Below are 106,279 nucleotides of genomic sequence, written 5' to 3'. Positions count from 1 at the left end.
CTTAATGGTCAGATCATAGCTATAGATCAAGCTACATGAGAGAAAAAATAAATACATTTCTTCAACACTCCCTCTCAAGATGAGATACAAATGTTGTATAGTCTTAGCTAACCTTCGAGGTCCTTCAACTAGAGCTTTAGTCAAGAAGTCTATAATCTAAAGCTTAAACGAAATATATGTATGACATGCAAATCTTTCCTGAAATAAGCCTTTCATGCATAAATCTTTCTTCAATATGCTTTGTTCAATCATGTTGAACCGGATAGTTATGACAACTTCATTGTCACAGTTTAGCTTCAATAGAGAACAAAAGAAAATATCAAAATCAACAAATAGAATTTTTATGAACAAGAACTTGGCTACACAATGTACCATGACTCTAAATTTTGCTTATACACTAGATTGTGCCTCTATCGGCCATTTCTTATTTTTCCATGATGTAAGGTTACCCCTAACAAAGCAATGGTATCCACTAACTGGTCTTTTGTCATTTGAATGTTCAACCCAATCCACATTGGTATAAGTCTGAATAGATATGTCATAACCTTTTGTAAATAAAAGAGTCATGTCTCATTAGACTCATATGTGGTATACATGGAACACACATAAATTGACTAACAGTAATAATAAAATGAGCAATATCAGGTCTAGTCAACAATAAATATAGAAGTTCGCCTACCAATCTTTGATATCTACCTTTGTCCTTTTCTAAGGCATAACTTATATCCCACTCTTAGAGGGAGTATGACACGACTTACAACCAAGCATGTCAATTTTCTTTGCCAAATCTAACACACATTCTTTTGATGAATGAATCTTTTAAATACTTTTCAACATACCTCAATTCCGACCAAGTACTTAAATTTTCCCAAATCCTTAGTTACAAATTCTCTAGCCAATTTTGTCTTCAACTCAACAATAAGCTTCTTATTTATTGATCACCATGTCATCTACATAGATAATTAAGATGGTCAAATCAGTATGACTAAGCCAAATAAACAAAATATGATCAACATTATCTAGTGCTAACCTTGTTGAATTATAAGCAATTTCAACCTCTCAAACCATGCATGAGGAAATTATTCTATCCATATATGCCTTTTTGTGTGTCTATATATCATTTTCTCAATGTTTAACCTTGGAGGAGGAAGCATAAAAACTTCTTCTTCTAGTTCCCCATTTAGAAAAAAACATTATCCTACTAAAGTAAACTCCAATCCTTGTTTGCAGTTAGGGATAATGAGATCAAATAGTATTGAGCTTTGCAACTGGTGCAAAAAATTTATAGTAATCATATCTATAGGTCTGGGTAAACCTTTTAGCTACTAGTCGAGCTTTATACCTTTCAATCTCTCCATTAGAGTTACATTTTATAATATAACCCTATTGGCCTCATGCCTACAAGTAGTTCAATCAGTTCCCATGCCCCTTTTTCTAAGGGCTGTCATTTCTTCCTTCATTGCTCTCCATAATTGAAAAGCAGACACTGTGTCTATAAAGGACTTAGGAATAATTTAGGAAGACAAGTTTTCCATAACAATTCTATTTTCTTGACCCATAGACTCATAATTAAGATAACTGGGGAGAATGGATATTAGGCATAATAGTGAGTGTCCTTCCTCTTTTTATTAAGGAGGTCAATATCATAAAATGGAAGAGAAGAATGTTGATATTCTCCAATGTCATCATCAGCATCCAAATCAACAATTTGGTCATTGTCTAAAGTCACATCTGGTACCTTCAAGTTATAATTCTTCAACACTTTCAACACTATCCTCTTGTTCTAAGATGCTCACAACCAAAGAGAGACACATTATTTCTCCCCAAGTCTAAAAAGTTGAAAAGGCGTTTTAAGACCCAACATTCAAGATAAAATTTAGTTTATACGATATGTTGTGGTAAGTAAAGCATGTTCCTGTAAGTACTTAGAAAGATTATGGGTAAACAACAAGGATAGACCAACTTCTAAAAGAAGTCCAACTTTTTCTTTTGGCTACTGTATTTTTTTTTGCAAGTATAAGTATAAGAAGAGTGATAAATGCAACCAGAATCATGAAAGAACTAAGTAAGAGATTTATCAAAATATACAAGAGCATTACTAAACCTATATACCTAATTTTTCTTTCCCAATTGGGTATATATCATTTGAAAGAATGTCTAAGTAACATCAAGAACTTCACTCCAAGATTTGGGATTTGATGAAAGTCGACAAAATGTATTAAGAAAAGTCATCCATAAAGACAATGGAGAAGCAAAAATCATTTATAGAAGCATTAGAGTGAATGATATTAAATGTATTGAAATTTCTTCTATTGGATTATCGATACACTAACCTAATCTATTTATCCAGCTCATAGATATCACATTCAACTGAACTTAAATTCATCGACTTAAACAGTTTGACATCCCCTATTTTTGCAAGACAAGCAAATATTAGATCCTTTCGAATCTTGGTTGAATTGGAGTCCTCATGGCCAGAAAATAGGAGTTGGGCACCTCCTCCTCTGTAATTTTCTAAGTGGCACCAACTACTTCAAATTATAATTTTTTCTACTCTCTTACTTATTACGAGAAAGCTTCTCAAATCATATGAGAGAGAAAATATAAATACATGTCTTCAAAAAATTCTCTTATGAGACAAACTATACTAGTGGTGAAAGTGAGGTTGAGGGTAAATTGTAGGAACAACATATTTCAATGCCTTGTGTCAATCATAAATAGTTTCATTTGTCATTTCTTTTGTAACATATACTTGTAAATGCTGCAAAAACTATTTTCAACTGCTACTATTTTCTTACTCAATAAGAAATGCAAAAGTCCATCATCCCTGTCCAATGCCATTTCAATCAACAAAACACCAGAGTATTTGCCATATAAGTTTGTGGCATCAACAATTATTTGAGGTCTATAATACTCAAAACTCCCTTATAGATGGACGAAATGCCCAAAATAGTTGTCTCAAATCATATAAGACGCCTCAAGATTTGAACAGTTCAATTTATATACAAATTTAGGGTTCACCTCTTACTTACTCTAAGTTTAACTCCATTGCACTATATATGCATACAAGTAAACATACATCACAAATGACTATTTTTAACCAACTCCAATTCTTGAAAAAAACTCTCTCAATGTATTGGGAACCCACATTAATAAATGTTATAAGTTTCTTGACTATTATAAGATCCTACCCTAATATTTGATACCCATTCATTAATAACTGTAATTGATTGATTGATCCATCAGTAAATACTGCATCCAACCTCTATTATAATTGCACAAACCACCATCTCTTGTAATATAACCTCTATATCTAAATATGATCATTTTCATACTACTTGTCTTACCTATTTCATTTCTTGAGATGTTATTGAGCTCCATTTCTCTGTTTTGCACTTTGATCTTTTTGAAATTGTTATTGAACTCCATCTCTGTGGAAGCTTCTAATTTAATTACTTTTTAGTTTTAGCCTCTGGTTGTCTTTTTCTTATTTCATCTATTGCTGAATAATTTTTTGAGGAATGGATTTTACTTTGTTGCCTGTTCTTGCTTCTCTCCAGCCATAGACTCTTTACCTAAGATAGATTTTTACATGAAAAAAAAAAAAAAGATGTTCAGAAGAGTAAAAAAGGCAACCTAAACGGTCTTAAGATGAAAAGCCACCACCTGCTTCTTTCAAGGCATTGGTTCTGGTTTTATTTGCTGTTGAGGAGAAGCAATTTTCTGCAAGGAATTTCCTGAAAATCAACAGACAAAGGAACCTAATTTGATCTCCAGTGTTGATAATTGGGATAAACTGACAAAGGATTTGTCTTCCTCTCCAACTAGAGAGGGGCCCCCAGTAACCCCTCTTTAACTTTTTAAAACCCTAATATTACTAATTTCATTAACCATATTTAATAAAGTAATGTTAGTAAAGTTATCAAAATTTAAGACAAATTTAAGACCTGGGGGTCAACAAGAACAATTTGCAGATCAACTATCTAAATTGCATTAAGAAGGGGTCAACAAGAAGAATCTAGAGTCCTTTGTCCCAAAATGGGGATCAAAATATTGAAACATTCAAATAAATCACCCAGTGACCTTCCAGAGACACTAAATGCCCAAGTACAAGAAGCCATCTGAATGACCAAAGCAACCTACCTTATTCAGCTGCTACCAGTTCTGAAGTGTTGCTGAAAGAAAGAGAATCACCTTGACTGTAAACCAGATTCATCTTAGTACCTTCTTCGAAATAGGAAGACTTAGGATACACTGAAAATTTGATAGGGGAATGTGCATGCACCAGGTGACTAGGAAATGGATGCAACTCCAGGACCACATGTTGATGTAGCAACTTATCAAGGAGCTTGTAAAGCCCTTTCATTAGTTCCAAGTAAACCCAAATTTAACAATTTGATTCAGAAAGAAGAAGAAAAAGAAGGGAAAAAAAAAAAGACTCAAGCCACTGAATATTCAACACTCCGACACTTGAAGATTCTATAATCCTACTTCTCTGAGCAACTTAAAAAACTTGCAAAGCTAGGAAGCCTCAGTATAAACCTCTTAGGTTAATCACAAATTTCTCATTTCTTTTCTATCTGCTTCTAGGTCCCTGGAAATAAGCTGCACGAGGCATAGCTTGAGCGGCCATGATCGCTACTTTAAGAGTCTCTGAGGATGGAAAACCTTCCTTCTGCATCTGATCATGAACCCTAATCGCGTCTTGCACAAGTCTACCAGCAAGAAGCCCATGTATGATTCTCTCAAAATTAGTAGCCGTCAACATTTCTTTCTTATTTTCCACAATTTCAAGAGCTTCAAGTGCTTTCTTTTCAAGGCCTGCTCTTGCATACATGTCACAAAGGCTTATCTGAAGCTTGAGAGGAGGGCTTCCTCCCTCCCCTATCTTACCCAGTAACTGCTCCGCTTCATCAACCAGCAGCAACTTAGCAAGCCAATCCACCATTACCGAGTATGTAGCTATCCCTGGCTTGAAACCCTCCTTTTCAAGCTCGAGGAGCAATGCTAAGGCTTTGTCGAGTAAGTTCTTCTTTTCATATGCTGCTATCACACTTGCTGTGCACCGATCATCTGGCTTATGACCTGCTTGTTTCCTCATTTCATCAAAGCTGCTCTTTGCCTGATCAGGATCCCCAACATGCCCATAGGCCTCCAGAAGCAATGCATACATCTCCAAACTTGGTTGAAATCCCGCATAGTTCATGGATGTAAACATCTTTTGTGACCCATCAATGTGGCCGCGCTGTGCAAACGCTTTGAGAAGTTCCATGTAGATTTCCTTGGTGGGTTTGATCCCCCTCCCTTCCATTTCTCTCATCAAAAGTTCACCAGACTTTGGCTCACCCCCATTTACATAAGCCATGATCATTGAAGTGTAAACCCCAATATCTGGTTTGATTCCTTGGCTCCTCAAGTGTTCAAATGCATTCTTTGCTCGATCTAGATTGTTTGTCTTAGCATACAAGTGAACAAGTACAGTTGAAGTCAGGACATCAGGGTCTATACCCTTTTCAGTCATTTTCCTAAGAATCCTCTCAGCATCCTCCACACGGTTTTCCTTTGCATAGTGATCCATCAATTTCGTATAGTCGCTACAATTTGCATCAAAAGTTTCTTCATCTAAGATAATTTCAGCAACCTAAGCATAATAACAGCATAAATGGCAGAGGAACATTAGGAAAAAATTCTATAATATAAAAAGAGAAAGACAGTTCAGTTTAAAGATGCATTATTACTCATTGACATGAAAAAAAGGGCAGCAGGAGTTCTTAATCTGATGCTAACATTCAAGTTTCAAAAGACTGGTATCTTGGGTGTGTGTCAGTGTGTGTCAGGTGTGTATCAAATGCAAGAAACAAAATAACAAAATGTAGCTTGCTCTTTACAGGTTTACAGAGTACCAGAAACAACATGAGCTCCAAAATGTTCTTCCCTTATATTCTTCTACCACAGCATTACTTATATAGAAATTTTAAAATGATATAGAAACAACAGACAATTCATTAACTCTATTGCTTTACCAAACTCTGATCCAATAACTAAAAAATTATTAACAAATAACAACTTCCTCTACAAAAAAATATAAATAACTTTCTCAACAAGCAGCTTTGATTAATTGGTTTGCAAATTTCTTTTTTTCCAAAAGTACATACAAAATGGGACAGCTTTACCAAACTCTGATCCTTTAATTAAAAAATAACAAATGCTTAACAAATAACAACTTCCTCTACAACAAAGAAAATAAATATAATAAGTTTCTCAACAAGCAGCTTTGATTAATTGGTTTGCAAACTGTTTTTTCTTCTTCCAAAAGTACATACAAAACGGGACAAGTTATAATCCTATCATGAAAGGACAACATCTACTCTATTCGTAGACCATTACTTTTATCAAACTTAAAAAACCAGAAATCAAATCAAAGTTCACCAACTGACCTTGAAATATAAACCAGGATTTCTATCCCTTAATTTGTCAAGCAGAGCAAGCCAATCAATTTTTGCCGGTCTTAGAAGCTCAATCCACTCAGCCAAAAGTGGGGAAGGATCATCCTCCTCTTTCAAGTTGAGAATTTTCTGGGTAACCATCTTGCACTTTCCAGTGATTTCCTTGGGTTCCTCGGGAGCAATATATCGCTCGGCCTCGTGGATTCTGTCAGCAACTTCTTCCCATTTGGAGCTGGAGAGGTCCAGACCATAAATCTTATATTTAATTTTCCCACGCCTCTGTGGAAGTGTCACAACCTTCTGCTTAGTATCATCACCTCTAGCATCGGCCCCAGCAGCACCCTTCTCTTCAGCACCAGTCTCTTGTTGGACAATTTCTTCTCTGAGTATGTCCAGGCTTTGATAAAACTCGCTCTCCTCCAACTGTTCCCGCGCCCACTTGAACCTGAGCTCTCTGAGCATATCTCCTCGTATACCTATATCACTTGCAAAGTGGCACATATATTTGACGTCTTCAGATTGGAGGAACCGCTTCATTTGTTCCTTCCTCATCTCTTTTCTCATGTCCTCGAGGACCGCCTGGCTGACCTGCCAAATGGTTTTCCATAGATCCTGACTCAAATCGAGGGACTGTTCTTTGGAGACGGAATCAAGCATTTCATCAATGCCACCCTTTTCCATCTCCGACACAACCTTTCGACAGATCACCAGAAGCATAGCATCGATGGTTTCTTTGTCACAATCAGGGTATACTTCCACAAGCTTTCCACGGATTTTATGCACGAACCTGGAAAGAAACTCGTTCATGGTCTCATCAGTCTCCTCCTCGTCCTCAGCACGGGGCTCAGCATCGGAAACCATCAATGCGTTATCTTGAAACGAGTGCAAAGACCTGGAAGAGAAGAAGTTCAACACTGGTTTAGGTGTCTCGGGTTTCTTCCCTTCCAAAGACGCGGCGTTTAGTAGATGTCGTCGGGGAGAGACGGGAGAATGAACGAGGGCCATCGTTGCCACTGGAGGAGCCGTGGTGCTTCTGAGTTTCGCCGCGGCTCGTCTGTAGAAGAAGGCCTTCATTTTGGGCCTCGTCAGGAGCGGTCTCGGAGGTGGGAAGATGAAAATAGGTTTCTTTCTTTGTCCGCCGTTATTTTTTTTCCCCCTCCGGAGGAGGCTCTTCTCGCAGTTCTCAGCAGGTCTCGGAATTGTACCTCGCCAGTTGGTCTTTCTGGTTTACATTTGGGGCGGCACAGGGCTTTAGGTGCACTCTGTTAGTGAAAGTGAATAAGGGAATGTAACCCCAACAGTGTAAGTACACGCGTAACTGCGTAAGTGGCGAGTGAAAGTGAATTACTCGTTCAAGTAAAAAACACGAGTGAAAGTGAATTCACTACTCTCTCACTCTCCCTTGTGTACAAAATCGGTTGTCATTTCCCAATAGAAGTATCGGATGGCTCTTCCTCCCCATCTCCGACTGGGTTACCTTCTCGGCCGATAAGTGGAGTCTCCAATCTAGGGTTTGTTCTTTCTCTGAGATCCCTGCCCACCAATGATCTCTCAAATATCAGGGTTTTGTTTTCGCTTTCTTTGCACCATTCTGGTGGCGCTTGTTGTGAGCACAGCGAACGATCATATGGATTTTTGAGGATTTGTTTTTCCTTTTGCTTCACTTTGTGCCTGTTTAGTGGCTGTTTCTTGCTTCGGTTCTCCTTATTTGGGGGCTCTAATTTGTTTGTGAATTTTTGGTGGGTTGTGTTGAGTAAGGGGAGATGAATCCGCTCTACTGCATTGCACCGGTGTCGATCGATCAGGACCGCGCGAATGTCGGTGGTCCCTGCAAGGTGAAGTCTCCGTCCCACCCCCTTGGGCTTGAAGCTTCCCCTACTTACATTTAGTTGATAACATTGTAAGTTTAATTAAGACTAGCAATGAAGCAAGTTTAAATTGGGAACGTGCCTTGATTTCCCCTACCTTGACCACCTTAAAGAAAAGATAAAGATGTCGTCCCACTCCATTGAGTAGGATAAGCTTGGGTGAGAAGGTGAGCTTACATGCATGCATATGTGTGATTTGGGTGTCTTTTTGACATAATTGAACTTCATTATCAGCATGGGAGTATTTGAAGTATTGTGGGAATATGGATGTAAAACCTAATGAGAAATAAAAGAAGTTTGCTTGTGTAGGAGGAGGACTTTGTTCTCTCCTCCCTCTTCTCACTTAAACATGGTTGTTCTATCTTTATTTGCTCTCCTCTATCTTCTCTAACTTTGCATTTTTTTTTTCAATCACATTTAACTCTCGGCCAAACTTGTAAACTATTTCTAAACTTCCATTTCTCATGGTATTAGATCAGACATATGGTCTTTGAAGATTTTTTTGATAAAAAAACAGGAGTTTTGCTTGAGTTGTAATGAGTTTATGTAGGAAAAATTCAATCTTTTGAATTTTGCTCGATGTTCTTCTTCGTCTTGATTCTATTTTGTCTTAGGTTTAGTTGCTTAAGCATGTTTATTTTCTTCCACCCCACAAATTGCCTTATGTGCTTCTAATGTTTGCAGATCCAACGGTGCCTAGCCACATTTGGTCAATATACAGTTCTAGAAGAAAGTTAGATTACACATTACAAAACTTTTATTAATCCCTTTTTTTTTTTCCAGTTTTTCCCCATGAAGTATGAGTGTTATTATTCTTATATTTTTATAGTATTTCTTCTATTTATAATTTTTTGTTTTCATCACTTCAGAGCAATGCCTATAGACCCACTACCTATAAAGAACTGGATTGCGCCTAACGTCTAACTTGATTCAAGTATTTTATTTTTCACCCAAAAGGTCATTTTTGTCTGAGTTACCCTAAAAGAGTGAAGTCTCTTTTTTGTGCCCTAAAATTGGACTTTTTTCCACTATTGGAATCAAATGGATTTTTTCTTAGACTTGGATCATTTTTTACTAATGTATGCAGTCTTATCATTTGGGTAGGAGTGAATTTTCTCCCATATTTATTTTATCCATGTTGGGTTTTTAATGTCCTTTTTATCCCTAGCCTGAGAGGGAAAAGCAGAAGAAAAAGAAGTACAAGAAAGATGGTTTTTTTTTTTAACATGTTGTAGTAATTTTTATGTGACCAAAATATCTAATAAATGGAGAGAATATAAGATGAAAATTTGTCATCTATGAATTTTTTTTTATTAGCCTATGAGGATTAAAGACCAAGATTGAAGACCGAAAAGATTTTTCTCTGCAAGCAAAAGTTACAAACTTCATCTTGAGGGGGAGCTTTGAAGAATAAATATAGAAGAGTTTTACATGACTCTCATGAAAATGTGTCTCACGGGAAAGGGTAGTAGCCAAGGAGCAAGTTTAGTATTTTCAGAATTCTACTCTATTAAGAGTTATTTTATTGTTCTAGGATTTATATTTAAGTGATTGTTTATTTTAGTTATGATTAGTAATTTTATTATGGGTGTAATTGAAACTTGGGTAGTTTAATTTAATTATGATTATTTGTATTTTTCTATTATAAATAGAAGTTCAATGTATTCAAATTAAATAAGTTAATGAATTATTTATTTATTTACACTAAATTTAGGGGTGTAAACAATATGCACTTGAAGTAAATAACTTATTTTGTACAATTTTTTGGTTACCATTTTGTTACATTTGCGATTCGATCAATTATAAATAAGAGATTTTTTTTTTTTTACCAGAGTAGTAAGTAAACAAAAAATTAGTATAAAAACAGTACCCAAATCATACAACAAGATAGACTTTAAGCCTGTAAAAATTCCTACATTAGTTTGGTAAGTCAATAATCAAGGATTAGAAATTTCTCCTTAAGCCTGTAAAAATTCCTACATTAATTGTTCTTTCGAGGCATTGGTTTCATCTTTGTTGGGAATATGACAAATCCTTTAGAAACCAAGGGTGGATGTACCCTCAATATGTATTAGGTATTGGTTGATGTGTAGGGGATTCCACCCTAGGGAATGCCTATTGGTTTCTCCAACCCTTTTCCCACTTCAGCCCATGTCCCATTCAACTGTTTACTTAAAAACTTTATAAATATTCAAAATATTTTAAAGATATAAAAATGTAATTTTATAAAATCAATTTACAACATGAAAGGTAAAAAAAAAAAAAAAATGAATTTTAAAAATACTTGTGTAGAAAAGGAAGACAAAGAAATTCCTCACAAAAAGGACCCCATGTAACTCATTTGTAATCTAAAAAATGAGCACTTAAAATGCAATCTAAACTTCAAAAACCTGAAGCCCAATTCGATAGTTAATATTAAAAAAAAAAAAAAATTGGTTATCAGTAACAAGTGAATCTCGCTACTTTGGTTTACAATATCGGCCAGCACATCCAGTCTAAGCATGCACTACAAATAAGTGATATAAGACAATGGCATAGGAGCAATGAGATAGAAGCAAGAAGGAAGCAATACCAGAGAATGGCACAAGGAGCAGTTGAAAAGACAAAATTGGTCTTGGAAGGCCAAGCTCAACCAAGCTAACATGTACCAATTTTATGCAGCTTGTTGAACCTGACGGTGTATTTGCTGAATCCAGTCAATATAGCCACTTGTTCCCCCGGTCTGGTCCTCCACAAGATTAGCAAGTAGCAGCAAACTTTCCCTTGGCTGTTCTCCTTGCCTCACAAGATGGCACAACTGATAGGAGGAAGGGTCACTCTCCCTGAACTTTTTGAGCAGTGCCATAAGCTTTCTTGAAATATTATTATCACGCTCAGTAAGAACAAGCTGGAAAGCCAGAGAAAAGAAAAAGAAAACCAAATGAGTCCTAGAAACAGATGCTGCAACACTAATTGGAACTTTCATAACTTGTTGGTGCCACTACTTCTAAAAGAAACCCACAGGTGGGGGTGGTTATCTACTGAGAAATGCGTATTCACCACCAAAGTAGAGATAGATGAAAGAACTAATTAATACCTTGGACCAATCAGGGAAGTCATCTCCTAGTAAGTTGATGACAATTTCAGGAGACAGTGATCTGCCAAACCAAATGACGAACCGAAAACCATCATCACAAAGATAAAGTCCTCTAGGATCTAAGCTCTCGGCAGTTAGTGACAGCGGCTTAGAGACTTTCCAAAAATCATCAACGTCAGCTGGACCCTGAAAAACATTATTGGTAACATTGTCAAAGGTGAGACCCAAAACTTTAGCTTCCACTGTTCTTCAGCACTTACTAAAATGAGAAAAAGAAGAAGTGGTTTCTACCTTTATAAGAAATTCATCAAGCCGCATCAAGCTAGGATAAAGAGCCTTTAACAATCTTTTAATAGGCAAAATCATGAAGCTATACCCAGAAGAACATCTTTCATCTAGCTGAACATCCGCATACCCTCCACGAAGAGGAGCAGATTTACAAATAGCTAAACCATATAGTGGCAAGAGCTTCAATGTTTCTGGAAAAATCATCCTGCCACCTAACCTATGCTGCACAGAATAGAGGTTGCGGTATTCTTTGAGGCCTTTCACAATCCTTAGCTGCACTGCGTGGCGGGCATCTTCCAATTTGCTGGACAATGTTTTCTCAATTCCTGAAGCATTAAAAATTTAAATAAGAAAACGTAAAAATTAAATGAGGCCAACTTAAAGAAGTATTCACAGGGCTACTAGTTTCTTACCCAACCTACTCAACACAGATACAATGGCCCCACAATCTGCATATCGATACATCTCACTAAGTTCTGACACCACAGGTGCCGCTGCAGTATGCACTCTGATGCGTCTCTCACCAGATGATGATGTGTACCTTTTCATTTGTTAAGGATTTTTTTCTACCAGTAAGAAAGACGACGGGCTCTTGTTTTATACTAAGTTATCAAAAAAAAAAATGTTTTAGACTACTTAGTAGCAGTTTTCAGGAGAGAAACTTAGGCCAGGGGAAAGGAAAATGATTTCCTGCAATGATGGAGGAAATCCATGTAGACAGGTACACTGGCCACAAAATGGTTCCACATTCGAGTGGAACTGTTCTGTAGAACTATGTGCCATATGCACTATATTAGAAACATGATAATGTACCTCTGGCATTGGATAATTTGAAAATTGTAGAAAGAATGACTAAGAAAAGAACTTCCTCATCTGGAGCCTCCATGTCCAAACACAACCAAATCTTTGAAGGCAAAAGAATCTTGCATACATAATATTCAAGGAACCTTTACCATTATTAATTTCAAAAAGGATACAATAAAGCAACTTGAAAGTAGACAACTTGGGTGGTCAACAAAGTCTCTTCAAGAGCTAGCTGCATAGCAAAGGCCTTATCGCAGTCTACTGCTGGGAGAGCCAGCAAGTCAGTAGACCTTAACATAAAATGACCATGGTAGGTTGTGAACCTCACCCCTGCAAAATGAAAACATAAAAAATAAAGAGAATAAAGAAAAAAACCATTAGGAGCTCAATGATAAACACAATTTTTTATGAATTCAGAAAAAGAAAAGAGAAAATCTGAATGGTTACAGAACAGAAATGCTTCCACTGTAAGGTGCACCTTTTCCACATCGTATGCGCATGACAGCTTCCCAAGCAGTTTCCCTTGTAAGGTCTCTAGCTAAATCATGCGCCAATTTCTCTTGGTGAATAGCTCCTTGGTAAGATGGGTAGTAGTAAACTTGACCGCCGGTATATTTTGCAAGAGTTCCTGCCAAATGAAAGTAAGGAAAAGACCATTAAAAGTGAGAGTAGAAAACAATCAAAGATTCTGTTTGTCTACTTTTAATAGCACATGAAATGCCTATACCTAATGAAGCTATATCAGTGTACTTGTCACTAAAAGCGTATACACTAGCTGCTATCTGATATTTTGTAAAATCTGCAGCCATTTGCTTATAAAATGGATCTTCTGGTATTCTTAATGCATGTTCTTTATCTGTGCCATAAACACGAATATCATCGCCACGTAGCTTTAGACGGCCAACACCAATAGAGGGTAATGTGCTCTGGAAGATCATCAACTTTCCTCCCAATTGGCCCTGCTCATAAAAACACAACAACGACAATTCGAAGTAAGTTGCTCCAGAACTTAAAATCCACTCTCCAAGAATTTAACTATTTTTTAAGGTAAGAACAGTTGGATGTCAAGCTAGAAATTAAGTATGAGCATAAAGGAAGATAGCTAACCATAACCATAAATGATGCTTTAAGAGCTGGCCCAAAGGCAGATTCTATGTTCACATTGTCCTGAAACAAGGAAGGGAGGCTATCCAAAAATGCATCGACAACACTTCTGGACTCGGACAAGTTTACAAGTAGGTCATCAGGCAAGGGAACAAATATGTCATCCAAATCCGACACCACCATCATCTGAGGCTGTGTTAAAGATGACTGGTGCATAGAACAGCACATAAATAACATAAGTGCCTATATCAACAAATATAACAAAAACAAAATCATAAAAAAAAATATAGGCAGCATGAAATACTTGCCTTCATATTATAAAAATGGAGTGTACTGTCATATGTTATGAATCCAATCTGTGTCCTGGGGAATCCAGGCAACTCATCTAAACTGGCCTTTATGGTCCTTGCGACAACCTGCCACACAGGTGATAAATGAATTCAACTGATACTGAATTACCTGTCATACTGGTTCAATGGCAGCTTCATTAACTGTAGTGATCAATCAAATATAGGATAATTACCTCAAGCATACCACTCCGAATGGCAGAGAGTGAAACATCAATGAGGAAAAAATATAGTGGTGGCATGGGAGGGCGCACCATATATTCTGTTGGAGCAACAAATTCTACACTACCCTTTGAAAGCTCAGGACGTTGGTCAGCATCAGTCCTACGACCAGATGCATCCAAAAGGGAGAAATAATCCCCAGATACTGCATAAATATGTACAGAACCAGTTAAAAACTGATGTCCTTCCCAGAGTGCCAAATAACAAATAGAAAGACCAACTAAATAATCTGCTATGAAGAACCACCAAAGATTCAGGTAAACAAACAACATTAAGAAATAGTGAGGAATATTAATTGTACTTCAAATTACTTTCTCATTTCAGCTCTCCCAAACCCACTTTCCCAACAGACCAACCAAAACCCTTTGGCTTCCACCTCCCCAGTCAATCTGTCGACCAGCCTGCCCGTCTTGACACCACCGTTCATATTCCATACAGAATAACATGAGCCCCATCTTAACCCAGTCAGACCAGGTGCATAAACACACCTTTCATAAAGCCCAGACCAACAAAGCCCCCCACCCTGCTCAATAAAGCTACAAACCCTGGTTCTCCACTCTTACTGGCCTCCCTCTCCCACCATTCACAATTGATGCCAGAAAAGACAAAAGATGAACGGGCAAAAAATTTTGCTCCTCATCCTCTCCCTCATATTGTGTTGATCTTACTTCCCAAAAGCTGATGATAAACATACAACTTCCACAGCATCATGCTCAAAGCAAGGAGAAGTGCCCATGGATGGAGGGAGTGACAGAACCAAGTTGGAAAACCCCATGATGGTAGCAGAAGGAGACACAAATGGAGATCATCCATGCCCCACTGGCCCATCTAAAGAACATATTTACAATGCAGGGACAATCACCAGTATCCTACCATTTTAGTTAGCACCTTCCTAACTGAACCATCATAGCTGAAAAGCACATTGACCCATTCCAGGAGGTGGTGCGGAATATCAACCAGAAAATCTGGTGGCTCAGAAACACATACTGAGACAAACCAGCAGACAACTAACAGTAATTCTCCAGGCTCAGGCAGCTAGTATCTGATATGGTCAAATATTAAGACATTTGCCTCCTCTATGGGCATGGATGCAGTCAAATTATAAGGTCATTGTCCAGACAGGGAATATTCATTGTCATCCTCATGAGAATCATCTCCTCAAACAACAAAGGCCTTGGGGGCATAAGCAAATGTGCCATTGACTGTGAGATGCTTCTGGCCCAGCATGTTCATCTTGTGTTCTTTCAAGAGCCCAGGCTTGCCTCTACCGCCACCTCCCACATCAAAGGAATGGTCTGGCCATCAGTATGCATGGAAAGCTTGTTTCTGCAGGTGGCATGCAATTTGGAAGACTTCTCGCCTTCAGTTATTAGAGACCTCTATAGGTCATTATTCTCCTGCACTTAAAAAATTAAAATATTTTCAAACAACTCAGTTGGGGCTGCTTGTTCTGGATAAAGCCTCTCCCTACACACTGTTCATCATGAACATTGGTCAGACCTTGAAAATCAAATTGCCACTTGGTCAGTTCCTAAGATCCTCATGGGTAATTTTAATGTTATAAGTCATGTCTCCTGACAACTCCACAACTGCATCAATGAGAGAATGGAATGATTTTATAAATGTTACAAGGTGGGACCCACCATGACCACACGAGCTGGCATGATGAGTCACCACGTGAGGTGGCATGATGAGTCATCACAAGAGCTGGAATCCTTATCACATGAGTTGGAAGATTTGGCAATCTTCCTTGATTAATGTAATTGATTTATCTTCCCTTGATTTATGTAGATTTGGATAATCATGATTGATGTAATTAGGGATCCTAACTTATCTCTAAAGTTTCCCTAAATATGTAATGAAAATAGTATAAATAGGGGTCTTGGTTGAAGGGTTCAACCAAGCTCTCCACTTCTCAACTCGTGGAAGAATCTCTCTCTAGCCTAAAGTTTTTTTCTTTATTTTCTCCTCTCCTCTCTACCCGAGCTCTCTCTCTCTCTCTCTCCCTCTCTCATCTTGCTCGAGGTTTCAATCATGGGGTCCTAAATTCAACAATAAACAAAGTCTGCATCCACAAGATCCCTCTGAACAACAAGTTCTCTACTTGGATCAACTGTCAACAGCTGCCTATTGTCACCATGCTAGACAGATTTTTTTGCCAAGGTAGATTGGCATGACAAAATTCCTGAAATTGCCAGCATTACCCTCCCAAGGCTGTCCTCCAAATTATTGGAGACCTCTTGTCTGAGCATTATTGGCAGCATTCTGAAGGATTTGTCGAGAAGTTGAAAAATTAGTTGGGCTCTTTCTCTGCGACTGGCCTCTATGATTGTCAAGTGCAAAGAGCTTTTAAAATCCTGCATAAAGATTGGGCAAAGAGCTCACCACTGTCAAATTCGAGCAATTAACCACACAATTGAAGCTCATCCCCTTGACTCTAATGAGGTCCTTCATCTCTCCTCCCTTAAGAATGATTTTAATTCTCTTGCTTCTCAAGAACATTTTTTTTTGGAAACAACATGCTCATTTTGCATGGTTCAAGGAGGGGGATGGCAAACACTATATTCTCCCATGCCATTACCTCTCCACACCAGTGATAGAATAAAGCTTCCTCCCTTAGCAACAATGGGGAGCAAATCCTAGACAGTACCACAATCACTCACGACTACGCTAAGTTCTTCACAGGTCCCTACAAAGACGAGACATTTCCAACCTCCATATTCTTTCAGAGCAATACATGGAGTAAAGTATGATCAATTAACTTAAGCTAATTATGACAGAATTTACAGTTCCTTGGTTTCATACCTCTCAACTAAAGTTGATCACACACAAGAATTCTTTTTTTAAGAGGCGTCATAGAAAGATTTTCTCCTTGAAATGAGGAATAAGTTTCCAGGCCAATGAAGGCTGGGCAGACATTCCTGGAGGATCCAAGGATGTGGGCCTGTAACCTTTTTTATGCACTAGAGATCAAGCTAATGGCTAACGGCGTGATGTATGACTTGGCCAGTAATCTCCGACAAATAGCTTGATCTTTAGTGCATAAATAATGTTAGCCAAAGTACTCGCCAATTTACTTAAAAAAAGAAAGAGGCTTACCAAAGCCAGGAAACAGCAAACAAGTAAAAGAACACTTGGTTGACCACCAAATTAGGCTGCAAATGACCCATTCTTGCGAAGCAGTTGACTAACAATTGGCTAATAGAAGAATGTGTGTGTGACCAATTCAATTGTCAAAGAAATAGCATGTTCTCCATGATCCAAGCTCACCAATGTGCCTTTGTCCATTGAATGCAAATTGCGTATACAGCTCTAAATAGCTCATGAGATTATCGATAACATCAAAAAGAAAAACCTTAGCTAAATAATGATAAAACTTTATCTTGAAAAAGCCTTTGACAGAGTAAATTGGAAGCTCCTTGACTTCATCATGCTAAAGACAGGATTCGGGCAGAAAGGAAGATTCTGGGAAGGAGTTACATATCTTCTTCCTAATCAGTGGTAGTTAATGGAGGTGCTCACATTTTTTTTCGAAGCTCTTGTGGGCTTCATCAAGTTGACCTTCTTTCTCCAATGACAAAATGAAGCATTGCTTGCTTTTTTTTTCTCATAGCCAGGTAGAATTCTTGGTTACACACTGGCTGACATGGATGCACAAAACATACCTAATCTTCAATTTGTGGATGGCACAATATGCTTTTGCAAGGCCACTATGGATCAAATTAAACTAATCTCATAGCCATCTTATCCCTCTATGAGATCATATTAGGCCACATAATAATTTCAGACAAATCAGCCATAACAGGGTCAAAGTCTCCTCGAATGCCCTTAACATCATGGGCATTCTACTTGGCTGTCAGGTATCTAAACTCGCAATTTCTTACCTCGGTTTACCTTTCTCCACCAGCCAGCCATCTAATCAGGGAGCCTATTCTTGAAAATTTTGACAAGAAGCTTTCTACTTGGAACAGGATGATGATCACCCAATCAAGCCAACTCACACTTATCAAATCAATGTTTCTCTTTGTAAGAATTTGGGTGACCTATCCTCTCAAAATTGGATCGTTTTCTGGCATGTCCAGACTGGTTGCAGCTCTTCGGGAATGTCATTGGTCGTGTTCTCAATAAGGTGGAATCAGGTCATTGGCCTATCATGCTGACCACCTCTTTCGAAAAATGGGGACCCTCCCTTTTCGTTTTGAAAACTTATGGTTAATTGAGAAAAAAATTGATGCTCTTATTGATGGATGGTGGACTGAGGGTCCAAGCTTCGGTCAAAGGGAGTGAGTCTTCTCCCTAAAGCTGTGATTCTTAAAAGGAAAAATCAAGGAATGGGCCACAAGTCATCGTGCCTCTCTGGGTGACGAGAAGGCTTCTCTCCTTTCTTAGATCACAGACCTGGATTTGGTAGAAGAATAAAGGTGTTTACCTCCTACGGAGTTCTCTTCCCGAGTTTCCCTTAATTCTAATCTCAATAACATCTTGCATTAAGAGAAGATCCGTTGGAAGCAAAGAGCCAGATTTAAATGGTTGAAGGAGGGAGATGCAAATACAAAATTCTTTCATGCCGTAGCATCGGAAAAATGGAGATCCAACCGAATTACCTCATTATGCATCAATAATGAGGTAATGTTGTGTCGGACCTCGATTACTAATGTGTTGATCAAGTTTTTCACATATCTATATTCGGAGGAATGTCCAAACCGGCCAAAGTTTCAACACATCAGTTTCTCTCGTCTCTCTCCAACAACTACCTCCTTATTAGAGCTTCCTTTTTCTACCAAAGAAATTCAGTGTGCCATCTTAGGCATGGAAAGTGATAGGGCCCCAGGCCCTAAAGGATTCAAGGTGACTTCCTAAAAAGGTTTTGGTCTAGGCTCTAGGAGGATATCATAGCAATGATCCATGGCTTCTTCAGAAATGGCATCACTTTTCACAGTATTGGCGCATTTTTTATTACTTTGGTTCCAAAGAAAGCTAGTGTGGAGAAGCCAGAAGACTTCCGACCCATCAGTCTTGTTACAAGTGCCTACAAGATCATTGCTAGAATTTTGGCTCACTACTTAAAGGTTCTTCTCCCAACCGTCATTCACAGAGGGCAAGGCGCTTTCCTCAAGGGGAGAGAAATCTTAGATTCTACTATGGCATCACATGAGCTTATTGATCATTTCTGTTGTAATAAGGACCCAAGAATCGCCCTGAAGTTTGATCTTGAAAAGCTTTCGACAGAGTAAACTAGATCCTATTTGATGAGATTATGAAAAAAAAATAGGCTTTGGCGAAAAATGGAGATTTTGGATCAGAAGTTGTGTGGGTTCGGCATCTTACTCTTTCATTCTCAATGGCTTGGTCTATGGATATTCAAAGGATCCAGAGGAATCAAACAAGGTGATCCGCTATCCCGACTCTTATTCAGCATGGTAGCTGAATTCCTCTCCTCAATGTTTTTCTCGGTTGTTAATCTTGGATGACTCCCTCCTACTAGTATCCAACATGCTTTTAATATCCCCATCCTCCAGTACGATAATGATACCATCATATTTGGAATCGGAAATATTGATGGAGCTAGAAGGATTAAAGTGGTCTTGGGTCTCTTCAAATTAGCATCAAGGCAGAAATTTAATTGGGGGAAAACCTCTCTCGTGGGTTTTAACGTCAGTCCTGAGCTCCTCCGGAGATGGCAAGTATTTTTGGCTGCACAACAACTAGCCACCCAACAACCTATCTTGGCCTTCCCTTATTCGATGGCCGTATATCCAAAAGTCTTTGGAATCGGGTGGTTAAAAAGATTGAATCCTGGCTAGCAACTTGGAAGGGACATTTACTTAGCAAAGCAGGGAGGCTCATCCTCAAGTCTTGCATTGCGGGCATCCCAAACTATGCACTATCTTTTATGCTTTGTCCTATTTCCATATGTAAAACCATGGATAAGCTCAAAAGAAGATTTCAATGGAGGGGATCAAGCGATGCCTTTAAATATCATTTGGTTAGATGGGATGAAGTCTGTTTGCCAAAGAATTTGGGTGGCCTGGGGATTCGGAAATCTAAGGAAATGAATCAAGCGCTGCTCCTAAAATGGTTATGGAAGTTCAATACTCTTTCTTCCAATCTTTGGAAAGAAATGGTACTAGCAAAACTTGGTCAGGATTCTCCGTGGTGGATTTCAAGTGGTAATCGGAGATGCCTATCTTCAATTTGGAGAACACTATACTTCTTCCAAAATTCTCCTCAGCCAGTAGATTCTTTGTTGGAAACGACAGATCCCTCAAGTTTTGGGATGACCTATGGATGGGGTAGGAACCACTACAGAATTCTTACAAACTTATTTTTATCCTCTACAGAAAGAGAGATATTAGTAACTGATGCTTTTGAGGGGGGAGGTCTAAGCCTAAATCCCAGAAGGGGTCTTTCTAACACAGGCTTTGGAAGCCAGCCGCTTGATGGATTCTTTGAATTCGGTCAAAATTAGACCTTCGGAGGCGGACAAGCTCATCTGGTGGCCGGACAAAAAAAATACTTTCTATATCATCTGCATACCGATACATTAATAGTTGGGTTTCGACTCAAAGGGAGCATGAGGTCCACTTTGTATGGCATCTTTGTGCACTTCCAAAGATAAAATTCTTCATGTGGAACGCCTGTCAAAGTAAGATTCTCACGGAAAATGTGCTTAGAAGAAGAGGTCACCCCTCTATCGACCCCTTGTGCCCTTTTTGCAACATTGAGACTAAAACCACAAGTCACATTCTGCTAAAATGCTCTTTCTCGTGGAAGGTGTAGACTTCTATTCTGTGTATGTTGGCGCTACAATTCTGTGTGATAGCTGATCTGATCTCATTCAACAAGTCGCTCATTGGTACTCCCCTTCCTGGTCTCGAAAAAGTGATGATCTCTGTTTGTGCTAGTTTCATCCCGTGGGGGCTTTGGAATGAACGTAACTGAAGGCGGTTCGATGCAAAAAATGAATCAACGGTAAGAGTCGAGGACCAAGTGGCAGGCCATATCTCCTCTTGGCTTCTAACTAAGAAGTCCTTCTCTTCCTTTGTGGGTACCTCTATCCGTGAAAACTGGAGAAACTTGGCAATGATGCACATCGGGACAAAGGTCCAAGTCATGCAGGAATGAACCCCTCTTGGACCTGGTTTCCTTTTTTTTTTTTTTTTTGAAAAAGATGTATTAATAAAACAGAAGAAAATTACAAAGTTTGAGGGAGCATTTCCCTTACAACCAGCAATTGTAGGGTAGCTCCCTGCCTGGCAAGTACATCTGCCGCCGAAGTTGCAGATCTCGGAAAAACCTGGTTTCCTTAAGTTGAACTTTGATGGTTCTTCTCTTGGTAATCCTGGAATTGCTAGCTACGGAGGTGTTATTTCGAATTCTTCAGGCAATCAGCATTTCTCGTATGCCGGCCCTTTAGGCATTTCCGATTCTACGTCAATTAAGCTACATGGCCTCCTCAACGGGCTCCGTGTTTTCAGAGACAAGTACAACAGTCCCCTTCACATTGAAGGGGACTTGAAAGTGGTCACTGGTTGGTGTGAGTGTGCATCCCCTTCCCCATGGCGCCATTGAGACATCTTTAGGGGGATTCTAGAAATTGCCTCCTTATTTTCTTGTATTTGGTCTCACATTCCGAGAACCGCAAATTCGACAGCAGATGTGCTTGCCAAGCAGGGAGCAACCCTGCAATCACTTGTTGTTAGGGATCTGCTCCTTCCTCCTTTGTAATTTTCTCTTTTGTTAATATAAATACATCTTAAAAAAAAAAAAAGAATTTGGGTGACTTTGACATCAGAAAGCTCAAAGACATGAATGAAGCTTTGATAATAAAGTGGTTATGGAGATGCAGAACATACAAGGATGCTATTTGGCTCAAAGTCATAGCTGCTACATACAACTATAGTACCAATTGTTGGTTGCCTTCCTCTCTTTCCCCTTGCAAAATTTCCCCCAGTATAGATAGCCATTCTCAAGGCTAAGGAAACTTTCAGCCAGGCATCTCCTACACAGTAAGATCTGGTCCCAATGTTAATTTCTAGGTGGATTGCTTGATTTGTGACAAACTCTCTCACATTTGACTACCCAAACATTTACAGGCTCTCCCACAGTATCAAACTCATGGTTACTGACATTTGTACCAATGGTTGACGGGACCTGCATCGGAGAAAGAATCTTCATGAAGAAGAGGCTATGGAGGTTGGCAATCTCATCTCTATACTTGATAATATGTACCTGTGCAGGACGGGGGAAAGATAAATCATGTGGAAGTGGTCAACAGATGGTTTTTTTCTGCATTTTCATTTTACAAATCCAGATTGCTTGAGCTACATAGTCATGATTGGGCCCCCAATTTAATATGGGAGTTGCTTGGCCCACCCAAAAGCTCTGTTTTTCAGCTGGTGAGCTGTGAAGAACAAAATTCTTACTTCAGACAACCTAGAGAAGAGAGCAATGAAAAGGATTAGCAATATATGCAGGCTATATGACAGCACCAAGGAGACTTCCAAACACCTTTTCATTCTCTGCCCCATTACTTCCCAGATACAGTACTCTGTTTTCAGCTCTCAAACATCAGCCTCTGCCTTCCCCAACTCCTTCAGAGACCAGATTAAGTAGTGTGCTTTTGTTTCTCTCTACTCCTCAACAATCTTCTTGGTGAACTCATTTTGCTGAGGTTCCCTTGTGCATCTGGAACAATAGGAACAGCAAGGTATTCTCTAGTAGCACAAACCCTTGCGACAAGGTTATTGAAAAGATCATGTGACTTGCTCTCTCCTGGGTTTGTACTTGAAGAATTGCAGGATTTGAGAGTGCTTATTTCTGTCAATATTGGACTGCTGTGGCATCACTGACAACCCTCAAGCACCACACTGTCACAGCTTGGATTCCCCCCACCCCCGGGGCTCTATTAAACTTAATTTTGATGGTTGCTTATACAACAACCCAGAGCCTGCTTGTTTTGTTGGTCGTTTTTGGGATTCCCAAGGCAAAACCAATGTTTAATATGTGCAGCCTCTTGGTGTGGCTAACTCCATCAGTAGGACTTCCTCCTTCATCATTAGCTAGTTTCGTAAGGACCTCGACCCCCCAGCCCCCAAAACCTCCCTCTTCTGATTTAGTTCTCTTTGGGATTCTCAAGGCAAAACTATTTTCTAATACACAAAGCCTCTTGGTGTGGCTAACTCCATCAGTAACAAATTCCTCCTTTGTCATTAGCTGGTGTGTGAATACCTCAACCATCCCCCCCCCCCCCCCCCCCCCCCATATAATTTCTCATTACATTCACAATAAAATAAGAAAAAATTAATAACTAATAATAAAAATTGAATTACACAAACTAGCTGACAGGTCAAATGAGAATTTGACTAACAAATTATGGTAAAACAAAATGACTCTGAGCGACAAAGAAAATAAAAAAGGCAAGGGACAGATACAAGTACATCTTCAAAAATTCTTTACTGTTCAATTAAGAAATCCTACAATTAACTGTTTCACTACTTCTTCACAAAATCTGCCACGAGGGACCACTACTGCATTCAGCGATTTCAATGCTTCGCCTTCCTCCCACAGAGTTTTAATGTTTTAAGTGTAATCCATGAAAAGGACAAGGAAATCAAGGAGTCTTAATGCTATCTCTGCTTCCTAAGAACAGAATTCAGTACATCGTCAAGGCTAACGCTTGAATTTCCCAGATAGTCATTCATCTTCCAAATGTTAGCTTGATTTTCTAGAGAGGAAAGCTCTTTAGTATTTCCTTCTCTCAACTGTTAATTGTAGAAAAGGACTCAAACGCGGTCATTTCTTGAGGAATTGGACAGCTTTCTATACTTGGAGAGTGGCATGTTCATACGAAGATATTCAAATATCACTCGCCTCTTGGATACTGGCAGCACAAACCAAGAACAGCAAACTCAACTGCAGATGCTGTTGCTAGGGAAGGTGTTATTCAGCAAAGCTTGTTGTAAAGATATTTTGTCAAGGGCTTGTCCTTTTTCATTCTTCTCTCTATTTTTTTTTTTAAATGTTCTTTCTTTCTTTCTTTCTTTCTTTCTTCTCTCTGTTGCTCTCAGCTTCTTGCCGCTTGGACATCAAGCTTTTTCTGTATTCTGGTTTTTCTCTTTTGGATAAAAAAAATCCATATAGATGTCGGCTACAACAAGAGAGGGTCAGAAGTTTCAAAGAAAGAAAAAGTTAATGCACGAAGGTCTTCGCATTTAGGACTGTTTCTAAGTCTTTGTCTTGTCTACGTCATTCCATTTTTCTCCAATAAAACACTTGAAAAAACTTAACAATCAGGACTGTATATATTGCAGCAACTAGCTCAAAATAATCGACATGTGACATGGTATGTTAGTCCACTTATGATTGAGCAGATAAGTTCTTTATTTTCAAGAACCAGTTAAATTTGCATCAAGGGATAAGATGATAATTCAGAGAAGTCATAAGACCAAATAACATGTTAACCAGGGTGCTGCAGTGATACAAAATATGTACACATTTCTGGAAAGAAAATACTTAGCCATGTCACCTACCATCATTAAGTAAGGAACATATGTTGCAACGCCATTTCCGCCCACCATCTGTAAATGTCACGTAGGGATTGACATACGTCCGGCATCTTCTGCACCGAATTATCCCTGTTGATCCAAAATTGACAACTGGCACTTCCTCCTGCTGACACAGTAACAATTACCATGCAGCTAAACACAATAATAAGGGCAATTCCATAAGATAAGAAACATCAACAAGTAACACCACTGACCCCATCAGGAGCTTCTGCCAGAGGATGAACCACTGCTGCAAGTGGTAAATGCCACCGGGAAAGCAAAGATTGTGAATTTGGTATGGCAGTTGTTGTTAACCTTAAATATCTCGGATGGCAGTTTAAGGGATAAATCTGATTATGTGAAGCTGGCTCAACATCACCATCCAACGGACGGGGCAATGCTTTGTAATCCACCCCAGGATCATTTGATCCTGGAACAGATCCAACAGAAAGGGAGCTAAACTCCTCAATCAAACCTTGCATGGTGCCCACAGGTATGCCACCGCTAGGATATTGCAATTGTTGACCTAAAGATGCTGCTGCAGGTGGACCAGGTGCGAAGCCTCCTTGCTGACCAAGATAAGGGGCACCCACTGCTGGAGCTGCTGGTGGGCCAGGTGCGAAGCCTCCTTGCTGACCAAGATAAGGGGCACCCACTGCTGGAGCTGCTGGTGGGCCATGTGTAACAGGAGAAGCTGGCCTACTAGGATAACCTTGCCAAGTTGGCTGTATAACTGGCTTAGGACCTGGAAATGATGACTCAAATGCCATTGGGGGCACGCTACCTCTTGGTGGAGCTGAGCTCAAACTTTGAGGTGGAGGTCCCATGGGCACTGTAGGGATCTGTGGCTGAGGGGGTTGTGGATGAAGAGAAGCTGGTGGAGGCATACCTAGCGGGGGTCCAATAGGAGGTTGGACTGGTGGAGCAAAAACTGGTTGACCAGGGATAGGTGGACCCCGCACAGATGGTGCACTTGAAGGATAGTTTGGTGTTGCATATCGTGGATAAGCACCCATATCAGGCGCAGGGTAGGATGGTGTTAAGGAAGGAACAGATGGACGTGGAGGGTAAGATGGCATTGATGAAGGGGCAGATGGTCCATTAAACCTAAATGGTGGTGGAGCTCTATAACCAGCGGCTTCTGGCCGGGCCACAGGCCCAGAAGATGAAAAGGATGTCCCAGTTGGAGGAGCAGCCCCAAAGGGAGAGGCTGCGGGTCTTCCAGGAAAACTCGGAAGTCCAGTTTTTTCATTCCCCATGGGTTGCATGGCTCTAGATCTTCTCACTTCTAGTTAGAGTACCATGTGCAACCCTGTAGCCTGTTATAACAAGAGACATGAGGTGATAAATACACCGAAACAACTGCAATATAATTATTAAAGGGAATACGAGAAACACTAGACACGCCAAGTAAGAAAAGGCCAAGAAAATATCCACTATATTGGTAAAATAATTATACAAGAAGAATGTATGAAGAGAAAATGGAAATATTTTATGGGGTTATACGTGAAAGATTGCTTTAGAAACCAACAACTCAGAAGAATTATGCTTCAATTACGTTGAGCATGCTGTCAAAAGAAATTCAGCGCAACTAAACATTTACACAGAGAAACTCATATATCTCAACAACAGCAGCTCCCTTCATTCCCACAGGAAGGTAAATGTGCACAATCTAATACATAACCCAAAAACAACAGACAAAGTAGCATGGAATTTACCATTAGCAATACTCATAGTAAAAGGTCGATTATAGCCATTTGCAACTAATGGTATGCAGTAGAGTAACTGAAAACCAAATCCAATAATAACTACAAGCATGAAACAAAGAGGAGTATAAAACATTAGAAGGTAGGAATATTCAAGAGCTCGGATCTTACGAAAATGACCAAGTAAATCATGCAGATCAAACAAAAAAGACCCCATAAACTATATAGATTCAGAAAATCTTACATAGAGATCTCCTTGAAGAGATCGAAATCGCCAATTGATGCAGACCAGCTCGGCAAGCAAATTTCTTGATCTTCGATAGCAGGAATTAATCAGGATTTGGAAAACCCAATTTCCCTCACGATCTTGGAAGTACTTTCAGCGAAATCCCTCGCACGAGGAGTTTTCCCCTGTCGGAGCCGAAATCGGTGCCGTTCAAGAGAGGCGACGCGAAGACTGACAGGGCGAGTATATTGCCGGCATGAGCATAAAAGCGCAGATCACTGCATTCTGGAGAGACTGGGGAATCCCGGTGGATACGAGCGGAGTGACTGAAATGGCTCGTTTTAGTGAGAAATTTTACAATCGTACCACTTCTGATCTGAAGGAATCATCATGGTCCACGTGGCAGCCTTAACGACAGAGATTTAATAACCTTTTGACTCATCTGAATATTGGTATTGTTTTAGGGGTACTTGAGTTCCTTGCTTTAAGTTTCTCTTATGTCATAGATATATTAATTTTTATTGCTTCTTTAAATGTTTTAATGTAGAGATAAATAAATAAATAAATAAAAAACTATTACAATTTGTTCTTTGTCTTAGGTTTTTTTATTTTTAAATACCTAATTATAAATGGGTATGGCTTTAAGGCTAATGTTATCATACACAAACCAACATCAATCATATAAATTGGGTTCAAGTAGACTCCCAAATTGAGCAAGGTTTAGGAAACCCATCCCTAGGGTTTGAAAGAAAACCAAAATTTGAAGAATTAAAGAGTTGGATGAATGAGACGACTTGTGAAACTAACAAAGTAATTGTCCTAGCTAAGTTAGACAAATATTGAATCGGACGTGATGGGGAAAGAAAATGCCCAGTTTCCCTCACTTATAGCATTGTTAATGGAGTGGTGCTTGTCTCCATATTATAAAAGAGAGGAATCATCCATCTCCTTATTTTATTTTATTTTATTTTATTTTTGTAGTATTAGGGAAGGAGTCCTTGCCCTCCCTAATATGGAGGAGAGAAGTCCCCATCCCTTTCCTCACACTTGTTTTCTTCTTCTTTTTTTCTGTATTTAAGTTTCAAAATCATATGCATGCCACCATTAGTCTCAATGTCCTTATTAAATTAGTTTTTATGTTAGCAAACATTTAAACTACTAATTATAAGCATTAAATAAGTGACTTATCTATGTGATTAACAGCTCATAAAGAAAATTTTTAAGTATTTTCTATGATTCTTAGTTGATATTTCACTGCATTTTTCAAAAGACAAAATATTCATTTTTTCAAGCTCAATGGTTCAATTTATTTAACATTGATAACTTGTTTATCTAAGTTGATTTTGCCCCAAAATTTCATAATGTCAACTACCAAGGCTCCCATGACCATTCCTAAGCACAATCACACCTTGAGATCAAATTTAGAGTTTTAATTTTAATATAGGAAAGTCACTCCTTACAGAGTTAAATACTTTACGTGCCTTCCTTTGAAATTTATTCACTTAGCTTTACTTTTTGCTAGAATACTTGCTCAAATACTTTGAAATCGTATAAGTTATTCTAGCAAAAAGCTTTGCTATGAGATCTACATTGATTTATAGAATTGGAGCTAAGTTTATTGATCTTGGTCGAGTATAGATGATTTAGTTCAATTGGAATTTGAAATCATGTATTGGGTTCAAACGACTAATAGTGGGTTTATATTTTGAAATCAAGTTATACATCAAACTGCTTTTAAGTGTGTTGCCCCTCTTTGAAAAGCCAATCCAATTTTTTTTTTAATTTTTAATTCAGGTAGTTACTAACTATTGAGTTGCTATTATATTGTATAGGCATATAGGATTAGTTGTGTTAATCTATTTTTTGCTTGTATTGTAAAATTTGCTTATGTGTGAAGCTTTTGTAAAGGGTTGAACTACAAGTAAGTAACTCTTGCAAGTATTGGTCAAGCTTTATTAGCAAGACTAACCCTCATCTCCAGATTGATAAAAACTTGTGTTGTTGTGGATTAGCTATTGATAAGCCTTTTGTGGGTCTAAGTTGTGTTGTTTAGTTGGTTGTTGATATCCATTTGAGGGTATAAACTGAAAAGCCTTGTTTACTATCGTGAAACTTGTAAGTCCTTGTGTAGGCAACTGGTGCCAAAAATCCTTTTGTGGGTCTAGGCAAGTGTGCTTAGCTTGTTGTTGTAAATCCTTCTTTATAAGTCTAGGCAAGAGTACCTATTTAACTACTAGAAAATCCCTTTGTGGATCTAGGCGAGTGAGCCCAGTTTGTTCCTATAAATATATGTGAGGATGTGCATTACAAATTATCTATAGTGGTCAACAGAGTGGCGTAAGTCAATGTTGGATAGCATTGTAATTAACTACTGATATAATTTGTTGTAGGCCTCACTTAACAACCCAAACGTATTGAATTAAATGTGGTATATACACATTCGGAGTGATTAGCTTGAGTTTAAGTTGTGAACCACTATAAATCTCTGTGTATTTTTTGTGTGATTTATAACATGTGATATAACTTTTTGAATTATCCAAAAGTATCGACAAGATAATCTCAAGTAAAAAAACACAAAAGTCAGTTAGAAGCAAATTTAACAATCCTATTCACCACCTACCCACCACCCCCTCTAGCTTTGTTGTTCATGGGACCTAATAGCATCAACAACTCATCAACAACTCATTTCATTCAAATAAAGTCAAATCATTCGAATGATGGAAGTTAAATAGTGTGGTAGAAATGTATCTAAGGATGTTCATTCAGTCATCCAAATAATTTACAAGTATAGAAGAGAGAAAATGCTCACGAGCTCAAATCATTCACATGACCAAAAACAAATAGGAACAACAATGAAGTAGAGAAGGAAATCATTCAAATGAAGAAGGTCAATTTGAATGACTCTCAAAGTAGAAGGCAAAAATTAGTCAGAGCCCCTAGTCATTTGAATAATCTTATATCTTTTGAATGATCTCTACCTTAAGCCCTCAAGCATTCGGATGCCACTATACCCGACATTCAAATGGAAGAAAAAGAAAGTCACTAAAAAACCATTTAAATTAAAATAAATCATTGGAATGAAATTATCAAGTAAAAACCTATAAGAAGTTCATTCAGATGAAGTAAGGCCAATCAGATGATGTTATCCAAGAAGTTGCAAAAGGATATTTTGAACTTCGATCCAGAGTTAATAGGTCACCAAATCATGTAAGTGGCCTACCATTATGATTAACACTTCGAACTAAAAAAATTAATTATTTTTTATTTTTGTTTTATGATTGATTTGGCGGAATTTATAAGAGGACAAAAGGCTATTTTCAAAACCTAACAACTCTATTTCAGATTGGTTCAGATTTATCTTATAAGTTGACTTTCTGACTCAAATTAGTAAGGAAGCTTGCCTTAACAAGAACAAAACTATCCAAAGTGTTCCTAAACTTTCAAATCATCTTAAGGTGTCGATTCAAGTGAAAAAGAACCAAACCTAAAAATTTTAAAATACCTAAGTAAACCAACCTTACATTTCAAAATCTGAATTTGTAATTAGTATTTGTATATAAACTTATGAACTTTACATTCAAATCATTCGTGTACATGCAAACATACTATTGTGCCCAAACTCTTGATTTTGCTTCCTCATTGAGTTGACCTTTGGATGAGCTAAGTACACTAGAATCTTTACTTTAAAATCTGTGTTTACTTGCATTATATTCGCTGAACTCATTTTTTATTACTTTTAAATAATTTAACCTTGCTTAACAAGTTAGTTTGAGGCCTGAATTTAATAGTTACTTCCACTTGGAGTATCTTATGAAGGCTGCATTCTCAACTCTAATTTGAGTTGTTATAAAAGATTTTTTTACTTTAAAAGTCAAAGTATTTGGGATTATAATTAAGTTATAAGGGAGATTGGAAGGGCACATAGGAGGAGGGATGTTTTTTATGTGTGCTTATATCATAAAGTTGACCTAATTGAAAAGTTTTGTATGTGTTCAATCAAGCCCTGTGTAGGCTAAATCAAACCCATCTACAAAGCCTTTGTGGTTGTACTTAGGCTTGAATAGCTTAGTTAACCGTTGTCAATTCCTTTTTGGTCTACGCTTAAGTAGCCTAATGAGCTATTTTAAGTTCCTTTAAGGTCACAAGATGTAATTTATTTTTGCGGCCATTTTTATATAGTTATTGTTTGGTTGCTGACATAGTAAACTTTATTCCAAAGTGTAAATACTTTGAGAATGGATTAAAAATATAAGTTTAGGTTGTAAACCACTATATTGTGGTTGATTATTTATTTGCCTGATATCTTATTTTTATATTAAGTAAATAAACTTGAAAAGAGTTTAAAATTCTTTTAGTGCTCAAAAACCTATTCAACAACAGAACAACACCTTTGCAAGTTAGCTATAGGGTTGGATTTTATAACATTAATCTATTTAGTTAACTAAGATGTTATTACATATAACTACTTACAAGTAACAAATAAACTAATCAAGAAAAGTAGAATCATAACTTGTAAAAACTTATTAATGTAACAAGGGAAATTAGTCATTTATTTTATTTTATTTCACAATAGAAGTATAGAACTAGATTTTAATGACTCGTATTTCTTACTTAATGTATGTCTTTACTATTTTGTGTTTGGAATTATCTCTGTGTCAATTTTGAATTTTCTTATTATTTTCATTGATACTTCTTTTGTAGGTTTTTTCCCTTTTGTTTTTGTTTGATTTAATATTTATTCTATAGACATTTAAAGATGGTTTGTTGTTTAGGGGGAGGTGAAGTAAGAATATTTTGCACCATATTTGAAGTTTCTATTATGGTCAAGTCGGGGATCATTTCTATCTATTCTCAAACTTGAAGAGGAAGATAGAGAGAGTATAAGAACTAAATGCAAGCTCAAAACCCAAAGTGCAAACTCAAAGTTGAAGACCGCAAAAGCCATAAAATTTTAAAGGTTTTTTAGACCAAATCTATATTTGTTTACACTATAGTTTTGCTAATTTTTTTATGAAATTTGTTTCCTATAGAAAGAAGTTTTGTAAGGTTCATAGTTTGTAGGGACATAGATATAATTATGAATAATAATTAAATTATAAATATGGGAGAAATGTCTACAAACCCTAACATCTCCAATATATTTTTTTGTGAATTTTAATATTATTTATTTAAATAATCAATAATAATTGTCTCCCTCTTGACAAAAAGATAAATGCTAGAGAGTTTTTTTTTTCCAAGAGCCTTGGGGTAGGATTTTGTGGATATACTATATGTCACCTTATTTTTTGTGCAGTTGGGGGAGATGCAACTTTTATTTATATCTGTAGAATTCATCCCTTTGGCAGTTGATCATGAGGAGGTGGATGTCCTATTGACACTGCTTCATGGAGCCTAGTGCACAAATTTTCATCTAGATAGATAATGGTGACAAATGGAGCAATATTACTTTGACTTTTGTATGTTTAGTAGTCACATATGAAGTGTTGTGCGTAGGACCATGCACTAACAAGTTATCAAATCACCATATGATATTAAGTGATTTATCATATAAGACGAGTGACTATTTGATCAAGTGGTTGGGCCTTAAACCCATGAACCTAACTTCCTTTGATCTTATAAATTGGCTTGAGTGTTTTTTTGAGATATGTGATTCTTTGGAGCGAAAATAATCGTAAAACTTATTCTATCAATATGTTAAGCACCTAGCCAATACTACCCAAAAGACCAGTTTGTTAGGAGCGGAAGACATAGGTACTTAACCCAAGACCATAATATCATACCCACGCTCGTGAGAGCCGACGTCCACGGCGGCCCACTTGCGACGGCCTACTCTAACGACTACCCATGGTGCAGGAACACACTCAGGTCACCCCATTCGCATATAACGGTGGCATATTGGTGCGAGAAGCACACTCTGGTCCCCCCCCCCCCCCCCCCCCCCCCTACGCAGTCGCCCCTTCCGAGATTCGAACTCGCAACGTAGCGCTAGCTCTAATACCAAATATTAAACACCTAGCCAAAGAACGGCTTGTTAGGACCGGAAGACATATATAGTTAACCCAAGACCATAACAACATCTAACTACTTTGGAGAATTCATATTTTCTATGGAATTTAGAGGTTTTATTCTGAAAAAAAAAAAAAAACATCTCATGGGTAAAATCATAATTTTGAGAAAAAAATAAACCCAAAAAATAATGGTTATACTAAAAACTATGGTTGATTTATAGGTGGTTTTATAAATATTTTTTATTATTGTATATTTAAAAATTTTATTTTCATTTAAAACTTTATAGGACTCGAGCCCATTTGAACTCACATATTAGGAGTTTGTGTGGGTTTTCTTTGAGGTTCTTAAGAATGACAAGATGGAAAAATGAGAGAAATTCTCCTCCATGTGTACTTAACTCTTAGACCATTTTTCGGATATTTCATTCAGCCTTACTAAGAAAGGAAAACTTCAGTAATGAAGAACTGTTATTTAATAAAATAAAATTAAAAAAAGTTAGAAATGGTAAAGAAAATAGACCAAGATAGAGGATCACTTATTGTACTATAGTCATATATAATAACAATAATAATAATAATAGAATGGCACAAACACTCATAACCGTGTCCACTGCTCCGAGGAGTTCATGTCTAGCCCCATTCATATAAGCTGCATGCTGTTATAATTGCCTGCGAAAATTGTCATCCATGACTTCAGTTTCAACTTCACCTATAAAAGTGCAGGACGAAAACACTTTTTGAGTCATTTTTTTATTTGAGAAAGGCAAGTAATCATTTAAGCAGGAAGGCAAAGGTGAAACAAGAGGAAGGCTCACCCTCTTTTAGAAGAGATTTAGTCATACAATTTACTGATCTTGGAACATGAATGATTCACGATCTCGGTCTGCCTATATGAATGACTACTTAAATACTACATAGAAATATTATTTTCACCCCCTCTTGCATCTGTTATACTTTAATTTCACTTTCACTCAAGCCACTTAAATACTACCAAGAAATATTGGCGATTGGAAAAGATCTAACTTGTTCATCAACTTATTCACTATGTCACATTGACAAGGGCTCCCAAAACTATTTCTTATCTTAAATAAAAAGTGCTGGCCTCTCTTAGTAAATGGCACCTCTCCTTTTACCTTTTTATAGACTATGGAATCTCCACACTATAGAGATGTCGGAGATTAAAATGTACACCAGATGCAAAAGAAGAGAATATAGCCCAAGTATTTGAAATCATTGAAAAAAGTGGATGATATATTTCTTTACCTCAATCAAGATTCTTTCTAATGTATTCTTGTTCATCGTAAACAGCCTGCCAAAAGTGGAGCAACCAGTCAAACCATGCCGATTAAGATTGAAATGCTAATGACCATGATTCAATTAAAGGAGAAATCCTACTTTCACTTTGTGGATTGCGATTCTTTTTATAGCAATCCAGCCTATGAAACCAGTATATAAAATAAAGGATCAGCTGATAGGTAAAAAAAAGTCCCAGTATTTGAAGCCATCTCATGCTAGTTGTTGGGGAATACATGAAGTTGTGTTGGAAGAATAGTTCCACATTATTTTGGACTTGAAAAAATCCCGTGTCTATTAGTCAGGAACAGGCCTCCTAACTATTGCTAGTTATTTTGGGAAGAACCAGTAACTTCAACAGAATCTAATCCAGAAGAAGCAGAACCAGTACTGTGAAAACCATAACTTTTTCAGTCTAAGAGTATGACCAAACTGGCTGGTTGAAATTAGTGAAACCAAAGCAGATGCATTTTCATCTGTATGTGTATGAATATCACCTAACTGGCTGGGCCTATTTGCACAAATTCTTTACTTTTTCATCTTTTAGATGGAAAGAGAAATTATGAATTAGTTTCTTCAGCATTGTCAAGATCATCCAAAAAATCTGAGTATAGTTGTCAGTTAGGAGGGAGATGGCAATCCTTACTTAATCAGCACTCAAGAAAATGCTCTTGACAGCTTCAAAAACCTCTTCAATAGGCTTCCCAGCATCAACCTAAAAAAAAAAAAAAAAAAAAACAACAACAACAACAACAAATGAGTTTTGACCAAATGTAGCTTGTCAAATTGAAAGAACTTTCTTTTTTCTTTCTGATAGTCAGTTATATGCCTACAACAACCCCGGCCCAAGTGAAACTTGAACCAAGACCTCATACCAATAGGACCTCCGAGTTGGCTGCTAAGCCAAAGGCCCAATCAATCACTGAAAGAAAATGAGGCAACACCAATAAAGTTTCTATATCAGGCCGCAGAGCATCAACATGAATGATTGAGATTTTCAACACCGTGTTAATATAGTTTTGAATACAATATAACAATTGTTATCACCTTCTGAACTTTCCCCTTGGAGTTGTAATACTCAATCACAGGTAAACTTGATTCTACAAACACTTTAAAGCGCTTCCTTATTGTGTCAATGTTATCATCAACTCGCCCCTTCAACCAGAAAAAATGAAAATAAATAAAAGAAGAAAGGAAAAATATTAATCAAAATAAAAACACCGTCAGATGTAATATGATCAGAGGATGTCAAAGAACCGAGCAAGAGTAAGATATTTCTGCCTAACCTGGTTCCTGTTCAAAAGACGTCTTTCCATCTCCCCTTCTGAACAATAAAAAACCAGCACAAATGTCGGCACTATCTTTGTCTGCATGAAAATCCAGTGGTTAATGCATAAACCAATAAAGAAGATAGTGTGGTTAATCCAAAGTGCTACAGAAGAAAATGGATAATAAAACTGACTTACTGATCATTACTGAAATGCTTTCAGGACAGGATGGAGAACTCAATAAATAGACGTGCTTTAAATAGGTAAAAATTCTATTGTCAAGCATTTAGACTTACAACTGACTCAAAGGCAGCACGATTTTCTTCATTCCGAGGAAAGCCATCAATCAAAAATTTGTCATTTTCACTCTCAGTCATTGCCCGTTGAAGAAGCTTAACTGTTACCTCCGAAGGGACAATCTTGCCCTCTGTTATCATGTTCTGTATCATGTTTCTGTACAAGAGCAAGAAGTGTGAGAGAGGAGAGAGGAGAGAAAGAGAAGAGAGAGAGAGAGAGAGAGAGAGAGAAGAGGGCTATTAACTATGAGCCTGTTAAGTGAAAGGTGTTCACTGAAAATTTCCCAAAGATTAATAAACTTCAAGTAAAGAAGTCAGGCACATACCCATTTTCAGAACCAGATTTAATCTCGGCACGAAGAAGGTCACCAGCACTAAGATGGGTGTAACCGAAGCGTTTAACAATATTGGCACATTGGGTGCCCTTGCCACTACCTGGCCCACCTGTTCATATCAATAGTCAAAGTTGTGCAAGGACTTAGAAAATTGTTTTCCTTTAAAATAAAATATTGAAATATGTCAGATACTATCAATATTTGACAGCTTTTAAATGGAAGAGGAAAACAGGTAGCAGTTACCCAAAAGACAATTTAAGCAAAAGAATACTTTTCAACAGTTAAGCAGATAGGAATTTCAGAACTTCATTCAACGATGTAGTACAAATGCATCTAATTGAATATGGAGTTGCCAAATAGGTTCAACTGGGTTCAATCACCCAGTTGATAGGACATCATGGAAAAATAAATGAACTCAACATATTAAAGAATACTTTTTCAACAGTTAAGCAGATAAAAGTGAAGGAATTTCAGAGCTTTTTTCAACAATGTTGTCCAAAAGCATCTCTAATTGCATATGGAGTTGCTAAATTGGCTCAGCTGGGTTCAACCACCAAGTCAAAATGATAGGACATCATGGCAAATAAATGAACTCAAACAGATTGAATGGATGTGGTTTAGTCTTCCATTTATTATATAAGTTCGGGTAAAGTACAAATTTTGGAGGCTTTACAACAGGCTTTTGAGTCTTAGGGAAAGGAATATAGACTAAAGCCACATGCGTTAGATGGAATTACTTTCTAATTAATCATTAGATTTAGATTACAAAGCTTAAATTTCATTTCCTCATATTCTATCTTTCTTTTTTAGAATAATTCCACTTGTATTCTCAAAGATTCAAATTAAAAAGATATTGCACTTATCACTTGTGCAGAAGCCCCAAAACTTCAGCGAGTTATTTTGGATAGACTTGGACCTAACTTTAACATGGTATCAAAGCGGTATAAAGAGAGCCTACACGTAAAAGGGAGTGATAGAACAGTCCTATATAGATCTAGGATTAACAATATCTTGTGTTTATTACTTGGAAAGAGACTTCCTATCTTCTGCTAGTCATTTTGGGATGGTCCTAGATTCAACTTCAATACTTTTTTCCTTTCCAATATATTCAGTATTGAACTCAACATCTGACCTTTTTTCTCTATGTCTTTTCTTGTCAACTTTATAAGAGAGATGGTGCCATTGTTGCAGATGTTATCAAGTGGCAATCTATGACCTTTAACCAAGAGAAAAGAAAGGTGCAGCCAGCTCCATTTCCTTAACCTCTTGGATCTAAATGTACTTTTTGTAAATAGAACTTTAAAGGCCTTCAAATTTGACACAATGGCTCTTGTTTAACCTGGCCAACATGATCCATTCCTCCAGAGAAATTAGTGGTCTCTGGTTCTCATTTAGTTCGGTCCAACCAGCTGTTTGTCTGATTATTGTAGCATATTCTTGAATGACAAAATAGTAACAAAAAAAATGAGATCTTTTTACATCCTGTCACCACATTATTCATGCAAATCAAAAGGCGAAATTTTCTTAAGTCAATAAAACACTTTGCCAGTGCTTCTCCATTAAGCTAGAGCTTCAGCAACTTGCTGAGAACCACATAGAGATTTTTTTTTCCTTACTTTCAAAAAAAAATAATTTATTATTTTTTCAAAAGGAATGCATACATAAATATCATAACACACCCAGAAAAATTCTTTAAATTTAACCAATTGCAAGCAAAGGCATCACAAGTTTTAGAAATAAGCAAGGAACCAGCAGTAATTGGCAATGAATGTTGTTGCTTAAAATGATTAGGCATCCTATTCATTTGTACTCATATCTACAAGTCAAAGCATCAGGTTTGAAAGATAAAAATACAATATTAAAAAAGAATTTCCAGATGCCAGTAGTGACTAGGTTATCATAAAATTTTACTATAAAAAGACCTATGTCATCTAGAACATGTAAAAAACTATTTCAGTGAATGATTATTTAACATGAAAACATAAAAATTGACTGCTCACCCAGAACAAAAACAACTTTGACCTTCTTATTTAATAAACTCTCATCAGTTCCCTGCAGCCAAAGAGAATGAGTTACACAGCATATCAAAGAAAAACTTATAGTGAACAAATGATCAATATAAACTTGTCCATCATTTCAAAAAAATGGTCCATAAAATTTACATTAAATGCAGATATGTGATACCTCCTTTGGAACAACAATTGGGGCTGCATCTGTCACCGACCCCATGAATATTGATTATGCCAAGTAAAATCTAGTAGCTGCATCAATTGAAAAAGAATTATTAAGACAGCTCACCTTTCCATATGAGGACAGAAAAAAAAAGGATTGATTGGATTCAAATGTGGGCTCTTCACCACTCCGTTGTGAATGGGAATATTATGCAACATCACAGGCAGTAGAGGGTGTATCCTCATCGATAAGCCTTGCAAATCATGTAAAATGTCTTGGATTTTGGATGTGCCAATACGATCAAAAGTACATAACATGTCACTTTTTAATGATTTTGAAGCCCAAGACAGGCTGATATAGACCAATACACAGTATGTATCAGCAAATACATATACAATTTTAAAGGTCCTATTCAAGATGCCCAACCTTGATGGCTGGATCAAGCTTAACGAGAAATTGTCAAAGCATGTTCACGATCTACTACTTGGTAAATACATAATAAGAGCCTGGAACTCTTCAAACTTCAAAAGAGGAAAATAACTACACAAAGTTTTGAACTAGCATTACTATTTTCATATCAATTTTCACTTGCCCTCAGCAAGATCTATAGGGACTTGTAACACTGTCAAATTAACGGGGTTAGAAACAAGTCAAAAACCGTTTTTTTCATCTCTAAAGAGCTTACATTAGGATCAAAATGAAGGTTACAAACATAACGTCACATTTACTATCGATTTGATGGAAAAATCAGTACTTGTACGCATCGATCCTTCAAAAACAACAATCAAAGAAGAACTAGAGAATTTACATGAATTATAAGACAACTCGCAGTAAAATATATCAAATGCAATAACCAACACGAGAGCGAGAGAGAGAGAGAGAGAGAGTTATAAATACAAAAACACGAAAATGGCACAAGATCTAAATACATGACGAGATGAAACAAAGGCCAACATAAAAAAACCACCTCAAATGAACCCGAAAAAAAAAAAAAACTCAGAGAGCATTCGCGCACAAACAATTAAACAAAAGTGGCGGGAAAGCGAGATCAGATCTTGACGATTGATTTCCCGGTAGCAGAAGAGTCCTAAAGGTTTACCTGATCCGACCGGAGGTCGAAGATGAAGATTTCAAAAACAAGGAGAGAACTCTGGGAAGGAAACAAAGATCTGAGAAACGAAGGACGACGCATAACGGACTATTCTCCGAGGGTCGAAGGCATTATATGGGGCGCTAAAACTTCTGCCATCAAATTGCGTGATTCTGATTCGTCAACTCCACCAACCGGCTCGGCTACCACAGTCGACTCAGCGCAGATCGTCTGCTTCGCAGCGCAGCGACAAGTTCACTTTTTACGTCATCGCGGACGCGTCGATCGCGGGTCAACTTTATTCAGTTATCGGTTTTTCTGAATCTGTTGTTGCGGCAGTGGCTTGCCGGACCGCCCATTTCGTAACAGTTATCGTATCGGGAATCGGGATTAAAAACTATGAAAACACGATGGCAATCTTTTAGTAGGAATAACTAACGATCAACCGCTTTTAAGAGCGAAAGAGACCAACCAAAGCCGAAACTGGAAACAATTTATAAAAGAAAGAGAAAAGTAAGTCAGGGACTGCAATCGAAAGCAATCCATGACCCATTCCAGAAGAGGGAGAAACGGCCATTTGCCTCCTTTTTCTGACCTAAAATATTAATAAGCCAGTTTGAGCAATGTAAACATAAACTACCAAAGACCGAATAAGAATCAAACTCCTTTTTACAGTTTCTGGATCCTCTCGCATCTCAACGACTGGTCACATCCATTTGCTGGAGCTGCGGATCTGACCAGCCATTTGCCCCCTGCGTGTCGGCAGGTTCACGCGTCGAGCAGGCCCCCTCCGCACGGCCTCTGCCGTGTCTCACCAGCGTCTCTCTTACGAATTCAATCAAGCATTTGGAATGTGCTCGGAATTGAGGACATTGACAGCAGAATCGCGGCAGTCCCGGTTTTGCCATAAAGCAGCATCTTTCCTGTATGATTTCAGGATATGTGCCTGTGGCTTCTTTGGTGTAGGAACATGGTGCAGATTCTGAACAGTCATCTGTCTTTTTTATAGACGATAAGAGGGAATGTTGTTTGAAAGGAACTCATTTGGCTCACTGGGTAGCATCAAACTAAACCAGCTTGCGAAGCTCAGTTTTTTAAATAAGGCTCGTAAGAATAATAAGCCAAAAGCTCAGTTTAACAGTTTTTGAAATAAGGTTAATAAGTATAATCAGTCAAACTCGAGATTTTCCATAATGGGATTATTAATCCGTGTCTCGACTCATTATAATATATTTTTTTACGAAAGTACTCTTTACTCTAATTGTTCTCCTTAATTCCCTCTTTAGTTTGTTTATAGTTTCTCTTATTTACCTCAAACTTCAAAGACCGATCGATTATTCAGCATTTTTGGGTCCCTCAACATCTAATCTTATTGATTGACAATGAAATAAATACTATTGATGGAGGTGTCTTGCTCTTTCTTTTAGGTCCATTAAGTTTATTATTATATACAGTTCAATGGTACGAAGTTCATCACAATATTTTTTTAATTTTTTTATAGTTTTAAATGTAAGTTGAAGCTTGAACTCGAGCTCAAACTCAGTTAAAAAATTTGGGTTCCATCTCGATTTCAATTCTAGGCTCGAGGCTGAGCTCGAGCTTAAAATCAAAGTATTCAAATCAAGTTAAATTTAAACATATGCAAGTTCAAGTTTGGCTCAGCCTGATGTCATCTCTACTACTATATAGTTAAAGATTCCAACTATAAACCAAAGTAAATGATAATTGAAAGTGAATTCGGATTTGTTAGTTTGCTAGACCAAGCGAATCTGACCCGATCTTTTATAAACAAAGTAGAGAAGGCAACTGTAATTAAATTTTAGTCTCAAGGGCATATGCATAATAAGCATAATAACCATATTCCAAGAGGTGGAAGTAAAATTGCAATCTTTTAGGGGTGAAATGTAATCATCAAAGTAAATAAAAGAGGGATTAGTGCACAAAGAAAGTAAGATCACCCAGGAAAAGAAAATGAGAATTGAAAGGGGTTTTACTTTGTTTAGTTAATGTAATTTTTTTTACGAGCGAGTAGAATAAAATGTTATTGAATTTTTTTTATAATATAAAGAATACAAACTCAACTACATTTGCCACTGACTTTCATGCGATTAATTTTTAGTTTTGAGTAATGCGATTTTGTGAAGTTCAGTATCAACTTTAGTTTTTGCTAATAGAGACACAAAAATTTGATCACCAAAGTTGGAATCACGATGGATGGTCCAAATCATCAATATGGATCAATGATCAAATTGAATTAATATGATTACTATTTACTAGTTGACCAATGATCAAAGTTAAAATTCTCAATGAAAATTAAAAATTTCGCCAAGATTAGGATCAATCATTGAGATCAAAGCTTGATGAACGATTGAGATACAATCGATTGAACGAAAAATCAAATATGACAAAGAGACCACCTAAGCACCACATAGACAAATGAAGTGGTAAATGGTTAACATATGGTATTACAAGAGAATGTCAATAAGCAAAGGAGGTGACACATTAATGATATGTGGCATCTTATGAATACTCCACCTAAAAGGTGACACAATTTCAAAATAAACGAGATGAGGTATCATTTTCTCATAGAAAAAAAGGTTTTGCCAAGTATTCTTCTTCCCTTACATATGTAGCTAGTCAAGGAGAGTCATAAATGAGAGAAAAATGTGAAGTAGTTGAATTACCCTTACCACACTATAAATCAAGGTTTTTCAACTTGAATTGTGATGCATGAATCACCCATATCTTTTAATAAGGTGTCTCAACTAGAAAAAAATTTCAGAAAAAATTAGGGGAAATCTTCATTATAGAATATAATTAGCTAAATATTATAATAATTTATAATACATAAAATAAGTGTATTGTGGGTCCATCATGGCTTATGACGATGTATTTGTTTGGCTAGAATAGAAGAGCAGGGTCTCTCCCTACAACACATACTAACATAACTAAAAATACATTTAAATAATGTTATGTTGTCAAACTACCTCCTATGAGACTCCTATAAGACTCCACCATATTAATTCTGATTACATGAGACTTTTTGTTGTGAGAGTTGTGTAAGATTCATTCAGGGGGGGTTAGTCCCCCCAAATAGATTTTTCAAGTTTAAGTTCATGTCCAACATGAAGATCATGTTAGTTATGTACATGAAGATCATCTTCGCACTTGGTGTTAGTGTTGACGACTTCATGTGCACTAGAAAACAGTTTCCAGTGTTAGTGCCCCAACATGAGAAAAACATAAAAACAAGAGAATCTCTAAACCTTTACAGTGCACTTAATTACAACATAATCCTTAAACCCCAAATTAGGTAAAACAATCATTATTACTACACGAATAAGTTATTTAATATATAATTAAATATATTAATATATTTATTAATTGAATTAGATATTTTATTGTGCATTAATATGGTAATTACATGAGCCAATGAAATACGTATATGATTAATTACAAATAATAAATAAATAATGTTATAAATAAAAAAACGAAAGTAATACGTTAAGTTATTAATTTATTAATAACATATGATATACTTTAACCTAAAAATGAATAATTTAAGAGAAAAAATTGATCTAATCATAACTTTAACACACTATATATTTGTACATAATATATTTTATGTATTATTAATTAATAATATATTATCACAAAATTTAAAACCATTAGTTTAATTAACTATAGCAATCGGATAATTATGCCAAAATAATTTATCAAATATTTATTTTAACTATATTTTAATTATGACTATTAAATCACTATTTTAATATAGTAATTGTAAAATAAAAATAATTATTTTATAAATAAAAATTATAAATTAATGATTTTTATGAAGAGAGTTTAATTTTTCCTAACTTAGAAAAAATTAAACATCTTCGTCTTCCTCAGCAGTGAGCCAGCGGGCAACGGCGATGGCGAAGGGGACGGGCTAGGCAAAGGCGACGACGGGCAATGCCGACAGAGGTGGCGCTCCAACGGTACGCCGAGAGGGAGAAGAGATGGAGGCCGAGAAGCTCTGCAACAGATGCTCGACCTCCCGTGCTCTGCGGGAATGAGAGAGGGCTACGGGAATGCAATGGCAGAGAGGTGTGCGACAGAGAAAGCCCCGTGCGAGAGTCATGTAGATGATTCTCAAAATCGGGCGGAAAGCGCTTTTCGTCATTTACTCTTGAGACATGAACTCTTGAGTCATGTATGTTCATGTACATGACATAAATTTCGGCGCCCCCTAATGACACCAGGACATGAACTGCGTAATGCGCATGAAGATCATGTCCTGAGTCATGTGCACTAACCCCCCCCCCCCCCCCTCTTCATATATGTTCTTCAACATTCTCCCTCAAGTTGGAGTTTATAGCTTCAACTTGCACTGAAAAAAAAATCAATCTTCAATAAAAAAATCTTTATATTGTATTATGTTTCTACTCGTGTAATTTGTAACTCGGCTCAAAGAGTCAAAAAACATAGATATGACCTTTTTGACTACTGGCTCAATATATCCAATTTGGTTGCATCCTTCAGTGATTCAGATACCTAATGGTCGTATAAATTTCTACAAAATACAGAGAGACTCAACCATAAATAACATTCAAAAAATATAAAAATTGTTATTATACAAAGTAGAAAGTTGTTTGATGTGATTCCTCGTATATTTGGATGTACTTGTTGGGTAATTCTTTAGATAAGTTATCACCTCAATCTATTAAATGTGTATTTGTGGGATATTCACACCATCAAAAGGGACATAAGTATTATGACCACATTCAGACGGAAAATGTATGTGCCAGGTGATGTTACATTCTTTGAGTATACTCCATATTTTGCATTTTTTGTTTAGTCTCTACTATCATTTGGTCCTTCTACGGATAGTCTTGTACCTGTAGCAGTTTTGGACGCACCAAACACTGGTCCTCCACCTCTTCAAGTCTACAGCCAGTTCGCTCGCTGGTAGTTGCCATTTGTTGTGCCTCTAGAACCTCCAACTCTTGCATCCTCTCCTCCAAATCCACCATCTTCCTATTTGCCTGTAGGTCTAGTCTTGTCGGATTTGGATTTACCCATCAATTTAGGGAAAGATAAATGATGTTGTATTTCTCATCTTATCTCACAATATGTATCATTTGATTTTTATCTTCATTCTTTAAATCCTTTGTCATGTCTTTGTTTGTGTCCACTGTTCCTCTTTCAGTACAAGATACTTTGAGTTCTCTTAAGTGGAAACAAAACTATGGACAATAAGATGAGTGCCTTGATATCTAGGAGAACATGGTGTCTCTATGATTCTACCTGCAGTAGCAATTATTGTGTGGTATCATTGGGTGTACACCATTAAATATAAATATTGATGAATCTATTAAACGATAAAAAAACAAGATTGGTAGGAAAAGGGTATACACAGACCTTTGGTGTCGATGTTTTTAGACATTCCCACTTGTGGCTAGACTTACATTGGTATGTATATTGATCTCTTTGGCCGTTTATAAAGGGTGGCCACTTTTGTAACTACATGTGAAAAATGTTTTCTTCTATGGTGATCTACAAGACGAAGTATATATATGGAGCAACCTCCTAGGTGTTGCTTAGGGGAGACATGAAAGATATGTAGGTTAAAGAAGGTTATTTATGGACTTAAAACAAAACTCGAGATCTACATAAGCCATTGTGATCTATGTTCTCGCTCAAAAGGAAGACTAGTGTGGTTATCTTGGTTGTATATGTGGATGATATTGTATTACCTGGGGAGGAACTCAAAAGAATTGCAAAAGTTAAAAAGCACTTGGCCACCCACTTTTAGATAAAGATTTGGGATATTTGAAGCACTTTATTAGCATCAAATTTGCTAGCAGTAAGCGATGTAAGGTTCTATCTCAGAGAAAGAATGTGGTCTCTTAGGTGCAAAACCAGTAAACACTCCTATGGAAATCAACCGTAATCTTTATGACACAGAGTCTTGCATTCAAGGATTCTTGGGTGCAAAACCCATAGACACTCTTATGAAAATCAACCATAATCTTTATGACATAGAGTCTTGCATTCAAGGATAAAACACATACATACGCCTATAGGTAAGTTGATCTATATTATAGTTACCAGGCCTGATATATCCTTTGTTGTCGGTATCGTAGCTTACACGAGTAGCTCTATATAAAATAGGTTTAAGTCAGGAGGGAAAACTCACAATTAAGAAAAGACGACTGGTTGACCATGCTACTGTTACTTAAAGCGGCAGAGAAAGAGCTTTTGACTGTAGTTTCTGTGTTATGTTAAATCTGCCCTCCTTCAAACAGGGCTATTAAATAGGTCTTGTAATAGGCCTACCTAAAAGATAAATTATGTAGTTGTGTTGTAGTTTTGGGTAAGTCTTTCTTGCTACAGAAATATCTGAAGTCTAAGGTGTTTTTTGGTCTAGAAAACTGGAAATTTGCTTCTCTGCATTAGATGAACTGACTTATGAAGGGTTGCCATTTGATTTTGAAGGAGCTTCTGTTCTATTAATCATACTAAAAAGAAAAAAGGTTCTATCCTATTAATACTTCTGTGAACGAGGCGACTGGCCTATGTGGTGAATCTGTTTTCAAATGCCATTTGTGAGGGGGAAATTTCTTTTAGTGCAAACAGGCTAGATAAATGAGGCAATATCGTCTCTATATGATCTTTAGCTGGATGTAGTCTCATATTTCTGTGTGTTCTTTGTAAATATTAAAATATTTCTTAGATTTTTTAGCTCCCTTTTATTTATATAAAAAAAAAAAAACAGGAAACTCCTTGAGACTGATCTTTTCTATTTTTTTCTTTACCTGATACATGATGTTGGTCTTGCAGTTTTTTTTCTCAATTAAAAAAGATGCCAAATTGATCTGGGTTTACCGTAACATTCAAAAGAGAGAGAGAGACATTTGGAAGAGAGATCATAGACAATCTTGGTTATAAGGATTTGGAGATCAGACTTGTTATAAGGAAGATCCAATCAAAACATCTATTTTAATTTTTCATCATTCCTTTTTCCATAATATAAACTCGGGTTTCATGAATTTGTCATTTGAATCAATAGTTGAAAAGAAAACAACAATCTGAAAAACTTGAATAATAATGGCAAATAAGTAGCTGCTGCTCAACTAATTATAGGATTTATATACGATTAACTCACCCTGCAGTCTCTACCAAAATTTTATCAGTTACACTATTAGGAAGAAAGGTTGTTTTTATCCCTTCTCTTCTTGAGACCGCCCCTCTTCCTTTTCCTCCTTTCATTTGTTGCAATAAGAGTCTCGTCTTTTGTCTTTGCTTTGTAGCTAGTCTTTTCTGAATAACATAGCAAACCATTTGGGGAACATATTGACTCTGTGCTTCCTTTCTCTGTCTCACCACTTTTTTTTCGTTTGCTCGGTTCACTACTGGCACAAAGACTCTCATCATTTATTTTTTCCATGCTGCTAGTCTTTTCTGAATCAGTTAACAAATTCTTTGGAATAGATGTATACCCTGCACTTCGTTTCTTTTTCTCACCACTCCTTTTCCTTTTCCTCTGCTCAGCTCTGGCACAAAGATTCTCATCATTTTTCTTTCCTTTGCAGCTTGTCTCTTCTTCATCACATAACATGGCATTTGGGGTACATGTAGACTCTGTGTTTCCTTTCTTTTTCTCAAGATAGTGTTCAGACACAAGTTGGTGAGCCAACTTCGCAAGACAAGGGCCAGATATTGAGTTGGGAACAGGCCTTTTAACAGAAAAACACATTTAGAGTCCCCTAAAGCATCGAAAGTAGTTTCAAACAAAATTGAATTGGAGACGTGCTCACCTTTCTGAAAATATACGACCCAGGACGGCTGTTTTTTCATGCCATAGAACTGGCATGGGTAAGACATCCTTCTTGGAGATCGACTGGAAAAAGGAACAAAAACCCAAAATATTACTGGACTACATTGTCACATTGAAAAAACACAACTCAGAAACTTCTTTATCTTCATGAATGTTAAATACATACTTTTCCAGGCATGCAGACCCCTTTTGGAGGTCGGGGGATGTGAGGGTGGATGGAAGGGCATTTATATAGCACAGATCTGAGAAGTTCCAACAGATGTGAGATCAGAAAAAAAACTGATATTGGTGCATAATGCAATTCAAGCCATCAATAAGGAACATTGCCCCTGTACTTACACCGTTTGGTTCTTTGATATATCTTCCATGCCCTCAACAGGTGAACAGATTTCGGCAGAACAAGCAGTTTTATTGTGTATATACATGTACCCATTCATTCCTCCACTGCAACAAAAGCTTGTGTTAGGGTAATGTAAGCAACATTGCAAAAATGGAGGAAGAAAAAAAGTTATTTTCGGGATGGTACAGAGTCAACCTGCCAGAGACAAATAATAGCAATTTTTTGGGAGAACAAATCTACTACTGCTACTACAACAACAACTATAAGAGCTTCATCCACATGAAAAATGCTTGGTCGCCAAGAAACTTCCGCAGAAAATCAATCAAAATTAAACACATTCTCCTATACCTCAAGTCCATTTCTCTCAGGCAACTATTTATTTTCTGCAAAATTAATTTGAAATAGGCCAACCAACACTGTCAAAATCTTCAAGCCTTAATGACACAATCTGCTTCCAGATCTCTCTATCATCATTCCAAAAATTTCTCATCAGCACATAGTTGGAAAACTTTGACAAATCGACCTGTTGGTTGGGCAAGTTGACTCCAATCGACCCAAATCCGGTCCAAGTTTCGGAAGGAATTGGACAGGAACGTGAGATGTTCAAGTTGAGAACTCAGTTTACAGGTAGAGTCAATGCCAGCATGATTGAGTTCTATGTGAAATTTCATTTCCGATAGGAAACAGAGACGTTAAACTAAGACAAGAACATTTGGCATAAAAAAGTACAGACAAGAAACCATGCACTATATGGGAAATGTGACCACACAAATCAAATGAGAAAAAACTCAAACAATCTTACTGTGTTGGCTCAAAGAAGCAAAAAACAAAGTCCAACTCTTAAGACGTAAATTTGTTGCATTCAAAATGTAGACAATACAGATAACATTTTAAGAGACCTGACATGAAATGATACAGTTAAGGATATGAGTATTCAATGTAGTAGTAGCTATCAAAGTGTCTACCCCTTGACTAAAAATAAAGAAAGAGAGAACAAGAGACACCCAAGTTCTTCAATGGTATTTGTTTATCATTTCTAAAATTAAATTTATCAAATTTTGTAAACTTATATTTGCTTATCATTCCTAGACTCAATTTATCAAATTTTATGAACTCATTTGCATCACCTAAGAGCCTTGACGAAGAAGAAAGAAACAGAGAACAAGAACTCAACTTCGTTTATAATTGTTAATTTCCAGCTCGGTGGGCACATGAGTCTGAGTGACAATGATGAAAAAGAAGAGAAAGTAACAAGAGAATAGGAGAGAATAAACCGAGTGTTCCTCTCCAGTTTCTTACATGCTTTATTTATAATATGAGATTAAACATGAATCAGGAAAGTAGAACCATGGGCCAGCCTGAACAGCATGCAAACCCAATAAAGAAGGAAACTACAGGTAACTAGCTTCTAGCAATACTAACCCAATTAAACTAGCTCTACATACATAGCAACGTCCTCATTAAACAAGGAAAAGTAACTAAATCTAATCCTAATTAACTGAGTTCACTCCTTATAATATAAACTCTACTCCAAGGAGAACTAAAATATAAAACTTGGAATAGGAAATAAGATTTTTCTTCGTTTGGGGAAAAATCTTCTTGTCACGTGAATTGCATGAAGGTGCATGGAAATTGGAAACTTAGACGCTTGCAAGGATGCATACTCCCTCTCTTGAGATACATGTAAGATCCTTCAACTATAATATTTGTTTTCTTTCTATGACTTATATGATCTATTGTCGATAAACTGTTAAGGAATAGTCCCACATGGATTAGTGAGATAAAAAATCTTAAGTTTATTAATTGGAAAAGAGGTTTCCTAAGATGGCTAGTCATTTTTGGGATGGGCCTTGGACCCAACTTTACAAAAATATTAACTGTAGTATAGATCAATTTTCCTACTAACCGTCGGTATTGAGTTTTATCCTTGAGTGTAGGACTTTGGGTGTCATGTAGATTATGATTAACTTTCATGGGGATATCTATGGGTTTAGCACCAAATAAACCATACTCCTGTAACATATCCAATATATATTTTCTCTGAGAAAAAACAATTCCTCGCTTGCTACGAGCGACTTCAATGCTAAGGAAGTACTTGAGAGAACCCAAATCCTTTTGTCTGAAAATGTGTGGCCAGATATTGTTTAACTTCTGTAATACCACCAAGATCATCACCAGATAACACAATGTCATCTACATAGACAACCAAAACCACCATAAATAGGAACATAGAATGATCACAATGGCTCCTATAGAACCCAAACTGTAGTACCACATCACTGAACTTTTCAAAACAGGCACGTAGACTCTGTTTAAGTCCATAAATAGCCTTCTGCAACTTACACACCATTTCTGTCTCCCCCTAAGCAGCATACCCAGGAGGTTGCTCCATATACACTTCCTCATGTAGATCACCATATAAAAAGGCATTCTTCACATCAAGTTGAAAGAGAGACCAACCTTTATTAACAACCACAAATATTAAGATACATACCAAAGTAAGTCTGGCCATAGGAGAGAATGTCTCAAAGACATCAACTCCAAAAGTTTGTGTATACCCTTTTGCTACCAGCCGAACTTTGTACCGTTCAACAGAGTCATCAACATTATATTTGATGGTATAAACCCAACGACACCCCACAATAACTGCTCCTGCAGGTGGATCATATAGACGCCATGTTCCCCGAGACACCAAAGCACTCATCTCATCATCCATAGCTTGCTTCCATTCTAGAGAGCACAAGGCTTCCTGCACTGAACTAGGTATATGGGAAGTAGACAATGACATAGTAAAGTACTTGAAGGATAGGGACAAAAAATCAAGAGACACATATTTGGATATCGGATGAGAAGTACAAGATCGTTTACCTTTTCATAGACTAAGAGGCAAGTCCAAATCAGAGACAACAGGATCTACAGGCAATGAGGCTGCTGGTGGATCATGAGAAGAGAGCTTTATACAGGTAACTACTAGAGGCACTGCAGGAGTACAAGAACGACGATTGTAAACACAAAGAGGCAATGAAAAACTCGATGAGACATCCAAAACTGCAACAGGAACAGGACTGTCTGAAGGAAATTTGAGTGATATAGGAAACTCAGTAGATAATGAAAAATATGGAGTACGTTCAAAGAAGGTCACATCGGCTGACACGTGTTTTTCGTCGAATAGGATCATAACATTTGTACCCTTTATGTCAACGAGAATATCCCAAAAAAATACATTTGACAGACCGAGGTGACAACTTATCGACTGAAGTTCCAAACATATGAACAAAACAAGTACATCCAAAAATACGAAAAACCACACCAAACAATTTACAATTGGGTTTTAAAACCTCAAAACATATGAGGGCATACGATTAACCAAGTAACACGAAGCTAAAATCGCATCTCTCCAAAAAGATTTACGAGCATCCATATGCAATAATAGTGTCCTTGTAACCTCAAGGAGATGTCTATTTTTACGTTCAACCACCCCATTTTGTTGTGGCGTATAAGGCCGGGATGTTTGATGGGTAATACCATGAGAAGTACAAAATACTAAAAATTTATGGTTAAGATATCCCAAACCATTGTCAGTACGAAGTACATGAACATAGGCACCAAATTGACTTTTTATTTCATTGAAAAAATTGAGGAATACATCAAATACTTCGGAATTCTCTCGTAGGAGATACACTCAAGTGACTCTACTGAAATCATCAATAAACGACACAAAATACTTAAAACCAAATGGGTCAGGAACCCGACATGGACCTCATACATCAGAGTGGACTAATTCAAACAACTTGGTGCTTTGACTAGAACTAACTGGGAAACTGGAGTGACGATGCTTTCCCAGCTGACAGGATTCACAATCAAATGAAATATCGGCTGGCAGAGAAGGAAAAGACTGACGCAAACTAGCTGGTGAGGGATGTCCTAAGCACAGATGCCACAAGTAAGAAAAATTTGTAATAGTGAGAGCTACAACTCGGGAAATGAATACATCATCCAGCATGTAGAGCCCTTCCTTCTCATGTCCTCAACCAATCCTCCTCTTCGTCTGTAAGTCTTGGAAAACACAAGAAGTAGGATAAAATGTTACTAAACAATTTAAGAATTTAGTTATATGACTCACAGACAAGAGATTAATTGAAAACTTTGGTACAAATAAAATAGAATCTAAGGATATTTGTGGAGTAGTGTGAACTATACCCTCCCCCTAAATGGGAGAGGTGGATCCATTCGCTAAAGTAACGAGATGATATGAATGAGATGGACTAATGGACTGAAATAGAGAAGGCATACCTAACATGTGTGTAGAGGCTCCTGAATCAATGATTCAAGAGGGAGAATGAGACACATTCAATGCATCCATACCTGTAATAGCCATCATGGCACTCACTGAGGAAGAAGGAGGAGTCTCGGTAGTCTGAGAAGCAATTGATGAAGCAGTCAGTTGACCCAGTCGTTGTAATAACTATTGAATTTCCTCATAGGGTCCGATGTGTGAGGAGGTGTCCTTATCTGTGACTATAGAGTTGGCCCAGGTAGGTTTACCAAATTTGTCCCAACATTTCTTAGAACTATGATTAGTCTTACCACAATAAACACATTTCCGATCTCCCCGATCATTTCAGCCATGACCACAGGTTGTATAAGAGCAACCTCTACCTCTATTATTACCACCATGAAACTGACCATTAGACTTACCAGTAGAAGATTGAAGGTTAAGAACAACTGCTTCTGAAAGGGCTCCATCAAACTCATTTTTATTTACAACTACACCTTCAACTCGAAGAACTTTGCTAAATGTTTACTCAAGAGTGGTCACATCCTCATTAACCAACAATTGGGCGCTAATAGCATCATACTCATGCCCCAAACCATCCAAAAATCGGGCTACTTGAATTTGATTTTCTTTCTTACAAATATCTTCAACATTCGTAATAAAAGGATGGAATGTACTAATCTCCTGTAGTACTCCCCCCATCTTAGTGAAATAATTTGTCACTGATCTACCTCCACGCTTCATATTAAAGAACTTCACATATAACTCATAGATCTTTGACAAATTACTTTCTTGAGATAAAATGGAAGCCAATGTAGTCAACATTGCCTTAGCAATACTACAACTCAAAATCTGATCACTAAATTTGGATTCCATACTGTTGAATAACAAGGTCATTACTAAATTATCTTTTGCCACCCAATCTTCGGATCAACATTTATATATTTTGTCATTCTTCTGACCCTCAAATACATCAAAACTGATCTAGACCAATTTACATAATTCGATCCATTCAACCGGATCGTAGTTATTTGAATAGACTCAGAGAATTTCACATCTAAGCTCTCAGTAGTGGACAACAACCCGTGTGTTGGAATCAGCCATTAAATATTACCAAACACTATAATTCGGTACACTAGAGCATCAATTAACCAAAGGGAAACACTTTTCCCAAATTTATATGTTTGCACAATCAAGTGGGCCCCACACCAAATTCAATTAGGGCAATACAGCACCCAATTCATTCAATTTAGAACCAATAAAGATCAATTTCAGCAATTGATACTATAAATCAATGAAAGAATGACCTAATTGCAAGAAATTAGGATGACGTAGACTATATGGATGATGATGCAGGCAAATTTGAGAAATTTCCTCAAATTGGGATCATCAAACACTTCTAAATCCCAACATTTAATCAAATAGAAACACTTCTAAATGACTAGCCATATTAGGAAACCTTAGTATCAAAACAGGTACTCGTAAGTGGATCTACACCCAAGTTATCCACGTGTAAGAGCCCAAAGGGCCTACAAGTGAGGAGGAGTGTTAAGGAATAGTCTCACATGGATTAGTGAGATCAAAGATCTTAAGATTATTAATTGGGAAAGAGGTTTCCCAAGATGGCTAGTCATTTTGGGATGAGCCTTGGACCCAACTTCACAATATATCAAACTTTATGAGATTCATTTGACTCCCACGAGTTAGAGATATATCCTACTTTTCTGAGCTTGTCAGCAATGCATCAGCACTTGAACTTGCTCGCTCATCTTATAATCTTTGTCACATTAGATTGCCATGCTGAACAAAGAGATTTTATCAATAAAATAATTTGCCTATCAAACTGATGCACCTACACATGCACAGTGTCAATGACAAAAAGAAAAATATAATACAATATGGCTAATTTTGGCAATTGTTAGGAATTCTTCTGATAGTTATATGACTAAAAAATGATAAATACGATTATGATATAAGCAGAAATATTTTTCTGAAAGCCATAAATGAGCAGAACTATTGCTAATCAAACTGATTTAAATTTGATTTGAGCATATCAAAAGTTATAACTTGTAGAGAACCTCCCAGAAAGTTAAATGTATTGACTAGTTAATTCCAAGGTTCCAGGTCTTGTATTGAGTGGTGAGAAATCCACCAAGACAAGAACCGAGATATCCCTCCAAGATAATGGACAGTATAAGGAGTCCCCAGTTGTGTAGGAGATATCTTGTCTTGTGAGCATGATATCTTGCAGCTACAAGGAACCATAGATAAATCAGAGCTTTTTAGCACTATTATCAACTATATGTAAAAAATAAACAATCAGAACCTGTTTAAATGTCATTGCATTTCATTTGAAACAGAACCATGTTATTAGCATAAGAACAAAAAATTTGTTTTACTTAACAATGCTCATAACCATGGAGGTGTAAAGCTTCTGAAAACACACCTGATCTTGGGATCAATTTTCCTTTTGACCTTTGCTTCACACAACTTTGGATGATCCTTGTGTCGTCTATATGAAGATAAAGCCTTTGCTGCTAATGGATGTGCAACATGCAAAAAGAGTACATCCAAACCCAAACTATTTCTCTGCTGCTCTTCATCCTTTAAAGTGCAAGCAATTGGAAGGAAAAGACTAATCAGAGTAATCTACTGGGAATTTATAAACTGAAAAGGCTGAATAGACCTAATAACCATCAAACATATTAAATCTTACCATCAAAGTGTGTTCCACTTTGGCTATTTCTGCAAGAAGACGAGACTCCTTGATAAAAGGTAGTTTACAAACAGCCTGTCAAAGACTTAATGTGAATTTGAGCACCTTCTCAATACTGAACTTAGTCTGTGAATCATTTGAAGATAAATGACATGATATCCATAATACAAGCACTAGAAACAGTAAACAGAAAAAATAAAAGCATATAGCATGCATGCTCTAACACCATGAATGCTAAGGTAGATACAGAAAGAAGAATGCACTAGTGCAGGAATGAGTATAGGTGATGTGTAGACCCCAGAGGCAGGATTCTGAACCCAAAGATGAAATAAAACTCCCAGTAGTAAAACTGTTAGAGATTACCAAGCTACCTGCCATGAATAACGCTTCCCATTCATGTCAAGCTGAAAATCTGTACCAATTATTGCATAAAATGAGTTTTTATTCGAAACAATAACAGAGCAAAGGGATGTCATGAATATGTGAAAGTACTATCAACACAAATTGTACCTGAGGGATAAAAATCAGCAATGGGTGATGAAGAATCAGTCATCAACTTCCTGTAGAACGAGGGAAGGGCATGTGCACTACAGAGAAGCACATTTTTAAGTCCATCATTCGGTCAAATAAAATAAATACAAACGTGATACAGTTTCAAGTAATTGATTCCCAACCTTGCAGCAGGTAAAACCCCCATTAATTGATCAAATGGCTTGAAAGGAAACCCTAGCGTGAAGCAGATCTCCAAGCTTTCAAGACCAAAAAAATCTGAAGCAAACGGTGCATAATGGTAGGGATAAAACCTGTAAATCAAAGACACCAACAACACAACAAAAAGCATGTTAGTTTGTTTTCTTTATTTTTAACAATATTAAAGACATCGAACCATTCTTTTTTGAAATGGTGAATATTTAATTGAAAAATAACAAGAATACAACAAGAGGGAGGAGAAGAAACCTCCAACCCTGAGGGACATTGAATCCCCAACAAAAATACAAGGTCCAGATATCACTGATTTTAACTAAATCATCCACAACATGATCAGCTGATCTTAAGATATGGATCAAAGAAACAGATATCAAAACACAAATACACAATCTCATCATAATAGTGCAGAAGACGCCAAGCAGGAGTAGAAGAATGAGATCTAGATACCCCTGATTTAACTAAATCATCCACAACATGATCAGCTGATCTTAAGATATGGGTCCAAGAAACAGAGATATTAAAACACAAATAAACGATCTCATCATAATAGTGCTGAAGACACCAAACAGGAGTAGAAGAACGAGAAAGCAAAGACATGACTACAAGAGAACCTCCTTCAACTATGAGGGGGCCAGAAATATGCTGAAATAAATCTGAATTCCTTTTAAAAAGGGCTCTAATATCCATACTGCATTACAGCCACCAATAAGGCCTGTTAAAGCATATTTGGCGGCACCATTGTAATACTTAATCGCCTTACAAGCTGGGCCAGGATTACCTAACAAACTCACATTAATATTAAGCTTAAGATACTCCTCAGGGGTTCTCCAAACTGACCATAGGAGGAGAAGAATCTAGAAATCTGATAAAATCAGCCCAGTCTCTTCTGATAACTGAGCTTGGGTAAAGCATGAGCCAAGAGAGAATCAAATGATAGATCTCCCGATGACACCTCTCACAGCATGCTGAATGCCTCTTAAGTTCTTGAATTCCTTTCTTTCCATAAATTACAAAGGACTGAGGCAGTAGATAAGAGGCAGATTTCCTGCCTTCTAATGGGAAAAGATTGAACCACAGTCCAAATTTTGTAAACAGAAACTTCAATCTTCTTTAAAAAGAAACACGAAACCTTCCAACTAAAAAGTTAGGAGGCCCTATGGAGCAAGAGTGGGGGGTGAGAAGATGAAGAAAGAAGGATCACTGACAAAGACATTTCGACGGAAAATTCAAGCAAAGACAGATCGTCCTCCTATTTTCTCTCACAGACATGCAACTATGTCCAATGTTAATGAAAGTAACTCAGCGATATGACCTGGTCCAGTTGAACTCAAGTCTACGGGGTTTCATAGCCAGTTGACTTGGCATGATCTCATCGTGATGTCATATTTAGTAAAGAAAGAAATACACATAAAAAATAAACAGGAGGAAAGCTCTCTTTCCAAATCTCCCAATAACTATAAATGCCTTCTCCATGTCTAACTTAATAACCAGACTCTTAAACCCCTTTTTCTTGTAGTCATTAGTAAGCTTATGGCTTTTAGGGCAGAATTTAAAATTTGATGCCCCTAAATGAAGGAACTAGTGATGAGATTAGGCAAAGTTTTGCTAAGCCTTATTGAAATAACTATAAATATCAACTTGTATTACTAGTAATCAAACTAATGGGCCCGCAATCAGCAGGTTTATCCACTTTTATTTTTGGCACCAAGGTTATAAATGAAGCACCCACACTAGATGAGTCAGGGCCGTAATAATAAGAATCCTCAAGCATAGATAACATATTATTTTGTAGAAAATGTCAACCCATTTTATAGGAATCCATAGTGAAGCCATCAGGCCCCGGAGCTTTGTGAAAGGCATTAATTTAAGATCAGCCTCAATCTCTTCCAACATGAAAGGCCGCAATATTGATAGGCAGATTTGAGAAGACCAGAATAACGGGAATGGTCTACCCAAGCTTTCATTTCAATAAACATTTTTTAAGAAATTAACGAATGAATTAGAGATAGACAATAAGGAAATTGTATTACACCTATGAGAAGAAGCAACCGAATGAAAAAAAAACTGTGTCAGCATCTCTTTCACTTTTCCCTTTAAATTTAGCCCTTGCTTCCAATATAATCTCTCTTGACTAGTGAGATTCTGAAATCCCTCTAGAAAGTTTCTTCCCAACATTTCAACATTCTTTAAAGATCTATTACCCTCCAAGAGGTCAAAAACAAGCACAATAACTTTTAAACTTTTTTTCCAAACAAATGAACAGCTTCTTAATGATATAAAAAGATAGATGAATCATTAATCGTTTTGAATCAACAGTAAATAAACAAATAATCATCTTTAACCTCAGGAAATTGGAAGGACAATTTTCTACAGAAATAAAATATATGGGTTCAACATGATAAGATTTTGATAAGCAGGGAATGCCTAATGCAGACTAAATTGATACAAAGATGTCTATACACATACAAGAGGAGATTGACAGATGCAAAAACAGTTAAACTCGCACCATTGCCAAGAGCAGACTCCTTCATAATAATAGTGCATGACCCAGCAAATCCCCTCAGTGTATTTCAATACCTACAGATTATGCAAGTGAACGGATTAGCAAGTAAAATAGTCCTACTAGTATCACATTGTCAAATTTTCAGAAGCTATGAAAAGAAAGCTCAAACTTAACTAAAAACCGACAAACATAGATTTCACATTAATAATTGCCAGCTCCATTTTGAGTAACAATAAGCAAAGAAGACAGTGAACAAGAAATAAGAAACCCGTGCTTTAAGTTCTTCCTAGTTCTCTCAACCTCTCTAACTCAAAATCTTCATGTTTGAAGGATTTATTATTCTTTCTTTTTTTTTTTTTGAGAAAGTGATGAATTTATTAAAACCAAGAAGCAGAACAAACAACATTAGGCAGGCCTCCCCCTTACAAGAAAGGCATGGAGATAGGCCCCCTGTTTAGCACAACCATCCACAACAGAATTTGCAGATCTGGGCACATGGGACCAAATACAGATAAGGTAGGGAAAATTGTCTAGAATGGATTAGTACACATCCCAATGACGCCATGACGGAGAAGAGGGAGAGGAGAACCATTCAACAATCACCACAGAGACTCCCTCAATGTGGAGCATCCCAGAAAAGTGTTTGCGGAAGATTATGAGGCCTCTAAGGAGGGTCTAAAGCTCGACAGCAATGGAGTCAGAAATGCCCATAGGTCCAGAATAAGACATGATCTGGTTACCACCCGAATCATGAAAGACACCACCATATCCCACGAAGCCAATATTGCCAAGAGAATTGCCATCAAAATTCATCTTGATGAAGCCCGGATCAGGGGGTTGCCACTCCTGCATAGCTGGAGGCTTCAATGGGGCTCCCATATGAGAAATGATACTCCAGTTATCCTGAACGAGAGCCCAGAGAGAGCGGAAAACTCCTTCCTGAAATGGAGCCAAGAAGAGATGAGGCTAATAATGGAGGAGATGACCGATCACGAGATAGATACTTGGCGCTAAAGCGCCTTTTGTAGCGGTCCATCCAAATGCCCCAAAGGATGAAGGCAACACAAACTGAAATGACATCTTTCCCAATTTAGGGAGGGGAACACAGAGAAGTAAGCGCCGAACAGAGAGGATGTCATTCGGCAAGCAAAATTGAAGCCCAAATCAACTGAGGATGCTCATCCACATGAACCAAGAAAAGGGCAGGACACAAAGAGCTGGCAAGTAGTCTCCTCCTCAATGCCACACAAGGGGCAAGAGGTGCACACACTGAGGTTACCATGACGATGAAGGTTGACTGCTGTGAGAATTCTATTAAGCCCGACACTCCATAGGAAGAATTTAACCTTCGGGGGAGTAGAGAGACACCAAATAAAAGCCACCTCATGGTTGGGGGTTGTCAAGGTCCATCCCTAGATGAGGGAATAGGCGGAGGAGACAAAAAAATACCACTAGCCTTTAGCCACCAAATCATCGAATCCTCCAAAGCATCACGAGACCTAGAAGAGGGAATCACCTCCAACAAGTGAGAAGCAAGAAGGGCATCTACATGATCAAAACCCCAACGTAACCGGAGATCCCACGCTCCCAAACCCCAAGCATCCACGACCGACAAGCGGCACTGCATGGAGGCCTGCCAAATGCTACCGAAGGAAGCCATCAAAGGCATGGAACTAACCCACCAATCCACCCAAAAGCAGATTGAGTGACCATTGCCAACATGGAGGCGAATGCCCATGCGAAACAGTAGGAGAAGAGGAAAAATAGCTCTCCAGATGGGAGAAAGGGCAGTTCTCCTCCCTCTCGAGGTCCACCACATCTGCCAGTTAAGCTTGAATGACACCATTGGTCCCCACAGGTTGTTGCCGGGAGTGTTGAATTTTCAGAACCATTTGAAGAGGGCCATATTCATATCCTTGATGAGTCGAACACCCAAGCCCCCTTTAGATTTGGAATTGTAAACATCCTTCCAACCTACCAGTTGATACTTGAACTCAGTAGAAGTACCTAGCCCAAGGAATCTCTCCATCAAACCACAAATTTGATGGCAAATCGAAGTAGGTCAACCGAGTTCAATTGCGAGAACTTGTCACCCATGCGGGGGTATAAAGGTGGCGTGGATTGATTATAGGAGGCACAGGGTTGGGGCTGATCCGCAAATTGTGATACGCCCATTTCGAGCCGCGCAGTTGAGACGTGATGTCCAAATGAAAGCTTGGGCACCATGGTTCCTAGACAAGAGAGGGCATCACGTGAGGCTGGCTTCACAGAGCAACGAGAACCTCCGGTTGTCAGCAATGGAAGGATCATGAGTTGCTGCCGCTTAGTCCTTACCTTGCCATGTCTCTCTGATTCATCTAGACCGCCATTTAAAAAGGAGAGAAGAGAGAGAAAGGCGAGGGAAGGTATCGTATCGTGCGCCACGAGTGTCGTATCGTGCATCAAGAGCTTGAAGGCGCTAACGTGCTCCTAAGAATGTCGCGACGAGAGAAGCGAGAGAGAAGGGAGAGACTAGATCGGAGGGAGATTCGACGGGAAGAAGACGGGGCAATCAGCATTGCTTTTTCAAACCAAACAAGATTAAAAAAAAAATCAAACACACAAGTTTTTTTACCAAGATTCTTTGCAAGCTGAAATTTTTATTTTTTTAAATGATGCTGATTTTTATTTTTTTAAAAAAAATATGTATTAATAAAACGAGAGAAATTACAAAATTTGGGGGAGCATGTCCCTTACAACCAGCGATTGTAGGGTAGCTCCCTGCCTGGCAAAATTATGTTGATTTTTATTATGACAAAAGCTCGAAAGAGCAATTTACAAAGGAGGAAAGCCTTTCCGAATAATGAGAGATTGCTGGGAAGTTCCGAATTTTGCCAATTTATCAGCCAAAGAGTTGGCTAATCTAGGAATGAGATTCCAATTACAATGAATAGAAGATACAATATCAGCAATACTATCAGTGATTGGCCAGTGGCGCCAAAGGGGGGAGCTGTCTTTGGAACACCAACTAATGACAGTTTTCGAGTCACCTTCAATGATTAACTTGCCATGGAGACGAACCCTGAAGATTTGGAGGTTGGACAGAAGAGTACTAACTTCAGCAATATTAGAATCGGCAATGCCCACCGGACCAGCATAAAAAAGAATAGGGTCTCCATTGTGGCCTCTGAACACACCGCCTGCCCATGCTGGCCCAGGACAGCCAATAGCACTACCATTAAAATTGAGCATAATACGGTCGCAAGAGGGAGGACCCCAGATGATCATACTCGGAGTTCTACAGGGGCCAGACATATGGGCGATCAAGCTCCAATTTTCCCGAATGGAAACACCCGATAGAGCGGCAAATTCCTTCCTTGTATGAAGCCAACTCGAGATGAGGCCAACGGCATAAGCTCTGTTGTCCAGGGTGCAAGCTTTGGAATTGAATCTCTAGTTGTTCCGCTCGAGCCAAACGCAATATGGAACATGCGCAAGACAGGCCGAAAGTATTAACTTACCCGCCAAGGAAGGTGAATCCCTCGAACCATCTCAAAGGTGCCGAAGAGGTCCTTATGTAGCCCCACTTGGAGCCCAATCTTCTGAAAAATCTTCATCCAGATTTGCCACGAAAATTCACATTGTAAGAGGACATACTGGACTGTCTCATCGCACTCACCACAAAGGGGACAAGAAAGATCAAGGGCGATGAAGCCTCTTTTATGAAGGTTGTTAGAAGTAAGAATCTATTTTCTGATGGTCAACCACACGAAAAATTTGATTTTACTTGGCGCTGAGAGTTTCCAAGCCAGATTTGCCTTGTACTAATGAATATTGTAGTCTTACTTTCTGATATGAGAGTAAACAGAAGTAACAGTGAATCGGCCATTAGTGATGGGCTTCCAAATCAGCTTATCAACTGAATGCTCCAGAATAATAGTGCTGCTGAGCCTGGTAATTTGCAAACTGAAATTACAAACACCAGATTGATGGGGAGAGTTAAAAGACACCCATGCGTGTAGGGCGGCATTATGGTAAATAAGACAACTCTCCAATAAGAGGTGGCATGACTTTGTAATTATACAAGCTAATGTATGTCTTTTTTTGTCTTGTTTCTCTAAAAAGGTGTAGGCCTAAGGGTATTATTGATATTGTAATCTTCACACTCCAACTATAAACAGAGGCATGATTTCTCTCTTCTTTTCTTCTTTCTTTCTCTTCCTCTCTCCCACGTGTTTGGTGTTCTCCCTTCTCCTCTTTCATCTCTTCTCATCTTTCTCTTCCTTCCTCTTCTAACCTTTTGTAAAGAGTATAAAAAAGGCTCTAGAAATCAACACTACTATAAAAAATGAAGTGCCCATTATGTGATTTATTACTTTGCATGGACCTGGAATTCAAAATCAAGGTTATAAATTAGAATTCACAAAAAGTGTAAGTATACAACAAAAGCTCAAGAAAAAAAGAGTTATAGATTAGCGGCAAATTCTCATGGGACCTAACAACATTGTCTACTACATGCATGACAGCTCAAGCATTGATATGAAAAGATTCAAGATACATCAAGCTTTCTCAAAATTATTTGACACACTTCCCTCAGCCAACGACCAACGTGGTAGCCACCAGTGCCTAGTTGTGAACAACCCTATTGTCCATTTAATCAAAATGCTTCTTCAGCTCTCCCATCCCTTTTTTACATGTTATGGCAGTTGTACTGTACCTCTCTTTCTTGAGCTCACCATCTTTCAACAAAAAAGAAAAGAAGAAAATTTTATCCAATTTCATTAAAAAAAAGTAATTTATAAACGTACAGCATTTTTTCTGACTCTCTTGAGATCATCCTCACTCTCAACCTCAAATTTCTCGGCATAGTACCTTCCCTTCCATCCTTCTTCACCAAGCCTTATCTGTTCCATATCAATTGAATAATCAAATTATTATAACTGGAAGTGAATTCATAGGCACATGAACAAATTTCAAGCACAAATGATGAGAAAACAATACCTTGTCAACCATTGGATTACTGGACCCTGTAGCACTTAAAGCCACATCAGTGAACTCATTTGAACTTCCATTATTTATATCCAGCTGTTGCTGAAAATAATTCCCAAAACAGCAAAAATCCTAATTACATATGTAGTGAATGAAAAATCCACTCAATGCAGGACTGAAACTGATATATATTTCAAGAATAAGGGTTTAGTTTCACCCTCTGGAAAATGCAGAAATTCCCTTCGCCCCAACCCCATACCAAGAAATGTGAACTACTCATGTCCCTTTGGATTCTAAAATTCATTAGTCTCACCCCCTCTGTTTGATTTTATGACAAATTTAGCATGAAGTGTTGGGTTCAAGCCTTACCAGGGGTATTGGGTGTCGTGTGGGTTTATGTGTGTGTGTGTGTCATTTTCAAAATTCAGATAATGATGATGATGATAATGATAATAATGATAATAATGATAATAATGATAATGATAATAATAATAACAATAAGAAGAAGAAGAAGAAGAAGAAGAAGAAAAAGAAAAGAAAATTGAACAATGAAAGGGCAGGGAGCTTAAGAAATGGCAAATATGTTGTCCTCGTACACATAAAAAGGTACATATATTTTTCAGAGTATGCGAAACACACCTTCCTGGGGATTGGAGAATTTGGAGTCTCCAATTTATTAAGACAGGACCAGAAATTCTCTAATGCTTTCACAGAAGCACCACCACTTCTCCCCCGCTTGATGTTTGAAATTTCCTTATCACGGATGTCTCTCTCCTTCTGAATCTGAACAAGGGTATGCAGTTGCTCTCAGGCTAAATCTGTATTACCAATCATCAAATACAAAAGCACCTAATTTCTTCCAATCAGATTAACTACGTAGTATGCATGATCAAAATTTCAGAGAAGATAACAGCCAAAACTCCTTTCTTTCAAATATGGTGAATAAATTGCATGAAAGCATGAAACAATGATATGCATAGATTCCAGATAATATTTCTATACAGGATTATTATTTTTAGTTTTTAATATATCTTCTCTATATATCCACACGATTATATCTTTAGTTTCTAATAGATCTTCTCTTTTATCAAGATAAAATCCGATTTAGCTGGTTTGTTTTGTTGCATTTCAACTTGTCTTTTTCATGCAACTTCTCCACATGTTACCAAACCCAGACAAGAAGACAGAACGGAATACGTTAATTTGCTTCCCATTTCACTAACCACATAAGAAGGGAATCTAAAAAAGGAAAATAAGAAAAAATGTCAAAATAGAAGAAATAGCACAAAACCTGGCTGCGTCTCCTAAAGATAGCATTTTCATGAGAACCAACAGCTTGAATGAAATGTTCAACTCTTTCCAAATCCACCTACATAAAGCAAAGCACCAGAGGAAACACAATAGCACACAAATTTCTTAAAATTTTCAATATTACACATCCACTATATCAACTATTACTTATCTAATCAACATATAATCATGGATAGTGAAAGTTGCAATTGACACAGGAACTTTTGGGCCAACTACAACACAGTATTGTCTAGAGTATGCATTATAGAACTGGTGAATGCCCAAAGTGACAAAAATGCCCACTAAGAACAGTAAAAGACAAAGATTTTGCACCAGACAAGCTATATGTGGAAGTTTGTGTATCCATCAGTAGTAAGAGAGATTTTTTAGGAAAACCTCTCCAAGTTATTTGGTTTTTCTTTACAGTGGAGGAGTCCCCATCAAATTCACATGATCTAAGATGCAAATGTAAATTATACATTGTACGAATGATTCTTTGTATAAGTAATAACTACACAGAGTAGGTATTAAGAGCCATCCCACTCATGGGTAAGTTTACTCTTGTAGACTTATCACTTGATGAATGTTCAAAAACCAAAGTGACCAGCACTCATTTATTTTACTGATCATCACTAGAAGGCCCTGATCAAGAAAGTTATGGGTGAGGAAGTCATGGCAGCAATAAAAGAAGAGATGATTCCTTCTATTGCCAGCCATCATAGAAGACAAATCGGTGGAAACATTAACAACTACAATGATAACATCTATTACAAGTTAATAAGTGTTAAAGTGAGGCCAAAGTCTATCCCAAAATCTCTAGGCGAAGTAAGGCAATCGTTTCACAAGTAATAAGCATAGGATTTTTTCTAACCTTGGAATCATACAGCATTATTATGACATTCCCCTTATCTTGTAGACCTTTTTGTGGCTCCTACATGTGCCACATGTGTTACAGATAAAGGCTTACATATGGGTACTTGCTAAGATACCAAGACAAAGTTGGGTCCAGGTCTATACCAAAATAACTAGCTAAAGTTAATAGATCTCTTCCCAATTAATATAGGAGCAGCTTGGGCTTTTGGCACAATGGTCACAAGGGAGGTTTTTAGTGTGAGTCCTTGCCTTGAGTCTCTCTAGCGGATCAGGAGTGTGTGCGCATGTGTAATCAACATTCAAAAAAAAGTAACAAGCACAGGATTTTTTTAGTCTTGGATCTATATAGGACTATTCACACATTTTGTTTCCAATCCAAGCCATTTTGCCTAAAAAATAATAGATCTTCACCAAGTCAAATTGTCCCCTTCAAAATTTTAAACACATGTTTTGAAAAGCTAAAGTTAGATGATTCTAGAAATGAAAATGAATGTCCAGTATGCATCTATGAAATTGATCATGCGGTATTCTCCTCATTAATAACAAGGGACCAGGTCCAACTGTTTAGTTAAAGAATTTTACGCTAGCCTAAAATTCTATGGGTGATTACTGAAAAGTCTGGATTTTTAAAATTCTTGAACTTTCGCCAAAATTGTATAAGGGGCGAGTAAAGTTTAATTATGTCCAAAATTTAAAAAACCCAAACAAACAATCTTCCCACAAAACATGCCAAATCCATGAAAACGTGAGGTTTGACATAAAAATCAAGCAACTAGATTCTTTTCTTGAAACCCAATCTACAAGTAGGAAGGAGAAGGATGAGAGGTGGTAATGGATGGTCAAGGAGGAGGAGGCCCTCTTGACAACAATAGGATGGCCTACCTCTTTTCTTTTTTATAATTATTTTTAAGAAATAGTTCCACATGGATTAGTGAGTACAAAGATCTTAAGTTCATTAGTTGGGAAATGGGCTTCCTAAGTTGGCTAGTCATTTTGGGATGGGCCTTGGACCCAATTTAACATGGTATCAAAGCGGGTACTCATATGTGGGTCTCCACCTAAATTATCCTCTTGTAGAGCCACAAAAGAGGACCTACACCTAAATTATCCACTTGTAGAGCCACAAAAGAGGACCTACACCTAAATTATCCACTTGTAGAACCACAGAAAAGGGCCTATATCTAAATTATCTATTTGTAGAACCACAAAAGAAGGCCTACACCTAAAATTATCCACTTGTAGAGCCACAAAAGAGGGCTTACACATAAAATTATTCACTTGTAGAGTCACAAAAGAGGGCAGGGCCTACACCTAAATTATCCACTTGTAGAGCCACAAAAGAAGGCCTACACATGAGGAGTGTTAAGGAATAATCCCACATAGATTAGTGAATACAAAGATCTTGAGTTTATTAGTTGGGAAAGAGCTTCCTAAGTTGGTTAATCATACCGATGGCCGTTTGGTTTAGTGGTATTCTTCTTACATTATGTGCGTCAAGTCGCAAGTTCGAATCGCTCCACACCCCTCTCAAAAAAAAAAAGTTGGTTAGTCATTTTGGGATGGGCCTTGGACCCAATTTAACAAGTATTTTCCTATTAAATCATTAAATAATTAATTAATATAAATATTTTATTTTAGATTAAAACACAACTAAATAATTATGTTTGAATTATTATTTTAATTATTTTAGCAGCTCATATGAATCTTTTTAATTAATTAACTTCCATAATAATTGCACAAACCCAAATAACTTATTTAGTAAATTTTAATTCATGAAGAAACATAAATATATTAGTTAAAAAACTTTAGATTAAAACACAACAAAATAATTATGTTTGAATTATTATTTTAAAAACCCATCTGAATCTTTTTAATTAACTAGTAATCCATAATAATTGTACAAAACAAAAAAAATTATGTAGATAAATTATTAATTCATTAAAAAATAAATATATTAGTTAAAAACTCAATCATAAACTTATTTTTTCTTTATTCTCAATTTCTTTTTTGAGGGGAAGTATTCATGATGGCTTTTGGAAAGAAATAGGGGAGCAAGATTTAAAGTGGGATGTTCCCATCTACTTAGAGGTGGCTTTTATAATGTGCAAGACACATATGAGCATAGTGTTATTTCTTTAAATACTCCAAGTATAAGGCATACCAAGGATTTATAAATTATGAAGGCCTTTTTGGAAGGTGAAATATCAACTACAAGGAATACTTGGTGAAATACTTGGTCTCCTATTTTATCTAAGCTGGAGAAATTTCTCGTATCGAGGGACTGTTTAGGAGTCTTTCCTAACTCTCATTCTTGTTGTCTTCTTAGACTAGTTCAAGACCATAGTCCAATTTTTTTTATTCTGGTTCTCTCCAATGGAGGCCTACATCATTTCGTTTTGAGAATGTTTGGTGTGAGGTTGAGGGTTTTCGAAAATGATTAGAGATTTGGTGGAGAAAGATTGTTGAAGAAGCCGATACTGATAAGATTGGGGGTCAATAATCAACCCCCCCCCCCCCCCGATTGAGACAGAGAGCACCATGTCATCAATGAAGCATTGAAGCAAGGGTTGGCTGGAACTGGGAGGATGACTCGGGTTTTTGAGTTGGCTAACATGGAAGACAAGGTGGATGCGCACATATGTTTGGAGGTCAAGTCGATAGGCAACTTCACTAATTTTAGCCAGAATTCTGAAGGGTCCATAGTAACAAGGACTGAGTTTCTCATTGGGCTTTCGGACCAAGAAACGGAGGCGGTAGGGTTGTAATTTCAGGTAGACCAGATCTCCTACTTGGAAGTGTATGTCCCTTCGTTTTGTGTCGACTTGCACCTTCATTCTAGCCTGAACTTTGTGTAAATTGAACTTGAGTTCCTCTAGGATGGCATCGCAATCCAGATGGTCAACTTCATTTATCAATGATGTGCCAAGGGAGTACCGAAGTAGTGTCGATGGTTCCCAACCGTAAAAGGTTGGGAAAGGTGTCATGCCCGTGGCTTGGTGGAAGGTGGTGTTGTACCAAAATTCCGCCCAAGCTATCCACTTAGGCCAATGTCGAGGGTGGCTGCTCACAAAACAGTGGAGATGGTGAATAAACATCAGTTGACAACTTCGGTCTAGCCATCCGTTTGAGGGTGGTAGGCAGAGCTCATGTGTAGTTGGGTACTCGACTGCTTAAAGAGTTCCTTCCAAAAGGTGCTAATGAATATTCTATCCCGATCTTAGATAATGGACCACGGAAACCCATGTAAATGTATCACCTCTTGGACAAATACTTAAGCAACTTGGATGGTGGAGTAGGGGTGGTTGAGGAGGAGGAAGTAATTGTACTTGGTCAACCGGTCCATGACTACAAAGATAGTGTTGACCCCATGAGCCCTTGGTAGTCCGCCAAGGAAGTCCATAGAGATGTCTTCCCATACCTGATTTGGGACAGGAAGAAACTAGAGTAATCCGACTGGAGTGAGTGCATTGTACTTGTTCCGTTGGCATACCTCACAGCTAGCAACAAATTTCTGCACATCACGTTTGAGGTTTGTCTAGTAAACCACGTTGGCTAACCATTTGTAGGTCCGGAAATAGCTTGAATGCCCCCCGAAAGGGGTAGAGTGGTACTCTTCCAGTAGTCAAGGCATATAAGTAGAGAAGGACGACAACACCATGCGGTTCTTATACATCAAGCACCCCGTGATGATATGATAAGTCGGTGGTTGTTGTTGTCAAGTAACGACTCTTGCTGAATTTTGTGAAGCCCGTCATCCTTATGGATCTCTTGCTCTCACTCTTCTAGTCCAAGGGAACAAACTAAGGATACAACTAATAACTCCATAGTCAACCTTGTCATCGGCACCGGATTTGAATATGATCTCGAAATCAAACCCCAGGAGCTTGGTGACCCACTTTTGTTGCTCCTCCCCCATGAGTCATTGGTCCATTAGGAAACGTAAGCTCTTTTGGTCGGTGTGAATGATGTAGTGCCTCCATTTTTGGACAACGAAGATGACCGCCATCAACTCCAGCTCGTAGACTGATTTGAGGTGGGCTCTTGGTGAAAGGGACCAACTCAAGAATGCCAAGAGGCACCCTTCTTGCATGAGGACAATTCCAATGCCCTTGTCAGAGGCGTTAGTCTCAAAAACAAACGGCTTGGAGAAATCGGGTAGCGCTAGCACTAGCACCATGGTCATGGCCTGCTTTAGCTCGTTGAAAGCTAACTAGGCCGCATCAGTCCATTGGATAGCATCCTTTCTGAGCAATTAACTTAGAGGTTCAGCGATCTTACCGTAGCTTTTGACAAACCGTCGGTAGTATCCGGTGAGGCCTAAGAAGCTGCGAAGGCTCTTGATGTCATATGGAGGTGGCCATTGGAGCATGGCCACGATTTCGGAAGAGTTGGTCGAGACCCCAGCTGTCGAGATCAAATGCCCTAGGTAATTCAGTTGGTGCTGACCAAATGAGCACTTCTTGGAATTCACCACCAAGTGATTATCCCCCAATAGTTGCAACGCGGTCTACACATGAGACAAGTGAGTAGTATGGCCTGGACTGTATATCAAGATGTCATAAAAAAGTACCAGTATGGTCTGGACTGTATATCAAGATGTCATAAAAAAGGACCGATGTGAACTTACGGAGGTGGGCTTAGAAGATTCAATTCATCAACGCTTGAAGGGTGGATGGAGCATTGGTGAGACCAAATGGCATCACCAAAAACTCGTAATGTCCCCCATGTGTGCGAAATGCCGCCTTGTGGGTATCCTCCTCCTTTACCCGAATCTGGTGGTATCCCAATTTGATGTCCAGCTTGGTAAAAGCTCGTGCTTCTCCCAGCTCGTCCAAGAGTTCCTCAAAAATGGAGATGGGAAACTTCTTTGGTATAGTTATCTTATTGAGTACCTTGTAGTCTACAAAGAATCGTCATCATTTGTCCTTCTTCTTTACTAGTAGCACCGGGTTGGAGAAGGGACTGTTGATGGGGCGGATGATTCCCACTGCAAACATTTCCCTTACAATCTTCTCAATTTCAGTCTTATGGTAGAAGGGATACCGATAGGGTCCAATATTTGGGGGAGGCTCGCCTACCCTGATAGGGATGGAGTGATCCTGAGGCCATGATGGTGGCAGGCCCGGTACCAATTCAAACAGCTGAGGAAATTCCTCGAGGAGAGAGGCCAACTCTGGTGTCACTGCTTTTGTCTGCTCCATGGTTTCGTGGGAAAGACCATTCTACGAGGCATCCTTGTCTTTCCTTCTCTAGAATCTTGATAATGGCCTTCAACAATACCCGTACACTGGCCAGGGCAAGGTCTCCCTGGAATCAGACCTTCCCTTGAAAGATGAAAGTCATGGAGAGATTTCTCCAATTGAGAAAGACGTCTCCCAGCAGACCCAACCAAGCCACTCCAGAACGACATTAGCAACTTCCATAGCAAACAAGTGGAAGCGTTGTTTTATGGCCACTCCTTGGATGTTCAAGACTAAGTCCAAGCACATCCCCTCAAGGGTGAGTGGCCATCAGCAACCTTGACTCCAAATGGTCTGTTCTAGGTGACTAAGAGATGTAGCTCTCAAGTAAGAGAGGCGTTGATGAAATTGAGAGACGCGCCGTTATCAATCAGAATTACGACGTCTTGTTGCTCTATGGTCCTCTTTAGCTTCAGTGTTAGGCTAGAAGTGATACCTCCATGAAGCGCATTGAGGTATAGCATGACCAACTCGTGCGTAAGGGATTCCATTTCCTCGGGAGGGGCATCGTCATGATTTGGCGGATGGTTCTCTTCATCAACAACGATAATTATGTGGAGTTGCCACAGCTTGCATTGATGTCCAAGTGAGTACTTCTCGTCGTAGCAAAAACAAAGGCACTTCTCTCTCTTCACCTGCATTTCGGTGTCAAAAAGCATTTTGTATGAGAAGTCTTGCCATGTCGTCGCCAGAGAGGAAGGGGAAAACCCTTTCCGATCAAAGCAGGGAGAGATCTAGGATGGGGTTTGATCCATCATCCTCGCGATCGACCTTGTCCCCACACACCCGAGCCCATGCCTTTTAAACTCACCCGTGCGGCCTAGCACCGAGTTGCGCTCGTCGATTTGGCGAGCCGATTTCATCAATGTGATGAGTGACTCGAAGCTCAGCCTGTACATCATCCCGAAGGCCGTTGATGAATGCTCCCATTTTCAAAGCTTTGACCAGAGGGGCTGACAGGAGGCAATGGCGTCGTCCTGCTAGAGTATGAGGAGGACCTCGTACAAGCCTCTGGTTTGCGATGGATTGAAGCGTCGAAGGAGGGCAGACCAGAACCGCTACTAAGTACACATCGAAGCTCTGGTTTCTACCATCTAGAACTAATTAAGAGCTCCTCCCTCTAGGCAAACGACGGTGGACGGAATCTTGTCTTCCTCTTCGACAGTGTTGATGACGAAATACCATTCAGCACGGTAAAGCTAGCCGTATGGGTCTTCGTCGGAGAAAACAGGTAACTCCAATCTTCTTCCTCTTTGTTCCATGGTTATTTCTCCTCAATTTCCTCCTCCGAAGAGCCTCTCCTCTTGAGCCGTCATTGTCTCTCCCATCGGCGACTTATCTTCGGGTCTCATACCTTCCCAGAATTCCAGCAAAAGCTCTCGAATCGATTTCATGTCGATTTTGAGTTCTTCCATTCCACCATTCAATTCCGAAAATTCCTTTTCCACTGATTCGATTCGTCCTTCCATCTTTGATCTCACCATACCCAGCCCAATCTTACTCTGACACCAGAGTGTTGGAGACCGGGGTCACACAAGGCTTACCTGCTGTAATCAAGCTCCTGAAGATGATTCAGTCCAGACTTCGAGGGCCTGGAAGCCTCCCTTCTTGCTGCCAATTTTTCCTTACCCCTATCCTGCCAGCTCCCTCCCCTTTATTACCTTATTCCCATAACTAACTGTCCTTAAAGGACAGTTCTGTTGCTGCTGCTGCTAAATGGACCTGCCACACTGGGTGCTGAGGTGTCTTCCCCCTCTTCTACCTGATTGGCCATAAGATTGGGGGCCTATCAGAGTCTAAGGTGAGTCTCATGTAACACATGTCCCACAAGTTGAAGTATTTTGTATTTTAGTTATTTTAGTTCTACTTGAAACCAAAATCATCATTTGCAATATCTCTATTAGCTGATATTCAATTATGCATTTTCTTTTTTGAAATTGAGCTAATTTAAGGTACTATATTTTCCATTAGAATTTAAACTCAATATTATTCCAAAAAACATACAAATCTTCCTTAAAACAATCTTAGAAAGCACCATAATACAAAAAAATTGTTGTCAACAAGAGAGCAATTAAGATATTAAAGAGCCAAAATAAAGAGAATACAAGAAAATTGAATAATATATTCTCAAAAAAACGAAGATATAATAATAATAAATAAAAAGCAAAACATAGAAAAATGCTAATACAGAATTGACAAAAATGATAATCTAGATTGTGAGAAAAGTTTGCCATATACTTTGGCCACTTCAAACAGCAAGATTATTGAATTAACAAATGCTCATTTTTTTTTTTTGATGAAGATGTAATTAATGCTCATTTCATAAAAACAAAACACTTTTAACCAACAAATGCTACAAAATTACGTCAGTTGTAAAAACAAGGTCATGAAATCACCTCAAAAGAATTAGTCAAGTAGCCACCCATTCTATTGAACTCCTTTTTGTATACAGCCATAAGCAAGTCAATTGCACCCTGCACAAATAGACACCAGAATAGAAAAAAAATATCTTCTCAGAAAATGATGAGAGCATATTTCAGGACTCTAAAGTTACCCACCTCTGATATCTCTAGTGAAGGCATATGGGGAAGGAAGTCATTTCCCACAAATAAACACATGAAGACAAAATCATCAATTAATCGTTCCAAGTCAGCTTTCACTGATGAATCTGAAATTTTCAGATCACGCTTTAAGTAATCCCTGAGAACCCAAATGTGGAGAAACTGTATAGGAAAAAAAAGTAATTTCATTGAGTATGAAAGATAAAATAAAAAAATTTAAACATAAATCACATTCTATTGGAGCTTGCCAAAAAGATAGGAGCTTCTCATTTTACTATTCCTCATAAAACTCAGAGAACCTTTTTTTTTTTAGAAAGTGATGAATTTATTAAACCAGAAGCAAAGCAAACAAGATTAGTCAGACCTCCTATCTTAATGTTATAACCTACCTTTGTCACAATAGCAGAGTTTTGCTTAACAGTGAGTGGCAGTTTTCTCTCTGCCACTGTCGTAGCTTTATATTTCTAAAGCAAAAGGTTACAATGTTCCAGCCATGAAGTAACACTTTTGAGTGTACTAGAAATGAGAATGTTGACATAAATAAGGGACTAAATGGAAGGAAACAAAATTACAGTGCACAAATCAACGGACACTTACGAATAGCACTACTTTGTTATAACCTAATATGGTTTGATTAACAATGATCTACCGAGGAATTCAGAGCAACAATTTATGAAATGACAATCTAGAAAAGGCTAAACAAGGAAGAAGGAAGTGATGAGAAAAAACTAGAAAAAGATCATTAGACAGAGTAGCTAGCAAACTAACTACTTGATTAAATATAAAAATTCACCTAGTCAACCACAACAGAGTTGGGAAAAGACTTTTTTTTAAAAAGGGGCGCTTTATTGAGAAAAGAAGCCAAAAATACAAGGCAACAGAGAAAAGACTTTGACACTGATGCTAAGTTAAATTGTGTAGAAACTTAACAAGTTGTATAACTATACAAAGGAAACTTTCTATTCATGAGAGGATAATCAGTATTACATTTTTTTACATGTGCCATTCAGTTAATGCTTTAAAGTTAGTCAAGTCAATCAATTGTGTGGGTTCTTACTATTTAAGTAGAATTATCAAAATTTCGCAAGATTGAACTAGCACAGCAATGAATAAGGAGGTCCGAAGTTTTCCAGTTCCTGATTTTCCTAGTTCTACCATTAATAGCCTATAGTTGTGAAATTAAGCTGGTATTTTGTAAATTAAAAATTAAGCCTTTATTATGTAATTAATCAAAAGCTTCCAGCAACTGTAAATTTTTATTTGTTTGACATGCATATCTTCGGTTTTTCAAAATATTTTTCACATCTCTTCTTACTGGCTGCACTAAGGTCCCAACCTACAGGATCAACTGCTCAAACACACAACACAAATGTTTTTTAATAAAGCACACAAAAAGCAACACAAACCTGAAATTTTAGCCTCATGGAATCATCAACTGTAAGTTCCTCTCCCTTTATATCCTGCCCTTCTTGCCGAGCATTATGGTTCTTTTCACTTTTTCGAAGTGTCCAAATATCCTTAATGCAACAAAAAAAAAAAAAAAATCAATAAAAGACTAGAATAGGTACATGACCAAGCTGTCTTCTTCAAATACCTACCTCTCTAAGAATTGTAAAATGCACTTCATGGGTGGCCAGAGCAAGCATGATTAAGTCTGCATCCTAGAAAAAAGGAAGCAGAGTTTATTTTTTAAAAAACAACAACAAAATTGAGATTTTGAAGTTGGCACTTGGTAGAACAATAGATACAAAAATGAAGAAAAAAAAGGTGTGACATTACCAACCCATACAAGCAATGCTTAGTGTTTGGATCAAACCCCGGCAGGTTCCTTTGTAAACGAAGGTATGACATTATTTTGTGCTCCCCCTCACCAGGCACATTGGCATCCGAAAGAATGACCTTCAGTTATATACCAAAAGAATAAAAACTTTTCACTGCTTTTGAAAAATACTTCAAGTTTACGACAGGAAAAACTCGAATGAATAAAATTAGTTATGAAATGACAATTAGATAAAACCTTGATACTGCGCCACCCTGGATCATTGTTTAACCTCATATGTATATAATATTGGAGAGCCAAAGATGCTGCTGCCATGAACTCCGTTCCAGGTGTAATGACATTAGAGTCCAGGACTTTAGCTTGCTCTGGATGGACTAACACATCTCCCACTTTCTGGAGTTCACTCCTTAGCTTCGCTGCCTCAGCCACCTGTATTGTTACAGCCACAAATCAAAGGTTTAAAACTGAAAGAAGTCACAAGGCAAGCTGAAGAAACAACAATTTAACTCACTGCATCTGCTGCATCCTTCGCTGCTCTAAACCTCCTTGCACGTTGCTGATTCATTTTTGCTCTAGGGGCTACTCCGTCTGCAAAAAGATTAATCTCAAAAACACTAAATGACCATAACATGAAGTAACCCAGAAATTAATCATACCAAAGTTCAGGACCCACCAATTGCCATGTAAAGAAGCTTTCGAGGCCGAATGATTGAGAAAATGCGATCAATATACTTAAACATGGCTACAAAAACCTCCTCGTAATTTTTTGGAGCCGGCTGAAAATTTTAAAACAAAACGCAAAATATTCACACGTTAGAAAACAATTTAACACGGAAGTACGACAAAGAAAAATATATACTAACAACCTGATCTTCGGGGTGGAAACAAGGGTGAATAATGTTGTTCATGTCAAGGTATAGGTTGTCAAATTCAATTTCATTAGGGTTTGGTCTACTTGTGTCAATAGGAATTGTTTGGCCGTTGACGACAATGGGAACTTCTTCGAGCACTTCCACGACAGTGAGAGGATATTTTTCCGACAGCCAACGATAAAATGCAGGAATTCCCATTTCTTCTCTTCTCTACTTAATTATTAAGCGGTTCCCCTTCTATCTGCTGTGAAGAGCGATCGAAGCTAATAGAAAGATAAAGGTTGTGTAGGGCTGAGCACTGAGGACATATGAACCAGCGGCCGACGGGTGGTGTAGGGCTGGGCACTGAGGAACAGGTTGAGAGAGACGAATCCGCCGCTTAAATACCGAACGGGGGGGGCGCAAAAAGTAGTAGATTACAAAACATAAAAATACCATGTCAAACAGCAGTAGAAAAACAACATTTGAATCTCTCAAAACAAAAATTCAAAAACCCAAATCTTAAACTCCAAAAGTTGTAATCTGGGTGTTTAAAATTATTGAATTTAACCAATTTTGAGAATGGAAACTCTTCCAAAAAAATAAAATGAAATAAAAACATGGAGCTCCCTCCTTTCCTTTTTACTATATAATCAATGTCTCAATTCTATGTTCCCCCAAAGCATGCTTAAAATCTTCACCTATGACAAAAATAATAAAGTGTAATTTATTAATATCAGATAAAAAAATATTTTCTACTAATAATTACTTCTTATAATGAGAAATATTAAATTTATTTAATAAAAAATTTTAAAAAATGTAATGGGTGGGATTATCTTCATAGACTTCTTTTCGGGCTATAATCAACAAATAAAAATTTATTAAATAAAACTAGAATATTCAAAAAAATATCATAATGAATAATTATCAAATACTAATTCGCTTTTGTTTTACTTTTCATTGCGTAGTGAAGAGTATGAATTTAATCATTGCCACAAAATCAAAGGTTGAACAAGATTTTGTGTCAAGAAAGGATAATACGGAGGCTATTATAGATATGAGAGTTGCAATAATCTCTGTTTTTATCTTCGATAATACCAATTTTCAAGCTATTCAATTTTCACCACTCTAAAACACCAAACCATACAAGTCACTTCCTGTAGTTATGATTTTAGTGAACTCACTACTTCCACTTGATTCACATAAATCATTAATGTTGAACGAGTGTTATAAAACTTTGATCGACCCAACTAGTTGAACATGTTTCAACCAAACCAGGCATATGTTCGAGTTTGATATATGAAAAACTCGAGGGAGTATGTAAACCTGGTTGAGCCAACAAACTTGAGCGTTTAGACCATTAAACCAAACGACACGAGAAGCCAATCGGAACCAATGTGAAAGAGGGAAAAAGGGATCAGGGGTCTTAGAACCGTTAAGACTAGAATTCATTTCATTACCTTTTTACCATTATCTTTTTTGCTCTTTAGAAGACAAAAACCCCAAGCCATCGAAGAGAGGATTGTTGCAAATTTCATGTTCTAACTACTTGACAACAGCTCAAATGACAATCTTCAAGGTTGTTTGGATAAGTGATTTTGGCCATTAGTTTTTTCAAATATGACAATTTTTTCATGAATTCTTTGTTGAACTCTTATGTTCTTGCATTCGGTTGTTAAAGAAGGGATTAACATCAAATTCAAGGGTAAAGGGAACTTTGGGAGGTTTCCATGGTTGATGTCAATCGGCGGCTAGTGAGATAGTGAATTATCTTTATTTTGGAGAAAATTTGTTAAATTATTTTTAATCTAAGTTGTACGAAAAGAGGTGACAAATCTTTAGAATGAACTTCAATTTTCTTTTTATTGGTTCAATTTATTCACAAAACTATGTGAATCTTGGGATTGACTGATTTAACTTAATTCGCAAATTGACTCGGCTCGATGCGACCCCTAATGGCACTTCTCACCATTGCCTCACCTGATTTCAATGTGAGATGACTTAGTAGGGATAATGGTGATCAAAATGAAATTAAGATAAAGATAAACGAGATATACAATTTGTGTAGTATGGGGGATTTCTAGTCCAACATAAATAGTCAACATTTGCAACTTTGCCGTGGCCTAATATCACCGCACGAATACTCTAAGGTCTGTTTCTTTATCCAATGACCTTTTTTTTTTCCCACGTACGAGTGCTTACATGGTCAAACTGTTTATTTGGTCTGCCGTGAGAGCTGCAAAAGCCGGCAGGCAAGTGACAAGGCGTGCTACTTCTTCGCCTTCGTTTTTCTACATCAGATCCTTCAATCTTCAGACCTCCGAAAAAATGGAGTTCATTGATGAGGAAGCCCGACCAAGATTCCTTTTCCAGTCCCGAGTGTCTTCTTCTTCTCTTCCGAATCCCGAACCCCTCTATGTTAACAAATTTCAGTTAGCAATTTGTGCCGCCGCTTCTCTGGCTACCGCTGTCGTTACGTTCCTGTTCGCCGAATCAACAACTTTACAATGCCTGTTCTTTTGGGTCGCCATGTCTCTCCTTCTTGGCCCTCTTGCTCCTATTTCCCACACCGGTGGTGAAATTCGTGTTGGAGTAGGCGAAATTGCCGAGCTTCCGGATCAAGATCCTGCAGAAAATGAAGAGCCCAAGAGAGTGAACCCTAGTCGCAGATCCAAGGTCAGAAAGGCCGACGGCATTCTGTTGAATAGTCCCGCGCCCGTGGCGAATCCGGTCATTACGGATAAATCTGAAAAGAAAACCGGGAATGCTGTCTCAAATGCTGCTGAATCTGCGGCGACAGAAGAAAAGGAATGGGTGGAGGAAGATCTTGAGCTTTTGAAGAAACTAATTTTGAAACATCCGGTGGGGGAACCCAGACGTTGGGAGTTAATTGCGGAAGCTTTCCGTGGACGCTATGGATTGGATAGTGTGATCAAGATGGCAAAGTCAATGTCGGAGAAGAGAGTTAATGGTGAAGACCCGTTTGCGCAGTTTCTGAAGCAAAGAAAGCCTCTGGATAAACGAGTTGAAGCTGGCAATGGAGTTTTACCCGCTATTTCCAAGGAGAACGGCGATTCCAAGAAGGTGAATGAGAAGGAGGGGGAGAGTTCAAGTTGGACATCCGGAGAAGACCTTGCTTTGCTTAGTGCTTTGAAGGCTTTCCCCAAGGACACTTCCATGAGGTGGGAAAAGATTGCGGCTGCAGTTCCAAGAAAATCTAAGGCTGCTTGTATGAAGAGGGTTGCGCTGCTCAAAAGGGATTTTCGTGATTCAAAGGCTTCTGAAACTGGGGAGAGGGATTGACAACTGCAAGCTTTGTTTTCTGCACTCTTTCTAGAAGCAACGGTGAGGTATCCTTGTAACAGTGATACAATTTACATAAGAAGAGTTAAGATTCATTTGGGATTTTCTCCCCGCCACCCAAAACAATAAAAATCTGGAAATCGTCTCTTATTTCTGGAGTCTATTGTCTCAAGTTCTTTTCCTTTTCTTCCAAAGACTATGGTGTTGGACTCTTAGTTACAGGGACAGATTCAAAGAATGCAACTGAAAATACAACTTTCATGGCTGTAATCTTCAAAGTAATTAATTGCAATATACTGTTAGGAGTGATTGTCAAAGTATAGTTGAGTTTAGTGGTGTATAATGTTGTTGATTATAAAAAGTTTGTGGCATTTGTGACACATTACTGCCATTTTATGAAGCACATATAGAGAATAAGAAAAAAAAGATAAGATTTTACATGATAAACATTATCACTAAGAGGAGATTATATTGCTTTAGAGTTACAATTTAAGACAATCTCAAATTCTATTGGCTGTACCTTTATCTGTATCAAAACAAAGGGAACAGATTATATATATAAAATTTTGAAGATATTGGCCATCAAGAATGGACTACATAAACTGCGTTGTAGTGGATGTCAAGCAGTAAGTTCAGTATCTTTTAAACAAGCACGAAGGCATGTTTAGTTTCATCTCTTCTCATCCAGATCACTTGTAGCAGAACCTTTTGTATTTCTGTGTTTTTTTTTTTAAATTATTTTGGAAGAAGAGAAGTCATGCAGGAGAGAATTGTGTTTCCTTTAATGGATGCTTCACATACTGTGTTACAATCTGCTCTTCAGTTAATCTGGTGAGCCAAGGACCCAAACTAGCTTTGGTTGTGTTTGAACTTTGAATTACATTGGATCAGGAATATTGAATGCTCTACACTTGCTTCAATTCTATCTAGTTTTTAATTTATGCAACTAAAGACCACATGCCAAATTCTGGTTGTTGAAGGGGCTTGAATCTTTTCCTTGGGATTTTTGAGGTTTTGAAGCCCCATTGTTGCTTGGTGAAGAAGAACTTAAACCTGGACTTTGGGAACTCCAGCAAAGCAGTTATGGTTACAAACTTCTCTCCCACCGTTCTGTTTTAGCTCTCACATTTGTGATTGAATGGCAACCATGTTTCATAAAAAAACAGAATCCATTCCTTTTTGTTTGAGCAGGAACTCCAACATTTGATTTTGACAGAAATACTCGAGAGCGACATTCAAATAACCAAATATTTTGAGCAGTTTCTTCTCAAGACGCTTGACAAATCAACATTGATGACACTTCATTGCCATTTTCCATTACCTGTTCACTGCTCATCAATGAATCCAAGACCAGCACAACCTTCCACTAATTCCTGTCAAACTTCTTCAAATGTCTAAATCTAAACATAGCATATGGAGTTTAATCTTTTCCTCTTACGACCTATCCCATCAGCTTTCTTGTTTCTGAAAGAGACGTCAAGACAAATCAATGGATTCCTGCTCACAAACTTGTTATTAATCAGACTGAAATGTAGTCTAGTAGGACGTTAGCATCTATTTATGATACTGTAAGGTTGTCAGAATTTCAGACCTTACCATTTAGCATCATGAAGCTTCTTTTCCCATTAAAAGAACAGATCAAATGAATTGGAATGAATGTACAAATGACCCATAAAATTTTCTTTTCACTCAAGTCACATAGACGTTGGTGATGCAGTACATGTCCCCACTAAGGGCAGAAATTTTTCGAATAGAACACTAGAAATTTCATTGCACAAGCTTTGCAAATACTCAAACAGCTAAGAAAGAATGGACGCAGAATGCAACACCAGAAAAGATGAGTCTATACAAATGTAACTATGATGCACCTCGAGAGTAAATTAGAGCAACAAGGAGACATTAGCACTCAAAACATGTAGTAGTAGTCGTCGGTGGAGACCTGTAGGTAATAAACAATCGCAACCACAAACGTTAAGAAGGAAGAAAGCTCCATTGCTAGGGCCCCCCAACCAATAACATTTGCATGCTTCAGGATAGCAGGTATTGCAACGCTTCCGACTGCTGAAGCTCCAGTCAAGAACTTGGTAGCATCCACCCAACTGAGTTATCAGCAAGAGATAGAAGATTGTTTTAGCAAAAAAAGCTTAAATAATAAAATGAAAATAGTTTTTTTAGCTCCAATTACTTACCTATCCCCACTGCTTGACATGAGGGAAGAAGTGTCAGACCCCGCAAAAAACAATAGAGGCATAGGAAGAATTACATACATTAATACTGCACAATAACCGGTCAAAACATCGTTATAGTTTTAGTTTTTCTAATGCTAAAAAACTACTTTGTCTTATTGAATAAGAGAAGAAATGAAAAGACAGACTCTATAACTGAACGATCATTACCAGTTAGCATCGGCCACCAGTTATTGTACAAAGCACATGCCTGCAATTAAAAATATGCTATATATCGATTAATTATCAGTCATATCCACTAGAAGTAACAGCTAAACATAAATTTATTGGGTTACTGACCAAAATCTGCAATACAATTCCAGAAGAGACCAAAATTGCTAAGAAAGCAAGTCTTCCAGTATGCAGGCAGGTACGAACATAACCTGGTAAGTCCGCCATAACTTGATTTGCTAACAACCAAACTGATATATCTAAATGAAGAAAAAGATTTAGATGATGATAAACCTACTGAAAGGACCTGCACAAGCAGTAATGCCAATGATACCATTAGAGAAAACTGCAAAAGAATTCTTACGCTATTACCTAAGAATGATCCATAATTTTGATATTAGGGGATCAAACGAAGCCATTTGCTTAAAAAATTATTGATATTGATCTAAATTCACCAGAAAGAGTAAATACCAGCGTGAGTTTATGCTGACATGACTTTCTCATGAAAAGCATCAAACAGAAACCACATGAAGCACTAAAGGAGCTAAGAATTATCCCAAATCTCCCAGGTTGCAGACCTTATAACTCCAGCAGGATATTAGTAAATTTAGAACACAAAAAAGTTTGTGTAATCGATGCCACAGTTGGAAAGGCAAATCCCCATCCATGCCATAGTTCCTAACACCGATCTGCATCTTAAGTAATTCAAGTATCCATCCCAGTGGTTCACAGGCACGTAAATACCACAGATAAGACACAAAAACAACATGAGAGCCAAATGAGCGGAAACTTCAAAGTTGAAGCCGCCAGTAAAACGAAAATCATGTAAATTCAGGAATTTAGATTACTTCGTCAAACCATACAGAATCAGATAACAGAAACACTAAAAACTCAAATAAAGATAGAACAGATATCGAGTCCGCAGAGAGATGGAGAAAGAAAGAAAAGGAAACCTAATAATCTGGTTTCTCAAGTTTTCAGAGAGAGGAACGAAGATCAGGAACTCACCCAAAGATTCTGTTTTAACCTCGATTTGCGTTCTCTCGTGTCGAATCTAGGTGGTCTTTTGAGCACTACATTCGAGGGAGACCCTTTCTCAACCCCCGGCTTCGTCGTCCGAGGTTCCATACATGTTGTAGAGGCCGGAGTATGAACAGGCACAACGAAGTGACGAAAATACCCCAGTCCCGAGTCTGACGACTTGGGAAGAACTCACTTCCAAAGTCGCAGTTCACTCACTCGTTCGGTACTAACCCGGTAAGTGACCAGGTGCGGTTAAACTCAGATCAACGGGATTTAACTATTTGATTTGAATAAATAAATGTAAAAAAAAATTAAAATGAGAAAGTTTCACTCTCTTTCATGGCGATGAAGACGGCAGATGAGAGTCCCTCTACTAAGAGATGGCTCCCTTTGGAAGCTCATCCCGATCTCATGAATCAGGTTCCTGGCCTTCTTCCCTTGTGCATGTGTTTAAAGTTTTGTATGGGATACTGGTACTCTAGCTCTGTTTATTCAATTCTTTTTTGCTTATGGGGCAGTTTGTTTGGGGTCTGGGACTTCCAATGGACGAAGCAGAGTTTTACGATGTGTACTGTTTTGATGATGAGCTACTGGAAATGGTTCCAAAGCCAGTTCTTGCTGTTATTTTTCTGTTTCCCATCACTGCCGAGATAAAGAGCATCGATTTTCCATGATTAGTTTTAGTGGTGTATTTGAACATTGAGTGGTATTATAATCGAATTAAGGTCCATTATTACAGTCTGCGCATGTATCAGGCATTGAAAGCTTTCTTCTTTACTTGACTGATCTTTAGGAGTGTTTGCTAGGTTGTGTGCAATGCGTGATCTGTACAAATGCTTTGGAACTTTGAATGGGCAAGAAAGTATTGTCTACAGCTTGTTAAGACAGTCAAACACGGTCCACTGTACCTACCTGAAGAAAGCTAATTGGTTAGGATACGTATCGCCTACTTGTACCTGCACTGAGACTTTTTTTTATCACCCTTGTGATGATTTTCCGCTAACAGCTTGGTGTTTCAAGTGTCGGTTCCAATTCTTTCTGTGTAATATGTGTCCTGAGAGGAATAAAAATGAAAGTTTTCCAAACCCATCTATCTCTAAGTAGTCCGGTAATGGTACAATCTGCATTGACTAAGGCCAAGAGGAGGTCATGTTGGATTGTGTCCTAAATCCCCAAGGGGTCCATCTCTATCAACTTAAAACCTGAGGAATCTGAGGGAATAAATGTACAGTTTTCTTGATATGCAAATCATGTAAGTGATTAAGTGTACTCTAGCACATGTAAAGTGCTGTTATTGCTCAATTATTCATTTTGAAGTATTTCTTACTATGTATAGTATTGTGACCTGCCAATTTTTTTTCTTATTCTCACACTGAAGCACAAAGACTATTGAAGGAAATGGTATGTAACAGTGATAAAAAGGTTTGAAGGGTTTTGTTGATTGAGCAAATAGCTGCATTGACACATTTCTGTTAATGATTCCCAGTGTCTCATTCTCTCACCCTTAGCTTTACCAAAGTGCTTAGGGTGCTGTTTCCATTGTTGGGAAGAATATTCATCAATCATATCAATGATAAACTTGATGGTTTTTTTTTTTTCTTCCATTTAGTCTTTAAACTAAATAAATGTGTTTTCTAAAATAAATGATTTACTGTAATATGCAATGAGAACATTCATTCAATTGATAGCTGTAGAGCAGTTTCATTTGTAAGTCTGTGCTGTTGAATATTTTCTTTGTGTTTCTCATCCTAATGAATCTATGAAATCCTATCAGTTATTTTTCTCTTTCCTCATTATTTTGAGAGCATACACGGTTCCTTGTGTCGAAATTTTTTTGTCATAAGAAAATTGTTTGTTTCTACAGATATGGCCTTTGGTCCTAGGCTAAGCTCTTGTACTCTTTGAAGGATACTAGGAAATTAAGTCAGAAGAAAACTCATATGAACTTTAAAAATTACAGCTGAAGGTATTGAGTAGAATGATAATAAGTTGGCAAACCCTGTTCATAAAAAGGAAGGAGCAATTATGGACTACTGCCTGTGTTGGTTTCTGATGCATCCTAAGGTCATCCTCTTGTTTGCTCTTTTGTTAATTAAATATTCCTAAAATACACTCCTTTGAGAGTCTCTTCTTGGATGTCATATTGGGTATCTGAATCATACAGGCCAGACTCCCAAAATTGTTTTCTTAAAGATAATGACATTAAGGCACATAGAGCAAAGTTGTAGAGTCACATCTGACCAAGAGACATGATAAAAAACTAAAAGAATGCATTTGAGCTTGATACGACGAGTGATTGTGGGACATTAAGTCTGTTAAGGAATAGTCCCACATGGATTAGTGAGATCAAAGACCTTGAGTTTATTAGTTAGGAAAAAGACTTCCTAAGGTGGCTAGTCATTTTAGGATAGGCCTTGGACCCAATTTAACATGGTATCAGAGCCAGTACTCGTATGTGGGCATTCCACCCAAATTATCTACGTACCTACGGGTGAGGGCCTCCACCCAAATTATCCACGTGCCTACACGTGAGGGGAAGTTTTAAGGAATAATCCCACATGGATTAGTGAGATCAAGGATCTTGAGTTTATTAGTTGGCAGAAAAGGTTTCCTAAGTGACTAGTCATTTTGGGATAGGGCCTTGGACCCAACTTCACACATGGTATCAGAGCTTTGATTTTTAGCACTCGGGTATGTTTAGTAGAATTCCTGAAACCCATTTTTTTCTTTTGCTCGTATTGTTGTTTTATTTTTCGTCATTGCTAGAACTTCATTTTATTTTTATATTGTTACTCTACTTCTCTGACCTAAAAATAATCTCAATATTTTGCCGGTGATGGAGACGACGAACCAACAAGTGTTCTAACTCAGAAAGTTTACTTCACTGCTGCTGCAAGACTTACTGAAAGCGAGATTTTCTGCTTCTCCGAGGATTCTCTGCAATCTTCGAATGATTATTTTTTGCCGATTACTAAAGTTGTTGTGTCTTTTTTTGTTGCCGAGTTAATCTTCCAAAGTCGCTGCCATTTCTGCTGTCTACTTTCCATCCCGAGTGGAGGGTTCCCATTGTCTACATCTTGTCACGATAGTAGGATCCTATCACCAGCCTATAACCAACTCTGTTTCTACGAAAACAAATCTTGGTTATTTTTATTCGGAAACTAATCTTTTGGAGTCAATTTGTTTCGGGAAGATTATTTCCAATCTTGATTAGATCTTGCTCTATTCGGAAGGATCTCCAGCGTCGCTGACATATTTTTTCCGAAGCATATCTGCTCGGTTGGAGCTTGGTTGGCAGAATATGGTTGGCTTGATCCATCAACATATCCAACCAGGTAATCCGAAGCCCTCTGTTGAATCTGCACGGCTCTCTGCTGGCTTGAGTATCTTTCTGCTGAAGTTGCCGTTGCTGAAAGCTCTCTATCTCTTCGCTGGCTCATTTCCTTTTGTGGCTCGTCTCTTCTTTGGCGTTGGATCGGATCCACTCTGTTCAGAAACCAGCATCCAGAAAAATTCTGGTCCGTAATCTCTGGTTCATCGGATCTCTGCTGTCATGATCGCTTATTGCTGGACCATTGCTGTCATTGTTATTAATTTCTGTTGCTGCTGTATCTCGCTTGTTGGCATCCTCTTTCGGAAATCAGTCCGGTGATTCTGCTACTCATTATGAGTATCATGTAGCTGGATTAATTCCTGTAATTCGGGCTTCAACACATTGCTTCTACTGCTGCTCATAGTAGCTGTTGATCCAACCTGCTACCCATGTCACCTGTTGTTTCGCCTACAATCAAGCATATCTGCGAAAACTGTTATGGGATCTTGCCGATACTGACTTGCTGCAGCAGGATCATTTTTTTGGCTATTCTATTTCCGAGTTGCTGGTTCATTGCTGTTTCCATCCTGGGAGCATCGGCAACAAACCAGAAAGCGCTCCACTTCAGAATATAGAGACCTGGTGATTTAACGGGATTTTCTGCTATTTGGAAGATTATCCTGCCGACATCTTCCGAAAAACAGCAACGCCGAATAGAGCATGCCAGCCTTAGAAATAATCAGATTACGTTGCTGATTTATCGTCTTCTCTGTTGTTGTGTTGCCGTTTCTGGACGATCCAGAAAATTGATCTGGCTTTGTTTTTGTTTCTGGAGATCCAAGACTCGGCTCTCTGCTGCTATTCTATTTTCGGGAGGATAACGTTTCTATTCACTGCGCCAACTGGGTTGCCACTTGGGAGGGCGATGATGACTGATCTCCCGCTTTGTTCAGTGTCGTGGGGAAGAAGATGACATTGTTGAAAAATTTAATGTTTCCTAAGTTAGGAAACTTGATTTATAATCCGGGTCGCGCTTGTTCTGCCCAACCCAGACCGGACCGAGTTAACCCAGCAACCCGAGCGTTGCTTCCTTCTGTTCTGTTGAGTTAACTCGGGCCAACTCGGATAGAGTCAACCCGGTATGGGTCAACTCGGGTCTGGGTCAACCTGACTCGGCTAACTTTTTTTTTGCCTCGGTTATACGAGTCTGGGTTACAAGGTTTATACCTATTTTTCCTGCGACTCGGCTATATTGGTCTGATATCTTACTCGGCTTGACTTAATTCTCTATCTTCGGCTGAATTATTATCTTGGATTATTACTCGGTTCCAACATACCATTTGGTGCAACTTCCTTATTTATTGATGGACTTGTTGTGGATTATTTCATGTGTCCTTATTACTCTTAAGGACTTTCATTATTTACCAGTTATCTACTGTTATACTACTGCAAATTTGGTACATGTTATTTGGGCATTGACCTATTTCTGCTGTTGCTGTTGTATCTCTTTGATTGAGACATTATTTCTGAAAAAGAACTCCTCGATTGCTTGTTTTGGGTTCATTATTTGCTGACTATTATCGGCATTGGTTTGTCTGATGCGGAATTTGAATTACTTAAGAAAAATAAAGTACATGGTGGCCTCAACATCTTATCTTCCTCTTTACCCATTACCCATTGGTTATTTGGCAACCTTTCTCCTACCATCCTTTATTTGACTCTCACATACCCCTTTGGACCAACCTCTTATGTGTTGCTTTGGTTGGTTTACCTTTATACACACACACACACACACACACACACATATATATCCGTGGTGCTTTTATCGCTGTCTTGTAAATGACAGGCATTACCCACTTATCACCATTTCTACCTTTGAAAGTCGGTGCCCGGGTTGGGACACCGTGATGGAGGAACTTACTACTACATCTATGTTATTTGGTTCAAGCTGGGATTACTGCCATTACCTCCCAGCTTGAGGGGGAGTGTTGAAATATATGATGTAATTAGGGTGACACTAATGTAATTAGTTTAAATTTCTTGTTTCTTCTTACTCTTATTAGGGTGAAGGGTATACTTGTAATATTGGTAGTTTTGATACCTATAAATATACCATATGGGGGAGGGTTTGGATTAAGTCCATAACCTCTTCTTCCTCCTGTTTTCTCCTAATGGGTGTCTTTTTTTTTCTTTCTCCAAGAGCTAAATCCACGGAGTCCTGAAAATCAACATGGTATCAAAGCAAATACTTATATATGGGCCTCCACCCAAATTATCCACGTACCTATACATGAGGGGGAGTGTTAAGGAATAGTCCCACATAGATTAGTGAGATCAAAGATCTTGAGCTTATTAGTTAGGAAATAGGCTTCCTAAGGTGGCTAGTCATTTTGGGATAGGCCTTGGACCCAATTTAACAAAGTCCATAATGACCCCGTCTGGTAGTACATGGTCCCTAATAGGGCTATTGCTTTTAGATACATATGCTGGGATAGGAGCGGCAACACAATAGTGCTTGCATACGTTGTTTTTTTTTTTCATTTGATAATTGGTGGGGGCTTTATTCAACACACGGAATATTACACATGATACAAGTGGGGAGGTTCCCTAGCTTGTAGAGGGAGGTAAGTCCTAGTGACTAAATGATCACGAGAGACTCCCTCTTTAGCAAGTAAATCAGAAAGACTATTAGCTGATTGAGGCACATGGCTCGATTCAATTTGCCATGCCGAAGAGAAATATGTAAATTTCGTCAAATATGTGCCTTAGCCTCCGTGGAGGCTAAAATTTTCCAGCTGCCTACTTGATTACATTTAGCCTGGAGAATTATGTGCTGCTAACCTTATCCCATTGATCAAGCATTTACTTCAACTGTTGTAGAATTATATTGTGAGGGGACCTGAATAGAGACAGAGAGTGAAACCAGAACTGTCTTTTATGAAACCCCTGAGTCCTAATGGTCCTAGATTTCCAAGTGATGACTCACAGACTTTGCCTTTTCCATCTTTAATGGGGAGGGGGAGGGGGTTGGCGATTCAACCCTGGTTCGGGGTGAGGTGTCATGGAAGTTTATAATGATTTTCAAGTATCTCCTTATGACAGAACTTGGAAAGAGAGGCATGTGTTGCAATGCTGAACTCCATGATAGTATTGAGTGAATGGATATTTCATTTTCATGCCCGAGGAGCTACGTGCATGCTGAAATGTCCTTTTATTTCTCTCTAGCCATGAACACCATGGGACAACAGCTACTGCTGCCCTCCGTAAAATGTCCGAATTTGTAAAGAAGCCAGGAGCAACAATGTTGAACAAACCACGAGGAAGTTTCTGAACATAGTGAAGTGCTGAATTTACTCAAAATTGTTGACCTTACTGATTTGCTGAAGTGACAGTGTAACTATACATGGTATTGTTTGCTTTTCTTATCCATAGAGTTTGCATAAACTATTGACAATGTGTTGTCCTCTTCTTGGTAGCTCACAGGTGAGGGACTTACCATGTGCTGCAATCTATATGAAATGGAGAATTTTTGGTGGCTTTAGCAATTTCCAAGAGCTACTAGCTTTTAGAGCTGTGGGTTTTAGGGAATGGGCTGCTAATATAGCATAATGTGATGTCACTAAGAACGTTCTTGATGCTTTTTGGCTCCATATTATGTTATCTTCACCCTGACAACTTAGATAAGATTTGCCTAGTTGTATTAGAAAACTTGAAGCCTTGGTAGCTTCATCATTTGAGAGGCTTCGTCGGAGGTTGAGATTCTGCCAGTATCCAATCCTGAGATGATTTTAAAGCTGTTGAAAGATATATCTGAATCCTTTGCCAACCTGTAGATATATGGTTATTCTTGTTGTCACCCACCCATTAGTCTTTCCAGAATTTAACTTTAGATCCTTCTTGTACATGAAAGTTGATGTGCATAATGAAAATTTCTCTTTCCTTTTTTATGGCTTTCCCCATTCTTGATGCCTTGACTGGTGGTGGCCCAAGAGGAAGCCAACATTCTTGATCTATGTGATAGTTGATTGAAATTATATTTCCCCATTGCACGTTTTTCTCTGAAGCATATTTCTACAACCATTTTGACAACAAGATTGAGTTCAAGATCTTTATTCTTCTACTGCCTAGCTATCACACCCCTAGATCAGGCAAAGATTCAATCCTAAAGCTTCAGTGTGTGGCCTAGCTTACTTTGGGTGAGAAGTAGGCTAGTAAGCCTTTTGTTTGAAGAAGAAACTTAGCCAAAATGAAGAGAAACGAGCCTTGATAGAAATGAGATGTTCTTTCCACGAATTTTGAGATGAATACATCATGTTTACAATGCTTATTTATACACAAATTAAGGATAAGCTACCCTTATCCCATATCTTACATAAACCTATGAGAATTCGCCATATAAGCAAGACTAATCTCCTTTTATTCAAATTCAAATGAGAAATATCCTATGTGTCCTTATTTGTCTCAAACAACCATATCCCAATCTCTTTTGGATAGCTAGAACTCAAATTTCGAACCAAACAACCTGCCAGCCAGCCAGCCAGCCAGCCACTGCCAGCAACTGGCTGCTGTGTGAGCGTGCCTCTTGCGTGCATGGCCCCTTCTGTGTGTGCATGCCTGCTGCTGCCCCTGTGCATGCCTGCACCCAGCAGCTGTTGGTAGCCAGCGTGCATGTGCCTCCTACTGTGCCTTGGTTGTTTTGCATTTCTGAGCCGTCTGAAGCTGCTGCTGTCCCCGGTGGACTTTTTGATGACTTGGGGCTGCCATATCTCCGTGAAAACACCCTTTTGACGCCATCGTCAGTGTTCTCCATTTTGGTCGTGCGACATTCGAATTCACCGATATTGGCTGTGTTGGCTGTGCTGTGCTCATGTCCGTCCGCATATCACTAGCACTCTTTCAGATTTTTTTGGCATACTTGCTCCAATCTTACCAATGAGGACTTGATATGTTCTTGAGTTCCCATGACAGAAATCTACTTTGAAGGGCCTCCTGCTTGGAGGCCACACTTGCTGGATAGGATAAAAAGAGAGCATGTAAGTCGGCATCCAGGTAGAACTAAATTATGTTGCTTGACCTTCTAGTGAATCTACCCCTTCCATGAGGCAAGTTTTCTTTGAAGTTTTCATAGAATTGGATTCCAAAGTTGTGTAGTGGGTTTTCCAATAAAGAGGAGAAGTCCAAAGTGGATGGCAAATTGATAATTCTGCAATCAAGAATATCAGCCATCATTTTCACCATTTCATCATCATTATTTATGCTCAATAGCCCAGATTTACTTCAAATTACTGTCTGACCGGAGATTTTTTTTAATAATTGAAAGAATAATTTTGGTGTTAATTATCTACTCTTCCATTTCTTCAGATTTTAAGCACCTCTGAATCCACATACAAAATCTCTTTGAAAACCCATCTTATTCATTGGGAGGTCTAAAAAACTCATAGTCTACCTTATCAAAGGCCTTTTCAAGATTGAGTTTAAGACCATGCCTCTTTCTTGCTCTTTTTGTAATGATGTATTAATTCATGCACTGTAATGGCTGAGTCTAGAATTTGTATACCTTTGATAAAGGCTGTTTGGCTTTCATCTATTACCTATGGAACTGCTTTTCTCAATTTTCTGGATATCACTTTGGCAATGATTTTGTAGGCACTGTTTACAAGATTTATCAGTTTGAAGTCTGATGGGTTGCTGACTCCTTTTCTCGAATTAGGGCTATAAAAGTTGACCCAAGGTTTTCAGCTACCAACCCATGCTCCTAGAACTTTGGGAACAGGCTGATTATCTCTTCGTTGAGAACATCTTATCCCATCTTTTAAAATTGTTCAGTGAAACCATCTGATCCTGGTGCTTTTTCATTGGATAGACTCTTAATGGCTGTCCTCGTTTCACTAAATGGAGCTTCCAACTGTTCGGCCATTTCAGTTGATATTCGTTTAACTTGTATGTTTCTGACTACTGATCTATTTGGAAAACTATCCTTTTGTAGTGCTATAAATATGTAATGAAGGTGTTATTTGTTACCTTTTTACTTGATATTGTCTGCCCATTGAGTGATTTAAGACCAGGGCTCCCCTACCACTATTTTCCATTTAATATTTCAGGGAAAGCATTCTCCTCTATCTTCAAAACTGGCCAAGATAATTGGTGAATTCAAGGTTTCAGTGCTGGCAATCACCAGACTAAAGTCCCCATCCTGCATTTTGTGGATGATACTTGTGCTTAGTGAAGGAATGGAAGAACCATATCTAAACGCCAAATTCATGCTTGTATTATTTGAAATCATCTCTGGGTTGACAGTAAATTGGCACAAATCAAGAATATTTGGAATTCATATACAAGATGAGGGGTGAAAATGATGGCTGATTGCACTGATTGCCGAATTATAAATTTACCATCCACTTACCTTGGGTATTCTCTCGTCATTGTAAGGCCCATATGACTGCTATGTATGGAATGCAATCATAGAAAGATTTGAGCGAAAAATATCCTTATGGAAGGGGCAGGTCTTATCTCTAGAAGGTAGAAATACTCTGATCAAGTCTTGTTGGATTGTTAAATCATCTACTCTCATTTATATCTTGCCCAACAAGATTAGCATCCAAGATAGAAACACTTTAGAGAAGATTCTTGTGGTGAGGAATACAAGATCAGTTTGAGTAGTCCTTGGTGAGATGGGAACAAATATGTGAGAAAAAGTCTGGAGAGGATTGGGCATATGAAGAGTGAAACCCATGAGCTTAGCGTTGCTAGCAAAATAGCTGTGGAGATATGCTACAAAATTAGATAAGATCGTGGAGGAAAATTATTTTTGGCAAATACAACTTACCTCAGGAAATGTTTTAAAAGAATTAGAGTAGGAGGATAAGGACAACACAGATGTTTTAAAAGAATTAAATAGGTTATCAAACGACACAAAATTTGAAATAGGATGCTTGGTACCTTTTTGTGTACAAGCACTAGGGCAAAGAGAAACAGGGAGATTCAAGTATACAAAATAGGGGTTTCGTCAATTGTCTTGAAGGAATCCTGAAGTACCACCTTCACTGTGAGCAGGGATAGGTTTTAGTTTATGAGTATAGGCAGAATTTGTGTCGAGGAAAAGAAAATTGGAGGTGAGGAGCATTGGGGCTATTGTTATTGTGGCCAACTAGAAAAAGGGGGTGGTTTTTTTAGAATTTTCAGTAGTAGTAATGGGGTATGCAGGTTGCCTACGACTGCACTTACTCAGACGATAGTTAGTTCTTATTGTCTCTACCCTTGCAAATATCACCAATTCTTTGTACAGTAACGTGCCTCAATGTTGACTGTTTTTCCTCCAACTAAGCAATGTGAACCTGGTGCAGTTCTGTGAACATTGCAGCAGGAGCTGTACACCCTTAGTCCGAGGTGGAACAGAAACAGGTGACAGAGATGGGGAAAGAAGAGAGGAGGGGAGATGGTGCAATGGCCTGACCCAGTTCCTGTAGACTGATGGCCGCTGCACCCAAATAGCCGATGATGGTGGTGGATACACAATCTGTGAGCAGGAAAAGAAGAGGGAACAAGTCAAGACTGGCATGGCTTGGTGGGTGACTCATCATTGTTAATAAGAATACTATTGTTGATTACAAATTTTACTCTGGACTGGCCATTTCATGTGAAATATTTTGGATAATTTAGGGGGAAAGTAAGAATACAATTTATCTAATATAATCTCAGTAAAATGTCAAGATTGTTTAGTTAACAATTTTAAAATGCCAATTGATTCCGTAGCGTTCGCTTCGTAAGCGAAAAATGATTTGGCTTCTCCCTCAATCCTTCGTTTTCAGCGTCCACAATTCCTTTTATCTTGCAATTTCATCTTCATTCTTACTTCACTTCATCTTTTCCGTTTCTAGCTTTCTTACCATCACTCCTTTTCTACCAAAACGAAGATACTAAAATTTCTTTCCAAAAGCCGATCTTACAAAGCACAAAACGATGTTCACACAGAAGTGGCAACGCCAACAAGCCTATCTAAACGCTTAACAGGAAAAGAGACTTTTCTGGACGACAGCAGCGTCGCGCAGAGGCGGGAATATTTTTTTCCCAGCAAAGGTGGTCAAACCCAGAAAACACTAGTGTCTGTTTATTTCCTTTTCTGTCTCTACTAATAATATGGTAATGTAAAGTGCTTCTCAAGTGGATGAGAATGGGGACGGATTTTGAATCAAAATTTGTCTTCTTCGCTTCTTCCAATTCCAATTGCAACTTGAAGTGGACCCAAATGCTTGTCCATGGTAAGAACACACCAGTCTGCATCAGCCTTGCTTCCCATCTCCGACTCAAAACCTCCAAAAACAGCTTCACTGCACTGCTCCAGTTCTTCAGTTTTTAATAAATTGTATTCGTAGTTGCATACCCCCTTTTTTTTTTTTTTTTTTGTAGACGAACTGTAGATGGTTTCAAGTTTTGACGGTTACCCATTGAAGAATGTCGAAAGTATTGCGTGTGATTGCGCGCGCCTGAGGAACCCGTTGGAGTTGGGAGTAAGGGATTAAAGAAAGCTCAAAGCAGAGATCTCTAATAATCAGAGCGTCCACACCGGAGAACGCTTTTAGAGACAAAAGCAGCGAAGGAACGAATCATAAACGAAAGAGGGCCGCAGCGAGTGTCCCTTTTTCCTAATTCCGACACTGGAACTCCTCAAAAAGCGTTCATGGACTCGCTTTTTGGAGGAAAGAGGGGAGAGGAAGCCAACAAATTGCAGGAACGAAAAGAAAAAGAAACAGAGAGAGAAAAGCAAGGTGCGGGGGGTTGAATGGTTGATTACTTGATTGGGTTGGGCGCGCGAGATCCGTAGCTAATCATTTAATCACGAAGTAACTAATCAGATCGTCATCTTCGCACCAACAGGCCGCGATATATGATATATCCATTCGAAGGAGGAAGGTGGCGTTCATCCATCATTACACCAGTCCGTGGAATATGAATAGGGAATCAAATAATCGATAATAATAATCTTTCCTTGGACCATGTTTTCACAACAGCCATCGGAGGTGGAGGGTTTGAGTGAGGGGTTGGGGTATCCTCCTTTTTCTTCTTTTTCTTCTCCCTTTTCTATATTTTCTCTCTCAGTGAAGCACGGACCTCCTCATCTAAAACTTCATCGAGCAGGGTAGCCTCAACCAAGAGAAGTCCCAGTTTCGGAAGTCATCAACAACGTCTTGTCCCCGCATTCTTCGAAGTTGAGAGCGTAGCTCGAAGGATTGTACTGGAACTATGCTTCCTGCTTCTCATTTGGGATATCAAACTATTGCATTTCTCTTTTAGCTTCGGGATCTCTTGCTCCCTATAGCGCAACCACATGGACGAACTTCAGATCAATCTCATCTTCTCTTCCGCCTTTGGAGTACTTTCACTTTGCTCACTCAGGAAACAACACCATAAACGAATCAGCAATCAGACTTTTACGTTCATGGAAGAATCATTTGTGTGCGCGTTTAGAAGTTGGAAGAGGAGGGAGGGGAAGACTCCCCCATTGGAGGAAAGGGAAGGAGCATGACAAATATTTTGAAAAACAAATTATAAAATAAGATAATTTATTAATCTTATAATTAAAATTTGAAATAAAAATAGATTTTTTTCATGGAGAAAGGAAATTTACAATACTCAGGTGCAGGTGGTTGATTGCAGATATTTTGTTGACGCAGTCTTTGATTGTTGACATAGATGTAACATAAATTGCAAATTTGTGAAGAAAAAGAAAAATGGAGGATGTTCCCGAGTCGTGACCCTATTCTACGCTCTACTCATTTGTAGCTTCTGTAGAGGTGCCTGCGTGGGTGGCGGGAAGGGCAGTGGTGCAGGTTCTCCCTGCTTGTTCCGCCAGTCAAGCGAAGGCAGCAGACCAGCGTCTTCTTGTGCCGTCTTTGTCGATGATGGGTTGATGGGAAGGCGACAGTGCCGAGCTCTCTCAGCTCTCATCACTCGTGCGTTGCGGGACCCTCTTCCCCTTCTCCCCTCTGCTACTCCTCTTCCGTGTCACATAACCAGACGCCAATGCACGTGATCCTGTCCGCTTGGAATTTATTGGCGCTTGGCCCCAGTGTTGCGTTCTGATGCACTACAACGGACAATATCATCTTCTACCCGACTTTCCCCCGTTGAAAGAAACAGACGATGGGCGGTCGCATAGCTTGCTTTTATATTGGGTGTGGAATACTTTGAATGGGTTCTCAGTTCTCTCGGCTTTGCTTCTTGAATCGGATAATTCCGAATAAAGGTCAGCCTGCAAAAAGCAAATTAATCTGGGAGAATGCCCTGTTAATCCAATATCTTCTCATTTACAAGAATGTTACGGGTTCGGCCGAATTATGAAACAAGATTTCTACTGTTCTTGATGTTTGGCGAAGATTTGTTCGGGGAGAGCCACGGTGCTCCTGGTGAACACAGACCGGGTAACCCCCGAGATGCAGGGTGAGCGAGTATTCACCCAAGTAGCAGTCTCCCTCTCTGCAGCGTTGGCTGTAGCTGTGTCGAAAAGAAATGTTTACCATTAATAACACAACAACCAGCAGCAGCAGCATCAAGCAGGCTTTTCCCTGGGGACCATCGCCAGTCTCTACGCTCTCGACTTCATTCTTGCAGCCCCTTGCTCCTCTCCTGTTCCTCTCACCCCAGTCACTCTCCTCGCCTGCAAATTAAAGCTTCAGTTCGCTCCATCCCCATCCGAAAGAGGAGATTCCCAATTTCCCCGATAGAATAAACACCCAAATAAAATCCAACTTTAACAAAAATCGTTCGTAATGTTTACCCTCACATAACAAATCGAAAATCCCATGTTTTGGATCCTGTTCCTACTGTACTATACTGAAAAATTCTGAGAAAACCTCTGAAAGATCCGTGAGTGCGATTTGACGGACCGGTATCAGCACGCGCACTCATTCTCGCAGACGTAAGACGATCTCACCTTCTCAAAATCTTACCGTTACACCCAACATGCCTGTTCTGTCTCCCTCGAGCCTATTACCCGATAAACGACACGTATCATCCGATACGGATCAGCTCGTACTCAGAGAGATTCCTCTCCCCTCTGCACAAGGAAAGCTGATGTTTCAACTCATCGGATTCGACTTGTCTGCACGAACATGAAAAAAAAAACAGTAAAGAAAAGCCACGCCACGTGGCATAAAAAGGGACCCAGTTATCCTATTGGCCTTGCATTTTTAAGGTGAGAAGTTTCAAAGATTCTTGTCCGTTTTCATTGATCTGAATTGGAGTAAACAGCGAAAGAGGAGAGGGTTATTTTAATGGAGCTTTGGAAATGCCATGTTCCCCTATTTTAGTGAAGTCCAATTTGACAAATAAAAGCTTGTCAATTGGATCCCTTTTGTCAATGCCGAAAATAAATCTTCTATAGTTCCCTTATTCTGATAATCGGTCACTTCTCCTTTCTCCTTACAGAAATTCTCGAGGTGGTCTGTGGGAACTGTTACAGAAATTAAGGTTAAGAAAGAAATACTAATGAAGGCCACGATAATCATTCAGTAGAAGGGAAGTCTTTGATCTCCGTTATAAAATCAAAAAGCGATTGGGAAGTGTATGTGATCATACGAAGCTTGGAAAAGAGGTGTAGCGCAAAAGGGGGGCAGCAGTGGGTCCATCCGCCCCAAATGCGTTCTAAAGAAGGTCCCACGGCTTTGCTTTCTCGGCGTTTGCATTAGTACAGAAAAAGCAAAAGCGGAGAGTAGCAGCTTCAGCTCTCCGCCACTTGCCTTCTCTGCAATTCTCTCTCTCTCTATCTCTCTTTTCGCGGAGACCAACCGGCTGCGAGGGAGGGAAGTGGAGCAACTGAAGCTGGAGCTCTCAACCCTAGTTCTGTGTTCGGGTTTCGGGTGGGGCGTGCTTGAAGGAAGAAGAGCTAGGAAAAAGAGGAAGTTTGGTGCGTGTGTTTGAAATCTGATTCTTCAGGTTGATTTTCATTTTTTATAATCTTTGTTCTATTGTGTTTTTCTCTGTTGAGGGGCTAATCCGAGGATCTCAGTTTTTCATTTTGCTTGTGATTTTTTCATTGGTTCTTTTATGTTTGTTCTATTTTTGGTGGGGATGTGAAAGGTGAGTGAAGAAGTGTGCAACTGTAGGAAGAATGATGAGGAGTTTCGGGACTTCGGTTTTTTCTGATCCTGGTTTTGGGTCTGTTTTTTTCTTCTGGCGGGTTTTCGTTTTCCACTTTATGTTTCTTAATCTTTGCTCTTGAGGCTGCAGTGAGTTAATTTTGTCTTTTATGAAGTGTGTTTGGTTTCCCTGTCCTTGATCTAGTGATTTATTGAGAATTTTAGTTGGGTTTGCGACTGGGTGTTTTGTGAACTGGAGTATCTGAAAGTTGGTGACAGTCTCTTTTTGTCTTTGCAAATGGGTTGTTTGGACGGCCTCTTTGAATGGTATTCCACACTTTTGGACTTGAATCGACATTTACTGGTGGTTTTGGAGGCCATGCATGCTTGATTTTCATTAAATGTTTCTACTAAATATCCCGCGAAATGTTCTATTCATTGTCTGTTTATTATCTAATCGATCTTAATGATTTTGTTGATTAATAAATCTTTTTCTAATGTTGGACATTTTTTCTCTCCTGTTAGGTCTTGAATGAAGTGGAATCTCTACTCGTCTGAGTGGGGATTGAGACTTGCGGTTTGAGGGACTTTGTGGAGAAAACGTACACAGCTTACAGTAAATGTGTTCGCAAAAGGAATCCGTCCAAGCATCTCTAATCTAAATGGGTCATCGTTTTTCTGTTAACTCTTGACATTGATTAGAATTCTCGAAGCAAAGTAGAGTGTTCTCCGGTCAAGAAAGATACATTCCGTCTGATGGTAATCATTCATAAAATATGGAGAAGATCACTGAATCAAAGACAATACCTGCATCAGGAGAGCTTACAAAGACGGAGCAGGGAGCAAGTCTACTTGCCAGTCTGCGAACAGAGAAGGAGCTTCCCTCGAATGGGAAGTGGGATCGAGCTTCAGAGGTAAGTGTTCTCATAAAAACGTGGAAAGGAAATGACACTTTTGAAGAACCAGAAGATCTTGTACCCGATGCTCCCTCCTTTAAAGTCAGTGATTCCTTTGATGAAGGTGGGCCGAGTTCATTTTCTGGGGCTAGTCATCCTCCCGAACCAGTCGATACTGATCTGATGAGAACAGTCTATGTTGCAATTGATCAAAGCAAACCAGAGACAGGATGTTTGGTGAAGAGTTTATCTATGAAAGGTCCTTTTCTAGATGATCTTACAATTCGATTACCGGGCATGAAACCTGGTCCAGCTCTTCTTTCACCTCCAGAATGCTTGGTTGAGGAGCCTAATGAATTGGAACCAACTTCTTCTCCTTTTTTAGTTCCCCGTGCATCACAAACCACAGAAAGCTCATTTTTGCCTCCAGATTCTGAGGAGAAGGAATGTGTATGGGATGCATCCTTGCCTCCTAGTGGCAATGTGAGTCCCCATAGCAGTATAGATAGCACTGGTGTTGTCACAGCTATGAGCATAGTTAATAGCTGCACAAGTACTTATAGAAGTGATGGAATGCTTAGTGTGGAAAGAAATTGTGAGAGTACCAAAGGAAGTGTTAGAGGAGACTCGCTTGAAAGTGCAAAGACTAGTATGAGCAGAGCAAGTGATAGTAGTGGCCTTAGTGATGATAGTAATTGGAGTAATATTACTGGGAGCGCAAACAAGCCTCACAAAGGTAATGATCCTAGATGGAAAGCGATTCTTGCAGTTAGGTCAAGGGATGGCATCTTGGGCATGAGTCACTTCAGATTGTTGAAACGCCTTGGGTGTGGCGATATAGGCAGTGTGTATCTCTCAGAGTTAAGTGGTACCAGATGTTATTTTGCAATGAAAGTGATGGACAAGGCATCTCTTGCTAGTCGGAAGAAATTGACACGGGCTCAGACAGAGAGGGAGATATTGCAGCTGCTTGATCATCCATTTCTGCCTACTTTGTATACACATTTTGAAACAGATAGATTCTCATGTTTGGTTATGGAGTTTTGCCCTGGAGGAGATCTCCATTCCTTGAGGCAGCGGCAGCCAGGGAAACATTTCTCTGAATATGCTGCAAGGTATGCATCTTTCTGGACAATTTTTTGCCTGCTGTTCGCTTTTTCCCTGCCATTATTTATCTTATTTAATTTTTCTTTAAATGCATACAAACGTTGTTTTATTTATTTGCTGGGATTGTTAACGTCAGTAACTTTTGTCATAGCTAATTTCAATGACAATCTCTTCAGAAAATTTTCTTTTCTTCTCCAGCCTATAGTTGGTGATTAGGCGTTTCCTTCTACCAGCTGAGCTATTTTCTTTTGTTTTACTGATATGACATCCGTATGCTCTCTTAGGCTGTTTTGGGCAATAGAATCTGCAGAATTACTCATCAGAGGCAAATTCCATATGCTTAAGTTAATGTCTGCAGATACTCGGATAGGTTCCAATAGTGGATATTTTACCAAGCTCATGAGAGTTGATGTTTGACCCTTCATCCTGTAGTTTAGGAGAAATAGCTGTGGGCTTCAATACCAAGTAATTCTTGTCGGAAATCTGGTAATTGTCTTAGGAGCAATTCTTGATTGGAGATTGATTACTCAGTGATATGATGGTTGCCCGATGGTAGAATAATCTTGATGGGCCACATTGATTTCTGAAATGTATCAAGCAGGACTTCTGAGGTGGATCAGTTCTGGATAATTACTGTGCATTCATCTTCAAGACACATATAAGTAACTTTTGAAAGATCAACGTTATGCGGACTATACAAACCTCGTAAGTTTGAAGGAAGGCATGCTCAGAAATTTGCTATTAAATTCTTAGAGGCTGTCCCTGAATGTCTGGAAGAAACCCAAGCATGGAATCCAGCCATTGTGCAGACCATAAAATGGTTAGCAAATGGGCCAAGCTTGTAGAACATCATGATTGGTTACCACGATGATTCTTGTGGTTAGTGATATCCCTACTGAGTAGTCCATGTCAAACAAGTATGTTGGCATCCATACCAGTGTCGGGATTAAGCTCAAGAGGGGCATTGCTGGAATAACTGCTTCCGTTCTACCAAGCAGAAATCAAGTTATGCACATAGAAATGGAGTGCCTAGTAACAGTGGTTTTGTCAAGAGGTGAGCTTATTCTGAGAAGCAATGGGGGAGAGACTGAATTACAATTAGAGATTAAATTGGATAGAAAACAAATAGTTGTTTTTTACCCATTTCAAAATTACCTACATGTAGAAATGACAGGGCTTGCATCCCATGTTATGGTCTACAAACTAGGACATTAGCTTACTTTCTCACTTTGTATGCTGGTTAACAGTTATAGATTTTAGATTCCCACAGCATTAAGTCGTTTATTCTTTTAGTGGCAATGGATAACTCTCTCAAATCCTGAAACAGAGGCCTGTGGTAGTACAGGTTTAATCAACCATGTATCAGATGCATTTCATTGGCTGGGAAAGAAACTATTTGAATAGCACTTATTCAAATGTGTAGTAAGAAACTATTTGCCTTTTGAGTACTGATGTAACAAAGTCTCTGCAAGGTCTTGTTAATGTAGCTTGTCAGTCACTTTGTCAAGTGCCATCATAATGAGTTAATTAACCACTGTCATTTGTTTTTTTCGTTTGTTTCATTAGCTTGTAAGCTGAGCAAATTTTGACTTCAGGTTTTTTGATGAGTCAGGTTTTATGCAGCGGAGGTACTATTGGCCCTTGAGTATCTCCACATGTTGGGAGTAGTTTACCGTGACTTAAAACCAGAAAATGTCCTGGTCCGTGATGACGGCCACATTATGCTTTCTGATTTTGACCTCTCTCTGAGATGTGCAGTTTCCCCTACACTGATAAAGACCTCCTCCTTTGAGTCTGACCCCTCTAAACGAGGTGGAGGTGCTTTCTGTGTACAGCCTGCCTGTATTGAGCCTTCTTCCGTGTGTATACAGCCTGCGTGCTTCTTGCCACAGATATTCCCTCATAAGAACAAGAAAAAGAACCGAAAACCACGTGCTGAGCAAGGTCAGGTAGTTAACTCAACCCTGCTGGAACTTGTGGCAGAGCCTACCCAGGCCAGGTCCATGTCCTTTGTTGGTACTCATGAATACTTGGCACCAGAGATCATTAAAGGCGAAGGTCATGGGAGTGCAGTGGACTGGTGGACCTTTGGAATTTTCTTGCACGAGCTGCTATACGGCAAGACACCATTCAAGGGGTCGGGCAACCGGGCGACCCTATTCAATGTGGTGGGTCAGCAGCTTAGATTTCCAGATTCTCCAGCAACAAGTTATTCTAGCAGGGATTTAATTCGAGGATTATTGGTGAAAGAACCTCAGCATCGACTTGGAGTAAAGAGGGGGGCCACTGAGATAAAACAGCATCCATTCTTTGAGGGGGTGAACTGGGCATTAATAAGATGCAGCACACCACCGGAGGTGCCAAGACCAGTAGAAACGGAGTTACCGGTGAAATTTGGGGCAGCAGAGGGAGTAAGCCCAGTTGGTATTGGGAGCAGTAAGAGGATGGTTGGAGCAGACATGAAGTCTGGGGGTAAATATCTGGACTTTGAATTCTTCTAGTTTTGGAGTAGAATGGATTCTGAATTGTACAAGTATGGCATTTCATATCCTGGTTTTACTCTAATAGGGCAATGGTAACCATCATATAAGAGAATTGCTGAGCAGCCTGTCAAGAACAGAAGGTCTTCTTACTTTTCATAGAACTCTTTTTTTTCTACTTCTGAAAGCACGAGTTGGTGTTTTCCTTGTGTTTTTTGCCTTTTTTTATCGCCAGATGAAAAAGTAGTTAACATCTTCTCATTTGCCCATGAAGGAATGATTCTGCGGAGAATATGAAAATAGGACTTTGAGAACAAAGAGAAGGTTTGGAGACACCTTGCCTATCCTCTGCATACTCAAAAGTGTTTTGGGTAATATAAAAGTTAAAAGTAGTGTCTTAAATATTAAATTCATCAAAATATTAAATCATAATATATTTATTTATAATAAATTTTTAAATAGAAATCTATTGGGAATATTGATTTTAATTGGAACATAGTTCTTAGGCTTTATATAATTTTAATCATTAATTTTTTTAAAAATTAGTAATTTTTTCTTTTCCGTTTTCCTTAGTAGATATCGTGTACAGCCTCTGAAAGGATCTGGGTCTGCGGGTATAGAGGTGCTCTCTATACTCGACGAATCAAACAGTAAGAACAGGTGCAAGGAGGATGTCGAGCTTCTCAATGGTATCATCACAGATTTGTCCGCTTGCGGACAGAGATTTCACCCAAAGCTCCTGCGGAGAAGACACGGAGACTAGGTGAAGGGGCTCGGATTGCCTGGGAAGGGGAGCTGCAGCTATGGAGGATCATTCTGGAGAAGATAGATTTAAACTTCAGCGCAGAGGAACCAGGATGGTTCAGAGTTTGTTTCGGGAAAATGAGTGGGAAGACATGAATGTGGCGATCGGGAGGATAAGAAGCTTCATGTCCAACAATGGTGGTACCGGCAGAGGTGATGATGATGGCATTGAGTGGGCTAAAAGCAATTTATGGATTAATCACAATCACTCTTGAATTTTGGCCATAATTTACAAGTAACCATACACATTAAATAACAAAAACTGCCTCTCATATGTTTAAATATATACTATTCTAGGGTGGACACGGCTAACCGAAAACGAAAAACTATTTGATGCGAAATATGTGAAACGGTTATCTAACCATTTTGCATGTTTCACACCAAATTTCTTGTATCACATAATAGGAGCAATCGTTTGTTTAACATCGTTCATTTTGATGTTTTGGGTCCTTGTCTTATAACTAATTTGTTAGGTTATAAATAAATTCTTTTATTCATTGATGATTTTAATAGATGTACTTGAATGTATCTTCGAGAAATTTGAGGTGTGTGATGTATTTCAAAATTTTTACAATGAAATCAAAAATCAATTTGATACTTTTATTTGTATACTTTGCGGCGATAATAGGTTGGAATTCATTACTCCATAACAAAATAAAGTAGTTCAACATAAAAATCATTATTTTTTGGAAATGGCATGTACCATGTTATTTTACATAAATGTTCCCCAATTATATTGGGGTGATGGTGATGCAGTTCTCACTACGTGTTTTCCCATCAATAGGATGCCTTCTTCTACTCTTGGGGATACACTATCCACAAAGATTATATTGGCTTATGCCGTCTTCTTTATAAAATATACTTCTTTTGAAAGAGAATGTGATAGATTTCGGACTTTGTAATCTGGCCAAACTAATTATTATTTCTTCTTTGGCCAACATAACCATTGACCCTTGCAAAATTTATATCTCCCTCTAAAAAGCTCAAATTGAGAATTGGTTTGATAAGGTAAAAAAATAGACTTACATATATTTCTTTTGAAATATATATCAGTTGGAGACTTTTAGTGGAGCACTCATGTAGGTTGAGGAAGAAGCCATACAAATGGGTTAGGTCAAGTTATTGCACTACATGATCCACACATTGCCAGATTAGGTTATTATTATTTTTTATTTTTTCAACTAGGGATCTTGTAGATTTGACTGGTGCAAAGAAATACCTATGTGATTTGTTCCATGCGGATTGAATCAGGTATGAATCGGTGTATATCACGTTGAGGATTATAATAATTTTTTTACAATTTATTAATTTGTTATTTTATAAACAATGATAGTGCTTTCATTGCCCTTTTTCTTCTTAAGCTTGTTAATATGATTACTTAAATATTGTTCTCCAATTTATTAATAAGTTCTTAAGGATTCCCATTAGGAACCCTTATAAACTTATTGGGTATCCATTAAACCTAAAATGAAACCTAATATAAATCCAATATAAACCTAATGCTTATTGGGTTTTTAAAGGATATAATTAGATTTAGGTTTGGTAAACCCAACCCAAAGCAACCATCTAGATGACCCAATTCTAACATGTACCTATCCCGTCCAGGAAAAGGTCCCCACCCTTGATACCTTCTATGTCCAAAGAAAAACAAGAGTTAATCTGATCTCCTAAGGTAGGGAACCCAAAAAGATTCTTCACCTTCGGGGTAAAATAATGAAAATATAGGGAAAACTGCAGCATATAAGGGATTTCGGATCCAGATATCTAAATTCTGATTCTACTTCTGAACTATAGCCCTATTGCTGCCATATCCACTGATGTAATACTAGATTTCCAGGTAACTAGTGAAAATACTTAAAACTGCAGGCTTCATGCTACAAAGCAAGAGGGTATATAGACCAAGAAAAAAAGAATAGGGAATAGAACGGGTTATTCAAAAGCTAAGAGCAAACGTAGCTGTTTGTTGGACTAGTGAATTGGATTTTACAGTTGAAGATGAATAGTATCAAAAGTGGGATTGATTATTTACCAGTATATACAGGCTTTCTCTTCTCTGCAAATGCTGCCAAGCCTTCAAGACGATCTTTTGTGCTTAAGGTCTGTTGATAGCATTCTTTTTCCAATGCCAAAGCTGAAGATTTGTTCACCTCCAACCCCTCATTAATAGCACGCTTAGCCATCCTAAGCGCCACAGGACCCTGAAAAGACCACAAACTTTCTTATGTATGTCAAACTTTTGACAAAGAAGAATAAGATTGTCTATAATTGATGATGCAAAGGAACAGTCGATGTAATGTTGGAACTTGACTTGGACAACACTAAGTGAACAACAATGTTAAGTTGGCATAATCTCTGTCGCCTCCAATACCAACTAATTAAATTGATAATGAAACTTAAGAGAACATCACTAACAAGCATGTTGTCAGTAGGACAGATATTCCATGAATATTTTTTTTCTGTTAGTAGATTCCTTATATAACAAATGCAAGTATGATCACTTACCTTTTCATTTATTTCACGTGCAACTTGAAGAGCCTTTGAATAAGCCTCTCCAACTGGAACACAGTAGTTGACAAGACCTGTCTCACAATCCAACATTTATTTAATCAAGGAGAGCTAAATGAGATGAATGAAATTTGATAACGTAGTGCTTGAAAGAAATGTTACCCAATGATAGTGCATTTCTGCCATCAATTCTCCTTCCAGTGAATATGAGTTCCTTTGCCACTGATCTTCCAACAAGCCTAGGGAGGCGTTGGGTCCCCCCTGCACTGCAGACAACAAGTACATAATCTCATTTAAAGCTGAAAAATAAACCTCACCATTATCACGTTTACAAAGATAAAGGAAATTTTAGCTGTATAAGTAAAAACATGAAGAATTTAAGGATTAAGGACGAAGTTATCCAGAACAGGAGCCAGAAAAAAAGAGTTTACAACTGTTTCTTGTTTCAAAAGATCACTTTTCACCAAAATAAAAAACAAAAAAAAAAAAACAAAGAAGAGAGAAAAATATATGTTATATAGATTAAAGCCAAGCCATAACATTTTGTCATGACATTTGAACGAGTGCCCCGATCACCACTAGACAGCCCATGAAAGTGGAAAACAAGAGCTTAAATAACTAAAATAAAAAATTAGCACTTCAAAATAATTTATAAGTGTAAGCCCATCCAAATGCAGTTAAGAAGTGTTTACAAATCAGAAAACAGCTCCTGTCACTAAAAGATAATCACATCCTCATTGTGCCCTTAAAACTTCCACTGTGATGAGGACACTCTTGAACTCTATAGAACATTACATCTAATTGCACAAACTTAAGAAACATGCATGGTTAAAGATCAAATTCATCGGAAAACAACATTTGATACAAAAAAAAAAGATGGAAAAACATGACAAAAAAATGATTTGATAGTTTAAAAGATTGAAATGAAGCCCAAAACTTGACCTATGAATAATTCTTCTTCTCTCAAGAAAATTTATGGAGCTTTTGAGGACTTCAGACAGAGGAACAAGACTTGCTTCTTGTTGGTTCTTCCTCTCGTCCTTTTGGCCCTGTTTTATAGGGTCTGGTCAAGAACATTACAGAAGCACCATTCTTTGTTGATTTATATATGTGGACAGTTGCATATGTAATATATACGTCACTCCTGCAATGGTTTGTAATGGTAGTCTCATTTTGTAACATATGAACATTACAAGACATGCTAAGTAAATGATTAACTCCAACTAAACCTAGCCTAACTCAATGTCTCAAGTGCTTTGCACGTGTGCAACCACACATACAATCATCAAACTAATAACTTTTTATTTTTGTTTTTGAAGGACAGGAGAAGGATAGTTCCACATGATGCAATGTG

General features: G+C 38.3%; 8 protein-coding genes across 14 annotated transcripts in view; 2 read left to right on the top strand and 6 right to left on the bottom strand.

Annotated features, from left to right (window-relative positions):
• Positions 1–4,324: 4,324 nt before the first annotated feature.
• LOC137948886 (uncharacterized) lies at positions 4,325–7,645 on the bottom strand. Its single transcript, XM_068795089.1, has 2 exons — positions 6,438–7,645; positions 4,325–5,641 (listed from the first exon to the last, which is right to left on the bottom strand). Exons 1-2 carry the CDS (start codon positions 7,518–7,520, stop codon positions 4,577–4,579), a joined length of 2,148 nt encoding a protein of 715 aa, XP_068651190.1. The 5' UTR covers positions 7,521–7,645; the 3' UTR covers positions 4,325–4,576.
• Positions 7,646–10,670: 3,025 nt separating this feature from the next.
• Positions 10,671–26,921, bottom strand: LOC137948230 (protein transport protein SEC24 A-like). Its single transcript, XM_068794236.1, has 13 exons — positions 26,653–26,921; positions 24,918–26,021; positions 24,688–24,826; positions 14,110–14,300; positions 13,895–14,002; positions 13,590–13,793; positions 13,210–13,441; positions 12,961–13,110; positions 12,656–12,812; positions 12,092–12,219; positions 11,682–12,004; positions 11,391–11,576; positions 10,671–11,201 (listed from the first exon to the last, which is right to left on the bottom strand). Exons 2-13 carry the CDS (start codon positions 25,968–25,970, stop codon positions 10,968–10,970), a joined length of 3,105 nt encoding a protein of 1,034 aa, XP_068650337.1. The 5' UTR covers positions 25,971–26,021; positions 26,653–26,921; the 3' UTR covers positions 10,671–10,967.
• A 6,110-nt stretch (positions 26,922–33,031) lies between these two features.
• LOC137948115 (UMP-CMP kinase 3-like) lies at positions 33,032–39,349 on the bottom strand. Of its 2 annotated transcripts, none has more exons than XM_068794068.1 (10): positions 39,106–39,349; positions 38,019–38,095; positions 37,835–37,886; positions 35,826–35,943; positions 35,500–35,656; positions 35,222–35,302; positions 34,983–35,090; positions 34,582–34,650; positions 33,906–33,951; positions 33,032–33,351 (listed from the first exon to the last, which is right to left on the bottom strand). In XM_068794068.1, exons 2-8 carry the CDS (start codon positions 38,061–38,063, stop codon positions 34,582–34,584), a joined length of 630 nt encoding a protein of 209 aa, XP_068650169.1. In that variant the 5' UTR covers positions 38,064–38,095; positions 39,106–39,349; the 3' UTR covers positions 33,032–33,351; positions 33,906–33,951. The 2 variants fall into 2 exon arrangements, with proteins under 2 accessions (XP_068650169.1, XP_068650168.1); XM_068794067.1 differs by having other exon boundaries at positions 33,032–33,311; positions 39,106–39,348.
• Positions 39,350–46,062: 6,713 nt separating this feature from the next.
• LOC137947784 (5'-3' exoribonuclease 3-like) lies at positions 46,063–75,399 on the bottom strand. Of its 3 annotated transcripts, none has more exons than XM_068793548.1 (23): positions 75,040–75,399; positions 74,847–74,949; positions 74,685–74,761; positions 74,411–74,602; positions 74,173–74,292; positions 73,992–74,054; positions 73,800–73,910; positions 72,391–72,555; positions 72,229–72,306; positions 63,721–63,798; positions 63,069–63,212; positions 62,442–62,531; positions 62,249–62,344; positions 57,465–57,535; positions 54,925–55,053; positions 54,761–54,837; positions 54,622–54,662; positions 54,251–54,325; positions 53,981–54,138; positions 47,258–47,362; positions 47,085–47,160; positions 46,899–46,981; positions 46,063–46,817 (listed from the first exon to the last, which is right to left on the bottom strand). In XM_068793548.1, the coding sequence occupies exons 1-23, from the start codon at positions 75,241–75,243 to the stop codon at positions 46,283–46,285; spliced, it is 2,871 nt and encodes a 956-aa protein (XP_068649649.1). In that variant the 5' UTR covers positions 75,244–75,399; the 3' UTR covers positions 46,063–46,282. The 3 variants fall into 3 exon arrangements, with proteins under 3 accessions (XP_068649649.1, XP_068649650.1, XP_068649651.1); XM_068793549.1 differs by having other exon boundaries at positions 62,442–62,525; XM_068793550.1 differs by lacking the exon at positions 72,391–72,555.
• A 1,827-nt stretch (positions 75,400–77,226) lies between these two features.
• On the top strand, positions 77,227–78,327 carry LOC137948574 (transcription factor MAMYB-like). Its single transcript, XM_068794664.1, has one exon. The coding sequence runs from the start codon at positions 77,227–77,229 to the stop codon at positions 78,325–78,327; it is 1,101 nt and encodes a 366-aa protein (XP_068650765.1).
• A 1,643-nt stretch (positions 78,328–79,970) lies between these two features.
• Positions 79,971–81,829, bottom strand: LOC137948885 (vacuolar protein sorting-associated protein 55 homolog). Of its 3 annotated transcripts, none has more exons than XM_068795088.1 (5): positions 81,677–81,829; positions 80,853–80,983; positions 80,724–80,763; positions 80,517–80,601; positions 79,971–80,426 (listed from the first exon to the last, which is right to left on the bottom strand). In XM_068795088.1, the coding sequence occupies exons 2-5, from the start codon at positions 80,949–80,951 to the stop codon at positions 80,234–80,236; spliced, it is 417 nt and encodes a 138-aa protein (XP_068651189.1). In that variant the 5' UTR covers positions 80,952–80,983; positions 81,677–81,829; the 3' UTR covers positions 79,971–80,233. The 3 variants fall into 3 exon arrangements, with proteins under 3 accessions (XP_068651189.1, XP_068651187.1, XP_068651188.1); XM_068795086.1 differs by having other exon boundaries at positions 80,853–81,030; positions 81,732–81,829; XM_068795087.1 differs by having other exon boundaries at positions 81,732–81,829.
• A 14,819-nt stretch (positions 81,830–96,648) lies between these two features.
• On the top strand, positions 96,649–101,817 carry LOC137947806 (serine/threonine-protein kinase D6PK-like). Of its 2 annotated transcripts, none has more exons than XM_068793591.1 (3): positions 96,649–96,961; positions 97,659–99,144; positions 100,749–101,817. In XM_068793591.1, the coding sequence occupies exons 2-3, from the start codon at positions 97,910–97,912 to the stop codon at positions 101,635–101,637; spliced, it is 2,124 nt and encodes a 707-aa protein (XP_068649692.1). In that variant the 5' UTR covers positions 96,649–96,961; positions 97,659–97,909; the 3' UTR covers positions 101,638–101,817. The 2 variants fall into 2 exon arrangements, with proteins under 2 accessions (XP_068649692.1, XP_068649691.1); XM_068793590.1 differs by having other exon boundaries at positions 96,649–96,990.
• A 2,516-nt stretch (positions 101,818–104,333) lies between these two features.
• Positions 104,334–106,279, bottom strand: part of LOC137948745 (probable enoyl-CoA hydratase 2, mitochondrial) — a 5,618-nt gene continuing 3,672 nt past the window's right edge. Inside the window, exons 6-8 of the mRNA XM_068794904.1 lie at positions 105,088–105,191; positions 104,923–104,999; positions 104,334–104,618 (exon numbers count right to left, since the gene is read on the bottom strand). Of these exons, the coding sequence (XP_068651005.1) occupies positions 104,442–104,618; positions 104,923–104,999; positions 105,088–105,191 (358 nt within the window). The 3' untranslated portion in view covers positions 104,334–104,441. The remainder of the gene's footprint in view (positions 104,619–104,922; positions 105,000–105,087; positions 105,192–106,279) is intronic.

Source organism: Aristolochia californica, unplaced genomic scaffold (assembly GCF_029961685.1).
Source record: "Aristolochia californica isolate CCGP_79_NKW_82.1479 unplaced genomic scaffold, dmAriCali1.0.hap1 SCAF_13, whole genome shotgun sequence".
NCBI lineage: Eukaryota > Viridiplantae > Streptophyta > Magnoliopsida > Piperales > Aristolochiaceae > Aristolochia > Aristolochia californica.
Note: the sequence above shows the minus strand (reverse complement) of the source record. Positions and strands in the feature narration are given on the sequence as shown.

Bases quoted from the DNA above. Each gene is read 5' to 3' on its own strand.
- LOC137948115 (XM_068794068.1), bottom strand. From the start codon at position 38,063: ATGGGGTCGGTGACAGATGCAGCCCCAATTGTTGTTCCAAAGGAG. The intron at 35,303-35,499 runs GTAAGTCTAAAT...ATTTTCATGCAG, and splicing joins GTGCTGCCTTTGAGTCAGTT to ACAAAGATAGTGCCGACATT. The intron at 35,091-35,221 runs GTTAGGCAGAAA...TTCTGGTTGAAG, and splicing joins GTCTTTTGAACAGGAACCAG to GGGCGAGTTGATGATAACAT.
- LOC137948885 (XM_068795088.1), bottom strand. From the start codon at position 80,951: ATGGCGGACTTACCAGGTTATGTTCGTACCTGCCTGCATACTGGAAGA. The intron at 80,602-80,723 runs GTAATGATCGTT...GTTATTGTGCAG, and splicing joins CTGGTGGCCGATGCTAACTG to TATTAATGTATGTAATTCTT. The intron at 80,427-80,516 runs GTAAGTAATTGG...CTGATAACTCAG, and splicing joins ATGTCAAGCAGTGGGGATAG to TTGGGTGGATGCTACCAAGT.
- LOC137948886 (XM_068795089.1), bottom strand. From the start codon at position 7,520: ATGAAGGCCTTCTTCTACAGACGAGCCGCGGCGAAACTCAGAAGCACC. The intron at 5,642-6,437 runs GTCAGTTGGTGA...TATTATGCTTAG, and splicing joins ATCCTGGTTTATATTTCAAG to GTTGCTGAAATTATCTTAGA.
- LOC137947806 (XM_068793591.1), top strand. From the start codon at position 97,910: ATGGAGAAGATCACTGAATCAAAGACAATACCTGCATCAGGAGAGCTT. The intron at 99,145-100,748 runs GTATGCATCTTT...TTGATGAGTCAG, and splicing joins TTCTCTGAATATGCTGCAAG to GTTTTATGCAGCGGAGGTAC.
- LOC137948574 (XM_068794664.1), top strand. From the start codon at position 77,227: ATGGTCAAACTGTTTATTTGGTCTGCCGTGAGAGCTGCAAAAGCCGGC.
- LOC137948230 (XM_068794236.1), bottom strand. From the start codon at position 25,970: ATGCAACCCATGGGGAATGAAAAAACTGGACTTCCGAGTTTTCCTGGA. The intron at 13,794-13,894 runs GCAAGTATTTCA...TCTATGCACCAG, and splicing joins TCCATTTTTATAATATGAAG to TCATCTTTAACACAGCCTCA. The intron at 12,005-12,091 runs GTAAGAAACTAG...TTAATGCTTCAG, and splicing joins ATCTGTGTTGAGTAGGTTGG to GAATTGAGAAAACATTGTCC.
- LOC137947784 (XM_068793548.1), bottom strand. From the start codon at position 75,243: ATGGGAATTCCTGCATTTTATCGTTGGCTGTCGGAAAAATATCCTCTC. The intron at 72,556-73,799 runs GTTTGTGTTGCT...TTTCCTATACAG, and splicing joins CCATGAGGCTAAAATTTCAG to TTTCTCCACATTTGGGTTCT. The intron at 46,982-47,084 runs GTATGTATTTAA...TCCTTTTTCCAG, and splicing joins GGGTCTGCATGCCTGGAAAA to TCGATCTCCAAGAAGGATGT.